This window comes from Bufo bufo, chromosome 1, assembly GCF_905171765.1.
Source record: "Bufo bufo chromosome 1, aBufBuf1.1, whole genome shotgun sequence".
In the NCBI taxonomy this organism is placed as follows: Eukaryota; Metazoa; Chordata; class Amphibia; order Anura; family Bufonidae; genus Bufo; species Bufo bufo.
The window spans coordinates 247,681,658-247,825,836 of NC_053389.1; the positions used below are offsets into that span (position 1 = coordinate 247,681,658).

The window sequence follows — 144,179 nt, forward strand, 5'->3', positions numbered from 1 at the left end:
TATTACTTAATTGGGGAATTTTTTTTTTTTTAAACACTTTCTTTTTAAATTTTTTATTTTATACTTTGTGTTCCCCCAAGACCTCTGGGGGACATTTAACTTCACTTTCTTTTTTCCACGATTGATTTATCCTGTAACTGGGGTTGACATAGTAGCCCCAGTTACAGGGGAAATACAGCCCCCAGAGAGGCTGTACAGCAGAATACAGCACTGTACAGCCTCAGTGCAGGGCTGATAGAGGTCTGTGGAAGACCTGACAGCTCCTGCACTCTCCCGGCCCTGGCGGTCACATGACCACCGGGCCGGGACAGGAGGCGGCATAGCGCTTCCTGATCTGTATACACAGCGCTCGCTGTATACAGCAATCTAGAAGGTAGGGACACCTGGGTTGCCCTGCTGTCACTGACAGCGGGCCCCCCGCTCGGCAGCTGCACGACTAGCGTGCAGCTGCCATCTCTGAATGGACGTTCCAGAACGTCCATTCAGAGATAAACATCCACCCATAGGACGTTTATATCCTATGGACGGATGGGAAGTGGTTAAGTATAGTATTTGGAAACATTTAGGAACATAACTGGCACAGTACGGGGGGTTGCAGAAGGATAACACTGTTGGGGCATGAGGGTAGGGGGATAATAGAAAAGTGAGGAAACTCTGCAGAGATGAGACATGTCTAAAAGAAGATGTCATGCCACTCTGGGCCAAATGGAAAAGGTCAGGAAAGAGAATGTGTATGATAAGAGAAGACATCACTGTATATAATAGGTATGCAATGCTGTATTCTCCTGTATGTGTGATAACACTGAATGTAATATCCTTTCAAATATGCCTTTAGTACTGGGCTGGATTAATAATTTTACACATATGCATTAGGTCTTGTTTCCCAAATCTTTAAGACCATACCAATGCCCCTGCCTACGAGGTTAGTGTTCCTAGGGCACCAAATGACCTAATTCATCTGAATCACAATGATTAAGACTAAAATACTGTATATGATTACAATCCCCCTCACCCTAAAAAAAAATGTAAAAATGTTATGAAGACAGCACTGTTTTGGAAACTATAACCCATTAGTCTGTTGATCCATCTACATTGCAATAGACAAAATAAATTATATTCTTTGATATACTGGTAGGTGTATGACAACATGCATGAATAGATGGGCCATCGTCAAGACCCCTGGCTCAGTGGTGTCCCTCTTTATTATACGGGAACATCAAATCTCTCCTTAAGGCTATGAAGAGCTTGGTGAGGGTCTGCATCCAGAACTTCTGCTGGTTGCTATTGTCTGACTGTGATGTCTTCAAGGCTCCATAGGCCATGGTCAGGAGTGTCCTCTCAAAGTCTGCTCTGTTTAAGGGAGCAGAAATGTGAGACAATTTATCACCCAATCTTTGGATTTCTGATATAGACTTTGGAATCACATCATTGCACACAACATCAAAAGTGGTTGCTTTCTTTAGAGAAGACAACTCTGGGTCACGGAGAGTTAGCCGGTCATCCTTGTCAATGTTAACTCCTGTAGTTAAGAACTAGAAGAAGAAGAAGAAGAAGAAGATTTAACAGTCTTATAACGTTTTCAAAATTTGTACGGTATATGTTATTCTATCTATCTATCTATCTATCTATCTATCTATCTATCTATCTATCCATCCATCCATCTACAGTGCCTTAAAAAAGTATTCAGGTGGTCTCTAGGACCTTAGCGTGTTGTTGCAACCTCCCCGACAGTGCACTAAAACTAAATCTTAATTGTAATTGCTAAAACAACATATAAATCTTGGGATCAGAAGATTAAAACTCTCAGGGACAGGCTATTAACGGGATATGGTCTTTGATACTGGGATGTGATTCACCTCTTGGACTAATGTCGCCCCCAAAGGGTTGAGCTGCACACTGAGTGCTCACATACACATGGTGTGGATCCCTAAATAGCCTTCCTGCCTAAAATCTGAATCCTGCTTCCCTACATGTTTCGCCGAGCGATTCGGCATCTTCAGGGGAAACTCACAGGTTACAACAACACGCTAAGGTCCTAGAGACCACCTGATTATTTTTTTTGTTAATAGTGGTTAAAAAAGTATTCATACCCCTTGAACTTTTCCACTTTTTTCACGTTACACCGGCAAACTTAAAAATTTATTGGGATTTTATGTGATAGACCAAGGCAAGTATCAAGAATATGAGAAGTGAAAAGAAAAGGATTATAAGTCGCGCAGTAATGTTACGCATTCTAAAATATGTTGCGCGACATTACTGCGACAAGTAGTCGCGTGACAAATGTCGTTGTGTAGCCCTAGCCTTAGGCCTGGATTATGATTGGGCCATTCTAACACATGATTATGATTTGATCTAAAACAGGTGTGCATAACCTTTTCTAGTTGGGGACCAAATTGTCAGGCTGAGCCAATCCCAAGGACTAAAAATAAAACTTAAAGGGCTATTACCAACTGAAATACTATATCTATGGTATGGTTTCCACATGACAACACGTTGAACCAATCCCAAGGACCAAAACTAAAACTTTAAGGGGTATTACCAATTGAAATACTGTATCTATGGTATATTAAATACACTTGGCTCATGATTAAGACAACACATTGACCATCTTGTGATTCCTTCCTGCCATATGGATTTCAAAAGTTACTAATAGACGAGGATGGATTTTACTACAGCCTGCTGCTGGAAGTTTGTTCATTTGAAGTTTATCCCTGGTCCGGGGGTTCCTTGCACGGCTGCAAGCAGCGTGGGTGAGCTAAAGTTTTTTGTTTATTCACATCAAATACACTGTATATACCATATATGTCTGGTTACACTTCTAGGATTCCCTGCTATATGTCTGTTACCAGATGGTTGGGGGCCGTACAGCATGTTATTGAGGGCCACATGTAAGCCCGGGCCGCAGGTTGTGCACCCCTGATCTAAACCATTCCATTGTAGCTCTGGCTGTATGTTTAGGGCCGTTGTCGTGCTTAAAGGTGAATCTCAGCCTTAAAGGGAGTCTGTCACCTCCATATGGCCATATACAGTGCTTACATTGCCCTATAGCACACCTATACATGAATGTAATGGTACCTTTGTCTTTAGACTTGCAGAAGCTGGAAAAACAAACTTTGATATGCAAATGAGCACTCGCAAGTGCCCAGGGGCGGCGTTCACTGTGTTGGTGCCCAGGCTGCCCTGCCTTTTTTCATTGTTCCCCCACCCCAGCCTCTGCATATGCCCGCCCTCCTATTCCCTTGCATCATCCTAAGGTCCGGCCGAGATCCCGCGACTGTGCACTGCCTTGCAAAACCAGCCAATCGCCGGAGCATGCGCAGTAGTTAAAGCAATGCCGTGCCAACAATGGGCATCGCGAGTGCTCATTTGCATATCAATCAAAGTTCGTTTTTCTAGCTTCTGCAAGTCTAAAGACAAAGACAAAGGTACCATAACATTCATGTATAGGTGTGCTATAGGGCAATGTAAGCACTGTATATGGCCATATGGAGGTGACAGACTCCCTTTAAGCCTTTTGCAGCCTCTACCAGATTTTCCTCCAGGATTGCCCTGTATTTAGCTCCATCCATCTTCCCATGAACTCTGATCAGCTTCCCTGTCCCTGCTGAAGACAAGCATCCCCACAGCATGATGCTGCCACCACCATGTTTCCTGGTGGGGATGGTGTGTTCAAGGTGATATTTTCGGCCAAACATAGAGTTTTGCATTTAGGCCAAAAAGTTCAACTTTGGTCTCATCTGTCCAGAGCACCTTCTTCCACATGTTTTCTGTGTCCCCTACATGACTTGTGTCAAACTGCAAATGGGACTTGTTATTGCTTGCTTTCAAAAATGGCTTTATTCTTGCCACTCTTCCATAAAGGCTAGATTTGTGGAGTACACAACTAATAGATTCTCCCACCTGATCTGTGGAGCTGTGGCAGTGTGTCTTATAGATATAGTCTGAATCAGTGGCGAAGCTAGAAATGACTGGGCCCCACAGCATAAGCAGCCGCTTCCCCTGCTTCCCCTATAGTTACGCCACTGGTCTGAATGCTAATGACCGCTTCCATTATGGAAGTGGATATCAGCATGGAGGAGGCGCAGGGGCCGTGAGGAAAGCATTGCAATGTCTCCCTGGTCGTCTTCTAAGCACCTCCTCCGCACTGTGTCCTGGCGGCTGTGCGACGTCAGGTCAGAGTGCAGTGCGGGCCGGAAGAAGACCAGGGAGTGGTGAGTGAGTGTCAGCGACATCTGGAGCAAGAGAGGTAAGTTTATTAATTTTTTTAATGTCTGATCTGAGGTTGATGGGGTCCGATCTAAGGCTGATGGGGTATGATCTGAGGTCTGATGGAGCTTGGGGGTCTGATTTTGGGAGCTGACTTGAGGTCTGATGAAGAATGGATGTCTGATGAGGATTGAGGGTCTGCTCTGAGGTCTGATGTGAAATATTTTTTTCTTATTTTCCTTATAGTCCAGTGCGTCTTATAGTCCAGAAAATACGGTATCATTTTCTTTTTACTTCACACATACTTGCTACTTTGTGAAAAAATTAGGAAAAGTTCAAGGGGTATGAATACTTTTTCAAGGCATTGTATCTATCTGATATTTCTCATCTCCTTTTCTTTGCATTTACATCATGTTTATTCCATATTGCACACACATTACTGGAAAATATACAGGTTATAAAGTGATATATGTATATACAGTATATACAGTCATAGATGATAATTGCAGTCCATATAAACATTATATTCTTGACCTCGTAATCCTCCAGGTGCAGGAATCACTAATCCACTGAAAACAAGTTGGGAAAAATGGAATTTTACCTTTTCGTAGTTATATCTGCTTCTTGGAAAGTTTGATGATGACCCATATGGCCACCACCAAGGTACGTTATCCATTATTCCAAAACTCCTGGTTGGCAAATTTTCCCAGTTATACACCTTCTCCCACATCACTTCACAATTATACAGCTTTACCTTTCAGGAATTTGGGAATGCTTGGTGACAACGTTAGTGGAAGTTGAAATATGTAGTTTATTCTGTACCATACAGTATGTCTTCTATGGCTAAAGACCTATGGACACAGGGCCGGCGCCACCTGTAAGGCGACCTAGGCAGGTGCGGTTTAAAAAAAAAACATTGGTTAAGTGGCGGCCGGGCCGGTCCTGCCGCAAGTTTTTTATTAAAGTACGGGCCCTCCCCCGCACCGGGCGGCTGCCACACTGCCCGGGCTGGCGCATCTATTATTGTGCACCGCCCGTGCGCAGTCTGAAGAGAGGGACTGACAGGAGGAAAGCGCCTCTAATGTAGCATGGCCGAGCTCTGTTCGGTCCGCCGTACAGGAGCTTTTGTTTTCTGTAACCGGCCGGACTGACAGGAAGTGCTCACTTAGTGTGCACTTCCTTTCAGTCCGGCCGGGTACAGGAAACAAATGCTCCTGTACCGCGGATCGAACAGACCACGGCCATGCTACACTAGAGGTGGGGGGGAATGAGAGTGACAAGGGAGGGGGGGAGGAAATGAGAGTGACAAGGGAGTGGGGCGGGAGGAAATGAGAGTGACAAGGGAGTGGGGCGGGAGGAAATGAGAGTGACAAGGGAGTGGGGGGGGAATGAGAGTGACAAGAGGGGGGGGAATGAGAGTGACAAGGGAGGGGGGGGAGAATGAGAGTGACAAGGGAGGGGGGGGAATGAGAGTGACAAGGGAGGGGGGAATGAGAGTGACAAGGGAGGGGGGAAATGAGAGTTACAAAGGAGGGGGGGAAATGAGAGTGACAAAGGAGGGGGGGAATGAGAGTGACAGAGGAGGGGGAGAGGAAATGAGAGTGACAAGGGAGTGGGGGGGATGAGAGTGACAAGGGAGGGGGGGATGAGAGTGACAAGGGAGGGGGGGATGAGAGTGACAAGGGAGGGGGGGGGAATGAGAGTGACAAGGGAGGGGGGGAATGAGAGTGACAAGGGAGGGGGGGAAATGAGAGTGACAAGGGAGGGGGGAATGAGAGTGACAAGGGAGGGGGGAATGAGAGTGACAAGGGAGGGGGGGAATGAGAGTAACAAGGGAGGGGGGGGGAATGAGAGTGACAAGGGAGGGGGGAATGAGGGTGACAAGGGAAGGGGGGAATGAGAGTGACAAGGGAGGGGGGAATGAGAGTGACAAGGGAGGGGGGAATGAGAGTGACAAGGGAGGGGGGGAATGAGAGTGACAAGGAAGGGGGGGAATGAGAGTGACAAGGGAGGGGGAGAGAGTGACAAGGGGCGGAGTGAGAAAGAGAGTGACAAGGAAGGGGGAGAAGAGAGTGATGAGGGAGGGGGGAGAAGAGAGTGACGAGGGAGGGGGGAGAAGAGAGTGATGAGGGAGGGGGGAGAAGAGAGTGACAAGGGAGGGGGGGAGAAGAGAGTGACAAGGGAGGGGGGGGGAGAGAGTGACAAGGGAGGGAGGGGGAGAAGAGAGTGACAAGGGAGGGAGGGGGGAGAAGAGTGTGACAAGGGAGGGGGGGAGAAGAGAGTGACAAGGGAGGGGGGAGAAGAGAGTGACAAGGGAGGGGGGGAGAAGAGTGTGACAAGGGAGGGAGGGGGAGAAGAGAGGGACAAGGGAGGGGGGGAGAAGAGAGTGACAAGGGAGGGAGGGGGGAGAAGAGAGTGACAAGGGAGGGAGGGGGGAGAAGAGTGTGACAAGGGAGGGAGGGGGGAGAAGAGTGTGACAAGGGAGGGGGGAGAAGAGAGTGACAAGGGAGGGAGGGGGGGAGAAGAGAGTGACAAGGGAAGGCGGGGGGAGAAGAGAGTGACAAGGGAAGGGGGGGGGGGGGGAAGAGAGTGACCAGGGAGTCCCCAGAGCCAGACCAAGAGCCAGACTGCAGCCAGAGAGCAGATCATCTTATTGTCCTGGTGGTAAGTAGACAATGCAATATGTTTATTATTTAATTGTTTAGTTATTAATACTACATTGGAAACTAATTTACCTCACATTAAAAGGACACTATAGTCCCAGAACCACTACAGTTTAATAGCAGTTCTTTTAATTCAAATGCTGAGAAAGGGGTGGAACATATGTGATGTCATGATATGGGCAGATCATCTGATAAGGGGGGGGGGGGGGGCGGCAATTTTTTATCTTGCCTAGGGTGGCAAAAATCCTTGCACCGGCCCTGTAAATGGACATGTATGAGTTAAACAGCAGCATCTGCTCTGGGAAGGGCGTCCACTTAGCACGATTTCTCTGCATTATCCCAGCAATGCTTATAATAAGACATTCTTTGTCATTAACGCATTTTGGAAAGAATCTATAGATTTTCCACTGACCTCATAGAGCAGCTCCACCTCCGGCAGGGACATTTGAAGAATGGGGTCCAGGAATTCAGGGGAAGAACGACGCACACGATGGGCGGATGGAAAAAACAAAGCTATGGATAATAGAACAGGTTGTACAGTGAATTTACATCCTGTTACTCATACTCATGTTATGCCAACATGGCACATGTTACTACATACAAGAATATGTATAACTTATATCAGCTGTACTAATAAAAAATTATATACAGAAGATGCCCAGGTTATACCAGCATGGTCCATATCACTATATACAAGAAGATGTATAACTTATACCAGCTGTACATATATAATTATATACAGAGGATACCCAGCTTATACCAGCATGATCCATATCACTATATACAAGAAGATGTATATCTTTAAGCTGTACATATCTAATTATATACAAAAGATGCCCAGGTTATGCCAGCATGGTCCATATCACTATATACAAGAAGATGTATAACTTATACCAGGTGTACATATATAATTATATACGGAAGATGCTCTGGTTATTCTAGCATGGTCGATATCACTATATACAAGTAGATGTACAACTTATACCAGCTGTACATATATAATTATATACAGAAGATGCCCAGGTTATACCAGCATGGTCAATTTTACTATATACAAGTAGATGTATAATGTATACCAGCTGTACATATACAGTTGTGTTCAAAATTATTCAACCCCCCCCCTCTCTGGTGGGACTTAAAGAAAGCCGTTGCAGCGCGCAAGCCTAAGAATGTGACTGAACTGGAGGCTTTTGCCCATGAAGAATGGGCAAAGATACCCGTAGATCGCTGCAAGACACTTGTGTCAAGCTATGCTTCACGTTTAAAAGCTGTTATAACTGGAAAAGGATGTTGTACTAAGTACTAAGATTGAATGTCACTTGGGGGTTGAATAAAACTGATAATGATGTGAGCACAGAAAAGACATTTGTGGTTATTTCATTATAAATGTTATGTTATATTTGTCTGACTTACAAGTGCCTCTTTGATTTAATTGTAAACAAGATGACTGAAATGATCAAAATCAATGTCAAACTGGCCAAAACACTCAATTTCAGTGGGGGTTGAATAATTTTGAACACAACTGTATAATTATATACAGAAGATGCCTAGGTTATGCCAGTATAGTCCATATCCCTATATACAAGAAGATGTATAACTTATACCAGCTGTACATTTATAATTATATACAGAAGTTGCCCAGGTTATACCAGCATGGCCCATATCACTATATGCAAGAAGGTGTATAACTTATATCAGCTGTACACATATATTTATATACAGAAGATACCCAGACTATACCAGCATGGTTCATATCACTATATACAAGAAGATGTATAACTTATACCAGCTGTACATATATAATTATATACAGAAGATGCTCAGGTTATACCAACATGGTCCATATCAAAATATACAAGAAGATGTATAACTGATACCAGCTGCACATATCTAATATATAAAGCTGAGTGTATGTTTGTGTGTATGGCCGCTGAAGGAATCCGCACCGTCACATTTACAATCACGAAATTTGGCACACAGGTACATCAGGTGTCCGGGAAGGTTTTAGACCGGGTCTCGGCTCTCTAGCACGTACCGTTTCTGAGATATTCACCAAAAAATGCATTAGCCAATAGAAGCTCGCAGGCCCTTAGTCTCCACTTACACCAGATCTCCATAACAACCCAGCCATTTTTCTTCCCTGCTGTAGGTCAGCATTAAAGGGGCAGGGCACTGTAGATGACACTGTTAAGGGAGCGGATTGCTATGGAGGTCACAGTTAAGAGTGCAGGTAGGGTGGCCATTCAGGCCACTTTCAAAAGACAGACTTAAAAACCCCGCCCCCATGCCCCGCTAAGCCACCCCCCTGACGCGATTAGGCTATGCGCCCTCCCACTCCGCAGCCGAGAGGGATTGAAAAAATTAAGGTAAGAATCAACATTTGTCAGCTGCAGGGGTGGGAGGGAGGGTGATTTTCTCCCTGCAGCTCACGCTCAGACAGCACAGTGCTGCGGTCTGAGAGTGAGCTGTTCAAAAGGACATCCCTGTGTCCATTCAGGCCCTGCGCCGGCCTAAAACCAGACCTCTGGCCCCCCTAGGGGCAGGCTGCTGTGAAGGTCACAGTTAAGGGGACGGTCCGCTAGGGAGGTCAGTGTTAAGGGGCAGATTCCTGTAGAGGCCACTGTTAAGGGGCGGGGTGTTGTGGAAATCACTGTTAAGGAGATGGGGTATTGTGGAGGTCACTAATAAAGGGGCGGCCGCTGTGGAGGTCACTGTTAAAGGGAAGGGTGCTGTGGAGGTCACTGTCAAGGGGGTGGGGTGCTGTGGAACTCACTGTTAAAGGGGCAGGCTGCTGTAAAGGTCAAAGTTAAGGGGGTGGGCTGCTGTGGAGTTCCCTTTTTAAGGAGACAGGGCACTGTGGGAGGTCAGTGTTAAGGGGTTGGGGCTGTGGAGGTCACTGTTAAGGGGGCGGTTGATATCTTTTAACGACACATGCAAAGATTAACCCTTTTACGCATTTGGACGTAACTGTACGTCTCTGATAAATGTAAGTGCCCCCTGTGGCGGAACCCGCCTCGCCACTGGGCATTGGAAAGGCCTGGCTACCCGCCTCCTACCTACTGACTATGGCCCCTGGTGAATTTGTACTTTGAATGCAATTTGTGCATGTGGTATTTTATATTGCTGCTACTGGCCCTTTAATGGACATCCGTGGACATATTATGACTTTTAGGAACAATGCCCCTTTAAGACTGTGTAGCAGATTGCATTCAGGCTGTCTTTAATATTATGTATGTTATTATGGGTTCGGTTAAATTGTATTGCTATGTATTGTAAACTGTAATGTTTACTATGTTAAAGGCATTGCTTTTCTGTGCCTCTTCTCCTCCCCCTTTTTCCTGTCCCATTGTTTCCCCAGCAAGGTGTTGTCTCAGGGACACTGGGAGACCAGTAATCTAGCTGCTCTGTCCCTCCTCCATCTCCCATCAGCCCTTGCTATTGTCTGGCCCCACCCTTCCTTGTACCAGAGTCCTCTAGGTGCCCTATTGTATGTATATCAGGCTGTTGGGGGGTTTAAAGTAGGTGTGCTGTGTCTAAATAAAGTCAGTTCCTGTTTTAACCCTCAAGGTGAAGTGTCGTCTCATTCTTGGGGGAGGATTTATTGCATGCTGTCCCAGTTTGACTGCTAGGAGTGTAAACCTATTCGTATGGTTTCCTATTCAACTGTCTACAGCATTCATATGCTTGAGAGGATTTATATGCTTCTTCGGTTCGGTGATTGTGGTGTCTGCCAGAGTGCTTGGAAACCTCAGGAAACGCTAGGAGTAGCCATCAACGGAGGTACTCAGTCTAGGGGTGCCCGGTGATCCGTTACACTCCCCCACATGTGGCCATTGCCCCCCAGATGCCCCCTGCTGCGATGTCCTCTGTGCCAGCTCTGATGGCATCAGCTCAGGAACTGCTGTAACTTACAGCTAACACTCTGCTGCAACGGTCAAAATCGGTGCTTTCACCGTTCTCGGCCGTTTAACCCCATAGATGCTGTGGTCAGCAGCTGCCCGCGGCATCCATGGGGTTGAGACGGAGGGAGCGCCCTCTCTCTTGTATCGGGCCGCTGCTGCGATGGCAGCGGCCCGATGGTTGCCGTGGCAAAGGCGTCCGGGCTGCCCTGAGGGTCTGATCAACCTTAGTGTAAATGTAGCACTGAGTATACAATGCATTGCAATAGATGAATATTGCAATGCACTGTATAGCCATCAGGTCCACTGGATCTTGAAGATCCAGATGGGTCTTGATAAATAAAAAAAAGTGTGAAAAACTTTTAAAAAAAAAGTAAAAAAAATATTTTTTTTATAAAAATTTTAATTGTCTTTTCTCATATCTCTTCATTTATGTCATAAAAAAATAAAAAATCTGCACATAATTAGTATCGCCCTGTCCGTAATGACCTGATCTATAAAAGTATCATATTACTAATCCCGCGCGGTGAAGTCCGTAAAAAATAATGTAGAAAAAAATGGCGGAATTGCTGTTTTTGTCACCTTACGTCCACAAAAAAAAAATAACAAGTGATAAAAAGACATATGTACCCCAAAATTATACCAATAAAAACTACAGCCCATCATGCAAAAAACAAGCCCGCAGACGGCTACATTGGTGAAAAAATAAAAAAGTTATGGACTTTGGTATATGGCGATGCAAAATATCACTTATTTTTAACACAAAAGTGATTTTATGCTGAAAAAGTAGTAAAACATAAAAAACTACATAAATTTGGTATCACCATAACCGTATCAACCAACAGAATAAAATAATCATCTAATATTTACCACAAGAGGAACCCCATAAAAAATTAAAATAAAAACACTGACAGAATTGCCATTTTTGACCACTTCACCTCCATAAAAAAATTGTATAAAAAGTGATCAAAAAGACATATGTACCCCAAAATGACACCAATAAAAACTACAGCCCATCCCGCAAAAAATAAGCCCCCAAACAGCTACATTGGTGAAAAAATGCAAATGTTATGGGCCCTAAACTAATTTCAGCAAATTAAATGTTAGAAAATCCTGATGCCGCTTTTACCCTTCTGAATGCTGCTGTGCCCCCAAACAGCGGTTTATGACCACGTATGAGGTGTTGCCATATTCAGGAAAAAATGCATAACAAATTGTGTGCTGCATTTTCTCCTGTTACCCCTTGTGAAAATGAAAAATTTGGGGCTAAAGCAACTTTATATTGGAAATAAAAGTTAATTTTTCATTTTCACAGCCATGTGTTTTTAAATTCTATGAAACGCTTGTTGGGTCAAAGCATTCAGTTCACCACTAAATTTATTCCTTGAGGGGTGTAGTTTCCAAAATGGGGTCACTTTTTGGGGTTTCTCTTCAAATGTGACATGGCACCTGAAAACCATTCCAGCAAAATCTGCCCTCCGTTAACAATATGGCGCTCCTTTCCCTCTGCACCCCGCCGTGTGCTCATAAAGCAGTTTACGACCACATATGGGGTGTTTCTGTAAGCTGCAGAATCAGGGTAATAAATATTTTGGTTTCTTTGGGTGTTAACCCTTGCTGTGTTACATTAAATGGATAATCTGCCCAAAAATCTGCCCATTTTGCTTTAATTCTTGTGGAACACCTAAAGGGTTAATAAAGTTTTTAAAATCAGTTTTGAATAACTTGAGGGGTGTAATTTCTAAAATGTGGTCATTTATGGGTGGTTTCTACTGTGTAAGTCCCACAAAGTGACTTCATAACTGAAATGGTCCTTAAAAAAGTGGGTTTTGGAATATTTCTTAAAAATCTTAAAATTTAAAATGTGCTTCTAAACTTCCAAGCCTTCTAACTTCCTAAAAAAATAAATTGACAATTACAAAATGATGCCAACATAAAGTAGACATATGGGGAATGTAAAGTGTAACTATTTTATGAAGTATCACTATCCGTCTTAAACGCAAAGAAATTCTAATTTTGAAAATAGTGAATTTTCCCAAAATTTCAGCAAATTTGGGATTTTTGTATGCATAAAGGTAAAATGTATCAACTCAAATTCACCACTAACATGAAGTATGTCGTGTCACGAGAAAACAGTCTGAGAATGGCTTGGATAAGTAAAAGTGTTCCAAGGTTATTACCACAAAAAGTGACACGTCAGATTTGAAAAATGGGGCTCTGGCATTTGGTCCAAACTGGCTGTCGCTTGAAGGGGTTAAAGGAAATAGATGAAATATACTCGTGCGAAGCCGGTTCCTTCTGCTAGTATAATTATATACAGAAGATACCCATTATATACAAGAAGATGTATAATTGATAGCAGCTGTACATATACAGTATAATTACAGCTGTACAAGTCTTAAAGGGGTTTTCTAGTTTATTTTGATTGATGACCTTTCTTCTTGACTGGTCATCAGAATGTGATTGTCGGGGGTTCTAACAACCCAAACCCCCGCTGAACTGCATTTCGTTCATTGTATGTGGTGGACAGAGCTGGTTTCTGCAGAGTTGCTCCTATTGAAGAAAGTGCTGCTTGGGGAAACATCACTGCTGAGGCCAGTGAATGGCTGCAGTAGAGCACGTGACCACAGATGGTACGTCATTCTTGCAGTCAGATATGGACAGGGACCTTTGTGCTGGAGCAGAGCAGTGTTGAATAGGTGAATGCCTTTTATTCTATGAGTTAAACACTTTTCTGTCCCTAACTAAAATTGGTTTTGGGGTTGGACAATCCCTTTAATGTCAGTATATGTGTTTCTCTAGAATGGGAAGGGATTAATGTCACTATAACTAGTGGTCTAGGACAGTGAAGGGATTAATATCAGTTTACATGTAGTATAGGACAGTGTGTTTGGAGAGTTACCTCCATCCTTGGGATTCTTGAGCAATAAAAAAGGTTAATATAAGGATCTCTGGTGGTCTAGGGCAGTCAAGAGGTTAATGTTAGTGTTTTAGCTGGTCAAGGATAGTGAAGACATTATTGTCAATATATTTGGTGGCCTAGGGCAGTGAGGGGGTTAATTCTAGTATCCCTGGTGTTTTGGTCAGTGATGTGGTTAATGCAATGATCCCTGGTGGTTTAGGCTAGTGAAAGGGTTAATGGAAGTATTTCCTAATTCCTATCTGCACTAATTAAAGAGATGCAGAGAGGGGATACACAGGACTGTTCAGATTCACCTTTTTCACAAGGATAGGGCAGAGTGAGCCAGGAGTGGTCTGCTTGAACTGTGATGGTGTGATGAGGGGTGTCTGCAGCCCCCTGCCTTATGAGGTGAGTCGCAACTGTAGCTGCTGCGACCCCTAGAGGTAAAAGAAGATTTAGCCCCATGAGACCTATGATGTCTGTCAATGGTAGTTATCAGACATTTCTTGTTTCTGAAACTGAAGATAAATGGGAGGGGGGAATTTACTATGCCCCCTGTGCCCAAAATGTGCCGACAAAATGTTGCATATTTTTGCACAAATACCCTTTTTTTTTTTAATGGTGGCCTTTTTGTCCATTTATGCCACAGTTACTACTTCCTAATAGATATAACATTACCCCAGCAAAGTGGAGTAAATTACACCTGAAATCTACATCAGAAAGGTTCTAGTTTCAGATTCATGGAGCTCTTGAGTGCAAATAAGATCAATACTAGCTTTTGAAACTCCAGTCTTGATGAATTACCCCCAAATACTGCACACTATGGGGGAGATTTATCAAAACTGGTGTAAAGGCAAACTGGCTTAGTCCATGGCAACCAATCAGATTCCACCTTTCATTTTTCAGAGCTCCTTTGGAATATGAAAGGTGGAATCTAATTGGTTGCCATGGGCACCCAAGCCAGTTTTCCTTTACACCAGTTTTGATAAATCTACCCAAATGAGCGCTTACAAGGAGTCAGGAGCACAGACATAAAGTTTATACTTCTGGTCGGAGGATCGCTTTAAGTTATAACAATGCTGAAGTCTCCTCTACTTTATGCTTTGATAATCGCTGGAATTTTTTGAAGCAGTTTTAAAGCCAAGATTTCGAAAGAAAAACAAGAAGCATGTGTATGGAGTTAAAGGAATATATTACATCCTGAGTCCATATAAAAGCGTCTTGGCGAGTGTCGTGGAATGTGCCTGGAGGCTTGCGCAGGCAGTCAGTACTATGTGTTTTGGCCTGATGTTGGGATATTGGACATATAAGGCTTGAGTGTGTATATAAAGATGCATTAATAGAGTGTACAGTAGGCAGAGGTCTGGAGGACGTGCCGGGCGTTCCCCTCTAGGCAGTTTACCAGCACTCCTAGTTCTATAGAGACAGAAAACATTTTCCTTTTCAATATAATTTGGTAGCCGCCATATTGTGCATAAAGCTAAATCAAGTTCTGCAACTTTTTAAATATACTTTGTATTTAAAGGGGTATTCCAGTTTTATGATATTGATGACCTATCCTCAGGATAGGTCATCAATGTCAGATTTGTGGGGCCTGACTCCCAGAAACCCCATATCAGCTGCTCATGTGAGCGCTACAACCTCTTCCATGTGTAACTACACGCAGTCTAGATTGTAGCGGTGTTGCAGTCTAATTACAGCTTCTACTCTACTATTCACTTGAATGAAACGAGCAGATGTGATTGCACTGCACCGCCGCTAAAGGGGGCGCCATGCAGGTAAACAGTAAGGAGGATGCATGAACGTTGTAACCTTTTCAAACAGCTGATCGGGAGTCGGACCCCCACTGATTAGATATTAAACTTATTCTGATTACAGGTATCATGAAACCAGACAACCCCGATCAGTTCTGAAAAGGCCTTTGTGGCAAGCTCAGCACTATAAAGTGCCTTTTGCGCTGTGGCATTAGAAGAATTTTTATATCTCTGACTTTTAGTCTAACCAAACTGTCTATTACTCTGTAATTCCTCTAGCGCTGTTCTATGGAAACAGTAGGTTTAAAGAGCACACCAAATGCTTCAAATAACTTCTTTATTAACTTCAACTTTTCTTCATATAACAATGCCGCCTCCGCAGCAGATAGTCCATATACATAACACTTGCTGAAAAGATATCACAAAATGGCGGTATGCATAAGATGGTGGTTCAACTGTTCAATCTTGTCATTCAACATAAAATGGTGGATATATTTCTCTCTTCAGTATCTGTACTCTCACTTTAAGTTATTTAAGCAATTTATGATCTCTCTGAGAGGTATATCTGAGGTCTAACTAATAGCTCTACTTGCTCAACTTGGCTTGCAGTATGCAGTTAGCAGTAACTATTTGCAGATTGGTTGAGTATGATCTGATATGGTTGTATGCAATTTGGATTGCAATATGGAATTTAAATGGTTGCAATTGTGAACTTTGTAGTTTGCAATTGGTGGAACTGTGAGTAAACAAATATAACTGGTTTAGTATACAGTTCTAATCACTATATTAACAATAGGAACAATATATAACTGTTCTAAATACCTATTTTGGCCTCTCTGCTTCCATAAAACACAGCTCTTAGTGGAGTGAATGTCTGTTTAGCTCCTCTTCTCTGGTGTAATGAATCTAGCAGCTCCTGCTAGGGACTTTCCCACACGGGCTGTGTGTGAGGCTGGCTGTGATTGGCCAAGACTCCTGCTGTGTGTGAGGCTGGCTGTGATTGGTCTAGACTCCTGCCCAGCAACAGATTAACACTATGCTTTCTGTTATTTCTGCTGAGTCATTGAGCTTACCTCACATCCATATAATGAATCTTAAAAGGCATATTATCTTTTCTGCTTCTATGAACACAATATATATAACAGTTATATGACATCCAAACATGAAGTCACTGTAAATAACTCTGCTTTTGTCTTTTACACGCAAACATAAGAACTGTATTAAGGTTATTGGCAGGTCTAGCTGTATAAACATATAAACTATATTAGCAACCTAGGAAGGTTCTTAGCTGGCCAGCTACAGCCTTAGGCTACTTTCACACTAGCGTTCGGGTGTCCGCTCGTGCGCACCGTTTGAAGGGGCTCACGAGCGGCCCCGAACGCATCCGTCTGGCCCCAATGCATTCTCAGTGGAGGCGGATCCACTGAGAATGCATCCGCCTGCCAGCGTTCAGCCTCCGCTCCGCTCAGTGAGCGGACACCTGAACGCTGCTTGCAGCGTTCGGGTGTCCGCCTGGCCGTGCGGAGGCGAGCGGATCCGTCCACACTTACAATGTAAGTCAATGGGGACGGATCCGCTTGAAGATGACACAATATGGCTCAATCTTCAAGCGGATCCGTTCCCCATTGACTTTCAATGTAAAGTCTGAACGGATCCGCTCAGACAACTTTCACACTTAGAAAATTTTCTAAGTTTTAATGCAGACGCATCCGTTCTGAACGGATGCGAACGTCTGCATTATCGGAGCGGATCTGTCTGATGAAACATCAGACGGATCCGCTCCGAACGCTAGTGTGAAAGTAGCCTTAAAGGGGTTATTTCAGGAAGTAATATCTACTGATATGGGATAATTAACTGACTGGTAGAAGCTTGACTGCTGGGGCCCTCACCTATCCCAAGAATGGGGGTTATGGTAATTTCTCACTATTTTCAAGATCTGTGTTTGCTGTCAATGGATAGGAACATCCTTGTTTACATGTACGCAGTCTAGACAATCCTCTGTTAGATAAGCAGACTGATAGATTGTAGTGGGGCAGAAAATATTTTGTGATGAGAGAATATCTTCCTGTTGATGTTTTTAGCTTATAAATTCCATTATAACAGAATAGTTTGATCTGATAATTAGATGAGCGAATCGAATCCCACGAAGTGGAATTTCAGGATAAATTTGATTCGCCTAGAAGCCGAATTTCCTCGTGGGTCGTGTCAGCGAATCGATTTAACCTGAAATAGAATAAAAAACAAAAAAAATCAAACTTACCTCCTCCATTTGCTCGTGACGGGCTGCCAGCCTCCATCTTGCTTGAAGATCTCATCCAAAATCCTGTGCGGCGCGAGATTACGTCACCACGCCAGCCGCCATGATGACGTAATCTCGCGCTGCACAGGATTTTGGCCGAGATCTTCAAGCAAGATGGCGGAAGCCGGCCCTTCGCGAGCAAATGGAGGCGGTAAGTTTGATTACATTTTATTTTTTCTTGTTAATTTTACACTCGGATGCCCCGATCATGTATAAACGCGGCATTTGAGGGGTACAATGACGGGGACGGCACTCCCTGTCATTGCACCCGCTACGTACAAAAAAAATGCACTTCGTGACGAAGCAATTCGCGACAAAGCAAATTTTTGGGTGAAATTCATCGAATCAGCCGAATCGAATTTTCAATAAATTCGCTCATCTCTAATGATAATCTGTTGCTAGTGATGAGGGAATCAGCCAGCATTCTCCTTTTTGGATGCTACATTTTCTGATATGACAATGGATGGAAAAATACTGATTCCAGCATTTTGGTTTCCATTGCCTGTAAAGCAAGATCCACTTTCAATCAGCCAATTTCTACAGGTCCATGTGCTTAAAGAGGTTGTTCACCTCTGGGGGTCTGTAGGGCAGAGGCCTCGGCATGGCCTGACCTGCAGAGGGTATCAATATCTGATTTGACATAGGTCACGTGGTCGCTGCCACCAATGATGGGCTGCAGGGGTGATGCGTCCCCCATGTGTAACGTGACCCAGTGACATCATGGTGATGTTGACCAGATGTTGATGTGGAGAGACCTGAGAGCTGCAGCAGAGTCGGGGGAGTGAAAAAACTGTAACGCAGCAGCAGGGATCAGGTAAGTATGACTCCACCAAGCTGGGAGGTCTACCCAAAATGCCTCCAGGGGATAACAATCCCTTTAAACTTTCAGTGATCAGTTTTAACCACCAGGGGAGACTAAAGATTGCTGCATATTTATCCTGCAGAACATACTGTTGAAGGGATGTGGTATTACCGTACATGATGTCCATTCAAATCTATAGGTGAGTTCCTTAGAGTGGGAGCCACTCTTTGCAGTCATTCTCATATTTAGCTAATGAAGGGGGGGGGGGGAACGAGAGCAGAGGACCCCTCTATGAAGTCTAATATGATACTTTCTCATCTCTAGTATGTTGTATTATTTCTAGTCATTTTGTATGGCATTTCTGTATACTAGAAAAATTGCAGATTCATTACCTTGTAGGAGCTTTTTAATGGCTATGCTATAATTAACACTGGAGACATAAAAAGAACGTGTGATTCAGCGGGCATACATCAGGTTTCCATACCTCGCCCTTGGAGCTCTGACTGGTGCCAGTGTATTATAAATATATTTGCCTGGCAAGAAGCTTTGGCACTGACACGTCCTGAAAGAAGCCGGTCAGTGTGTTACTGGGTGGAGCTGCAGCTAAATAGTGTCATTGTATGCTCCATGCCAGGGGTCTCCCCACTTAGTACCATGGAAAAGTCCAGCTGGCCTGCCATAATCCCTGTTTACCTGGGTCCCATGACTGCAGCACGTCACACCATCATCTCAAACCTCATCAGTTGTGGGTTTTTTTTTCATTTTGGAGCGCTCGGTTCAGCACATATTGGTTCATTCCAGGCTTCAACATGTTCAGCCAGATTCACAGTTTGGAGTTGGTATCCAAGAGTTTCTCTCAGAGAACAAGAGCATTAGAAGACATCCCTGTAATCTGAGGACACATTCTATAATGTAACATCATACACTAGGGGTGCAATTTCATGGATTTGACTAGATTCAATTAGTTGCCCCAGCCTTGGGTCCTAAAGGGTTTTTTCAGGGGAATAATTTAATTAAAATAAAAAAAAGCGGTGGAATAGGTAAAAATAAAATAAAAAAATCATTACTCACCTGACAGGTTCCACTGCCACAGTCTCCACTATTCCCCACTTCTTGCTCCCTTCATTGACAAAAGGTAATGGCACTGATTACAGGTGAGTAATGATTCTTCTTTATTTTTAACCCATTCTATCCCCTTTTAAAATGTAATTATTCCCATGAAAAATCTTCAGTACCTAATGATGCAAGCGCAAGCCTTTGGAGAGCGCCAGTCTGGCAAAGGGTGATGCCACACACAAAGAAGAATGGTGCCAAACTGAATTAGGGTTTCCCCCTCTACCAGCAGATGTGATTGAGAAATCAACAGTAGGTGAATTTAAACATGTCTGGGATAAACATACGTCTATCCTAAGATAAGTAGTAATATAAGGGAAGACTAGATAGACCATGTGGTCTTTTTCTGTAGACCATGTGTTTTTTTCAGTTTCTAAGTAAATCTGCTGTCATACTGAGCCTTTGATCAAGAAACATCACAGGCAGGCAGGAAACATGATCCACATGGACACCTGTGGTGGTTTAATTCAGTCTACTCTGAGTGGTGATCACATGATGTCTGCACTTTAATGGTTTCCAAGAGGATGTTGTCACCCGTGGCAATAATGATAACTGTGGAATCCACATCCATCTGAATGCAGCACATATGTTATAGATACACAAAATACGAAGAAAACATATGGATCATGTATGCTTGCCATGGCCATGCTAAAAATTTAGGGACTGCTGAGTAAGCAATTGCAAGTTATCTTAAAACTACTAGTTATTATACCCCCAGCAGCACTAAATACACGCTCTTAAAAAACACTGGCGGTGGGGCAGGCCAGCACCTCAAAGGCGTAGAGCGCCAGTTAGTGCCACGTGTCCAGCTTGGACACCCAATAGTTGTAAGGCACAGAGGGATCACTAAGGATGCTGACACGGTCTGCTACATATTACTTCACTATCTCCCAAAAATTTTCCCTCCTTGTGACACTAGGCCACGCATGAGGGTGTTGGCGCGGTGTCATAAAACTGTCCCAGGCCTTGAAGAGTGTTGCCCTGCCTCTGTTGGAACTGCTTTGTGTTCCCCTCGTCTCCCCTCCTCGGTTGGCCAAGAAACTACGTACTCTGCAGCCAGCGTTGTCAGCTGGAAATTTTTAGAGCAATTTTTCCACAAGGACCTTCTGGTATTGCACCATTTTGCTCGTCCTCTCCACCACAGGAATGAGAGATGAGAAGTTCTCTTTGTAACGGGGGTCGAGAAGGGTGAACAACCAGTAATCGGTGTTAGCCAAAATGTGTACAACGCAAGGGTCATGGGAAAGGCATCCTAACATAAAGTCAGCCATGTGGGCCAGAGTCCCAACAGACAAGACTTCGCTGTCCTCATCAGGAGGATGACTCTCAATCTCCTCATCCTCTTCCTCCTCTTCTACCCATCCACCCTGAACAGATGGACTAAAACTTCCATGGGTACTACCCTCTGTAGCGGAGGCAATCGTCTTCTGCTCCTCCTCCTCATTATCCAATTTGCGCTGAGAAGACGAACTGAGCGTGGTCTGGCTATCACCCTATGTACTGTCTTCCCCCATTTCCACCTCTTCCACATGCAAAGCATCTGCCTTAATTGTGAGCAGCGAGCGTTTGAGTAGACACAGAAGTGGGATGGTTACGCCGATAATAGCGTTATCGCCGCTCACCATCTGTGTTGATTCCTCAAAGTTGTGTAAAACCTCACAGAGGTCAGACATCAATGCCCACTCATCGCTTGTGAAGAGTGGAAGCTGACTTGAAAGGTGAAGACCATGTAGCAGCTGGTATTCCACTACTGCCCTCTGCAGCTCACAAAGCCTGACCAACATGTGGAACGTGGAGTTCAAGCGCGTGCTCACATCGCACAACAGTCGGTGAGCTGGCAATTTCAAGTGCTGCTGCAGCATTGCCAGACCGGCGGAAGCTGTCGATGACTTGCGGAAATGGGCACAATCATGGCGCATCTTCACCAGTAGCTCAGGCAAATTGGGGTAGGTTTTGAGAAACCGCTGAACCACTAGGTTGAACACGTGGGCTAGTCATGGTATGTGTGTGAGCTTACCGAGCTCCAAAGCCTCCACAATGTTCACCCAGTGTGCCGTCAGGAAAATGTAGCGTCCCTGGCCAAAAGCACTTATCCATTTGTCAGTCGTTAAGTGGACCTTCCCAATAAATGCATTGGTCAGGGCATGGGTGATGTTACGGGACACATGCTGGTGTAAGGCTGGGACTGCACACTGTGAAAAATATTGGCGGCTGGGGACAAAGTAATGCTGGACGGTTACCGCCATCAGGCTACAGAAAGCCTCAGTGTCCACAAGCCTAAATGGCAACATTTCCAGGGCCAGCAATTTGGAAAGGTGTGCATTTAGTGCTATGGCCTGTGGGTGGGTGGCTGGGTATTTGCGTTTTTGTTCATAGGTCTGGGGTATACACATCTGTACGCTGCGCTGGGACACAGAAGTGGATGTGCTAGCTGATGGTGCTTGTGAAGGTCCAGGTGCATGGCAGGAGGCATCCGGACCTGCATTTGGGACAGGGGATTGTCCAGCACGTAACACAGGGGAAGAGGAGGCAGTGGTGTGACCTGCAGACACTGATTGTGGACCCAGGCGTTTGGACCACCTATTTGGGTGTTTTGATGCCATGTGGCGGATCATGCTGGTGGTGGTGAGGTTGCTAGTGTTCACGCCCCTGCTCATTTTGGTACGGCACAGGTTGCAAATGACAATTCTTTTATCGTCTGCACTTTCCTTAAAAAAGCGACAGACTGCGGAACACCTACCCCTTGGCAAGGGAGATTGCCGCAAGGGGGTGCTCCGGGGAACAGTTGCGGGCCTGTTTGGTGTGGCCCGCCTTCTTCCTTTTTCCACCCCACTGCCTTATCCAGCCTGTTGCGGTGCTGCGGATCCCTCCCCCTCTGTACTGCTGTCCTCGCTCGGCTTGCCACCTTCCCAGGTTGGGTCAGTGACTTTATTGTCAACCACCTTCTCTTCCACTTCCTCACTCTGGTTATCCTCCTGACTTGTTGACCTAACAACAACCTCAGTTATTGACAACTTTGTCTCATCCTCATCATCAACCTCTTGAGACACTAATTGCGGTTGACTTATTGGCAACTGTGTCTCATCGTCATCATCCACCTCGTGAAACACTAGTTGCCGTTCCCCACCGTCATCTTCTTGTGACTGTGGATTCTCAAGAGTTTGGGAATCAGGGCACATGACCTCCTCATGTCCCTCTTCAAGTGGCCTTGGCCAGAGGGCCAAATCAAGGATTGGCGCTGAAAAGAGCTCCTTGGAATATCCAAGTGTGGGATCACTTGTTTGCCAAGACTCTCCATGATGGGAGGAAGGCGGATCAGGGTGAGGATTCTGTTGACCAGACGCTTGGCTACCCAGACTGGACTTTGTGGAAGACAGGGTGGTGCTTAACCGACTGGAAACATTATCTGCTGTAATCCAACCGACCACCTGGTCTGACTTTGAGAGTGGTGTCCTGCGCTGCCCTGCAAACTGGGACATGAAGCTAGGTATCGTGGTTGAGTGTGTTTCTTGTGCTCTGGCAGCAGGCACAGTTTCACCGTGCCCAGTGCCACGGCCTCTGCATGCACCATCAGCAGCAATGCCACTTCCCCATCCCTTACTGTTCGCCTTGCGCACATTAAATGGTATATATGATTGCAATTATGTCACACATACAGTAACGCAGGTTTTGTAAGTGTATGCGCAAATAAAGTACACAGAATGTCAATGATATTTATAGGATGCGCACATGTTAAACAGTAGCGCAGGTAATGTCGCTGTCCGCAGCATCTATGAAAAATGTACACTGAATCTCACAGATAATTTTAGGATGCGCAAACGTTATACAGGAGGTATAGCGCAAGTAATGTCACTGTCACCACCGGCTAATAAAAAATTACACTGAATGAATGTCACTGATATTAAGGATGCACAAACATTATACAGGAGGTATAGCACATGTAATGTCGCTGTCACCACCGCCTAATAAAAAAATTACACTGAATGAATGTCACTGATATTTAGATTGCACAAACGTTCTACAGGAGGGATAGCGCAAGTAATGTCGCTGTCACCAGCGGCTAATAAAAAATTACACTGAATTAATGTCATTGATATTAAGGATGCTTAAACGTTATCGGAAACGTCATTTGGAATATGCAGTTCAGTTCTGGGCACCAGTACATAGAAAGGACGCACTGCAGCTGGAAAAAAGTAGAGAGGAGAGCGACTAAACTGATAAGGGGAACGGAGGATCTTAGTTATCAAGAAAGATTAAAAGAACAGAATTTATTTAGTCTTGAGAAGAGACGTCTAAGGGTGGACATGATTAACCTATACAAATATATTAATGGGCCATACAAAAAATACAGTGAAAAGCTGTTCCATGTAAAATGCGCTCAAAAGACAAGGCGGCACTCCCTCCGATTGGAGAGGAAAAAGTTCAGTCTCCGGAAGCGTCAAAGCTTCTTTACTGTAAGAACTGGGAAGCTGTGGAATAGACTTCCTCAGGACGTGGTCACAGCAGGAACAGTGGACAAGTTTCAAAAAGGGTTTAGACAAATTCTTAAAAGTAAAAAACATTAATGCTTATGAAAATGTGTAGAAATCGGAGTCTCAATTTCTTTTGGGATTCGCATCCCCACCTATCCCTTGGTTGAGCTTGATGGACGTTTGTCTTTTTTTCAACTGTATTAACTATGTAACAATGTTGTACAGGAAGTATAGCGCAATTAATGTCGCTGTCACCAACGGATATTAAAAAAAAGTCACTGATATTTAGGATGGGCAAAAGTTATACAGGAGATGTAGCGCAGGTAATGTTGCTGCCAACAGCAGCAATAAAATTTGACTGAATGTTACTGATATTTAGGATACGCAAAAGTTATACAGGAGATGTAGCGCAGGTAATGTCACTGTCCGCAGCAGACACCGTCTACGGAAAAAGTACACTGGATGTCACAGATATTTTTAGGCTGCGCACACGTTACACAGGAGATGTAGCGCAGATAATGTCGCTGTCTGCAGCGGCCAAACAATTGCAAGCTATTTAGCGCAGGTTGCGCTAAAAATAGATATTGCTGGCAGATGCAACAATAGTCCTTAAAAGTACTTTTGGGTCTCTAACAATTCCAGGCAATTTAGCGCAGGTTGCGCTAATAATTATATTGCTGCCAGATACAACAATAGTCCTTAAAAGGACTTTTGGATCTCTAACAAGTTTTTTTCAATAAAAATATTAATATTTCACTCCCTACACTATCTGTCCCTTCTTCAGCACAGCTCTCCCTGACTAAGACTGAGCTGAACACGTGTCATTGGGTGCTATATAGCACCCGATGATGTGTTCCGGCCAGCCAATCACTGTAAAGCCAGTAGCCAACATGGCTACGGCATTACAGTGAATGGCAGTACTTACCTGCACGTTTATTGGCTGCGTAGCAGCCAACAAACGTGCAGGGAGGAGACTCAAGCTTCGTATTCGAGCACATGCGGTATTCGGCTGAACACCACGATGTGCCGGGCATCGCAATGCTCGAGTAAAATTAGTGTTCAGCTGAGCATACTTGCCCAACACTAGTTGCAATAAATAAAGTCTATCTTTAGTCGTACATATAGCAGCAACTGGCACAGTCCTGAGGTATATCACAAAGCTTACTATTCCCCAGTTGCTGTGTATGAGCAGCGGCATTGTTGGTAGTAGTAGTTCTTGAGTTTTACTGGGTACCAGAGACAAATAACCCTTTCCACAGCAGTAAAGGCTTTTGCCATAAATGAGCAGTACATTACCTTATTGATGTTATCTTGCACAGTATCACAGATTTGTTAGCCTACTAAAACTTAACTTTTATCAGATAATATATATAAAAAATATGTCCCACAATAATAGTAGTAACATGACTGCATGTAGAAAAAAACCTGCCCAGGCATATAAATAAGCAATAATTACTTGCCACTACGTATATGTATATACAACATCAAATAACGCATAAACATACGTAGTCCTGTATCATAGATAATAGATAATAACACTATGGTTTAACCACTTATTATGATCACCACTCACGGTTTGTTGCATGAAAGATGCGTGATCTTGGTATTCAGGCAGTTAGGGTGATCAATTGGATCCGTAGTGGTCCCCTTTGTCTGCTGAAAAAAATGTGGTTCCAAGTGATGTTAGGTTGCTGAGTCACTTGAGGCAGTAGGTCAGATTGGTAGGAGTATGTCCCTAGTGAGCTATTATTATCCTGCCTAAAAGCGGAGAGGTCTCCCGCCTATATGCGGGAGAATCACCCCCTAAGGAGCGACCCCACTTCTCGGTGGCTGGCCCTATTATTCTGGCCCTGTTCTGGTCTCCTAGTGCTGGCCTGTTTAGGTGTTTCTTTCAAAAGTCGTTCCCGACGCGTTTCCTCTGACAGGTGATGCTGTCAGATTCATCAGGGGTAGAGTGGATGATGTAAATACGGTATAATAACCGTCAGCTCAGTCGCTTTTTTGGTGGTGTCCCAGCTAGATGATTGCAGTCCAGACCGGTGTCTGAAACTGCCCCCTTATATACACCGTCATATAAAGTGTACCCAGTGTGTTAATTACTCACTTGTTCTTTTTTCGGCGTGCGTTCCATTGGATTGGGAACGGATCCGGAACTACGTCACTCTGCGCATGCGCACTAATTGACCAAGAGCCCCGTGGAACGCATCGCGTCAGCGTTGTGCGTCTAGTCACAGCCTAGGACGCCGCGCGTTAGTGTGGAACGCATCGGCGTCATTAGCCGCACTTAATGATGACCCGTGCTGCTGTGGAACACATAGACGTCATATTCATGCGTCTCAGGGGATCCGATTGGAGTGCTGTGTACATTAATGATTTTGTCAAATATACAGAAAAGCCTGCAAAACGTAATTATTTCTTAATGTACATTGGTACAGTATTATAGGAAGTCCAGATACAGATAGTCTGGTCTATTATGAAATTCGTTATATATCACACAATTGTCCTGCATCTTGGTCCAATTGCATTCCTTAGTGTTGTCTTTTTTATATATATATATATGACCTCAGGTATATTATTTTTAGGGGTATACTGGTACGTAGGTGGGGGACTATTTTGGAGTGGGAGGGAAGTTAGTCCTAGGTTTTATACATTATATAAAAATTCATGATATACCCAGGGCCATTGTTGGCTCCCAGCCCCTCTTGCTTTTTGAGATAATTATGACTATAACCTATCTCGGTAGATGTAGTATTAATCCTATTCCGTCCATATATTTTTTGTTATTATCTTTACACTTGTCAAGTGGTATCGAGTATTCTGGACGCATCGGGCCTAAATGAAACACCCAAAAGATAGTATCTCATTTAGGCCGAGTGGGCTCACTGTCTTTAACCTATGGGTCCACTCTGCCTCTTTCTGTAATATTTTTCTATTGAGGTCACCGCCTCTGGGGGATGGACGTATCACTTCGATAACGCAGAATTTCAGTAACCTAAAGTCTCCATTATGACAGATCTGTATGTGTCTTGCGATTGGGGTATCTCGTTGGTGTCTGATGTCTCCCAAATGATCTCCAATCCTCCTTGTCTTGCCCACGTATTGAAGATTACAGGTACATGTGCATAGGTATACAACCCCTGTAGTTTTGCAATTTGCAAAATCCCTAATGGTATATATTTTCTTGGTGACGTTACTAGTGAAGGTTTTTGTCTTGATGATATGTGGACAGGCTATGCATGTGCCACATTTATACATACCTAGGGGTTTCCTATCCAGCCAAGTTCCAGGTTTTTTAATCGGTAAATAATGGCTGTGTACGAATCTATCCCCCAATGATCTTCCTCTACGGTATGTAATTGCCGGGTAAGGGGGAAGGGTGTCCTGTATGTCAGGGTCAGTGAGCAGCAAGTCCCAGTATTTTTGAAGGATATCCCTAACTTGTCTATTATAGTTATCATAAGTACCTATAATACGGAAGGTGTGATCTGCTGTGGATTTTGCCAGTTGTTTAGGAGATAGTAGTTCTGTTCTTTCTACATTTAATGCTGATTTAAAGGCTTTTTGTAATGGTCGATCCGGATATCCCCTTTGACTAGTGAATAACCTATTAAGATGGGAGAGTCATCATCCCACAAATCTCAAATGCGGTATTCCCAAGGGACAATATCTGCGGATCCGCAGAAATTGTACCCGGAAGGTAGACTTTTATAATCAAGCCAGTGACCTGAGAATCAGGTTTAGTCAAAGGGGATATCCGGATCGACCATTACAAAAAGCCTTTAAATCAGCATTAAATGTAGAAAGAACAGAACTACTATCTCCTAAACAACTGGCAAAATCCACAGCAGATCACACCTTCCGTATTATAGGTACTTATGATAACTATAATAGACAAGTTAGGGATATCCTTCAAAAATACTGGGACTTGCTGCTCACTGACCCTGACATACAGGACACCCTTCCCCCTTACCCGGCAATTACATACCGTAGAGGAAGATCATTGGGGGATAGATTTGTACACAGCCATTATTTACCGATTAAAAAACCTGGAACTTGGCTGGATAGGAAACCCCTAGGTATGTTTAAATGTGGCACATGCATAGCCTGTCCACATATCATCAAGACAAAAACCTTCACTAGTAACGTCACCAAGAAAATATATACCATTAGGGATTTTGCAAATTGCAAAACTACAGGGGTTGTATACCTATGCACATGTACCTGTAATCTTCAATACGTGGGCAAGACAAGGAGGATTGGAGATCATTTGGGAGACATCAGACACCAACGAGATACCCCAATCGCAAGACACATACAGATCTGTCATAATGGAGACTTTAGGTTACTGAAATTCTGCGTTATCGAAGTGATACGTCCATCCCCCAGAGGCGGTGACCTCAATAGAAAAATATTACAGAAAGAGGCAGAGTGGACCCATAGGTTAAAGACAGTGAGCCCACTCGGCCTAAATGAGATACTATCTTTTGGGTGTTTCATTTAGGCCCGATGCGTCCAGAATACTCGATACCACTTGACAAGTGTAAAGATAATAACAAAAAATATATGGACGGAATAGGATTAATACTACATCTACCGAGATAGGTTATAGTCATAATTATCTCAAAAAGCAAGAGGGGCTGGGAGCCAACAATGGCCCTGGGTATATCATGAAATTTTATATAATGTATAAAACCTAGGACTAACTTCCCTCCCACTCCAAAATAGTCCCCCACCTACGTACCAGTATACCCCTAAAAATAATATACCTGAGGTCATATATATATATATATAAAAAAGACAACACTAAGGAATGCAATTGGACCAAGATGCAGGACAATTGTGTGATATATAACGAATTTCATAATAGACCAGACTATCTGTATCTGGACTTCCTATAATACTGTACCAATGTACATTAAGAAATAATTACGTTTTGCAGGCTTTTCTGTATATTTGACAAAATCATTAATGTACACAGCACTCCAATCGGATCCCCTGAGACGCATGAATATGACGTCTATGCGTTCCACAGCAGCACGGGTCATCATTAAGTGCGGCTAATGACGCCGATGCGTTCCACACTAACACGCAGCGTCCTAGGCTGTGACTAGACGCACGACGCTGACGCGATGCGTTTCACTGGGCTCTTGGTCAATTAGTGCGCATGCGCAGAGTGACGTAGTTCCGGATCCGTTCCCAATCCAATGGAACGCACGCCGAAAAAAGAACAAGTGAGTAATTAACACACTGGGTACACTTTATATGACGGTGTATATAAGGGGGCAGTTTCAGACACCGGTCTGGACTGCAATCATCTAGCTGGGACACCACCAAAAAAGCGACTGAGCTGACGGTTATTATACCATATCTACATCATCCACTCTACCCAGGGCCGTCTTTAATATTGATTGGACCCTGGGCAAGGATTTCCTTGGGCCCCCTGGATCCCGCCTTCCCACACCCTAGCATGCAATCACGCCCTCCACATGCAGTCTCATGATTGGTCCACACCCCTGCCTTGCAGCCTCACAGGAGTACAGGACCAGTATCTGCACACGTATGTATGGCATAATTGGGATGCACATCACACATGACATGACACGGGTGACACATTATTATTGCCACATGTGTCACATGCCACTACTGACTGTACAGCCGCTCAGAGTCCAGACAGTTCACAGTTCCACTTCCTCCAGAAAAGCGAGCCTGCCGTGCACTCCAGCGACTTACAGATAGAGGCAGTGGCGTTGCTATGGCTGGTGTCACCCTTTGCTCAGGGGGGGCCCTCATGGTGTGGACTTGTCATTTTTTTCTAAGGAATATAGTTTAACCGTTTATGTTCAAAAGAGAAAAAAAGAGGTCACTAAGTCAGCTCCAATCAGATATCTGCATAGACCCAGAGTCTTGGTCTATGTGCAGATATCTGATTGGAGCTGACTTCTTATTTTCTCTTTTGCACATAAATGGTTAAACTATTCCTTAGTGAAAAGGTTTGGGTTCTCTCTGTCTGCTGAACTGTGGCCTGGCCTGGGGCCACCACTTGCCACATTTATTAATCTTTGCTCAGGGGGGCCCTCATGGTGTGGACTGGACTGGTCATTTTCACTAAGGAATAGTTTAACCATTTATGTGCAAAAGAGAAAATAAGAAGTCAGCTCCAATCAGATATCTGCACATAGACCAAGACTCTGGGTCTATGTGCAGATATCTGATTGGAGCTGACTTAGTGACCTCTTTTTTTCTCTTTTGCACATAAACGGTTAAACTATATTCCTTAGAAAAAATGACCAGTCCACACCATGTGGGTCTATGTTTATGAGGGCCCCCCTGAGCAAAGATTAGTAAATGTGGCTGGCCGGCCCCAGGCCACAGTTCAGCAGACAGAGAGAACCCAAACCCTTTGTCTCCCGTCTCTATAATAATCCCCCACTAATGGGGTTATTTAAAGCGAACCTTTCACCTCATTTTCACTTTATAAACTAGCAACAGTACCTTATAGATTATCTTGAGTGTGTTGTTATCCATGTTAGTGCCGCTTTCCTGCGCTTTTATTCATAAAAAAATCGTCTTATAAAGTTCTCATTTCTGCTCCAACAGTCACGCAACAAGTCAAGGGGGTATCCCTTCCCTCTCCTCTGGCCATACCGCCCCTGCCCTAACGCCGCCTCTATGCTTTGTAATTGACAGCCGGCTCAGTCGCCGGGACGGCGCTTCTGAATCCTGCGCATGCGCCGTCCTCCTCATTCGCCGCACGATCCTGTCTTTCTGGCGGACACAAGCGAGACCATGTAACAGAATCGCGCATGCGCCGTACGCGATGCCTGCCTGTCTGCTGTCCCTCCTGTGCGCGCGCTCCACTATCTTCAGGCTCCAAGTGCCCCACGTGATCACTGTAGACTTGCCGCAGATTGCAAGCCAGTGATCATCATGAGCGGAGCATTGTTCTAATAATCCGAAGGTATTTTATGAAGATAGTGGAGCGCGCGTACGGGAGGGAGAGCAGACAGGCAGGCATCGCGTACGGCGCATGCGCGATTCTGTTACATGGTCGCGCTTGTGTCCGCCAGAAAGACGGGATCGCGCGGCGAATGAGGAGGGCAGCGCATGCGCAGGATTCAGAAGCGCCGTCCCGGCGACTGAGCCGGCTGTCAATTACAAAGCATAAAGGGCGGGGTTAGGGCAGGGGCGGTACGGCCAGAGGAGAGGGAAGGGATACCCCCTTGACTTGTTGCGTGACTGTTGGAGCAGAAATGAGAACTTTATAAGACGATTTTTTTATGAATAAAAAGCGCAGGAAAGCAGCACTAACATGGATAACAACACACTCAAGATAATCTATAAGGTACTGTTGCTAGTTTATAAAGTGAAAATAAGGTGAAAGGTTCGCTTTAAATTACTAGTGGATTATTAGAGAGAAGAGAGACAAAGGAGTTCTCTCTGTCTGCTGAACTGTGGCCTGGGGCCACCACCTGCCACATTTACTAATCTTTTCTCAGGGGGGCCCTCATGGTCTGGACTGGTCATTTTTTCTAAGGAATATAGTTTAACCGTTTATATGCAAAAGAGAAAAAAAGAGGTCACTAAGTCAGCTCCAATCAGATATCTGCATAGACCCAGAGTCTTGGTCTATGTGCAGATATCTGATTGGAGCTGACTTCTTATCTTCTCTTTTGCACATAAATGGTTAAACTATTCCTTAGTGAAAATGACCAGTCCAGTCCACACCATGAGGGCCCCCCTGAGCAAAGATTAGTAAATGTGGCAAGTGATGGCCCCAGGCCACAGTTCAGCAGCAGAGTCAGACAGAGAAAAGAACCCAACCCCTGCCCTTGTCGCCTGGGGCTCTCTATAATAATACCCCACAAATTTATGAATGGTCGGATCTGGTGACCTGAGTCCTGACCGGTTTCATCAAATATAAAATAAAGTCAATATATATATATATATAATGCCTATGCGCAGCGTGCCACTGCTTTTTGCTTACCTCCTCCTCAGTCTTGTCCTCCCCTCCTGGCGCGGCAGTGGCAGGTCGACTCTGGCTGGCTGCCTGACTGTCTGTACTATTAGGTAGGTCAGGTCAGCAGGTCAGTGAGACTGGTCTGGACTTCTTGTCTGGTAAGTGGTCACAACTCACATCACGTGAGGCTGTGTGTGACTCACTCACCACCGCCAGCCAATCCCTTTAGCCTCTGGACCGGAGGCGGGGACTTAGTCCCTGCTGGTGCCTGCTCCGCCGTGGCGCTTCACCAGGCTGCGGTGATGACTCACACAAGACACTCACACCCCCTTTTACCACGTGAGTGACGGGGGCGGGGGGCCGAAGTGCTTCGCCTTCGGCGCTGTAAGTTCAAGTTGTCTAGACATCTGTGGTGATGAGTAGACTGTCTGTGCTGCGCTGAAGCGCTTCTGCATATTAGATTATAGATAGAGACTGAGTCAGAGTCGCGAGTTGGGCCAGCCGCCAGGGCCCCCATGAGAAACTGGGCCCGGGGCAGCTGCCCCTTTTGCCCTGCGGCAAAGACGGCCCTGACTCTACCCCTGATGAATCTGACAGCATCACCTGTCAGAGGAAACGCGTCGGGAACGACTTTTGAAAGAAACACCTGAACAGGCCAGCACTAGGAGACAACAACAGGGCCAGAATAATAGGGCCAGCCACCGAGAAGTGGGGTCGCTCCTTAGGGGGTGATTCTCCCGCATATAGGCGGGAGACCTCTCCGCTTTTAGGCAGGATAATAATAGCTCACTAGGGACATACTCCTACCAATCTGACCTACTGCCTCAAGTGACTCAGCAACCTAACATCACTTGGAACCACATTTTTTTCAGCAGACAAAGGGGACCACTACGGATCCAATTGATCACCCTAACTGCCTGAATACCAAGATCACGCATCTTTCATGCAACAAACCGTGAGTGGTGATCATAATAAGTGGTTAAACCATAGTGTTATTATCTATTATCTATGATACAGGACTACGTATGTTTATGCGTTATTTGATGTTGTATATACATATACGTAGTGCCAAGTAATTATTGCTTATTTATATGCCTGGGCAGGTTTTTTTCTACATGCAGTCATGTTACTACTATTATTGTGGGACATATTTTTTATATATATTATCTGATAAAAGTTAAGTTTTAGTAGGATAACAAATCAGTGATACAGTTTAATTGGTCCTACAACATATTTATCTCAAACCAATACTGTGAATTGTTATCTTGCACAGCCTTAATGGTTCTGAGCTGTCTAAGATGTGTAGTTTCTTTCTTTCAGGGGTACTCTGATGATAAAGTTGCTTCTTTGGCAACCCTAGTCTCAGAGAGAAAGATTCTCTGAACTTGGGCCTAGTGTGCAGGAGGTTGCACATGTACAGTCGTGGTCAAAAGTTTTGAGAATGACAAAAATATTGGAAATTGGAAAAGTTGCTGCTTAAGTTTTTATAATAGCAATTTGCATATACTCCAGAATGTTATGAAGAGTGATCAGATGAATTGCATAGTCCTTCTTTGCCATGAAAATTAACTTAATCCCAAAAAAACCTTTCCACTGCATTTCATTGCTGTCATTAAAGGACCTGCCGAGATCATTTCAGTAATCGTCTTGTTAACTCAGGTGAGAATGTTGACGAGCACAAGGCTGGAGATCATTATGTCAGGCTGATTGGGTTAAAATGGCAGACTTGACATGTTAAAAGGAGGGTGATGCTTGAAATCATTGTTCTTCCATTGTTAATCATGGTGACCTGCAAAGAAACGCGTGCAGCCATCATTGCGTTGCATAAAAATGGCTTCACAGACAAGGATATTGTGGCTACTAAGATTACACCTCAATCAACAATTTATAGGATCATCAAGAACTTCAAGGAAAGAGGGTCAATTCTTGTTAAGAAGGCTTCAGGGCGTCCAAGAAAGTCCAGCAAGCGCCAGGATCGTCTCCTAAAGAGGATTCAACTGCGGGATCGGAGTGCCACCAGTGCAGAGCTTGCTCAGGAATGGCAGCAGGCAGGTGTGAGCGCATCTGCACGCACAGTGAGGCGAAGACTTTTGGAAGATGGTCTGGTGTCAAGAAGGGCAGCAAAGAAGCCACTTCTCTCCAAAAAACCCATCAGGGACAGATTGATCTTCTGCAGAAAGTATGGTGAATGGACTGCTGAGGACTGGGGCAAAGTCATATTCTCCGATGAAGCCTCTTTCCGATTGTTTGGGGCATCTGGAAAAAGGCTTGTCCGGAGAAGAAAAGGTGAGCGCTACCATCAGTCCTGTGTCATGCCAACAGTAAAGCATCCTGAGACCATTCATGTGTGGGGTTGCTTTTCATCCAAGGGAGTGGGCTCACTCACAATTTTGCCCAAAAACATAGCCATGAATAAAGAATGGTACCAAAACACCCTCCAACAGCAACTTCTTCCAACAATACAACAACAGTTTGGTGAAGAACAATGCATTTTCCAGCACGATGGAGCACCGTGCCATAAGGTAAAAGTGATAACTAAGTGGCTTGGGGACCAAAACGTTGGCCTGGAAACTCCCCAGATCTTAATCCCATTGAGAACTTGAGGTAAATCCTCAAGAGGCGGGTGGACAAACAAAAACCCACTATTCTGACAAACTCCAAGAAGTGATTATGAAAGAATGGGTTGCTATCAGTCAGGAATTGGCCCAGAAGTTGATTGAGAGCATGCCCAGTCGAATTGCAGAGGTCCTGAAAAAGAAGGGCCAACACTGCAAATACTGACTCTTTGCATAAATGTCATGTAATTGTCGATAAAATCCTTTGAAACGTATGAAGTGCGTGTAATTATATCTCACTACATCACAGAAACAACTGAAACAAAGATCTAAAAGCAGTTTAGCAGCAAACTTTGTGAAAACTAATATTTTTGTCATTCTCAAAACTTTTGGCCACGACTGTAGGTCTTGTCTGTAGCTCTGCTCTGCTTCAGTTAACTTACTAACCGGAGGTGGGCTAAGTCTATCACCCTGGTAACCTAAACAGGTCTGAAAGTGTTAACTATATTACGCCTACACATTGCTATTAGGCATACACAGCGCACAAAGAAATAATTGCTTTACTAATAAATCACATTTAACTCCGCAACAGTAAATTAATCCTTTTAGCAATATTTAACCTTTTGCAGTAGTCTTCTGGGGCACTTAACCACCTCCGGACCGCCTAACGCAGATTCGCGTTCCGGAGGTGGCAGCCCTGCGCTCAGCGATGCATATATGCGTCATCTCGCGTGAGCCGAGATTTCCTGTGAACGCGCACACACAGGCGCGCGCGCGCACACAGGAACTGAAGGTAAGAGAATGGATGTGATTTTTTTTAACCCCTAACAGGCATATTAGACGCTGTTTTGATAACAGCGTCTAATATACCTGCTACCTGGTCCTCTGGTGGTCCCCTTTGTTTGGATCGACCACCAGAGGACACAGGTAGCTCAGTAATATGTTGCACCAAGCACCACTACACTACACCCCCCCTGTCACTTATTAACCCCTTATTCACCCTTGATCACCCTTGATCACCCCTGATCACCCCATATAGACTCCCTGATCACCCCCCTGTCATTGATCACCCCCCTGTCATTGATCACCCCCTGTAAGGCTGCATTCAGATGTCCGTATGATTTTTACGGATCCACTGATACATGGATCGGATACGCAAAACACGTACGGACGTCTGAATGGAGCCTTACAGGGGAGTGATCAATGACGGAGGTGATCACCCCATATAGACTCCCTGATCACCCCCCTGTCATTGATCACCCCCCTGTAAGGCTGCATTCAGATGTCCGTATGTTTTTTACGGATCCACTGATACATGGATCGGATCCGCAAATCACATACGGACATCTGAATGGAGCCTTACAGGGGGGTGATCACCCCATATAGACTCCCTGATCACCCCCCTGTCATTGATCACCCCCCTGTCATTGATCACCCCCCTGTAAGGCTCCATTCAGACATTTTTTTGGCCCAAGTAAGCGGAAATTATTATTTTTTTCTTACAAAGTCTCATATTCCACTAACTTGTGTCAAAAAATAAAATCTCACAACAACTCACCATACCCCTCACGGAATCCAAATGCGTAAAAATTTTTAGACATTTATATTCCAGACTTCTTCTCACGCTTTAGGGCCCCTAGAATGCCAGGGCAGTATAAATACCCCACATGTGACCCCATTTCGGAAAGAAGACACCCCAAGGTATTCCGTGAGGGGCATATTGAGTCCATGAAAGATTGAAATTTTTGTCCCAAGTTAGCGGAAAGGGAGACTTTGTGAGAAAAAAATAAATAAATCAATTTCCGCTAACTTGTGCCAAAAACAAAAAAAATTCTATGAACTCGCCATGCCCCTCATTGAATACATTGGGGTGTCTTCTTTCCAAAATGGGGTCACATGTGGGGTATTTATACTGCCCTGGCATTCTAGGGGCCCTAAAGCATGAGAAGAAGTCTGGGATCCAAATGTCTAAAAATGCCCTCATAAAAGGAATGTGGGCCCCTTTGCGCATCTAGGCTGCAAAAAAGTGTCACACATCTGGTATCACCGTACTCAGGAGAAGTTGGGCAATGGGTTTTGGGGTGTCATTTTACATATACCCATGCTGGGTGAGATAAATATCTTGGTCAAATGCCAACTTTGTTTAAAAAATGGGAAAAGTTGTCTTTTGCCGAGATATTTCTCTCACCCAGCATGAGTATATGTAAAAAGACACCCCAAAACACATTGCCCAACTTCTCCTGAATACGGCGATACCACATGTGTGACACTTTTTTGCAGCCTAGGTGGGCAAAGGGGCCCACATTCCAAAGAGCACCTTTCGGATTTCACAGGTCATTTACCTACTTACCACACATTAGGGCCCCTAGAATGCCAGGGCAGTATAACTACCCCACAAGTGACCCCATTTTGGAAAGAAGACACCCCAAGGTATTCCGTGAGGGGCATGGCGAGTTCCTAGAATTTTATATTTTTTGTCACAAGTTAGCGGAAAATGATGATTTTTTCTTTTTTTTTTTTCTTACAAAGTCTCATATTCCACTAACTTGTGACAAAAAATAAAAACTTCCATGAACTCACTATGCCCATCAGCGAATACCTTGGGGTGTCTTCTTTCCAAAATGGGGTCACTTGTGGGGTAGTTATACTGCCCTGTGATTCTAGGGGCCCTAATGTGTGGTAAGTAGTTTGAAATCAAAATCTGTAAAAAATGGCCGGTGAAATCCGAAAAGTGCTCTTTGGAATGTGGGCCCCTTTGCCCACCTAGGCTGCAAAAAAGTGTCACACATCTGGTATCCCCGTACTCAGGAGAAGTTGGGCAATGTGTTTTGGGGTGTTTTTTTACATATACCCATGCCGGGTTAGAGAAATATCTTGGCAAAAGACAACTTTTCCCATTTTTTTATACAAAGTTGGCATTTGACCAAGATATTTATCTCACCCAGCATGGGTATATGTAAAATGACACCCCAAAACACATTGCCCAACTTCTCCTGAGTACGGGGATACCAGATGTGTGACACTTTTTTGCAGCCTAGGTGGGCAAAGGGGCCCACATTCCAAAGAGCACCTTTCGGATTTCACCGGCCATTTTTTACAGATTTTGATTTCAAACTACTTACCACACATTTGGGCCCCTAGAATCACAGGGCAGTATAACTACCCCACAAGTGACCCCATTTTGGAAAGAAGACACCCCAAGGTATTCGCTGATGGGCATAGTGAGTTCATGGAAGTTTTTATTTTTTGTTTGCAGTTCTTTCCCTGAGGATGATGCCAGCACAGGGAAGGAACACACTATACCGGCACTGCGCATGCGCGAGCTCGCGCATCGCGAGATTACGGCAATCTATCGTTGATGAAAGGAGGAGATTCGGAGGACATAGGCGATGCTGGGCTCCTTCACAGGCGGGCGTGGCTGGGCACGGCTGGGCTCCAGGAAGGTTAGTACAGCCCCTTGGACACATACAAGACTAATCTACATATCTCTAAAATCCTTTTTTAAAGAAAATAAATGCACACAGCCCTATAGGACAGGTATATTGCGGACATGCTAGCGGCGATCTAGCCATGCATGTCCGCAGCTCTATAGCCCAAAACTTGGTGACAGAATCCCTTTAAGTAATAGCTTGTGGGAAACAGTAACATTTTCTTCTTCAAGCCTTGAGAATCACATAAGTTTTCATTTTTGAGGCTTGAAGGCCACACCACTCTTCTTCAGTGCTTGAGGGTCACATCCCTATTCTCTATAAGGCTCATGGTCCACTACACTGCTCTTTGAACGTATATCACTCCTTCCTGTTATGGAGGCATATGGTGGTAAGGAAATGCCCAAAGTAATGTTCTCTTTTTGATACTTCCTTTTCTCTTCCCTTTTCTTCTTTGTAAGTCCTAGGAGGTCTAATTTCTTAGTGTTGCGCTTTAAAGTTCATGTCAGACTGTTGATAAAGCTTTCCATGGATTTGAGGACTGGAGTTGAGAAATTTAAATAGCTTTGGGTGCTCAATATTATGTCATCGGACCACAATTTTGCAAAAGAAACAATAGAAATGGAATAAAAGACCTCAATGTCTTCCATCAACCCATCAGTTCAGTAAATTTATATTAGAGTGACTTCTGCATTGTGAGCCCATACCAGAGAAAATAGACGTCCACTGAAATTCCTTGCATTCTAGGCCATCCTGTTACTTGTACAAAACCATGTCAGTTGCACCCATTTAGGGCGTCCCTATACCCCAATATGGCCATAATCCATACTATCTCAATCATAGGCTCTGCCACTCTCTACTATACCCTACTAGAAATATTGTGTGGTTCAGGTCGTTGAACTCAGAGGGGAAAAAATATGATTGCTGGCAGAAAGCGCAGATAGACTCTGGACTGGAGAGAAACTTTCTAAACCAATTTAGAGATGGAAAAATATCTTCCACACGGAATGTTATAAGACCTTATTATATTCTGCACGATTCTTCATCACAAGGTGTTCTCCTACAGCACTAGTATAATGGTGTTCATTTACGTGGTCGAGATCAATATGAGTATGTACAGAGCTATTTCAGTAGCTACACATTTACGTATGGTTAGCTTAAGGGCAGGGCACTGTGTGGATGCAGTATCTGTCAGTGTACTGTATGGGAGCCATATGTAGGATGGGGTTTCTACATGTGCATGTTGAGAGTACTGTATTTATATTGTAAGGCTGCTCTCTGTTCATGGGAGGGGTGTTTGTCCATTGCATGTTTACTGCATAGGTACCGTATTCGGGCTGCTGGAAGTGTAATGTATTGTTCATGTATGGTTGTTCTATATATGTCTTCTGTTTTGAATACAGTATGCATATTGTGGAGGTGCAGTATGGGTATTATGTGCTGTATGTATGCTGTATGGTTGCTGTTTGTGTATGATGGTGGTGCAGTATGAGTACTGGAGGTGTATGGTGGAGGTGATGTATGTTTATATTATGCTTCATGTACGGGGTGTTCTGTATGTATGAATGTTGTATAAGGACTGTATGGGTATAGCTAGGGATGCTCTGTGTGTATTATGTAGGCTGTAAAGTACATGAGTGCATATGTACATATGGTCCCTCAAGTTACAATATTAATTGGTCCTTGGATGACCATTGTATGTTCAAACCATTGTAACTTGAGTAATTCGATTCCAAAGCCCCTGTCACAATCAGTGTGGGGGGAAAACTCCACACTGAACACAGGAGGGAAGGGGAACAGTAACTGGGCCTGGAAACTAGGGAAGAAACAGGTCACCTCCTAACCAACCCTAATCCGGGCCCTAACTATCTATTAATATGAATAGACCCTGAAGGTAGGAATATATATATGCAGGATATCCCTATAAGGCCCTAGAAAAAGGTTAGGACCAGAGACAACTAGAGTTGAGCGAACCCGAACTGTAAAGTTTGGGTTCGTACCGAACTTTACGCGTTTTTCCACCCGAACCCGAACATTTACGTAAAAGTTCGGGTTCGGGGTTCGGCGATTTCTATGGCGCTTTTTGAAAGGCTGCAAAGCAGCCAATCAACAAGCGTCATACTACTTGCCCCAAGAGGCCATCACAGCCATGCCTACTATTGGCATGGCTGTGATTGGCCAAGTGCACCATGTGACCCAGCCTCCTTAAAAGCTTGAGTCACGTAGCGCTGCACGTCACTCTGCTCTTCACTAGTGTAGGGATAGGTTGCTGCTGCTGTGAGGGAGAGATTAGGCAGGGAGAAATACAACGAAGTCCTGAAATTCTGCAAATCTACAGCTGAGAATCATCGATCTTTTGTGGGTGCAGAGCACACAGGGTTTGTGACTGCCCTGAGCGTTTTTTTTTCAGACACTTTTTTCAGTGGTCATCGGCGGCCATTTTACCGCAATTGCAGTGCACCAGCACAACATTGCATGATCTGACGCTTGTCTTCAGGCCATACTGCTCTTACCCAATCTGTGTGTAACAGAACCAATTTTGAAGTAGCTGAACTAAAGCTTTTTTGCTGGGAATCTGTGATTTTAACCAGCCCATATACACCGCTGTGACACTATCTGTGTGTGACCAAACATATTTATAAGTAGCTGAACTAAAGCTTTTTTGCTGAGAATCTGTCATATTAACCAGCCCATATACACCGCTGTGACACTATCTGTGTGTGACCGAATCTATTTAGAAGTAGCTGAAATAAATCTATTTTGCTGGGAATCTGTCATATTAACCAGCCCATATACACCGCTGTGACACTATCTGTGTGTGACCGAACCTATTTAGAAGTAGCTGAAATAAATCTATTTTGTGGGAATCTGTCATATTAACCAGCCCATATACACCGCTGTGACACTATCTGTGTTTGACCGTACCCATTTAGAAGTAGCTGAACTAAAGCTATTTTGCTGAGAATCTGTCATATTAACCAGCCCATATACACCGCTGTGACACTATCTGTGTGTGACCGAACCTATTTAGAAGTAGCTGAAATAAATCTATTTTACTGGGAATCTGTCATATTAACCAGCCCATATACACCGCTGTTACACTATCTGTGTGTGACCCAACCTATTTAGAAGTAGCTGAAATAAATCTATTTTGCTGGGAATCTGTCATATTAACCAGCCCATATACACCGCTGTGACACTATCTGTGTGTGACCAAACCTATTTATAAGTAGCTGAACTAAAGCTTTTTTGCTGAGAATCTGTCATATTAACCAGCCCATATACACCGCTGTGACACTATCTGTATGTGACCGAACCTATTTAGAAGTAGCTGAAATAAATCTATTTTACTGGGAATCTGTCATATTAACCAGCCCATATACACCGCTGTTACACTATCTGTGTGTGACCCAACCTATTTAGAAGTAGCTGAAATAAACCTATTTTGCTGGGAATCTGTCATATTAATCAGCCCATATACACTGCTGTGACACTATCTGTGTGTGACCAAACCTATTTAGAAGTAGCTGAAATAAATCTATTTTGCTGAGAATCTGTCATATTAACCAGCCCATATACACCTCTGTGACACTATCTGTGTGTGACCGAGCCTATTTAAAAGTAGCTGAAATAAATCTAAGGGACGCTGTCATGGTCGTGGTGGTGGTGTGGGTGGAGCCACTGCTGCAGGGAGAGGACGTGGCCATTCGGGCCCAGCTACACGTCCTAGTGAACCAACTACTTCGGGTCCCAGTAGGCGCCAGAATCTCCAGAGATATTTGGTCGGGCCTAATGCCGTTCTAAGGATGGTAAGGCCTGAGCAAGTACAGGCGATAGTCGATTGGGTGGCCGACAGTGGATCCAGCACGTTCACATTATCTCCCACCCAGTCTTCTGTAGAAAGCGCACAGGTGGCGCCTGAAACCCATGCCCATCAGTCTGTCACATCACCCCCGTGCATATCAGGGAACCTGTCTGAGCCTCAAGTCATGCAGCAGTCTCATATGCTGTTTGAAGACTCTGCTGGCAGGGTTTCCCAAGGGCATCCACCTAGCTCTTCTCCAAGGGTGGAAGACATAAAATGCACTGACGCCCAACCACTTATGTTTTCTGATGATGACATGGGAATACCACCTCAGCACGTCTCTGATGATGACGAAACACAGGTGCCCACTGCTGCGTCTTTCTGCAGTGTGCAGACCGAAAAGGAGGTCAGGGAGGAAGACTGGGTGGAAGACGATGCAGGGGACGATGAGGTCCTAGACCCCACATGGAATGAAGGTCGTGCCACTGACTTTCAGAGTTAGGAGGAAGAGGCAGTGGTGAGACCGAGCCAACAGCGCAGCAAAAGAGGGAGCAGGGCGCAAAAGCAGAGCAGCCGTGGCAAAGACAGTTTGCCTGCTACTGGCCACCGCCACCAGGGACCGAGCACACCAAAGGCAGCTTCAAGGAGTTCCCTGGCATGGCACTTCTTTACACAATGTGCTGACGACAAGACCCGAGTGGTTTGCACGCTGTGCCATCAGAGCCTGAAGCGAGGCATTAACGTTCTGAACCTTAGCACAACCTGCATGACCAGGCATCTTCATGCGAGACACGGGCTGCAGTGGAGTAAGCACCTTCAAAACCAAGAAAGGGCTCAGGCCATGGGCGTAGGAAGCAGGGGGGACGGGGGGGATGGATCCCCCCCAGGAAATAATGCGGGGGGGACAGGTTTGGTTAAATCCCCCCCAGGCTCCAGCCAGGCCAGCGGCAGTGTCTGTGTGCGGCGGCGGCGGGGCAGGCACTGAGATGAGCGCTTCCATTGGGGAAGCGAAGCGCTCATCTCCATGGTGATCCGTTTCTGTTTATATTGCTGTCCTCAGGACAGCGATACAAACAGAAGGCTGCGGAGGAGCAGGGCAGGGAGGTGTGTCCCTTTCCTGTTCCTCTGATAGGCTGCCGGCACTACTAGACCGGCAGCCTATCAGAGGCCGGCGTAGGCGGCACGATGACGTCATCGCGCCGGCCTGAGCCGTACAGAGCTGGAGTCAGGACACAGGCTGGAAGAGGCCTGCATCGCATCGCTCCAAAGAGCCGAGGTAAGTATAAGTGTTCATTTTTTTTATTTTTTATTTTTTACTATATACAATAATTAGTTGGCACATAAAAGGGAGGCACTGGTATTATACTGGCACATGATTGGGGAATTTGGGTGGGCCCTGGTACTATACTGGGCTGGCACATGATTGGGGAATTTGGGGGGGCTCTGGAATTACTGGCACAGATTGGGGGGGGGGTGTCTGGTATTACTGGTGCCACATGATTGGGGGGTCTGTCTGGTATTACTGCCACATGATTGGGGGGTCTGGTATAGTGGCACATGATTGGGGGGGTCTGGTCTGGTATTACAATACTGCCACATGATTGGGTGGGTCTGGTATTACTGGCATATGGGGGGGGTCTGGACCGTCTGGTATTACTGGCACATGATTGGGGGGGTCTGGTATTATACTGGCACATGATTGGGGAATTTGGGGGGGTCTGGTATTACTGGCACATGATTGGTGGGGGTCTGGTATTATACTGGCACATGATTGGGGAATTTGGGGGGGCCCTGGTATTATACTAGGCTGGCACATGATTGGGGAATTTGGGGGGGGGCCTGGAATTACTGGCACAGATTGGGGGGGGTGGGTCTGGTATTACTGGCACATGATGAGGGGGTCTGGACCGTCTGGTATTACTGGCACATGATTGGGGGGGGGTCTGGTATTACTGGCACATGATTGGGGAATTTGGGGGGGGGTCTGGTATTACTGGCACATGATTGGGGGGGTCTGGTATTACTGGCACATGATTGGGGGGGGTCTGGTATTACTGGCACATGATTGGGGGGGGTCTGGTATAGTGGCACATGATTGGAGGGTCTGGTCTGGTATTACAATACTGCCACATGATTGGGGGGGTCTGGTATTACTATTGGGGGGGTCTGGTCTGGTATTACAATACTGCCACATGATTGGGTGGGTCTGGTATTACTGGAACATGGGGGGGGGTCTGGACCGTCTGGTATTACTGGCACATGATTGGGGGGTCTGGTATTACTGGCACATGATTAGTGGGGGTCTGGTATTATACTGGCACATGATTGGGGAATTTGGGGGGGCCCTGGTATTATACTGGGCTGGCACATGATTGGGGAATTTGGGGGGGGGCCTGGAATTACTGGTACAGATTGTGAGGGGGGGTCTGGTATTACTGGCACATGATGGGGGGGGGTCTGGACCGTCTGGTATTACTGGCACATGATTGGGGGGGTCTGGTATTACTGGCACATGATTGGGGGGTCTGGTATTACTGGCACATGATTGGGGGGGTCTGGTGTTACTGGCACATGATTGGGGGGGTCTGGTATTACTGGCACATGATTGGGGGGTCTGGTATTACTGGCACATGATTGGGGGGGTCTGGTATAGTGGCACATGATTGGGGGGTCTGATCTGGTATTACAATACTGCCACATGATTGGGGGGTCTGGTATTACTGGCACATGATTGGGGGGGTCTGGTATTACTGGCACATGATTGGGGGGTCTGGTATTATACTGGTACATGATTGGGGAATTTGGGGGGGGTCTGGTATTACTGCCACATGATTGGGGGTCTGGTATTACTGGCACATGATTGGGGGGGTCTGTCATTACTGGCACATGATTGGGGGGTCTGGTATTACTGGCACATGATTGGGGGGTCTGGTATTACTGGCACATGATTGGGGGGGTCTGGTATTACTGGCACATGATTGGGGGGTCTGGTATTACTGGCACATGATTGGGGGGGTCTGGTATTACTGGCACATGATTGGGGGCACTGGTATTATACTGGCACATGATTGGGGAATTTGGGGGGGCCCTAGTATTATACTGGGCTGGCACATGATTGGGGAATTTGGGGGGGGGGGGCCTGGAATTACTGGCACAGATTGGGGGGGGCGGGCGGTGTCTGGTATTACTGCCACATGATTGGGTGGTCTGTCTGGTAATACTGGCACATGATTGGGGGGGTCTGTTATTACTGGCACATGATTGGGGGGTCTGTTATTACTGGCACATGATTGGGGGGCTCTGTTATTACTGGCACATGATTGGGGGGGTCTGTTATTACTGGCACATGATTGGGGGGGGGTCTGTTATTACTGGCACATGATTGGGGGGGTTTGGTATAGTGGCACATGATTGGGGGGTCTGATCTGGTATTACAATACTGCCACATGATTGGGGGGTCTGGTATTACTGGCACATGATTGGGGGGGTCTGGTATTACTGGCACATGATTGGGGGGTCTGGTATTACTGGCACATGATTGGGGGGGTCTGGTATTACTGGCACATGATTGGGGGGGTCTGGTATTACTGGCACATGATTGGGGGGGGGGGGTCTGGTATTACTGGCACATGATTGGGGGGGTCTGGTATTATACTGGCACATGATTGGGGAATTTGGGGGGGGGTCTGGTATTACTGGCACATGATTGGGGGGGTCTGGTATTACTGGCACATGATTGGGGGGGTCTGGTATTACTGGCACATGATTGGGGGGGGTCTGGTATAGTGGCACATGATTGGAGGGTCTGGTCTGGTATTACAATACTGCCACATGATTGGGGGGGTCTGGTATTACTATTGGGGGGGTCTGGTCTGGTATTACAATACTGCCACATGATTGGGTGGGTCTGGTATTACTGGAACATGGGGGGGGTCTGGACCGTCTGGTATTACTGGCACATGATTGGGGGGTCTGGTATTACTGGCACATGATTGGTGGGGGTCTGGTATTATACTGGCACATGATTGGGGAATTTGGGGGGGCCCTGGTATTATACTGGGTTGGCACATGATTGGGGAATTTGGGGGGGGGCTGGAATTACTGGTACAGATTGTGAGGGGGGGTCTGGTATTACTGGCACATGATGGGGGGGGTCTGGACCGTCTGGTATTACTGGCACATGATTGGGGGGGTCTGGTATTACTGGCACATGATTGGGGGGTCTGGTATTACTGGCACATGATTGGGGGGGTCTGGTATTACTGGCACATGATTGGGGGGGTCTGGTATTACTGGCACATGATTGGGGGGTCTGGTATTACTGGCACATGATTGGGGGGGTCTGGTATAGTGGCACATGATTGGGGGGTCTGATCTGGTATTACAATACTGCCACATGATTGGGGGGTCTGGTATTACTGGCACATGATTGGGGGGGGTCTGGTATTACTGGCACATGATTGGGGGGTCTGGTATCATACTGGTACATGATTGGGGAATTTGGGGGGGGGTCTGGTATTACTGCCACATGATTGGGGGTCTGGTATTACTGGCACATGATTGGGGGGGTCTGTCATTACTGGCACATGATTGGGGGGTCTGGTATTACTGGCACATGATTGGGGGGGTCTGGTATTACTGGCACATGATTGGGGGCACTGGTATTATACTGGCACATGATTGGGGAATTTGGGGGGGCCCTAGTATTATACTGGGCTGGCACATGATTGGGGAATTTTGGGGGGGGGGGCCTGGAATTACTGGCACAGATTGGGGGGGGGCGGGCGGTGTCTGGTATTACTGCCACATGATTGGGTGGTCTGTCTGGTAATACTGGCACATGATTGGGGGGGTCTGTTATTACTGGCACATGATTGGGGGGTCTGTTATTACTGGCACATGATTGGGGGGCTCTGTTATTACTGGCACATGATTGGGGGGGTCTGTTATTACTGGCACATGATTGGGGGGGGGGTCTGTTATTACTGGCACATGATTGGGGGGGTTTGGTATAGTGGCACATGATTGGGGGGTCTGATCTGGTATTACAATACTGCCACATGATTGGGGGGTCTGGCATTACTGGCACATGATTGGGGGGGTCTGGCATTACTGGCACATGATTGGGGGGTCTGGTATTATACTGGCACATGATTGGGGAATTTGGGGGGGGGGGGGTCTGGTATTACTGGCACATGATTGGGGGGGTCTGTCATTACTGGCACATGATTGGGGGGTCTGGTATTACTGGCACATGATTGGGGGGGTCTGGTATTACTGGCACATGATTGGGGGCACTGGTATTATACTGGCACATGATTGGGGAATTTGGGGGGGCCCTAGTATTATACTGGGCTGGCACATGATTGGGGAATTTGGGGGGGGGCCTGGAATTACTGGCACAGATTGGGGGGGGGGGCGGTGTCTGGTATTACTGCCACATGATTGGGTGGTCTGTCTGGTAATACTGGAACATGATTGGGGGGGTCTGTTATTACTGGCACATGATTGGGGGCTCTGTTATTACTGGCACATGATTGGGGGGGTCTGTTATTACTGGCACATGATTGGGGGGGGGGTCTGTTATTACTGGCACATGATTGGGGGGGGGGGGGGGTTCTGTTATTACTGGCTGATGAGAGGCGCCCCGGGGGGGCTGATGAGAGGCACTGGGGGCTGCTATGAGGCATGGGGCTCTTATTTGAGGTCTGATTGGGGGTCATTCATATTGGGGTCTGAGCTGAGGTGTGATCTGAGGTATTATTAACATTGGGGATCTTATTGGGGCTGTTAGCTGAGGTCTGATTAACATTGGGGGTCTGATTGGTGGTCTGACCTGAGGTGTAATGAAAAATATTTTTTTCTTATTGTGCCCACTTCCAGCCCGGAGCCCAGCTGCCCAGAGCACTGAGCTTGGAGAAAAAGGCCTCACAGTCTCCCACACTCCTTCTGCCCGGCCAAGCCAGCACCCCTGAGTCTTCAGAACTGTAAGTTTATACCCGGCGAGCAAAAATGCTGTCCCCCCCAGATTTTTGGGGGTTCCTACACCCATGGCTCAGGCCCCTCCTGCTCCTTCTTCTGCTGCTGCCTCGGCATCTTCCTCCGCCTCTGGAGGAACATTGGCACCTGCCACCCAGCAAACAGAGGATGTGCCACCAACACCACCACCTCCGTCACCAAGCATCTCCACCATGTCACACGGAAGCTTTCAGCTCTCAATCTACAAAACCTTGGAGAGAAAGCGTAAATTCCCACCTAGCCACCCTCGATCTCTGGCCCTGAATGCCAGCATTCAGGGGCGTACCTAGAGCATTTGGCAGCCGGGGCGAACCCTTTGTTTGGCACCCCCCCCCCCCCCCAGCCCCCCAAGAAAGTTAAGAAAACATGCACAAACTTTTTTCAATGTTTTCAATAATATTTATTACAAATTTGTAAGCTCTATATCAACTTGAAAAAACTATAACTGTGAAAAATAAATTAACTTGGAAATAAATTAAACTTAAATAATTACTGAACAGCTTTCTAGAAACAAAAAAAACACAGATCCAAAGTGACCACTCAGTCTATTAGGCCGAGGTAATTTGAAAGGATTTACATCCTCTGCCTTCGAGCCTTCATTTCTGCAAATTTATCGATTACTTCATCAAAGCTAGTCTGCCTTGCATATTCATGCTCAATGGAAACACCCCCTTAACGAAATAAACCCATTAACCCCCCTTAATAAAACCCATTAACCACCCCTTAATAGACCCCTTAACCTCCCTTAATAAAGTAAAACCCTGCACCCCCTTAATAAAATAAACCCCTGCACACCCCCTTAACGAGATAAACTCAAAAGCCCCCTTAATAAAATAAACCCCTGCACACCCCTTAACAAAATAAAACCCCTTAATAAAATAAAACCCCTGCTCACCCCCTTAACTAAATAAAACCCATTAACCCCCCCTTAATAAAACCCCTTAACCTCCCTTAATAAAGTAAAACCCTGCACCCTCCTTAATAAAATAAACCCCTGCACACCCCCTTAACGAAATAAACCCATTAACCCCCCCTTAATAAAATAAACCCCTGCACACCCCTTAACAAAATAAAACCCCTTAATAAAATAAACCTCTGCACACCCCCTTAACGAAATAAACCCATTAACCCCCCTTAATAAAACCCATTAACCACCCCTTAATAGACCCCTTAACCCTTCCTTAATAAAATAAAAACCTGCACCCCCTTAAAAAAATCACTTTCCATCTGCACCAAAAAGAAAAAAAATCCAAATCCCCATCAATAAAATGAACAAATCCTGCACCCCCCCTTAATTACACCCTCTCTTCTCCCCTTAATTACACCCCCTCCCTCCCCACCTTAATTACACCCCCTCCCTTAATAACACCCCCCCTTAATTACACCCCCTCCCTCCCCACCTTAATTACACCCCCCCTTAATTACACCCCCTCTCTTCTCCCCTTAATTACACCTCCTCCCTTAATTACACCCCCCCCTTAATTACACCCCCTCCCTCCCCACCTTAATTACACCCCCTCCCTTAATTACACCCCCCCCCTTAATTACACCCCCTCTCTTCTCCCCTTAACTACACCCCCTCCCTTAATTACACGTCACCTCCTCCCTTAATTACACCCCCTCCCTCCCCACCTTAATTACACCCCCTCCCTTAATTACACCCCCCCTTAATTACACACTCCCCCCCTTAATTAATTTACACCCCCTCTCTCCCCACCTTAATTACAAACCCCTCCCTTAATTACACACACACATCCCTTAATTACACCCCCCCCCCTTAATTACAAACCCCCACTTAATTACACACACACACACCCCTTAATTACACAATTATTTACTCACATTTTGATGATGCCTCAGGCTCCGTCCGACCGCTGGTAATGGATCCTTCCGCTTCTTTAAAAGATCCGTGAAGGCGGCGCGGCGTCAGCGTCGTGACGTCATGTTGCGCGCCGCCGCAATAATCCTTCCACAGAAGCCGGCGCCTGGCGGAGTCGCGTCGCGGTGCAGCAGTGGATGGAGGGGTGACTCCGTCATGGCACCCCCCTTGTGAGTGGCACCCGGGGCGGGCCGGGCGGGCCGCCCCCCCCGCCCCCCCCTTGGTACGCCACTGCCAGCATTTATAAACTACTGGCCTTTGAAATGCTGTCATTCAGGCTGGTGGAGACGGACAGCTTCAAACAGCTCATGTCGCTTTCTGTCCCACAGTATGTCGTTCCCAGCCGCCACTACTTCTCCAGGAGAGCCGTGCCTTCCCTGCACAACCAAGTATCGGATAAAATGTGTGCACTGCCCAACGCCATCTGTGGCAAGGTCCACCTAACCACAGATACGTGGACCAGTAAGCACGGCCAGGGACGCTATATCTCCCTAACTGCACACTGGGTAAATAGTGGAGGCCAGGCCCCAGACGGAGAGCTGTTTGGCGCACGTCCTTCCGCTGCCAAGGATCGCAGGGCATCATTCTTTGCCTCCTGTTGCCTCCTCCTCCTACTCGACTTCCTCCTCCTCTTCTACCACCAGGCGACAGACCTTCACCACCAACTTCAGCACAGCCAGGGGTAAACGTCAGCAGGCCGTTTTGAAACTGATGTGTTTGGGGGACAGGCCCTACACCGCGCAGGAGTTGTGGCAGGGTATAGAACAACAGACCGACGAGTGGTTGCTGCCAGTGAGCCTCAAGCCCGGCCTGGTGGTGTGCGATAATGGGTGAAATCTTGTTGCAGCCCTGGGACTAGCCGGTCTGACGCACATCCCTTGCCTGGCGCATGTGCTGAATTTGGTGGTGCAGAAATTAATTCACAACTACCCCGAGATGTCAGAGCTGCTGGATAAAGTGCGCGCTTCCGGCGTTCTCATCCTGCCGCCGCTCGCCTGTCTGCGCTACAGCGTAACTTCGGCCTTCCCGCTCACCGCCTCATATGCAACGTACCCACCAGGTGGAACTCCACCTTGCACATGCTGGAGAGACTGTGCGAGCAGCAGCAGACCATAGTGGAGTTTCAGCTGCAGCACGCACGGGTGAGTCGCACTGCAGAACAGCACCACTTCACCACCAATGACTGGGCCTTCATGCGAGACCTGTGTGCCCTGTTGCGCTGTTTCGAGTACTCCACCAACATGGCCAGTGGCGATGACGCCAATATCAGCATTACAATACCGCTTCTATGTCTCCTTGAGAAAACACTTAGGCCGATGATGGAAGAGGATGTGGGCCAGGCGGAGGAGGAGGAGGAAGAGGGGTCATTTTTAAGACTTTCAGGCCAGTCTTTTAGAAGTGCCTCAGAGGGAGGTTTTTTGCAACAGCAGAGGCCAGGTACAAATTTGGCCAGCCAGGGCCCACTACTGGAGGACCAGGAGGAGGAGTAATATGAAGCATGTTCACAGCAGGGTGGCACCCAACGCAGCTCGTGCCCATTACTGGTGCGTGGCTGGGGGGATACGGAGGACGCAGACGATACGCCTCTCACAGAGGACAGCTTGTCCTTACCTCTTGGCAGCCTGGCACACATGATTGACTACATGCTGCAGTGCCTGCGCAATGACTGCAGAGTTGCCCACATTTTAACATGTGCTGACTACTGGGTGGCAACCCTGCTGAATCCCCGTTACAAAGACAATGTGCCGTCCTTAATTCCCTCACTGGAGCGTGATAGGAAGATGCGCGACTACAGGCGCACGCTGGTAGAGGCGCTCCTGAGAGCATTCCCGACTGATGCCGGGGGAAAAGTGGAATCACAAGGCGAAGGCAGGGGAGGAGGAAGAGGTCGCCAACGCAGCTGTGTCAGTGCCAGCAGGGTTAGCATGGCCGGGTTAGCATGGCCGACATGTGGAAAAGCTTTGTCATCTCGCCGCAACAACCGGCTCCAACTGCTGATATGGAGCGTGTTAGCAGGAGGCAGCATTTGACCAACATGGTGGAACAGTATCTGTGCACACGACTACACGTACTGACTGATGGTTCTGCCCCATTCAACTTCTGCGTCTCCAAATTGTCCACATGGCCAGAGCTTGCCCTTTATGCCTTGGAGGTGTTGGCCTGCATGCAGCCAGTGTTCTCTCTGAACGTGTATTTAGCACAGCAGGAGGCGTCATTACAGACAGACGCAGCCGCCTGTCCACAGCCAACGTGGACAAGCTCACGTTCATTAAAATGAACCAGGCCTGGATCCCGCAAGACTTGTCCGTACCTTGTGCAGAAAAGACAGTTCTAACAGCCTCAACCATCCATCCTTGTACTCAAGTACACTTATCCCTTTTTTTTATATGTCCCAATATTTTGGGGGATACCCCTATGTAAAATGCAAAATAACACACATCTGTGTTGGCTACCTATTCCTCCTTCGCCGCCGCTTCCACCAAGACCGCCACATGAGCCTACACGGCCACATCCACCTATTCACCGCCTCCTCAACCTCTTCCTCCTAGATCATTCCTATTTTTTTTTTTTAAGGTCTTTTATGTTATTTTAATTCATTTCCTTATCCACATTTGTTTGCAGAGCATTTGCCATGCTCTTAAGCACATTTTGCTGCCTTTTGCAGCCCTCTAGCTCTTTCCAGGGCTATTTTAGAGCCATTTTAGTGGCCAAAAGTTCGGGTCCCCATTGAGTTCAATGGGGTTCGGGTTCGGGGTCAAGTTCGGGTCCCGAACCCTAACTTTTTTTTAAAGTTCGGCCGAACCTGCCAAACCCAAACATCCAGGTGTCCGCTTAACTCTAGAGACAACCCATTGCTCCCCAGATGGACGAATGGAAGTCTCTGTCTCAGGCCCAGATACAAACAACAGGGAATATAATGTAGAGACGGACGAGCAGGAACACCAGAGACAAACTCACACCAGCTCAGCCAAACCCAAAATGAAGCTATCTACAGCATAGTCAGAAGGGTGGGGTTAGACTATAAAGGGTAGAAGTGATGACCACTGTGCAACAGCTGAGAAAAGGGAAGTGGTCATTAACCCTATCAACACTGAATCAAGAGAAATCAAGAAGGCTGTTAGATTCCTCCACGCTCAGCCAACCTCCTTGATTTTCTGACATCAGTCACCTGAGGGACCGTGACAGCCCCAAAATTTCATCCAATATAAGAGAAAATTAAGATTTAAAGAAAATAAGCAGATAACTAAGACAGATAATTCCTTACATATACAGTTGCAAGAAAAAGTATGTGAACCCTTTGGAATGATATGGATTTCTGCACAAATTGGTCATAAAATGTGATCTGATCTTCATCTAAGTCACAACAATAGACAATCACAGTCTGCTTAAACTAATAACACAAAGAATTAAATGTTACCATGTTTTTATTGAACATACCATGTAAACATTCACAGTGCAGGTGGAAAAAGTATGTGAACCCTTGGATTTAATAACTGGTTGAACCTCTTTTGGCAGCAATAACTTTAACCAAACGTTTCCTGTAGATGCAGATCAGACGTGCACAACGGTCAGAAGTAATTCTTGACCATTCCTCTTTACAGAACTGTTTCAGTTCAGCAATATTCTTGGGATGTCTGGTGTGAATCGCTTTCTTGAGGTCAGGCCACAGCATCTCAATCGGGTTAAGGTCAGGACTCTGACTGGGCCACTCCAGAAGGCGTATTTTCTTCTGTTTAAGTCATTCTGTTGTTGATTTACTTCTATGCTTTGGGTCGTTGTCCTGTTGCAACCCCATCTTCTGTTGAGTTTCAGCTGGTGGACAGGTGGCCTTAAGTTCTCCTGCATAATGTCTTGATAAACCTGGGAATTCATTTTTCCTTTGATGATAGCAATCCGTCGAGGCCCTGACGCAGCAAAACAGCCCCAAACCATGATGCCACCACCACCATACTTCACTGTTGGGATGAGGTTTTGATGTTGGTGTGCTGTGCCTCTTTTTCTCCACACATAGTGTTGTGTGTTTCTTCCAAACAACTCAACTTTGGATTCATCTGTCCTCAGAATATTTTGCCAGTACTGCTGTGGAACATCCAGGTGCTCTTGTGCAAACTGTAAACGTGCAGCAATGGTTTTTTTTGGACAGCAGTGGTTTCCTCTGTATTATCCTCCCATGAAATCCATTCTTGTTTAGTGTTTTACATATCGTAGATTCGCTAACAGGGATGTTAGCATATGCCAGAGACTTTTGTAAATCTTTAGCTGACACTCTAGGATTCCTCTTCACCTCATTGAGCAGTCTGCACTGTGCTCTTGCAGTCATCTTTACAGGACGGCCACTCCTAGGGAGAGTAGCAGCAGTGCTGAACTTTCTCCATTTATAGACAATGTGTCTTACCGTGGACTGATGAACAGCAAGGCTTTTGGAGATACTTTTATAACCCTTTCCAGCTTTATGCAAGTCAACAATTCTTAATCGTAGGTCTTCTGAGAGCTCTTTTGTGCAAGGCATAATTCACATCAGGCAAAGCTTCTTGTGAAAAGCAAACCCAGAACTGGTGTGTGTGTTTTTTTTATAGGGAAGGGCAGCTGTAACAAACACCTCCAATCTCATCTCATTGATTGGACTGCAGTTGGCTGACACCTCACTCCAATTAGCTCTTGGAGATGTCATTAGTCTAGGGGTTCACATACTTGTTCCACCTGTACTGTGAATGTTTACATAGTGTGTTCAATAAAAACATGGTAACATTTAATTCTTTGTGTGTTATTAATTTAAGCAGACTGTGATTTTCTATTGTTGTGACTTAGATGAAGATCAGATCAAATTTTATGACCAATTTGTGCAGAAATCCATATCATTCCAAAGGGTTCACATACTTTTTCTTGCAACTGTAACAGTCAGGAATAGCTGCTAACTAGCAACTAATGTAGCTTTTATTAGTTCAATTAAAAAGCAAAATATATCACCCTATGATAACTGGGTGACCGAAAACATATATATATATCAGGACAGGATATCGCCCAGCTACCACCGTGAATTGGTGCAAATAATAAATAAGATGTAAATAGTGCAAATTCCAAGGGCGCTTATGACATTAATGAGAGGTGTGGGATTTGGGGAAAGGTTAGGGCACTTTTGATGGGTGCTGGGGATGAAGGGGTCACTGTTTTAAAACCCCGAAATGCGTCTGGTATTACCCCCATCTTTATGGAAAGCACACCGATAGACTGAGGAGGCATGGACATCATTGCATGAAATATCGAACCGCCCAAGAAAACTTTTGCTGCACGGACGATACCTGGTTCTATTGCAAGACCACGTGTGTTCAAAGGTTTGGCGCGGAATTCAAATAAAACAAACAGCCCTTGAGACCGGAACCTTGATTCCTAAAGAAGGTATACCGTGTCGAGGGCAGCGAAGTCCATTCAAGACCCCCCGGTAAGGTTGTGTTAATCCCTTTCAAAAGTAAGCGATCGCATCTTTTTGGATATACCTCGGGACGCCGCTGTTTGAATTGAGTGAGTTGGACGCTGCTCCATATACTACTAACTTTCATTTGTGCTTAAAATCGAACAATACCTGGCACATTGTTTTAATACTTGGAAGAACTTGGTGTTTTATTTCATTGCTATTTTTTTACCAGTAAATTCCACTATCGAATATTTACATCATCGAATATTCCATCTGGTCGATTGTTTTATCATTTGTATATCATATCTGTTTTATTGCGATTATTCTAAAACATCGGAGGTTTTACAGATTGTCAGTTTTTCAATACTGTCAATTGGGATCTATATTTTATTGTTTATTTTATTGTTTTTATTATGTTTATATACAGATGTGTTTTAGAGCCAATGATTACTCTTAGCTGATTATATTACTATTGCCTCTGCTATTGCTGCTATTTAATCTGAAGCATATTATATCCTTTACCTACGGAATACTATCTATTGTTTAACAATTTTACTTTATAATCAATAAAGATCCCATTACTATAGAGAGTGCCCCACTACCACTTACTTATTTATTCATTATCTTGTCAGACTGGGTGTCGTCTGCCAGTGGGAGCACCTCTAAGAGATTCCCCCTCACTCTAGTGCGACATATCTCTGTATTTATAATGAATATGTGTATGGTGGCGGTGTTCAATGTGTATTGCATGGGTGGATTTGTGTGTTTTCTTCAACTGTGTGTATGCATTTTATAGATGCTGTATGTGTATGATGTGTGCACTGTATGGTTGCTGTGTATTATATGTATATTTTATGGATGCTAGATGTGTACAGTGGTCCCTCAAGATACAATATTAATTGGTTCCAGGAGGACCATTGTATGTTGAAACTATTGTAAGTTGAGTAATCAGTTCCAAAGCCCCAAAATGTCATCCAAAATAAGAGAAAATTAAGATTTAAGAACAATAAAAAGATAATTAAGACAGATAAAACAAGTCCTTACATATAACAGTCAGGAATAGCCGATAACTGGCAACTAATACATCTAATTTACCACAGAAGTGGCCTTTATTGGTTGGATCTGAGTCTGAGGCATTGTATGTAGAGTCTGGTTTCAACTTACGATGGGTCAGAAAAGACCATTGTATGCTGAAAATATTGTATCCTGAGGCCATTGTATGTTGAGGGACCACTTTATTATGTGTGCATCGAAGGGGTGCTGTATGTTTGTTATGGGAGCATTATATGAGTGCTGTATGTGTATTATGTGTGTATTTTATGGATGCTATACGTGTATTGTATGTGCACTGAAGGGGTGCTGTATGTGTATTATGTGCGCATTGTATGAGTGCTGTATGTGTATTATGTGTGCATTGTAGGGGTGCTGTATGCATATTATGGGTGCACTGGATGAGTGCTGTATGTGTATTATGTGTGTATTTTATGTGTGCTGTATGATTATCATATGTGTATTTTATGGATGCTGTATGTGTATTATGTATGCATTGAATGAGTTCTGGATGTGTATGATGTGTGCATTGTAGAAGTGCTGTATGTGTATTATGGGCGCATTGTAGGGGTACTGTATGTTTATTATGTATGCATTGTATGAGTTCTGTATGTGTATTATGTGTGCATTGAAGGGGTGCTGTATGTGTATTATGTATGCATTGTATGAGTTGTGGATGGATATTATTTGTGCATTGTTGGGATGCTGTATGCATGTCATATGGTGGTATAGGAAAGGAAGTGTACAAGTACTAGCTTAGGAAGGTGTGAAGGTAACATCTGGCGCTGCTTTGTAAACCTCATGGTTTATACGGTAGAAAAAAAGAAAACTGATCCCATGTTCTGTTACTTGACAACCTTTCATTCTACCTCCTGCTGTTAGCTTCTGATCTTACATTTGGCACTTCTATCAGATTTTTATTACACTTGGGACATGCGCTGTTCAATAAAGAGAGCAGCTGAGAGCAAACTCATCCAGAGTAGAATTCATAGGTAGTGGTATTTATTTGTAGTTAACTCCCTAATAAATATTTACAGCTGTCAAATATTCCTGTTACAGAGCTCTAAATCCCCTGTATAGACATAGAGTCACATAATAAAATTCTACCCATCTGTAGTCACCACTAGAGGGAGCTAAGGAGCTTACTGTATATAGTAAGCTCCCTCTAGTGGTGGCTGCAAGAAGATAGAATATTATCACATAACTATGCAAAGAATTTGGAGCTCTGTATCAGGAAAAAGGAGCTCTGGCCACTATAAAGATATATTTAGAAAGTTGTCACCACAGAATTATGGACCCAAAAGTGACTTGTTGTGAAAGACGGAGATGAGAGTTCTCATTTTCTGCTGTGGTCTGTGATAAACCTGCATGGGCTGAGATATGAGCGATATGAATACATATTTGCTGCTCCAACCACAATACTTGCATCATTATCCAGACTTTTCTTAGGAGGAGCTGCATGCTTCTAATACATTTGCAGCCCAGATCCAAAGAATACAGTGATGTCATGCTGTGAAAGGAGACGCTTCTGGAAGTGAGGGGCCGCTCGAAGTCTTGTCTAGCTGCCAGCAGAACGGCCTTGATTGAAAGCATTAAATGTGTGACTGCTGCCTGGGCAGAATTATTCCAACATGTAACATTGGGTCGTCCAATTTTATGTAGATGGAGCTTTGTCAGTGTAAAATGAAAAATGAGGCAACTCTCTAATATACCTAGTGGGTCAATGTCTAAACATTTGGCAATTTCTGCTTGCTGTCAGTGAATGGGAACACTCTTGTTTATATCCAGAGGCTGTAACTTGGCTTGCTACAGCGTATGAGAGCTATATATTTTAATCAGCTCTTCACATGATTAGGGCAGGTATCCAGTCTCTTAATTAAATCAGGGATGTTTCCATTCACTGGCAGCAAGCAGAGATCTTTAAAATAATGAGAGCCACTTTGACTGAACACCCAAGAGTTATAACTTAGTGTGTTAAGGATTTGGTTGGCAGGTTAACAAGGTTCTCCTCATTGTTAGATGGAAAGGCCCCCCCAACCATGAACTGATCGCAGAGGACCCAGCGATCAGTTATACCCTGACAATAAGTGTTCAATTTTCCTGCAGCACCACAACAGGCGAAATAAGGTATTACACAGTTCCTACTGAGTAGGCTTTCTATGCAAGATGCACTTTGTAGCTGTTCTCTATAAATAAGGGTACTAAAAGGGATTCTACACTTTGTTTAAACTGATGATCTATCCTCTGGATAGATCATCAGCATCTGATCGGCGGAGGTCCGACACCCGGGACCCCCGCCGATCAGCTTTTTGAGAAGGCAGGGGCGCTCCAGCAGCGCTGCGGCCTTCTCACTGTTTACCTCTGGCCCAGTGACGTCATGACTAGTATCAACTTGCCTGGGCGCGGCTAAGCTCCGTTCACTCAAATAGCTGATTGGCAGGGGTCCCGGGTGTCGGACCCCCGCCGATCAGATGCTGATGATCTATCCAGAGGATAGATCATCAGTTTAAACAAAGTGCAGAACCCCTTTAAAGAAGTATTCCCATCCCAGACACAGCATATCGCTAGGGTACGCCATCAATGTCAGCTGCATGTCCTATCTCCAGAACAAGGAGAGCACACTGAGCAAGTGTGACTACCCTCTGTCCTACTTCAGGGACCACTTTCTGGAGATAGGAGCGGGTCCCAGAGGTGAAACCCGCACCTATCTGATTGATGGCGCAGGGGCGTTGCTAGGCTAAAACATTCGGGGCCTGGGCCCCTGACGTTTTTTCCCAGGCCTCGAGTGTACTGCCTGCCAGGCAGATACAACTGTATTGCCGTCCTTAGGACGGCAATACAATTGAATATAATGCACTGCAAGATCTGAAGGACCTGTGATGACATCACAGGTCACGTGATCAGTGCAGAAGGCAGGGGTTGAGAAGAACCTGCAATGATGTCACCATCATGTGACCAGTGCAGGAGAGGCCCGCAGTCAAGAGGAGAAGTCCTGGGTGGGGAAGAAGCTGTGGTGATGTCTGCTACATGAGGAGAGGTAAGTGAAGGGAGAGGCAGAGCAATGCTGGGAGTTGTGGTTATTTAACTGGGACTGTATGTAAGGGCTGAAGAGAGGGATGTTATCATAGGACTAAATGTTTACAAGTGATGTTATTTACATGGGGCTGTATATTAATGGTGGCTGGGGAAGGGAGTGATTTAGGCTACTTTCATACTGGCGTTTTGGTTTCCGTTTGTGAGATCCAAGCGGTCCAAAACGGATCAGTTAATGCATTCGGAATAGAAAAGGATCTCAGAATGCATCAGTTTGGCTTAGCTTGGCTCTGTTCCGCCTTCATTCCGCTTTGGAGGCGGACACCAAAACGCTGCTTGCAGCGTTTTGTTGTCCGTCTGACGAAACTAAGCCAAACGGATCTGTCCTGGCACACAATGTAAGTCAATGGGGACGGATCCGTTTTCACTGATACAATCTGGCACAATAGAAAACTGATCCGTCCCCCACTGACTTTCAATGGTGTTCAAGACGGATCCGTCTTGGCTATGTTAAAGATAATACAAACGGATCCGTTCTGAATGGATGCATGCGGTTGTATTATCTAAATGGATGCGTTTGTGCAGATCCATGATGGATCCGCACCAAACGCGAGTGTGAAAGACATGGAACTGTATGTTGGATAAGGCTGGGGATGGGGTGATGTTATTTAGGCTACTTTCACACTAGCGTTTTTTGCAGATCCATCATGGATCTGCAAAAACGCTTCCGTTACAATAATACAACCGCATGCATCCGTCATGAACGGATCCGGTTGTATTATGTCTTCTATAGCCATGACCAGATTGTGTCAGAGAAAAAGGATCCGTCCCCATTGGCTTACATTGTGTGCCAGGACGGATCCGTTTGGCTTTGCTTCGACAGGCGGATAGTAAAACGCTGCAGGCAGCGTTTTGGTGTCGGCCTCCAGAGCGGAATGGAGACTGAACAGAGACAAACTGATGCATTCTGAGCGGATCCTTTTCCATTCAGAATGCATTAGGGCAAAACTAATCCCTTTTGGACAAATTGTGAGAGCCCTGAACGGATCTCAGAAATGGAAAATCCAAAACGCTAGTATCAGAGTAGTCTTACATGGGACTGTATGTTGATGGTGGCTGGGGGAGTGATGTTATTTACATGGGACTGTATATTGATGGTGGCTGGGAGAGTGATGTTATTTACATGAGGCTGTATGTTTAAGGTGGCTGTGGGAGGGAGTGATGTTATTTACATGGGACTGTATGTTTGAGTGGGCTGTAGACAGAGAGGGATGTTGTTTACATGGGACTGAATATTGGAGTGGGCTGGAGAGATGGTGTGATGTTATTTACATGGGACTTTATGTTGATGGTGGCTGAGAGGAGGAATATAACTACAGGGGGCACTGCAGGGGAGAGCAATATAAATACTGGGGGCAATGTGGGAGCATTTTAAATCCGGGGGACATTAGGGGTTCTTATTACTACTGGGGGCTCTGTAGGAGTGACTTATATAGATCCGCCTTATTTCTACAAAGAGCACTATGGGGGCCTTATTACTACTGAGGGGTCTGTGAGGGCATTATTAATACTGGAAGGCTGGAAGGCTCTTCTACTAATGGAGGCACTCTTAGGGAGCATTATCACTGTTGGAGGCACAGAGAAGATCTACATCAGAGGAGACGTCACCTGGTAGGCACTTGATGTGAGAGGTATGTGCTGCTGTATAGCGAGTACAGCAAAATGCAGCGGTGCGCGGGGAGGGTCGACCCAGGCTATTTTCACACTAGAGGTAGCCTTCTCTGGCAGGCTGTTCTGGTGGGTGAGCAGCCTGCCGGATCCCTGCTACTGCTACTGCACCGGGCCTCCAGAAGTCAGTTCCGGCCCCATTCACTATAATTGGGCGGGCCGAGAGGTGGGCTGAAAAAAACCACAGCATGCTGCAGTTTTATTCCAGCCGCCTCTCGGCATATATGCTGTGCTGCGGCCGGACCTCCGGCCCGCCCCATTATAGTGAATGGGGCCGGAGTGGACATCTGGCAGCACGGTGCACTAGCGGTAGCACGGATCCCCCGCCAGAACAGTGTGAAAATAGCCTTAGAGCCATATTCATTGGGGCTTGGGCCCTGGATCCTTTGAGACCCTAGCAACGCCCCTGTGATGGCGTATACTGGTGATATTGGAGATATATTGGAAAAGCACACCAAATGTAGGGTGCGGTGCAACCAAGAAGGGTTCGAGTATTGAATGGATTCAGTGCACACGCCAATGTGAATCAAAATGATATATTTTTTAATCTTTGAAGAGATATTTGTACATAATTTCCATTCTCTCAGCAAAAAAACGAAATAAAAAAGTGAAAACATTCATAATGTCAAGAATCGTTTCTCAGCATGATGATGATGTTTTGGTCATGGTGACCTTTATTAAATCTCATCAATGGGTACAAATGTGGGGGAAAGTGCTGAGACTCCCGTTTTCCAGCACTGTACTGAGTAGAACACGAGTTTGAGTGGTCTCTACTCATTTTGGCCAACCTTATTTTTGGAGCAAAAGCCACCACAACCAGATGTTATATGTTGGGCAATAGGACATTATAGAACACAGTACAAACATTGCTTTGAAGTGGCAATAACATTGTGGGACACCCCCAAAAAATGGCAATGCTGCCAGTGGCTTTTTGGCATAGACTCTGCGCCCAATTTTGATGTTAAAGAGATGCATGGCTTTTCATGTACTGAACCTAAACCCGATGTGCATACAAGGTGTAGTGTCAGTCTAATAAAAGACCGTCCTCAAGGGAGGGGGATGGGGATACTGTTCACACCAGCATTTGTTCATTTGCATTGCCTGAAAAATGAGCCCCCCCTACACCACAGTGTCTCTTCAATGAGGACACTTCTCACCCAGCCAACAATCGTGTAGCAGTGCTGTCTAAGGGTATGTACACATGGGTGCGGGTTCTCAACTGTCAGACAGAATTTTGTGCGCATTTCTTTGCATTTCCACACCAAATTTTTTTTTTCAACATCTCACCGTGTAATCCGCACAGACAAGTGACGTGCTGTGGACTTCGAAATCCGCGTGGCAAAGTGTAAGTGAGGCTTGTCAAATCTCATTCACTGCTGATGCGGTTGATGCGGCGCCGTGCTGCAGTCAAACACCACGTGGTCTGTATTGTTAACGGCGGCGCAGTATTAAAGGCGATGCACAGCCATTAACAATGCATACCTACAAAATAGTGCAGTCTTCACTGGTTTAAAGGGCAGCAGCAGATTTGTACCTATGACACTGGCTGACCTGTTACATGTGCGCTTGGCAGCTGAAGACATCTGTGTTGGTCCCATGTTCATATGTGTCTGCATTGCTGAGAAAGATGAAGTTTTAATATATGCAAATGAGTCTCTCTGTTACACCTAGAGGCTCTGCTCTCTCTGCTACTTCTGCACCCTCTGCACTTTGATTGACAGGACAAGGTAATGAAAATGTCATCATGCTTAGCCCTGTCAATCAAAGTGCAGAGGGCGTTGCAGAAAAAGTGTAGCCTCTAGGTGTAACGGTAACGCCCCTGTAGCTCCTAGAGGCTCATTTGCATATATTAAAACATAATGTATCTCAGCAAGGCGGGCAGATATGAACATGGGACCAACACAGATTCCTTTAGCTGCCAAGTGCACATGCAACATAGGTACAAATCTGCCGACAGATACCCTTTAATCAGAACCCGCTGCGTGGCATACCGTGACTGTAGTGGTGCCTCATTGCAACCACCTCATGGCCGTGCCACGTGGTTGTACACTAAAGATGGGTGTCTGCTATGAGCTAATTTTTATTCAAGACATGAAAGGACCACTTCGGAGCTTTTTTTTATATATTTTTTTTAATAACCCTATTTGTAATAGGGGTTTCACATGTTATTTCACCTCCCCCGTACTGTGACCGGTGCTGGCTCCCATTTAATTAAAGTGAAAGTATTCATTTTTGGGTGGATGTTACTGCTGTCACAAGGCACAGCCGGAAATCTATATTTGCCTCCTCCCAATATTCTCTCTGTAAAACTAATTATAGATGTCAGTGCTAGAAGTGACTTATATTAAACCAACATTTCAGCTGACGCCAGGCTGGAAATAAGAGGAATCAAAAATAGTAAATCCATAGAACTGGGGTTCATGTTGAAATAGCAGGGCTGAGTATGTCATTGTACAGTCTTTTATGGTTATCATTTATGATATAGTCATGTAGACACCTAAATCCTTAGCTCAGTAAAGTCTAACATTATATTCTGTTTGACGGCTACTTATAGCATTCATTACAGTTCCCATAATAATGGGCACCCAGCTTTCCTGGGTGACTGAATGGCATAGAAAGTCACACTGCATTCCCAGTAGGATGGGTGTGTGTTGTTAAAATGACACCTCTCATTATCAGCGAAGGCTTCTGCAATACATATAGATACACATGTAAATGTAGCAGAGTGGAATTTGTCATTTAATGAGGTTCCCTGAGACTCTGAAGCCTTTTTCATATGGTCAGACAGGGTGCAGTGGTAAAAAGAAAAAAAATATTCACCTGTCACCATTGCTCTAATTCCAGCACCAAGCTACTCTCTCCTCCGCTTCCAGTGATGTGCTGTCCACATGCAGGTCACCACTGCTGACTAATCTATTGCCTTGGTGGCAGTGGTCATGCGCCTGCGCCTGGTCGTAAATTAGGAACATCCTCCATCAGCCCAGGGGGAATCATAGACCGCTAAAACTCTGCTCTATGATAAATTACGTGTAGCTGTCATGAAAGGGTACTTTCACACTTGCGTTTTTCTTTTCCGGCATTGAGTTCCATCACAGGGGCTCTATACCGGAAAAGAACTGATCAGGCATATCCCCATGCATTCTGAATAGAGAGTGATCCGTTCAGGATGCTTCAGGATGTCTTCAGTTCAGTCATTTTGACTGATCAGGCAAAAGAGAAAACCGTAGCATACTACGGTTTTATCTTCGGCGAAAAAAAATTTAAGACTTGCCGGAATGCCGTATCCGGCATTTTTCCCCCTAGGAATGTATTAGTGCCGGATCCAGCATTCAAAATACCAGAATGCCGGATCCGTCCTGTAAAAATGTGAAAAAAGATACAAGATGGATCCGTCTGTCTGCATGACGAGCGGAGAGACGGATCCGTTCTTGCAATGCGTTTGTGAGACGGATCCGCAGCCGGATGCGTCTCACAAATGCTTTCAGTCACATCCAGATCGGCGGATCCGGCGGGCAGTTCCGACGACAGAACTGCTTGCCGGATCACACTGCCGCAAGTGTGAAAGTAGCCTAAGGTAGACAGTCTGAACTCATACATATACGTAGACTCCTATATTTTACCTGCACTGATACATTGTAACAAACTATCACAGTAGACTGGATATAACTGTGCCAAACCCTCAGATGTGAAGACATATTAGGTTTTCAACTGCTGGATGTAAACAAGAAGGTTTCTGTTCATTGACATTAAACAGAGATCTTGAAAATGGTCAAGAATGAAAGCGCTAAAACACAATACAATGATTATGCTTTATTAACCGCTTTAGTGCCGAGGAGGTGGAAACACTTGATCTCTTACCTCGGTGCCACTTGCTGGTGACGTTGGCATCCACATAGTTGTAGAGCAGCAGGACTGATAACAGGCAGGACTGGATGAACATGACCTGTTCTCCTGGGCAGATTCTAGGGTCTGGATTCTTCTCTTTCTCCTGGGAGCAGCTCCTGCCTCCAGTAGCCAGCTTCTAGGATCTCTGAAGCTTCTTGTACTTGTCTTGACTTATGACTGTAGTGGATTTTCCCCCCTCACACATCTGGAATGAGTCAGGAATGCAGCACGTGAAAGCTCAGCAGCTGAGGAACCCAAACACTATCTCAGTGTCTCCAGCATTACCCCTGCCATGAATGATCCTTTGGGAAACCGGACACAGGAGCTTAATGGCATCATGGGAGATTCCCTCTGTGGATTTACTGCCACCTATACCCGTGCTTGACGTGTAGCTGTCATTTTTTTATGTGTAGGAACATTTGTAATACACTTTATTCATGAAATATTTACATTTAGATTAAAATACTGTAGATGAAGTCTCCCCCTCTAACTGATGGCTGCTAAGGAGAATCCATCTTCAGCATTCTTCTGAATGGATAACTGTATGATGCAAAGGCTTCTCAGCTGGCCTCTGGTCTCCTGCCCCAGCTGCCAGGGATGTTACTAGAATCTTGTGGGCCACAGGACAAATTATAGACCCGGGAACCCCCCACATGGGTTTATTCCACCATCATCTGCATGGTGCTCGGATGTGCAAGACCTAATTCTGTGGCTATTCTCTTTTGCAGTGCAGGTTCATTTGTGAGGTTGTTGCGTGGGGTCTTGCGAGACTTCGTGAGGCGGTGGCTTTGGCTCATCGGAGCCTATGCATTCCAGTGCTGTGCGGAGCTCCTGCTTCGTGCAGTGTTGGAGCGAGGTTTTGTGTGGGTCGACTTCGGGTGTTTCGTCCGGGGTCGATTCGCTCATCCCTACTCACTATGTATATAATCAATTGTGTATATATATCCATATTGAATACTTCATTTATCACAAAGGGTTCAGATACCTAATTATAGATGTGCTATTATTTTCCTATAGAAACTCCAAGCCGCTGAAGAAGGTCCCTATGGACCGAAATGTCCGGCTCATATATGGATAGTGAGCAGAAATAGAGTATAGGTGTGCTCAACCCCGCCACACCTAGCACGGACCACGCCGAGAACCACAGTGTTACTTGAAAATAGGAAGAAAAAGGTCCAGCTTGGTTAAAAATATTACCTTTATTTTTCAGTGCGATTAAGAGCCAGTTACAGTCCAGTCTACGCGTTTCGGATCAGAGACAATAGCGATCCTTACTCATGACAATACACAGACTAAAGAGAGGGTTAGATATATAGCGCCTCCCCTGTGAAACAGGTGGGCGCAATAACTACAAGTCACTCCTTCAAGCGAAATTAAGAACATGTGCAAAGAAGACATGATAAATAAAAACGGAAACACAAGTCATTGATCAAGGATTCAATAATGTAATATCAGATCATGTTTTCGATTGAGTCCACTTGGTATGGTGGTGGACCCTATTTTAAAAATCCAATATGATTCCCGGTTCAAAAGCTTCTTTCTATAGTCACCGCCCCTGGGTGGTGGAGTGACCCTTTCCAAGCCTTGCACTATTAAACCTTCTGTGTTGCCACCATGCACCACTGAAAAATGCAGGCTAACCGCAGACCCATTCCTGGCGTGTGAATGAGGAATGTCAGACATGTGCCTGCACAGTCTAACCTTAAGGCCATTGGTGGTACAATGAACCAATGTATTGAAGGGAACAAAGAGTACATGAAATACAGTACACCACATAGGTGGTGTTACAATTAATGTATTGTTTAATAGGGAAACACTGATTCATGGCATAGGAGAATACCTCCTTGCCCGGTCGCATATAGGAACAACACGTGCAAATTTTATGTCCATATATGGATAGTGGTTACGCAGCATTTAATTTCCTATCAACTGGATCATAAACCTCTTATTGTGAAAATCACTAAATAAAATGACCTTTAAATTGCAAAGAATATTCTGTGTGCCGCATATTTATACTATTATTCTCTATAACGATACATGTCTTCCCCTCCCTCCACCCAAAAATACAATCTACTATGATAACACACCACCCCACCTCTAAATAATACAGTCATATAGCTAAAATGTAATACCGTTATACAATACAAGTAACAAATATTATCACATAATCTAACTGAACAAAACCTAGAAAACCAAGACCAATTGTGCCAATAACAAAGCTGCCAAATAATACCACCAGACCATGAACACAATTACCACTACACAGTGACCTTTAGACTGATGCAGTGTCCCACTACGTGGCTGTGGGCAGCGCAAACTTGTTTTAATTGTGTTTTAATGTCTTGTATTATGCCTGTATGCTGTATTTCATCTCATGTCATATTCTCCCATGTCACTATGTGATTCCTTATGTAAGATCCTTTACACAGGCCTAGTTAGGGTGCACTACACTAGTTTCTCCACTAGATGGGGCAGTGTTACAGTGTATATATAGCTTAGCTCAGGCCTAGTTAGGCAGTCTAGTTCAGTTCTTTTCCTGAAGTCAGGGCAGTCTTTTCCTGAAGTTTAGTCAGTGAACAGCCAAGATGGAGCTTCCTGCTGGACGGAGGCCTCCTGCCTCTCTGCTCTCTTTCTGTTGGCTCCACAGTCCAGGGTTAAAGCCTACAAGATTCAGTCTAGAGGTGAGAAGTCCACTTCTACAGCTCACTCTTCCGGGGTGAACAGTGTCCAGCTACTAAAGCAACTATTTAAGGGGATTTTTATATTGTCTTAAAGTCAAAGGATAGCACACGGCCATACTTGAAGGCTTCCCAGGCACCTTTGCAAGCAGGTGTAGGACACAGCTCCACACCTCCAGTTTAAACCCTGAGGACAGATAGGCCATCTTTAGAAAAGCACTGGAAAATAGAAGTTCAAGGACTCTGCAAACCACCTTCATTCAGGTTAGAATCAGGCGAGAGTTTTTACCAGCCAAAGACTTTTATTCCTTCAAAGCCTAGTCTGAAGCAGTAGCTTTCTTGCATATATATTTAAGACAAGAGCCTGTTTCTTCTGAGAACTTACATCACCCTACCCCTGTATGAATGAGACTGTATTTTACACTGGGATGTACCAAAGACTGTTTTATAAATTGGATGGAATTGTTACTAAGAGCAACGTTCAGTAAAAGTTGGATTGCACTATCCTTGTCTCAGTCTTCAGTTCCTCAATTAACACTACAGTAAATGGTTGAACCACCACAAAAGGTACTGGCGTCACGACTACAAGGGACTTCGCCATAGACACATTAATACAGACCATCAAGGGCACCTCGAACCACCATCTGGCCTGTGTCCCTTACACCAGAGTGTGCCCCAGAGAATTCTTGTGCCGTTCTCCTCTTCACTTATGAGAGCCTGCCCAGGGACGACGTAGCCGTGAGTATCCAGAACTGTATTGACCTCAGCCCACCTAATTCTCACACTGTGACCTCACGTGTAATTCCCCTGTTTGGTCTGGCATACCACACTGACACTGTGCCAAGACCAAAATTACTACCATACAATGACTGTATGCTGGTAAATACTAGTTCTCCACATGTGCTCTGCATGCCTTATAAGTGTATACAGTATAGTTATATTCAGTGACTTACAGCCCAGACCGCCATGACGACTTCTTCTAGTCACGAATGTAACACAAAGACATCATTGGCTCTTTGCTTTTCTAGCGCTTTCAGTATTTATATCCCTGTTTGTAGTGTCCCCCTGTGTGCACCCATACACTAAGAATACCCCCATGTTCACTTTATATTCTCCACTCCTTTGTACCCCCCACACTATATAGTAATGTCCCCCACCGTGCCCTGTTATAATTTGTAATGCCCCCCCTTGTGCCCTGTTATAATAGTAATGTCTCCACTATATAGAAATGTCCCCAACCATTCCACCATTATTATTATAGTAATGTCCCGCGCTGTATTGTAATGTCATCCACTGTGCGCCCTTTGCATCAATAAAAATTAAGAAAAGCTGAAAGGAACCTAATTTTCATTTCCCATGATGAGTGACCCGCTTCCTCCCATTCAGGCCTATTGCACACGACCGTAGGTGTCCCATTGCAGTATTGCGGACCGCATATGCAGATCCGCAATACACGGGCACCGTTCCATGTGCATTTCGCATCACGAATGCGGACCCATTGACTTGAATGGGTCCGCAAATCTGGAGATGCGGAACGGAAGTAATTCGAATTTGGGACCAGTCATCACATGATCCATCACATGATCTTTTACCATGGTGATGGGTCATGTGATGGATCATGTGATGACCGGAGTGACGTCACCACAGGTCCTGTTCCTGGAATGAATGCTCACCACAGGTCCTGTTCAGCAAAGAAGGAGACAGACGAGGTGCCGGCAGCGCGAGCAGGTGGATTAAGGTGAGTTAAATTATTATTATTATTTTTTTAACCCCTCCAGCGCTATTTTACTTTGCATTCTGTATTCAGAATGCTATTATTTTCCCTTATAACCATGTTATAAAGGAAAATAATAATGATCGGGTCTCCATCCCGATCGTCTCCTAGCAACCATGCGTGAAAATCGCACCGCATCCACACTTGCTTGCGGATGCTTGCGATTTTCACGCAACCCCATTCACTTCTATGGGGCATGCGTTGCGTGAAAAACGCAGAATATAGAGCATGCTGCGATTTTCACGTAACGCACAAGTGATGCGTAAAAAATCACCGCTCATGTGAACAGCCCCATAGAAATGAATGGGTCGGTATTCAGTGCGGGTGCAATGCGTTCAACTCACGCATCGCATCCGCGCGGAATACTCGCCTGTGTGAAAGGGGCCTTAGGCTTTAAGGCTTCTGGACTCCTCAGCCCTTTTCTGATTAAAGAAAGGCTTCAGGCACCCAGTCCTACTTGTAGGACACATTTCATTTTTTCTCTTGGGGTCTGCACCCTGCAGTGGGCATTGTAGACGCATATTTTTGCGAGACTTGCATCCCAAGGCTGGATAAGAGTGTAGAAAAGTCTGATATAAGAAAGTGAATCTTAACCAGGGACCTGGAGACAACCCTCTCGATTCAGCCATAACCCTATCAGAACTGCTTAAAACTTGTGTCTATAGGCATCTCCTGCCTGTTGAGTGTGCTCCAGAGGGACAGGTGTTTCCCTGCTCGCTGTGCACAGCCTGAGGAGGCGCTGCCACTGCCACTCCTGTCCTTCTCCTCATCCACCTGATGCAGTGCCAAGTTCTTGGTGGTCTGGTGGTTTGGCTGTGGCCTGGTGATCATCTATCTGTCTGTGTAGTCCTACAATAACCAGATTAATTTCTCACCCGCAGTACCTCACTCCACTGCATTAATGACCAGTACAGGAGACCACTGACCAGGATATACCAGGATATTGTCTGTCTCAGTGGAACTTACTCTGTGGATGGAATTGCTCATCTGGAGTGTTGCCAGATGACCTCAGTTCTGAGCGATGACAAATAATTCGACTTTGGGACTGGATAAAGCAGTCACCCCTTCCTAATCAGCCACGTGTGAGGCGTCTAAACGTCAAATCACTTGGAGAATAACCTCTCAAACCAAATGTACAAAATCTAGCCGCATAAAGACCCACACCCAAAACCCTTACCTTTAGGCCACATGCACACCGCCGTTGTTTTGGTCCGCATCCAAGCTGCAGTTTTTCACTTCAATAGAGCCGCAAAAGATGCGGACAGCACTCCGTTTTGCGGACAAGAATAGGCAGTTATATTAATGGCTGTCCGTGCCGTTCTGCAAATTGCGGAATGCACACAGACTTGTTTTGCGGATCCTTAATTTGCGGACCGCAAAACACACAACGGTCCTGTGCATGTAGCCTTAAAGGAGCTGTCTGCTTCTGAAACCCATATTCTATCATGGAGTTAACAGAGCACGGAGCTCCCATTCAGCACCCCCATCTAGTAATTAGAGTTTATTCCACTTTGGAGAACCCAGCAGTGTAATTCTTCATGTTTCCTGTGGAGTTGCTGCAGGGGAATGACACACTTGCTGGCAGGTTCCCTCACAGTTGATTGCTGGGCTCCCAGCAGCAGGACAACTAGTGATCAGCTTATTGTTAGGGGAATTTTCCAAAGTGCAGAAACCTTTTTAAGGTTCATTGAAATATATAAAAAATATCAGTGGTCCTATAGTCCATATTTAAAGAGTCTGTACAATCTTGAGCTTTTTCTGTAGAGATTTTAATGCGCCTCTGTCCACTCATTCCATTGAAGAAACATAAAGTCTACCTTTGGCTGACAGCAGAGGACAATAGCTTTCATCCACAGACCACAGAGATAAGATAGAGTTTATGTTTCACTGTCCCTTTAATTTATAAACTGCAATCTGCTCAATATGTTCACTTTGGTCTTGAAAGCAGCTTACGAAAATGCCAGGAAATTCTTCCCATAACTTTGGCTCTTATTATTTTGCTTCCCAGAAAGTTGTGCTGGTTTATCAGCGTTGTCTCCTTCTCAGGAATTCCAGCCATTGGGGGTGAATGTTTCCTGTCAGCCCTACGGAGCAATGACCCCTATGTTATCCTGTTGGCTACTCCATATACAAAGAAGCAAAGTTCTATACAAGGAGGATCCCTGAGATAAAGCAGAAGGTCCCCCCACCAGCAAAACATCAGATGTGGGGTATCCATCTGAACCCCTTGTAGACCCAGTCCTGTAGGATTTTCCACTTCTGGAACATGTCTAGTCTGTCAAACCTGGTCTGCAGCTAATTACTAGCTCCCTGCTAGGGTCCCCAGAAAAATAAAAACATGAATTTCACACCACTTTCAAGACGTCTGTTTGCTGTCATTGAATGGAAAAGTTTTCCTATCTATGAGGCTAAAAACCTGCCCTGGCCCACTGTTCTGCTCGCACAGCTGACGTTTTTGTTACAATGTATCATTTTAGGACTAGGTACTTGCTGGGGCATTCTGGCCTGATAGTTTGTATCAGCCTAAAGTGCATACTCTATTCTAGGAGTTAAAGGGGTTATCCCATCATAATGATCACTGTTAAATCTGTTAATGATTTGACAGTGATAATTTTTGTAATTATATTTGATTAACCAATGCCCACCGTTTAGGAGAAAATTCCTCCCCACTTACCTCATTGTTGTCATTTGGTCTCCCCTGGTTACGGCCACCTCTCTTCTCCGGAATCCCGGTGGCCGCGCTTACGCAGAAGACTCCTTTTCTCCCGGCCGGGCCGCTCGTTGTCCTGAACGCGCACGCCGCCGCACATGCGCGATGGTGACTTCTTCCTGGCCAGAATAGTACAGAGCCGCGAATGCGCACGCCGGCCCTGTACTATACTATCCAGGAATAAGTCACCATAGTGCATGCGCGGCAACGTGCGCATTCAGTCCAGCGCGCGGCCTGGCCGGGAGAAGACTTCAATCAAGATGAAGCCCACCCCCAGGCATAATCCAGGAAGCGCGTTGGCAGCAGGTAAGTATGAAAATGCGAAGTGGGAATACCCCTTTAAGTGGCTTGCTGCAGTCCTGGGAAAGGGCCAGGGCTGGCTGCAGAGATGGTGACGTTTGTGCAAATTTACTTCAAACTGAGCGGTTTATGGAGGTTTCCTGGCTGTTTTGTGGTGGTGATGGGAGCAGCACAGGGTGGTCCTGGTGAAGTCCCACGGAAGGGGCTTAAATGTCCCCGAATCAATTGGCAAATTCTTAAAGGTCATGTAACTCTTTGGGGCCAAATTTTATTGCATTCTACTCATTTTGACGAGCTAAAAATCTTTTTTTTTATTGGCTTTTATTAAAAATCAACCCCCTCTCTCTGTACAGCCTTGAGATTCTTTAGTACATACCTCCCAACTTTTTGAACTATTAAAGAGGGACACTTAGGCCCCTTTCACACGGGCGAGAATTCCGCGCGGGTGCAATGCGGGAGGTGAACGCATTGCACCCGCACTGAATCCAGACCCATTCATTTCTATGGGGCTGTTCACATGAGCGGTGATTTTCACGCATCACTTCTGCGTTGCGTGTAAATTGCAGCATGCTCTATATTGTGCGATTTCCACGCAACGCAGGCCTCATAGAAGTGAATGGGGCTGCGTGAAAATCGCAAGAATCCGCAAGCAAGTGCAGATGCGGTGCGATTTTCACGCACGGTTGCTAGGAGACAATCGGGGTGGGGACCCGATCTTTTTTTATTTTCCCTTATAACATGGTTATAAGGGAAAATAATAGCATTCTGAATACAGAAAAACACAAGAATAGTGCTGGAGGGGTTAAAAAAAAAAAAAAAACAAAAACAAATTTAACTCACCTTAATCCAATCAGCAAAGAAGGAGACAGAAGAGAAGCCGGGCTGCGCGAGCAAGTGGATTAAGGTGAGTTTAATTATTATTATTTTTTTTTAACCCCCCCAGCGCTATTTTACTATGCATTCTGTATTCAGAATGCTATTATTTCCCCTTATAACCATGTTATAAGGGAAAATAATACAATCTACACAACACCGATCCCAAGCCCGAACTTCTATGAAGAAGTTCGGGTTTGGGTACCAAACATGCGCGATTTTTCTCACTCGAGTGCAAAACGCATTACAATGTTTTGCACTCGCGCGAAAAAATCGTGCATGTTCCCGCAACGCACCCGAACCTTTTCCCGCAACGCCCGTGTGAAAGGGGCCTTATGGTTCATTGTGTGAAAGATCCATTTTCCTGTACATAGATCTATGCACTTTAATAGTTTTCTCTTACGGAATAGCGTAAAAATAGTCTGAATATCGAAATTTCTAAAATCCCAACTGCATCAAATATTAAGAAAATATACAAAAAGGGCTCAAATATACATAGAGGAACTAGAGAAACACTTTATGGGTCAATATTGGGAATGTAATAATGCAAATCTATACCTCAGATCAAAAAGAGGGACTTTTAAGGAGCAAAGAGGGACAGAGGGACTTGGGTCAAAAAGTGGGACACTTGGGAGGTCTGAGTTTGCGGTACTACAGGCTTCCTTTTGCTGGTATCAGAGTCCTTTATCTGTGCTCACTGGGCAACTGGTCAACTTGCTAACAGCGAGGTACTGGATATAATATAATTCTAGGGTTGCCACCTTTCCTAACAAAAAATACCGGCCAAGTTAAGCCACATCCAAAGTGGGTGTGGTTGTGGGGGCATGGCTTGATACGGGGTGTTAAGTTGCTGTCATACTGTGGCTCCCAATAATGCCCCCCTGTAATATTAATGCCCCCATTAGTGCACCCCAGAATTATTAAGCCCCCATTAGTGCACCCAACTCTTAATAAGGCCCCCATTAGTGCACCCAGTAATAGTAATGCCCCCATTAGCATCTTCCAGAATAAATACTGTCCCAATTAGTGCCCCCAGTAATATTAATGCCCCCATTAGTGCACCCCAGAATTAATGCCCCCCCATTAGTGCACCTAGTAAGAGTAATTTCTCCATTAGTGCCCCCCAGTAAAAATAATGCCCCCATTAGTTCCCCCAGTAAGAATAATGCCCCCATTAGTTCTCTCCTGTTAGAATAATGCCCCATTAGTGCCCCCCAGCTAAAAATAATGCCACCCACTTGTGCCCCCAGGAAGAATAATGCCCCCATTAGTGTGCCCCAGTAAGAATAATGTCCTCATAAGTGCCCCCAGTAAGAATAATGCTCCCATAAGTGCGCCCCAGTAAGAATAATGTCCTCATTAGTGCCCCCAGTAAGAATAATGCCCCCATTAGTCCCCCCAGTAAAAATAATGCACCTATTAGTGCATCCCAGTAAGAATAATGCCCCCCATTTTTGCCACCAGGAAGAATAATGCTGTATCCAGGTGCTGGAGGCTTCTCCTGGTCACTGGGTGATGTGGAGTCCATAAGCTAAGACTGCTGCCATCTCCACTAGACTTGCTCTATATCCACAGTTAGGGTCCATTCACACGTCCGCAAGTGTATTGTGGTCCGCAAATTGCGGATGGGCAAAACACGGACACTGGTGGACCGCACATGCCAGGCACTTTAATATAGACTTGTCCATGTCTGCCCCTACGAGGGCGTAGCGCACGGACCCATTTATGCGGACGTGTGAATGGACCCTTACTCTGGTGTGTGCTAGGTAGCTTTTGGTATCTTCCCTCCAAACTCCCTCAGCCTGGCCAGAGCCAAGGGGGGCTAAATTGGCAGCTACAAGGTGGACATGTCTATCTCTCCTCATCTCACATTTATGAGACCAATTGGACCTTAGAACTTATGCAACTAAATAAATAAGAGGCACACCCATTTAATGGAATAAAATGGTCGCAGTGCTTTATTATGGGTAACCATAAATACATAACATTAAATAATTCCAATAAATTAATTAAATAAATTAAAACCATTAAACCATATCAATATAGACCAATATTAAACCATCCATATAAACCAAGATCCACTCAGCATCAGATGAGCGATACAGCCCCACTAAGGCTACTTTCACACTAGCGTTAATATTTTCCGGTATCCCATCATAGGGATTCATTGTCAATCGGGACAAAGCGTAACTGAACAGAACGGAGTGCTCCACAATGCATTCCATTACGTTCTCATACCACAGCATGCTGCAGTTTGCTTTCCATCCTGGGATGCGGAGCAAGACGGATCCGTCATGACCCACAATGCAAGTCAATGGGGACGGATCCGTTTTCTCTGACACAATCTGACACAATAGAAAACGGATACGTCCTCCATTGACTTTCAGTGGTGGTCATGACGGATCCTTCTTGGCAATGTTAAAGATAATACAACCGGATCCGTTCATAACGGATGCAGACGGTTGTATTATCAGTAACGGAAGCGTTTTTGCTGAACCCTGCCGGATCCAGCAAAACGCTAGTGTGAAAGTAGCCTAATAAAGCACAGCGACAAAATAGGATTAAAATTAAGGGAGGAAGGGCCGGCGCCGTTCAAATCTTCTTCAACTGGCCCCGAAGTAGCGGAGAACCTGAAAATATAAAGGGGAAAAACTTCCTGCCGTGGGGTTGAGAACCAATCACAACACTGGAAATCTCCCCCAGCAACGGATGGCAACCAATCAGCAGCAGCGCTTGACTCGCCGTATTTCTTCTTCTAGAGGCAAACAGAACCAGCATAAATAGGACCAATCATCTTTACTTCAGGTAATTTCTGTAAAATAAAGGCAGGAAAGAAAAGACAGGGAGAGAGAAAAAAGGAGGGGGGAGTTAACAAATATGCCCTGACAAGCATTAAATGGTGTCATTGCCCTCATGTGTCCCCCCCAAGCTAACAGATCTGGGGGGCCTGAACATTCTCTATGCTTCCTATGGCTAGCCTGTCCCTTTTATAGGGGAATGCACCAGCATCATCTAGTGGCGACTAGGGTGTAGTGTTTGTTACCAGTCTGTTATTAAGAATTTGGAGCTACATATACCTAAAGGGGTTGTCCGAGTTATTTTTTTGCTTTTTCTATGTTCCTAACTAGGCAAATGTAACAGCTTTCCAATTAACTCACTTTAGGTGCAGTGGCTGGTTTCTCAGATTTCACTGAGCGTCACATGACCTGTGATGTCAGCTTCTCTCCCTGCTCTGATAAAGTTCGTTTACAAGCCTGTAAACCAGACGTCACTGTGCTGGCCACACCCCCCTTCACTGCCGTCTGCTCAGTCCTAGGATTATTAACCCCTTCAGCTGCACAGACTGGGTAGCTGCAGCAGTGACAATTCTGGGCACAGGAGCTGACAGACTAGAGAGAGCATTGCACAAGAAGGTAGGGGGAAGATCCTCTGTGTATTAGCAGTGTCATTATACAGGTGGGACTTGTAGTTCTACACTTACAAGTTGCTGTTGATTCTCCCAGCACTCAGGGAAGCTCTTGTATCCACTCCCTTAGCAGTGTCATTATACAGCTGGGACTTGTAGTCCTACACATACAACATGCTGCTGATTCTCCCAGCAGGCAGACATGTCACTCAGGGCAGCTCTTGTAGCCACTCCCTTAGCAGAGCAGGGAGAGGGGCAGAGGTTGTTTTTATTGCATGTAAACAAAGGGCCATAAAAGAACCAGGGAAATGAGGAAATATATTTTAATTTTTTTGCATAAAACTTGCTTAGCTTAGTTTTATATTGCTGCCCATCAGATTTTCAGTGCTATATATATTTTTTTCATAACTCGGACAACCCCTTTAAGGCATACAAAGATATGCTTAAAGATACAGGGCCCCACTACTGTCACAGAGTGGGACACTGCAAATGTCAGTGCCCAGATCTCCAGTGGGTAGCCCTTTTCAATCCACCCAGCAGCGCCCCCATCACCAGAAGGCACAGCTTTCAGACCTCCATCTTCCCCAGGTCCTCTTCACCATGAGACTATCAGAGTAGCGAAGAAGAATCATGCTGCCATTGCTCAGTTGCCCACGGCAATCACTGTTCTGTTCCTACATCACCCATCCGGATGAGACCTCCGCTAAAAGGACCCTTACAGCTCCCTTCCTAGCCAAAATCGTTCCAGCCCAAGACGTTCAGCGCATTCAAGTATCCCTCCTCCGGCTTTGTTTACTGCCTTTCAGAATGCCAGGGACAAGCAACATCCACACTCTTCATCTTCTTAAACTGGACTTCCAATTGGTGAGTGTGAATGTGGACCACATGGAGGGTTCTAGGGCCACTGGACCACGACACCGGGTGCCTACTCCAAATTCTAACACTCTTATTGGACAGACTGTCACACCCATCATTAGCTATCCCCAATCCACATAGTCAATCTCCAGTTCATAGCATGGTCATGCCCACCTCCCAATCATAGCCCGGCTCGGGTAGGTCCTGTCACAAAAAGGGGTAGAGGGTAGTGACCACTGGCTCCACCCACACCCCTGTCCTGCCTACTTGCACCACTCGTCCTAGGCAACGAGGTACAACTGGACGACGTTCCCTAGCCTGGTTAAGTGTGGAGGGACATACAAGACATACAACAGATATGTCAGCAGGCCGAGTCAGAACCAGGATGCCACTAAAGTACAAAAGGATAATTAAAGAGAAGTAAAGTCCACGCCAAAGGTCAAACTAGGAGGAGCCAATAATTGCAGGGAGCAACCGGGGACAAAGTCGGGAACGGAGCCGGGAATCAAGCCGCATGTCACACAGAACAAATTCAAGAAGAGACTGAATTCACAGGCAACCTGTGGCCAGCAGGCTGCCTGTTAAATAGTGGAGAAGAGGAGTCATGTGACGTGGCCAGCGTCACATGACTCATTCTCCTGAATCCAGCCGAGCACCGAGTGATCAGCTCGGCGCTCAGGCTTACTGCAGTTGCCATGGACGCGAAGGACGCTGACTGTGCCAAGGGAATAGGCGTGGCCAGATCCTCCCCGTCCCTCATTGCTGTGGAGACGAGGGCGTAGCGCACGTCCTTGCTCCGTATGAACCGCAGAGCGCTGACGGCGGTGAATGAGGGGAACCTGCCGTCGGCGCCCCGTGACAGTACCCCCCCTTCTACGTGGGGCCACCGGACCCAAAGCCGATGGAGCAGGCTTGTGAGGATGATCACGATGAAACCTTTGAATCAGTCTATTATCAGTCTATTATTCATTGGTACCCATGATCTTTCCTCAGGTCCGTAACCTTTCCAATGAACTAAGTATTGAAAGGAATTTCGAACCTTCCTAACGTCAATGATCTTGGAAATGACATACTCCTCTTGCTCAATCACCAGCCCTGGGGGAGGAGCACTTTGCGACGGAACCACGGGTGAAACATACTTTTTAAGATTTATGAAACACATTATGAATGCGGAACGAATCTGGTAACTTCAATAATAATTTCGAGGATTTCATATGGACCAACGAAACGTGGTGCAAACTTCCTGGAAGACACTCTCAGAGATAAATTTGTAGTGGACAGCCAAACTTTTAAGTGATGGAACAGATAAAACAGAACTAAATCTCTGGTGAAAAACAAAATTGCAGAAAAACTGAGAAACCCCTGTGGAGGAGTTCACCCTGTTGTTGATGGCAAACTCCGCCAAAGGGAGATATTTCACCCATAGTTGCTGGTTATCAGAGATGTAAGATCTTAAAAACTGCTCAACGGCTTGATTAAGGCATTCGGTTTGTCCATTTGAGGTATGCCATACCTTGCAGGGGAATTATGTGTGAGGTCACGGTGTGAGCAATAGGTGGGCCGAGGTGAATACAGTTCTGGTTACTCACGGTTATGTCGTCCCTGGGCAGGCTCGCATAAGTGAAAAGGAGAATGGCACAAGGATTCTCTGGGGCACACTCTGGTGTAAGGGACACTGGCCAGATGGTGGTTTGAGGTGCCCTTGGTGGTCTGTATTAATGTGCCAGTGGCAAGGTCCCTTGTAGTCGTGACGCCAGTACCTTTTGTGTGGAGGTACAACCATTTACTGTTGTATTAATAGAGGAACTTGAGTCTGAGGCAAGCAGGATGAAACTCAAAGTTGAACTTTACTAAAGATGACTTTTGATCGGGGGCGTGGCCTAAGAGCGCATGGAGTAAGTCGCACCGCTCACAGCTCCTGCCAGCATCCTGCTTAATCGAGTGGTAGCACTCCCTGTTTAATCGATTTAACCTTACCTGGTGGTAGTGAAGTGACCGGAGGGTGCGGTGGTGTCTTGGTGAGCTCCGACATGCCGAGGAAATCCAGCAAAGGGCCGCGGTCCGACAGGCCAGAGGTGAGCTGGCATGGCGCCGATGAAGAAGAGGGGCCGGCCTTACAGCAAAAGTTGAGCCAGAGTGCGGCTGCAAAACTGAGCAATCACAACACTTTGCTCGTACTGATAGCGGTGTGGGCGATTGGGCTGAGGGAAAGGAGACGGACGCACATACCTCCTCTGAACTGGAGGATGGATCCCTTGATGGTGAGGCCCTGGATGCGGTGGATTGGCCGCCATTGACCCCTGCACATCTAGCTAAAAGCACAGTAGGCCCCAAGGCTGCGGCCAATGAAGAGCCCACACTGAAAGATATTATGACCGCTGTGGCCAGCTGCAATAGCACCCTGAAAGGCACGACCTGCACAAGATATCTGAGCGCACCTCTGAATTGGAGAAGAGGGTGTCCACCATAGAGGATGGTATTCAGCCTTTGCAAATGGCGGCAAAAACAACTGCTAAGGACATAGCGGCTCTATATGCCAAAACAGATGATCTGGAGAACAGGTCCAGAAGGAATAATCTGCGGATTGTGGGAATGCCAGAAAAGACGGAGGGGGAGAATGCCACAGAGTTTGTGGAAAAATGGTTGCATCAGCTATTTCATGAGAAAGGTTTATCCTCCCTATATGCGGTGGAGCGGGCGCACAGAGTCCCCATGCGGCCGCTTCCGCCAGGCAGACCTCCCCGTCCTATATTGGCGAAGATCCTGCATTTTAAAGACCGGGACACTATCCTGCGGCAATCCAGGGACAATGAGGAGATGGTCCTGAACGGGGTTAAAGTCTCCATATTCCCGGACTATTCCAATGAAGTGCAGCGGAGGAGAAGCAGATTTATGGATATAAAGAAAAGGCTGAGAGGTCTACAAGTCCAGTATGCTATGCTGTTTCCTGCTAAACTGCGTGTGGTGGCACTGGGATCCACCAGATTTTTTGAAGATCCTGAGGAGGCGGCGCAGTGGCTGGACGTCCACGAGCGACAATTGAGAAGTGGGGCCCTGGACACTTGAAGGAGGCTAAGATATGGTTTATTATGTTCTCTTTATATATGCATTTGCACTCTAGGGTTGCTTTAAATGTTGCACCAGTTAAGGAGTGTACTATGTAATGCTACCACATGGTAGATCCTGAGGAGGGAGTAGGTGGTTGAGAGAGTAAAATGTATTTCTCAGATGTGGGGAGGATTCTCAACCTGAGGAAATGTGTTATAATCTGTTATGATTATTCTAGGTTAGGGGGCAAGGTGCTCTCAGATTGCCCGGTTCTAATGTGTGAGGTTGATATTAAGGGGACAGTGATCCCCTGTTATAGTAATCTGATTATGAGAGGGAGGGAGGGGGGCGGGGGGGTAGGGAGAAAGTTGGGGGGAAGGGATAAGGTCTTGAACTATGAGCAAATGGTGTCTGAACGGGGTGTGAGATTCAAGTATGGTTTGATGTTCTATCATGTCACAGGTGATTAGAGTTTTGAGTTGGAATGTGAGAGGAATGGCAGATGCAAGGAAGAGACAGTGTATTTTTCAATATTTGGGGCGGTTTCAGCCGGCTATATGTTGCCTACAGGAAACGCATCTGATTGGAGATAATTTACACTGGATGAGTAAAAATTGGGTGATTCATGCGTTACATTCAACTCATTCCTCTCACTCTAGAGGTGTAAGCATGATTGTGCATAGTAGTATTAGGTATGAACATATGCAGGAATGTGTGGACGCTGACGGTAGGTATGTGTTTGTCGTGTGTAAGGTGGATGGAATACAGGTGGTGCTGGTGTCTGTGTACGTGCCTCCACCGTTTGCTTCCCCATTGATAAGAGAGATCATGGACTTTGTGGCGGACTTCCCTGGGTTACTGTGGTTACTGGTTGGGGACTTTAATTGTACGCTGAACGATTCCTTGGATAGATGCCGGGTGGAAGGGTCAGGGGGTTCACCGGGAAGTGTGGCTCTTAGAAATATTATGAGTGAAATTGGTATACATGATATATGGAGATTGCGTAACCCTGATAAACGTGAATTCTCGTGTAGATCAGCCACGCATCACTCATTATCGCGTATTGACTTGGCCCTTGTTAATGATATAATGCTGCCACTGGTTAGGGATGTTGTCTATCATCCTCGGTCGTTGACTGACCATTCTCTGGTGCAGATTGACTTGTGCCTGGGGGTGCTCAGACAGGGACCTAGGCTGTGGAAATGTAACTCGCATTGGCTGAATGTGTTGGGTGACTTATCTGGGATCTCTGCTGAGATTAAGGAATTCTTTGCTATCAATACAGGGACGGCTTCGGTACCGGGTGTCTGGGACGCCATGAAAGCATTCCTGAGGGGAGTCTTGATGAAAGAAATTAGCAAGCATAAATCTAGGTCTAGAGAGGCGGATGTTAAGGCGCATGTCCTAGCGGCTGAGGCTGAGAGAGAGTTTGGTAGATCCCCCACCCTGATTAATAGTGAGGCGCTGGCGGTGGCTCAGGAGCAGCTGAGGTGTCATTTGGTGCAGGCCGCAGAAAGAAAGAGAAGTTGAAGAAGGTGAGAAGGTGGGCCATCTGTTGTCGGTGGTTTCCCAGGCTCAGAGAGGCTCCTCTTGTATTCAGGAACTGAGGGATGACCTGGGGAACAGTAGTCAGGACACAAAAGGTATACTAGATATTCTAAAAAGTTTCTATGTGTCTCTTTACGTTTCTACTGTCTCTAGCTCTGAGGAGGCTCTGAATGATTTCCTAGTGGAGGCACAGTTATCGGTGCTATCAGAGGAGGATAGAGAAAGGCTAGAGGAGCCGATTACACTAGAGGAACTGGAAGCTGCGCTTGGGGATATGGCAAATGGTAAGGCGCCTGGAGCTGATGGCCTCCCAGTAGAGGTGTATAAAAAGCTGCAGGGGATACGCCTTCCTGAACTACTTAAGGTGCTTGAGCACTCATTGGAGGCAGGTTCGCTACCACATTCGATGCAGGAGGCTATAATTGTGGTTATACCTAAACCTGGGAAGGATCCTAAAATACCGGATTCCTACAGACCAATTTTGCTTCTTACGGCTGATGTTAAGCTCCTGGCGAAGGTGTTGGCGAACAGGCTGTCCAAAGTGATTCTGACCATAGTGCATCCGGACCAGACGGGTTTTATGCCTGGGAAATCGACGGCTATTAACCTCCGTAGGCTATATGCTAGTTTGAGTATCCCGGCGGATAATTGTGGTGATAGGGCCTTGCTTGCTCTCGACGCCGCCAAGGCGTTTGATAGTGTGGAGTGGAACTACTTGTGGGGGGTCCTGAAAATCATGGGCTTTGGAGCGCGGTTTATTCAGGGAGTGAAGGTACTGTACTCTAGTCCCAAGGCGAGAATCAGAGCTAATGGAGGGTTGTCAGACTGTTTTGCCTTGGCCAGGGGCACCAGACAGGGGTGCCCATTGTCGCCCTTGCTGTTTGCTCTTGCAATAGAGCCGCTTGCGGCCCATATCCGCCTAACAGCAAATATTGAGGGATTTAGATACGGTGGACTGCATAATAAAGTGGCTATGTACGCGGATGATACTCTGCTGTTCTTGGGCGACACTGGGGCATCCCTGGATGCGGCCATGGCATTGATTGACAGGTTTGGTGGCTTTTCTGGGCTTCAGATAAATTGGCAAAAATCCTCCTTAATGCCGGTCGATGGGCAGGCCTTGTCAGGTAGACCAGTTGATAGTCTGATTCCCTGGGTGGACAAATTTAAATACTTGGGACTGTATATAACGCCTAGACTCTCTGATTTTGAAGACCTTAATCTGACTCCGTTGTTAGCTAATTTCAGACTTAAAGTGAGGTCATGGTGTAGGCTCTTTCTTTCGGTGGTGGGTAGAGTGAATCTTTTAAAAATGGTTATGATGCCCCAGCTGCTCTATGTTTTGAACAACGCTCCCGTATGGATCCCGCTGGATAGATTTAAGAAAATACATTCTATATTTAGAGATCTTATTTGGAAGTTTGGTCAGGCTAGGATTAAACTGGAGACATTGCAATACCCTAAGTCTGAAGGTGGCCTGGCTGTTCCTAACGCTTGGATCTACTTTTTAGCCTCCCAATGTCAGCATTTCAAGGGATGGATTAGCTTCCAATTGCCAGATATGACGGGACAGATATTGCAACATTGGTTGGGCAGTAGTGACCTCATGGGTATTCTTGAGGGATCAGGAATGCATGCCGGAAGGGAGAAACTTCCCCTTATTGAACTTATGAAAACAGTTTGGGCAAAGGTGAAACAACTGAGAGGTGTAGGTGGAGTCTCTGAGCTTTCCCCTATTAGAAATTATCACCTTTTGCCAGAATTCTTGGCCTTATCTGGACTTCGAAATTGGGAAACTTATGGAGTGATGAGGATTGGCCAATTAACTGAGGGCAAGATATTTAAGTCATTCCAGAATCTGCAGCAGGAATTTAATCTCCCTAGGAGGTGGTTTTATAGAGAGGTCACGCTGCGGAAAGGATGTGTGATAGCCCAAATAGAGGTGATTCATAAGCTGGTTCTCCTGACAGGGGGGGGGGGGGGGGGGGGGGGGGGGGGAAGAGGGCTGATATCACAAGTGTACGCTCTTCTACTTGATAAATTCTTAGAGGTATTTCCGCTCTCAAGAATGAAGAAATGGGAGGCTGACTTGGGGGATATATCTAAGGATAAGTGGGTTGACATACTGGAAGGAGTTCCCAAGGTATCCCTGAGTGAACAAGGCAAATTGTCCCAACTATTTATCATACATAGAGTATACAAAACGCCAGTGTTCCTCAAAAAGGTTGGAGTAAGATCTGATGACAAGTGTCCAAAGTGTATGGAAGATGGTGCGGATTTGTTACATATGCTTTGGTCTTGTACAGTAATAGGTAATTTCTGGGAAGAAGTAAGGAATATGATTAATAGTAAAATGGCGTTGACAATTCAAAATGATCCTAAGGTGTGTGCATTGGGGTACGTATCCGAGATTGGAGGGACTGAATCGGTTAAGGTTGCAGTGGGGAGGTTGTTATACGTGGCCAGGAAGCTGGTGGCCATGAGGTGGATCCAGGGAAGTCCGCCTACACTGGAAGAGTTTGAGCGTAAGGTGCATGACATGCTGATATTGGAAAAAGGGGTGTATGTGAAGAGAGGGTGTCCTCAGAAGTTTGAAAAATTATGGAATGATTGGTTATCACATACTCACGTGATTATATAGGCTCAGCAAGTTCAGGATTAGTTAACCGGGAAGGGAGGGGGTGGGGGGGTGGGAGGGGACCAGAGACTGTTAGGACATATCTAGTTTATTGTCTTAATATTTGCTTATTCATGTATTCATGCTTTGTACAGATCCATGATGTTGATATGTGATGGTTTACACCGGATATTGCTGTACAATATTTTCACAATGGTGGATAATGACAGAAAAAGACAATGTAATGTTTTGTAATATCCTGCATTTATTTGTTCAATAAAAACGATTTGATTTAAAAAAAAGATGACTTTTGATCACAGTTCATCCAAAGCATTAACAGTCTCAGTACAGAGATAAACCTGCTGCTAGTCCTCTGTTGACAGGTGTATATTCCTCTCTAGATATGAGATAAGGAGATGGTAGCCTCACTGGTAATAGAGCTCAGGAATGGTCCTGGTAATCCGCATTTAGGCTTGTGAAGTCGCTAATGGCTGAGGTATCCTTCACGGTAGCTGTCCAAAGGTCCTGAGGCACACAGAGGAGGTGTCCAATAATCCTTTGGGGGTCTCCTTACAATAGTAGGCTATGAATTGATCAAGTACTTCAGCTCTGGGCTGAGATATAGCTGAGGGATGTAGATAACAGGCTGCATACACTGCTAGTCTGTGTACAACTGTCACAGGAAGTTATCAGGAAGTCAACTCCCCTAACTAGGCCTGAGCTGAACTATATATATATATATATATATATATATATATGAGGTGTTATTTCCCCCTAGTGGTGAGCTCAGAGTAAATGCATGCTAATACACCTGTTAGCAGGGATGATGCATAAGGACATATTGCAGGTTAACAACAGGCTATATAAAAGGCATTTAAAGTACAGTACAACAATTTTGCAGTACCCACGAGGGTAGTGGGACGCTGCACATTCGACTCAGGATGAAAGGCTGAAGAGAATGACAAAGATATATCACATCTCTGACAAAACACTCTCCAGAACTTGGAGACAAACCGAACACCTCTGTCGGACACAATATTTTCTGGAATACCATGTAAACGTACCACCTGTTCAATAAACACAGAAGCCAGAGTCTTGGCATCAGGAAGTTTGGGTAACGGAACGAAGTGTACCATCTTACTGAATCTGTCGACCACTACCCAAACCACCAACTTCCCTTCCGAGGGAGGTAAGTCAGTGATGAAATCCATCGAAATATGTGACCAGGGTTTACTCGGAATGGGTAGTGGTCGTAGTTCACCAGCAGGACGTGATCTGGGCGTTTTGGGCCTGGCACATACCTCGCATGCAGAGACATAAGATTTGACATCCCTGGATAGTGTGGGCCACCAATAAGACCTGGACACGAGTTCCTTGGTGCCCGCACAAGACTGAGTCGTGACACTCACTCAGCAAAAGGAGACGAAACTGCTCAGAAACAAAGAACTTATCAGTAGGTGTTTGTGGCGGTGCTAGATGTTGCTGAGCTTCAGTGAGGGAAGACAGTTCCTCGGACAAAGCTGCCACAATAATGTTAGCTGGCACGATGGGTTCAGGAGGAATGTCAGGGGGTTGAAATGCACAGAAACTTTGAGACAAGGCATCAGCCTTTAGTTCTTACTTCCTGGTCTAAAAGTAATCAAGAAGTAAAAAGAACAAAGCCCATCTGGCTTGACGTGGATTCAGGCATTTAGCAGATTCGAGGAACAATAAATTTTTATGGTCAGTGAGCACAGTGATACAATGTTTAGCCCCCTCCAAAAAATTTCTCCATTCCTCAAACGACCATTTGATGGCTAACAATTCTCAATTACCAATGTCATAATTCCTCTTGGTTAAATTGGTGAGATTAGAGCGTCCCTGCGAAAGCACCGCCCCCACCCCATCCTCAGAAGCGTCAACCTCTACAATGAAAGGTCTCTCTTGATCAGGCTGAACCAAAACTGGGGCGTTCCTAAAATACCTTTTAAGGGTCTCAAAGGCTTCAATAGCCTCTACAGACCAGTTCTCCAGATCCGCCCCTTTCTTAGTGAGGTCGGTCAAAGGTTGGAAACTACCGAAAATATTTTGATTAATTTACGGTAATAGTTGGAAAATCCTAAAAAGCGTTCTAAGGCTTTCAGGGATGATGGTCTTACCCAATCTAAAATGGCCTTTACCTTACCAGGGTCCATTTTAAAAGCGTGAGGAGTGAGTACATAACCCAGATACAAGATTTCCTGAACCCAAAAGACACATTTTTCCAATTTAACAGACAGTTTATTTTTTCTGAGAATCTCCAGTATTGGTATGCTCAACATGAAATTCCCAACTCGAAGAAAAAATCAAAATGTCATCGAGATATACAATCATAAATTTGCCAATAAGTTCCCTGAAGATGTCGTTCATGAAATTTAGAAAAACTGCAGGAGCATTACTAAGCCCAAAAGGCATGACCAAGTATTCGAAATGCCCCTCCGAAGTATTAAAAGCAGTTTTCCATTCATTCCCTTCTTTAATACGAACTAGGTTGTAAGCTCCCCTCAGGTCAAGTTTGGAGAACCATGAAGCCCCTAGAACTTGATTGAACCGATCGGGAGTCAAAGGCAGAGCGTATTGATTTTTAACAGAAATTTTGTTCAATTCCCGATAGTCAATACAAGGCCTAAGCCCTCCGTCCTTTTTCTTGACAAAAAAGAACCCTGCCCCCATAGGAGATACAGAGGGCCTAATATGTCCTTTAACCCCTTTGGGACACAGCCCTATTTCACCTTAAGGACCAGGCCATTTTTTGAAAATCTGACTAGTGTCACTTTAAGTGCTGATAAATTTAAACCGCCTTGACTTATCCAGGCTATTCTGAGATTGTTTTTTCGTCACATATTGTACTTCATGACACTGGTAAAATGAAATAAAAAAAATAAATTTTTATTTATAAAAAAAATACCAAATTTACCAGAAATTTGTAAAAAAATTGCAAATTTCCAAGTTTCAATTTCTCTACTTCTATGATACATAGTAATACCTCCAATAATAGTTATTACTTTACATTCCCCATATGTCTACTTCATGTTTGGATAATTTTGGGAATGATATTTTATTTTTTGGGGATGTTACAATGCTTAGAAGTTTAGAAGCAAATCTTGAAATTTTCAGAAATTTTCAAAAACCCAATTTTTAGGGTCCAGTTCAGGTCTGAAGTCACTTTGCGAGGCTTACATAATAGAAACTACCCAAAAATGACCCCATTCTAGAAACTACACCCCTCAAGGTATTCAAAACTGATTTTACAAACTTTGTTAACCCTTTAGGTGTTCCACAAGAATTAATAGAAAATAGAGATACAATTTCCAAATTTCACTTTTTTGGCAGATTTTCAATTTTAATAATTTTTTTCCAGTTACAAAACAAGGGTTAACAGCCAAACCAAACTCAATATTTATGGCCCTGATTCTGTAGTTTACAGAAACACCCCATATGTGGTCGTAAACTGCTGTACGAGCACACAGCATGGCGCAGAAGGAAAGGAATGCCATACGGTTTTTGGAAGGCAAGTTTTGCTGGACTGTTTTTTTTTACACCATGTCCCATTTGAAGCCCCCCCTGATGCACCCCTAGAGTAGAAACTCCATAAAAATGACCCCATCTAAGAAACTACACCCCTCAAGGTATTCAAAACTGATTTTACAAACGTCATTAACCCTTTAGGTGTTCCACAAGAATTAATGGAAAATAGAGGTACAATTTCAAAATTTCACTTTTTTGGCAGATTTTCCATTTAAATATTTTTCTTTACTTTTACATGCAAGGGTTAACAGCCAAACAAAACTCAATATTTATTGCCCGGATTCTGTAGTTTACAGAAACACCTCATGTGGTCGTAAACTGCTGTACGGGCACACGGTAGGGCGCAGAAGGAAAGGAATGCCATACGTGTTTGGAAGGCAGGTGTTCCACAAGAGTTATTGGCAAATCAAGATGAAATTTCAGAATTTAAATTTTTGGGCAAATTTTCAATTTTAATTCATTTTTCCCAGTAACAAAGCAAGGGTTAACAGCCAAACCAAACTCAATATTTATGGCCCTGATTCTGTAGTTTACAGAAACACCCCATATGTGGTCATAAACTGCTGTACGAGCACACGGTAGGGCGCAGAAGGAAAGGAATGCCATACGGTTTTTGGCAGATTTTCCATTTTTATATTTTTTTTACTTTTACATGCAAGGGTTAACAGCCAAACAAAACTCAATATTTATTGCCCGGATTCTGTAGTTTACAGAAACACCTCATATGTGGTCGTAAACTGCTGTACGGGCACACGGTAGGGCGCAGAAGGAAGGGAATGCCATACGGTTTTTGGAAGGCAGATTTTGCTGGACTGTTTTTTTTGACACCATGTCCCATTTGAAGCCCCCCTGATGCATCCCTAGAGTAGAAACTCCAAAAAAGTGACCCCATTTTAGAAACGATGGGATAGGGTGGCAGTATTGTTGGTACTAGTTTAGGGTACATATGATTTTTGGTTGCTCTATATTACACTTTTTGCAAGGTAACAAGAAATAGCTGTTTTGGCACCGTTTTTATTTTCTGTTATTTACAACATTCATCTGACAGGTTAGATCATGTGATATTTTTATAGACCAGGTTGTCACGGATGCAGCGATACCTAATATGTATACAATTTTTTTTATTTATGTAAGTTTTACACAATGATTTCTTTTTTTAAACAAAAAAAATCATGTTTTAGTGTTTCCATAGTCTGAGAGCCATAGTTTTATTGCCACTATTTTGGGGTGCGTGTGACTTTTTGATCGCTGGCTATTACACTTTTTGTGATGTAAGGTGACAAAAAATGGCTTTTTTTACACCGTTTTTATTTATATTTTTTTACGGTATTCCCCTGAGGGGTTAGGTCATGTGATATTTTTATAGACCAAGTTATTACGACCTAATATGTATACTTTTTATTTATTTATTTAAGTTTTACACAATAATATCATTTTTGAAACAAAAAAAAAAATCATGTTTTAGTCTCTCCATATTCTGAGAGCCATAGTTTTTTTTAGTTTTTGGGCGATTATCTTAGGTAGGGTCTCATTTTTTGCAGGATGAGATGACGGTTTGATTGGCACTATTTTTGGGTGCATATGACTTTTTGATCACTTGCTATTGCACCTTTTGTGATGTAAGGTGACAAAAAATGGTTTATTTAGCACAGTTTATTTTTTATGATGTTCATCTTAGGGGTTAGTTCATGTGATATGTTTATAGAGCTGGTCGATACGAACACCGCGATACCTAATATGTATACTTTTTTCTTTTCCCCTATTTTTTTTAACTTTATTTGGGGAAAATGACGTTTTTATTTATTTTTACTTGAAACTTTTAATTTTTGGGGGGAAACTTTATTTTTTCAACTTTTTTTTTCCATTTATTTTTTGTCCCACTTTGGGACTTCAACTTTTGGGGGTCTGATCCTTTACAATGCATTCCAATACTTCTGTATTGGAATGCATTGGCTGTATGAGTAAGGCTGGGTTCACATGGGCGTGACGGATTTGTTCAGGATGCGTCCCGGGTGTATTGCGGCAAACCCGCGCGAGTAGGTACTCAATTGCAGTCAGTTTTGACTGCGATTGCGTTCCGTTGTTTAGTATTTATCGCGCGGGTGCAATGCGTTTTGCACGCGCGTGATAAAAAACTGACTCAGACCCAAACTTCTTCACTGAAGTTCAGGTTTGGGTTCAAGGTTGTGTAGATGTAATTATTTTCCCTTATAACATGGTTATAAGGGAAAATAATAGCATTCTTAATACAGAATGCTTAGTAGAAGGTCAATTGAGGGTTAAAAAATAAAAATTAACTCCCCTTCTCCTCCTGATTGTGTAGTTGCCGATCTCCTTACTTCTTTAATCATGAGCTGCCAGCTAAAGGACCTGTGGTGACGTCACATCACATGGTCCAATCACATGGTCCATCACCGTGGAGATCGGCAACTACGCGATCAAGAGGAGAAGGTGAGTTAATATTTTTTTTTTTTAACCCTCAATTGACCTTCTACTAAGCATTCTGTATTAAGAACGCTATTATTTTCCCTTATAACCATGTTATAAGGGAAAATAATTACATCTACACAACCTTGAACCCAAACCTGAACTTCAGTGAAGAAGTTTGGGTCTGAGTACTAAAGTCAGTTTTTTATCACGCGCGTGCAAAACGCATTGCACCCACGCGATAAATACTAAACAACGGAACGCAATCGCAGTCAAAACTGACTGCAATTGAGTACCTACTCGCGCGGGTTTGCCGCAATACACCCGTTTGCTGCAATACAACCATCTTATAAGGGAAAATAATACAGTGAATAGACTGTCATCTTAGAAACCAATGCACTTGTTTGCGGATGCTTGCGATTTTCACGCAGCCCCATTCACTTCTATGGGGCCTGCGTTGCGTGATAAACGCACAATATAGAGCATGCTGCGATTTTCACGCAATGCACAAGTGATGCGTGAAAATCACCGCTCATGTGCACAGCCCCATAGAAGTGAATGTGTCCGGATTCAGTGCGGGTTCAATGCGTTCACCTCACGCATTGCACCCGCGCGGAAATCTCGCTCGTGTGAACACAGCCTAATACTGTGTGTATTACTCATACAGCTTCCGGCCTGTGAGATCCAGGGGGCTGGATCTCACAGGCACGTCACAGGAAGGCAGCGGCGATGCCTCAGGAAGGATGCATTCCATGCCATCGGGTCCCCCCTACTGCCACTGCAATAGGTAAAAGCCGCAAACCGCAGGTCTGAATTGACCTGCGGTTTGCGGCGATCGCCGACATGGGGGGGTCACGGGACCCCCCCGCGCATTTAGCCGAGGTGCCTGCTCAATCATTTGAGCAGGCACCGGCTTCTGATCACCGCGCGGTGGTGATCGGAAATACACAGGGCGTACAGGTACGCCCTGTGTCCTTAAGTACCAGGACATCAGGGCATACCTGTACGCCCTGTGTCCTGAAGAGGTTCAGCAAACTTTCCTTGATATATTCTCTCATGGAATCACGTTCTGGACCAGATAGATTATATATACGCCCCTTGGGAAACCTGGCACCTTCCACCAATTCAATAACGCAGTCATAAGGTCTATGGAGTGGCAAACCCTCAGGGTCAGATGAGGAGAATACATCCACATAATCCTCTATGAATGGAGGTAATATTTTGGATTCTGCTGAGACTCCCGCATGGACAATAGACAAACATGAATCAAATTTAGTGCCCCATTTGACTAGTTCACCTCTGGTCCAATCAATCACAGGGTTGTGTAATTGGAGCCATGGCATACCTAGCACCACATCAACAGGTAAATTCTCCAAAATTAATAGGGCACAACTTTCAGTATGACACACCCCCACCGTTAGCGTAATCTCGGGAGTAGAAAACCTCACGGTACCTCCTAATAATGGGGCAGACTCAATAGCAACAATGTATACAGGATCAGGAAGGGTCAGGATAGGAATTCCCAACTGGCGGGCAAATTTGGGATCAAAAAAGCTAGCAGCTGATCCAGAATCAAAAAAAGCTTTTCCTGAACCCTTATTGAGCCCTGCTGAAACAGTAACAGGCACCAAGAATTTACCTTTAACAATATCCGGGAGTACCTTGTCATTAGATGTCCCAAGTTTGAGTGATTTACTGGGAGGAGGCTTCTTGGGACATTGTCGGATCCAATGGTCAGAACCGCCACAATAGAAACATGTCCCCTGATGGCGTCGTTGTTTTCTTCTGGTCATACCAATCTGCATGGTTACTTCGGCACCAGGTTCAGATTGGATACCCACGGGACTGACCTTAGATTTAGACGTCACCTGGGAAGAAAGCAAAACCTCCTGCTGTCTCTCCCTAATGCGTCTGTCTAGTCTTACAGCAAGTGTCATGGTCTGCTCTAAAGTCTCGGGAAGGTGGTAACCTATAAGCATATCTTTAAGCCTGACCTGAACTGACACTTGAGGGCAGGTTCATGCCAGTCGGAGGGAACACACCATTTCCTAAATTGAGTACAGTACTCCTCTACTGGTCGGTCGCCCTGTACCAAAGCCTTTAACTGCGTCTCTGCTACGGAGGCTCTGTCTGGTTCATCATACAGAGCACCTAGGGCCTCAAAGAAAGCATCAACTGACCTAAGACACAACAAGTCAGGGGGTAATGAAAACACCCACTCTTGGGGGTCACCTTGTAACAGAGAAATAATAATTCCCACTCGCTGTGGCCCTAGGCCAGAAGAAAGAGGTCGTAGTCTGAAATATAATTTGCAGCTTTCTTTAAAGGTCTGGAAGCTCTTGCGGTCTCCTGAAAACCGCTCGGGAAGTTTAACAAAAGGTTCCGTCTGCATGACGGACGGACGGACGGACCGGTGGGGGGGGGGGGGTAACCGTGAGGTTACAGCTCGCTTCTTGGACTTGTAACCTTTCCCCAAATTTCTGAACTATCTGGGCCAAGTTAAGGACATGATCCTTCAGGTGTTGTAGCGGATCCATAGTGGTAGTATGGGCCTGTGAATCTGTCACAAAAAGGGGTAGAGGGTAGTGACCACTGGCTCCGCCCACACCCCTGTCCCTGCCTACTTGCACCACTCGTCCTAGGCAATGAGGTACAACTGGACGACGTTCCCTAGCCTGGGTAAGTGCGGAGGGACATACAAGACAAACAACAGATATGTCAGCAAGCCGAGTCAGAACCAGGATGTCGCTAAAGTACAAAAGGATAAATAAAGAGAAGTCAAGTTCACGCAAAAGGTCAAACCAGCAGGAGACAATAAATGCAGGGAACAACCGGGGACAAAGTCGGGAACGGAGCCGCATGTCACACAGAACAAGTTCAGGAAGAGACTGAATTCACAGGCAACCTGTGGCCAGCAGGCTGCCTGTTAAATAGTGGAGAAGAGGAGTTATGTGACATGGCCAGTGTCACATGACTCATTCTCCTGAATCCAGCCGAGCACCGAGTGATCAGCTCGGCGCTCAGGCTTACCGCAGTTGCCATGGACACGAAGGACGCTGACTGCGCCAAGGGAATACGCGCGGCCAGATCCTCCCTGTCCCTCGTTGCTGTGGAGACAAGGGCGTAGCGCACGACCTTGCTCCGTATGAACCGCAGATCGCTGACGGCAGTGAATGGGGGGAACCTGCCGTCGGCGCCCCGTGACAGGTCCACTAGCTGTCTAATGTTTTCATTCAGCTGTCATTTATCACAGGACAAGAAAAAGAATATTTGGGCTCGCCAATGTGTAGATGTCTACATCCTTGTTCCTATCAATAGGAAATCAATAGATAGGCCCTTTAGATGTCTGGGCGAATCTGACTGAGCCTTTTAGGAACAGGTTGTAAAGAATCCCATTCTTTTGTCTCTTCCCTGGGTTCAGTAACAAACAGGAAAATGTATGTTCCATACAGTTGTATGACAGACTCTTCTATCGAATGCTCAGACTGTTGCTAACCAGATTCTTTCTGTAAGTGCCCTGGAGCAAGGGGTATTCGGACTTTTGATGTTTGTGGACATTTGGCTTTATTGCTAACATGCAGTGTCATCAACTCCCTACTTTATTGCACATTGAAGGGTTACATTGCACTTTAATTTATGCTGTTGTATGCACTTACAGTATACTGTTTCATATTGTTGAGATGCTTTTTATGTGTTTACTGTAATATATCCTGTTCTTTTGCATTTCACTATACTATATTCCACTATATATTAATACTATATATGACACTATAGCTGAACTGCACTACGGAAAGGGTTAATGCTCAGCCAACTAATACTGAGATACTTTATGGCTTTCTATCTATGCAAAGTTCTGGAGGGAAAAAAAACAGACACACTGAGCTTCTGACTGTCTGGTTTAGCTCTGTTTATATCTGAAGACTTGTTTATGCTTGGAAAAAGTGCTTATTGGTTCCCATAAGACTTGCATTGGAGCTCTATACAATTTTATGATAGATAAAAAATTGTAACTCTGTTTAGGCTGTGCTTCTCCACTCCACCACTCCCACTAGAAAGTTCAAGTTAAAGGGAATCTGTCACATTTTTTGAGCATATTAAAGTGTTACTACTGCTATGTACAATAAAATACCTCATTTCTTGCTGTATTCTTCATTTTTTGTTAATGGTTTCATTAGTGATAAAATCCACTTTTTCTGTTATGTAAATAAGTGTCCAAGGTGCCCAGAAGGGGGGTATTATCCTACTCTGGAGCCCAGTAACTCCCCCGTACAGTGCCCAGCCTGCTTTCCTTTAGAGCCCAAGCATGCCTCTTCAAGCATAAGTAACTGCCCACACCCGAACTCTTTGCCGCCGCCTCCCTCCGCTACATCATTATTTGGATGTAACTACGCCCACAGATTCCTTGCGTCCTCTTGGTGAAATCTCACGCAGGTGCAGTACCGTGGACTGCCTGCGCGATGTAGAAGCTCCTGAGGGCAACAGCTTCAAATGTGTCACTGGGCATACCTTGAGCCCAGTTGTCTGCAGGCAGGGACCAGTTCTTTGTAGGAGACACTCTGCCAGACTGTATGAGTGACCAGAAGAAAACGCAGAGACGGGTATACTCTGCCACAGCTCCTCAATGCCTAAGTGGACTTATTTCCCATTGGGGTGCACCATGCCTTAAAGGGCTTATCTCTCTTGGAAAAATGATAGTTATGTTCAATATAACCCAATTATAAACAACTTACTAATATACTTTGTGCTTCAAAACTGCCTCCTCTCCTAAATAATCCTCATCTTGTAGACCTTTAGAGCATGCCCGTTGTCAGGGGTTATGGCCACCACTGCAATCTAGCAGCGGTGGCGTGGTCTGCTCATTGGGAAGTACAGCGCTGGCTTGTATGGCAGCAGGGATCACGGGAGCGAGCTCTCAAAGCTGCTCATGCGCACTAGCTGCCTCCTGTCCCGGGCACCTCTTATATGCTGTGTTGAACAGCTCCTGGCAATGTCAGAAGCCTCGGAGCTGTTCAACACAAGAAGCAGCAGCTCCAGGCATGGGGGTGAACAAACTACTACATGTCCGGAATCTAGGCTGTCATCTGTGATAGATGACAGCTGTTTGGCCGGCTTTTAACTTTGTAATATAGTATGCCCTTGCAGTCTCAGCCAGGGGAGCGAGCACGGCACAGGCAAGCTCTGGGCGTGATTACGGTGCTCCCTGTGCCATCAATCAAATGAAGTGTGACGGCCCCAGAATGAACTGAAAGTGCACAGCTAAAGATCCAGGCAAGGTGAGACAACCCCTTTAACATCCTTTCTGGAGAACAACAATACATTAATGTGATACCTACACCGTGTCCGCAGGGTCCAGAGTATCATTGGAGCCTCCCCAAACCTGGCCACTGCATTTACACCCTGTTTTCAAGTAAAAATAAAAACCTTTCCCTAATAAAGTATATTAATAAAACGTCTAACATCCCTGTCCGAACACGATATTAAAAGTAAATTTAAACTAGATCTATCAATGGTGAGTTTTTCAAAAGTCAGCCAAATTGTCACAATCTTAGTCCAGTAAAAGGTGGTGTAGAAATTTGAGTAACATCTCAGGACAAAAGTGTTAGACTTAAGAAATAACAAATGTATCTGCAGTCAGCCAGTCGCAGGGGCAACACGTGAGGTGCACGGTGGACCGATGAGGGGCCAAATAATAACACACAGTTCATCAGTTTACTCACAGTTAGCAGATAGCCTCCCTGGGCTGGCAGCACAGTGTTGAGGTGGACAGCACGAAATTCTCCTGGGCACGCTCTGTGTAGGGAAGAATCAGCTAAGATGGTGATTGAGGTGCCCTTGATGTTAGGGGTGCTTGTTGCGGCTGAGTCCCTTGACGGTTTTTGTCGTGACGCCAGTACCGTTAATGGTGGTACAACCAATAATGGTAATAAGGAGGTAGACAGTGATAAGATGCAACTCACAACTTTTACTTTTGATGTCTTTGGTTGCAGCAGTACAAAAATGCAGTTTCTTGATGGTACAGAGTTGATTCTGCAAATCCACTGTTTCTAGGCTTTTCAGGTTTTTAGTTTTGGGAGCAGTGGGTTGTTTTCAATATCAGTGCAATTCTGGGTGAGGTTGCCGGAGGCTATGGTATCCTTCACCTGAATATCCCAAAGGTCCCTTATGCCTGGTTTGCAGCTTTTATCCTTTGGATGTATACAAGTCTGTCCTTTTGTCCCTTGCCGGACTAAAACTTTTCCTCAGAGCTGAAGTGCTAGATCTGCACCCTTTCACTCTCTCAGCATCAGTCTACTTACTGATCTCCACACTGACCTGTCTCTGTCCCCACTGAACATGAACCTGTCCTCAACTGACTAACTAGGCGTGAAAAAGGTATATATAAGACCTAAGTTTTATCCCCATCTAGTGGTGGGATGTATAAATTACACCTAATCTGCCTGTTAACAGGGATTTTGCAGATACATAAATATAAAGTTATACCATACTGTACAATACATTGTTAAGACCAAAAAGTACTTTTAAGCAGTGCCCACACACACACAGTGGGACGCTGCATATCAAACAAGAGGTAAAGCAGAGTTGTACTGGCCTACCAGAGTACCATAGGAACCAACGTGGGCCCAAGCTCTGACAATAATGGACCCCTAATAAAACAGGGCCCAGTATACAGAGACTGTGAGCCCTATGAATCATTTCCTCTGATGGGTCCAAAGAACTTTAATCCAACCATGCAAATAAGACCACTTCATGATCAGAGTCAACTCCTATTACAGACATTTGCCACGCAAGTTACCGTGGTGATTGCAAACGTGGTACCTGATGTTACTGGGAGTCTCCTCGATCTGGTGACCAAACTCTAGGGGTTAACAGGCACATAACAATTTTGTCACAGACTGCAAGTAGTAAACTATTACATTCTATGGTAACAATGTTCTAATCCTCTAGGGCAGGCATGCTCAACCTGCGGCCCTCAAGCTGTTGCAAAACTACAACTCCCAGCATTCCCGGACAGCCTACAGCTATCAGCCTACAGCAGGGCATGGTAGGAGTTGTAGTTTTACAACAGCTGCAGGGCCACAGGTTGAGTATCTAGGGGATTAATAAAAAAAAAAAGAATAAAACATTCTAATCACTCCCTCCCCCCATTTTACAAATAATAATAATAAAAAAAACAAAAATGGCAGAACTATTAAAATATAAATGGTTTTATTCTGCACAGTGAGCACTGTAATGAAAAAAATTTAAATGTGTTAATATGCATTTTTTTGGAGGTCAGTTTTCCAATAACATATATATATTAGGGGCATTAGAAAGGGCATTACTTGTCCTGCTAAATGCAAACCCTTATACAGCTATGTGAATGGAAAAGTAAAAAATTCACGGCTCTTGAAAGACAAGAAGTGAAAAATGTAAATGCCAACAAAAAATGTCTATGGAGGCAAGAGGTAAAAAATTCCTCCCAGGATAAAACTCCCTGAAAATACTTCTGAAAGCTGTCTGAAATTAGATAATTATTCTTCCATTTTCTTTATACTTTTACACTACACTATTGTGGAAATTTACTAAAACCAGCATTTCATACACCAGTCTTGATGCAAAGTCTACTAGCATAACAAGTGCCAAATTTATTAAGAGGCACATGCTTCTTAATAAGTTTAGTGTGTCCAGAGAAGTCCATGCACCAGAAATAAAATCTGCACCAGCTAGGGGCTGGTCTAGATTTTAAGTGTATTTTATGCCAGTTTTCTAGTGCAAAAAGAATTACATTTGTCGGAATGAGTAGGCCCCGCCCACAGCTGTGGCGCCAACTATACAGAAAAGTGGCGAGCGCAGCGTAAATGAACAAAAAGTCACACATTTTTGGTGGAAAAGTTGGCTTGCCCCAGCCATACAAGGAAACTGGCACTCAGTCACCGGGAACTGTACTGAAAACTGATATTTATTGTATCAAATATAGATAAAATCGATGCAAGCAAAATAATACACATATATGGTTACATAGTTAATACGGTTGAAAAAAGACAAAAGTCCATCAAGTTCAACCAAGGGGATAGGAGGGGACGCGAATCCCAGAAGAAAGTGAGACTCAGATTTCTACAGGTTTTCATAAGCATTTATATTTTTTACTTTTAAGAATTAGTCTAAACCCTTTTTGAAACTGTCCACTGTTTCTGCTGTGACCACGTCCTGAGGTAGTCTATTCCACAGTTTCACAGTTCTTACAGTAAAGAAGCTTTGACGCTTCTGGAGACTGAACTTTTTCTTCTCTAGATGAGGCAGTGCCCCCTTGTCTTTTGAGCACATTTTACATGGAACAGCTTTTCGCCGTATTTTTTGTATGGCCCATTTATATACTTGTACAGGTTAATCATGTCCCCCCTTAGAAGTCTCTTCTCAAGACTAAATAAATTCAATTCTTTCAATCTTTCTTCATAATTAAGACCCTCCATTACCCTTATCATTTTAGTCGCTCTCCTCTGTACTTTTTCCAGCTGTAGTGCATCCTTTCTATGTACTGGTGCCCAGAACTGGACTGCGTATTCCAGATGAGGCCGCACCAACGCTTTGTAAAGTGGTAATATTACATCCCTGCCCCGCGAGTCCATGACTAGTTTAATGCATGACAATATCCTAGTGGCCTTAGAAGCAGCTGATTAATATTGTATGCTGTAATTTAATCTACCATCTACAAGGACACCCAAATCTTTCTCTATAAGTGACTCTCCCAGTGCTACATCACCTAGGACATATGAAGTACAGAGATTATTACTACCAAGATGCATAACTTTACATTTGTCCACATTGAACCTCATTTGCCAAGTTGATAACCAATCACTCAGAGTGTTCAAGTCAGCTTGTAGTATATGGACATCTTCCATAGACTGTAAAGTTCTACATAGCTTATTATCATCTGCAAAAATAGAAATGGTGCTATTAATCTCATCCTCGATATCATGAATAAATAAATTAAATAATAAAAGGCCCAGCAATGAACCTTGGGGTACACCACTTATAACCTGGGACCATTCTGAAAAGGAATAATTGACCACAACTCTCTGGACACGGTCCTTCAGCCAGTTTTCAATCTAATTACAAACTATACTTTTCAAGCCAATAGACCTTACTTTACTTATTAAGCGTCTATGAGGGACAGTATCAAAAGCCTTTGCAAAATCCAGAAACACTACATCCACAGCCGCCCCTCTCTCCAGGATACTACTCACATCCTCATAAAAACAAATCAGGTTAGTCTGACAACTTCTGTCCTTGGTAAACCCATGTTGGTTATCATTTATAATATTATTTACAGTCACATACTCCTGTATATAGTCCCTTTAGAGTCCTTTAAAGATTTTTCCCACAACAGAAGTTAAACTAACTGGTCTATAATTACCTGTGGAGGACCTTGTTCTTTTTTGAATATGGGCACCAGGTTTGCCTTGCACCAATCACTTGGCACTGTACCAGTCCCTACAGAATCCTTAAAAATTATAAGCAGGGGCACAGCAATGACTGAACAGAGCTCTTTAAGCACTCTTGGATGTAATCCATCTGGACCCAGAGTTTTGTTCACATTTACCCTATTTAACTTCTCTTGGCCATATCTACAGTTAGCCAATTGAGTATATCACTGGATGTACTAACAACCCCGGCACCACAGATATCAGCTCCTTTCTCTTCTTTTGTATATACAGAGCTAAAAAACCTATTTAGGAACTCTGCCTTTTCCTTATCTTCAGTGACTACCCCCCCCCCCTTTACCATTATTTAGGAACCCTACCTGCTCAGACCTAGGTTTTTTAGCATTTATATATTTAAAAAACATTTTGGGATTTGTTTTGCTTTCTTTTGCTACCTGCTGTTCGTTTTGTATCTTTGCTAATTTTATCTCCTTATACATTAAAATATATATAAAAATATAAAAAAAATAATGAAAATATAAAATAAAGATTAGTAAGTATATACAGATATCAGTTATGTGTTATTCTGTCCTATTCAGTCTTAAACAGCCAACTGCCTATACCACAGAGGACAGTGACTAAAGAAGACTGGGACACATCCTGAATAGAGTTGAGCGAACACCTGGATGTTCGGGTTCGAGAAGTTCGGCCGAACTTCCCGGAAATGTTCGGGTTCGGGATCCGAACCCGAACCGAACTTCGTCCCGAACCCGAACCCCATTGAAGTCAATGGGGACCCGAACTTTTGGGCACTAAAAAGGCTGTAAAACAGCCCAGGAAAGAGCTAGAGGGCTGCAAAAGGCAGCAACATGTAGGTAAATCCCCTGCAAACAAATGTGGATAGGGAAATGAATTAAAATAAAAATAAAAAAAATAAAAATGACCCAATATCAATTGGACAGAGGTCCCATAGCAGAGAATCTGGCTTCACGTCAGCAGAGAATCAGTCTCTTCATGCCATAGCAGAGAATCTGGCTTCATGTCACCCACCACTGGAAGAGGCCACTGTCACACATTTAGGCCCCGGCACCCAGACAGAGGAGAGCGGTCCCGTAACAGAGAATCTGGCCTTATGTCAGCGCAGAATCTGTCTTCATGTCATAGCAGAGAATCAGGCTTCACGTCACCCACCACTGGAACAGGCCACTGTCACACATTTAGGCCCAGGCACCCAGGCAGAGGAGAGAGGTCCCGTAACAGAGAATCTGGCCTTATGTCAGCGCAGAATCTGTCTTCATGTCATAGCAGAGAATCAGGCTTCACGTCACCCACCACTGGAACAGGCCACTGTCACACATTTAGGCCCAGGCACCCAGGCAGAGGAGAGAGGTCCCGTAACAGAGAATCTGGCCTTATGTCAGCACAGAATCTGTCTTCATCTCATAGCAGAGAATCAGGCTTCACGTCACCCACCACTGGAACAGGCCACTGTCACATATTTAGGCCCCGGCACCCAGATAGAGGAGAGAGGTCCCGTAACAGAGAATCTGGCCTTATGTCAGCGCAGAATCTGTCTTCATGTCATAGCAGAGAATCAGGCTTCACGTCACCCACCACTGGAACAGGCCACTGTCACACATTTAGGCCCAGGCACCCAGGCAGAGGAGAGAAGTCCCGTAACAGAGAATCTGGCCTTATGTCAGCGCAGAATCTGTCTTCATGTCATAGCAGAGAATCAGGCTTCACGTCACCCACCACTGGAACAGGCCACTGTCACACATTTAGGCCCAGGCACCCAGGCAGAGGAGAGAGGTCCCGTAACAGAGAATCTGGCCTTATGTCAGCACAGAATCTGTCTTCATGTAATAGCAGAGAATCAGGCTTCACGTCACCCACCACTGGAACAGGCCACTGTCACACATTTAGGCCCAGGCACCCAGGCAGAGGAGAGAGGTCCCGTAACAGAGAATCTGGCCTTATGTCAGCACAGAATCTGTCTTCATGTCATAGCAGAGAATCAGGCTTCACGTCACCCACCACTGGAACAGTATAACAAAACAATAACAAACATAGGTGCACTCTGCAGTCTCACTAATTCTCAAACTGATTTTAAAATTGAGAGATTAGTCAACATGTCCTACGGTGTAGAACATGTCTTAAGCTCGGACACCACGACAAGGTTTCTCAAGTAGCCCGGGACCCTACACTCTCCTACCTGAGCCATATGGGCGATACCAGGAGCCAGTGGGCAAATTACAGGAGCATAGGGCCGACTCGCAAACAACTCACCAGTTACCTCCAGCATGTGGCCATGCTTGCAATGGGAGGAGGGAGGAGTCTGTGAGTCCCACTCAAGACTTGCTGATATAGCCCAGGCTTCACAGGTGCACCTAAATGTGACCTGTAGATGGAAAACAGGCACATTTAAATAGGAGTTTATACACCTCCAGGAATCTATATATACAAACTAAGAAGACAGGTTGGCATCAGCAGGAGCTGCTCAAACCCACATGCAGTTGTGCATATATATAGGGGAGCATGTTCTACACCGTAGGACATGTTGACTAATCTCTCAATTTTAAAATCAGTTTGAGAATTAGTGAGACTGCAGAGTGCACCTATGTTTGTTATTGTTTTGTTATATTGTTATATTAATTATCACATCCGCACTTGTTACCTTGTGTAGGATGTCTATTGTGGTACTTGTGGTTCGCCGCGGGCATCCTCCATTGTATGCATTTTGCTGGGGATTGCCATTAGCAACGGGCCACAAGTGCAGGATTTGCTCCCCTATATATATGCACAACTGCATGTGGGTTTGAGCAGCTCCTGCTGATGCCAACCTGTCTTCTTAGTTTGTATATATAGATTCCTGGAGGTGTATAAACTCCTATTTAAATGTGCCTGTTTTCCATCTACAGGTCACATTTAGGTGCACCTGTGAAGCCTGGGCTATATCAGCAAGTCTTGAGTGGGACTCACAGACTCCTCCCTCCTCCCATTGCAAGCATGGCCACATGCTGGAGGTAACTGGTGAGTTGTTTGCGAGTCGGCCCTATGCTCCTGTAATTTGCCCACTGGCTCCTGGTATCGCCCATATGGCTCAGGTAGGAGAGTGTAGGGTCCCGGGCTACTTGAGAAACCTTGTCGTGGTGTCCGGGCTTAAGACATGTTCTACACCGTAGGACATGTTGACTAATCTCTCAATTTTAAAATCAGTTTGAGAATTAGTGAGACTGCAGAGTGCACCTATGTTTGTTATTGTTTTGTTATATTGTTATATTAATTATCACATCCGCACTTGTTACCTTGTGTAGGATGTCTATTGTGGTACTTGTGGTTCGCCGCGGGCATCCTCCATTGTATGCATTTTGCTGGGGATTGCCATTAGCAACGGGCCACAAGTGCAGGATTTGCTCCCCTATATATATGCACAACTGCATGTGGGTTTGAGCAGCTCCTGCTGATGCCAACCTGTCTTCTTAGTTTGTATATATAGATTCCTGGAGGTGTATAAACTCCTATTTAAATGTGCCTGTTTCCCATCTACAGGTCACATTTAGGTGCACCTGTGAAGCCTGGGCTATATCAGCAAGTCTTGAGTGGGACTCACAGACTCCTCCCTCCTCCCATTGCAAGCATGGCCACATGCTGGAGGTAACTGGTGAGTTGTTTGCGAGTCGGCCCTATGCTCCTGTAATTTGCCCACTGGCTCCTGGTATCGCCCATATGGCTCAGGTAGGAGAGTGTAGGGTCCCGGGCTACTTGAGAAACCTTGTCGTGGTGTCCGGGCTTAAGACATGTTCTACACCGTAGGACATGTTGACTAATCTCTCAATTTTAAAATCAGTTTGAGAATTAGTGAGACTGCAGAGTGCACCTATGTTTGTTATTGTTTTGTTATATTGTTATATTAATTATCACATCCGCACTTGTTACCTTGTGTAGGATGTCTATTGTGGTACTTGTGGTTCGCCGCGGGCATCCTCCATTGTATGCATTTTGCTGGGGATTGCCATTAGCAACGGGCCACAAGTGCAGGATTTGCTCCCCTATATATATGCACAACTGCATGTGGGTTTGAGCAGCTCCTGCTGATGCCAACCTGTCTTCTTAGTTTGTACACCACTGGAACAGGCCACTGTCACACATTTAGGCCCAGGCACCCAGGCAGAGGAGAGAGGTCCCGTAACAGAGAATCTGGCCTTATGTCAGCACAGAATCTGTCTTCATGTCATAGCAGAGAATCAGGCTTCACGTCACCCACCACTGGAACAGGCCACTGTCACACATTTAGGCCCAGGCACCCAGGCAGAGGAGAGAGGTCCCGTAACAGAGAATCTGGCCTTATGTCAGCGCAGAATCTGTCTTCATGTCATAGCAGAGAATCAGGCTTCACGTCACCCACCACTGGAACAGGCCACTGTCACACATTTAGGCCCAGGCACCCAGGCAGAGGAGAGAGGTCCCGTAACAGAGAATCTGGCCTTATGTCAGCGCAGAATCTGTCTTCATGTCATAGCAGAGAATCAGGCTTCACGTCACCCACCACTGGAACAGGCCACTGTCACACATTTAGGCCCAGGCACCCAGGCAGAGGAGAGAGGTCCCGTAACAGAGAATCTGGCCTTATGTCAGCACAGAATCTGTCTTCATGTCATAGCAGAGAATCAGGCTTCACGTCACCCACTACTGGAACAGGCCACTGTCACACATTTAGGCCCAGGCACCCAGGCAGAGGAGAGAGGTCCCGTAACAGAGAATCTGGCCTTATGTCAGCACAGAATCTGTCTTCATGTCATAGCAGAGAATCAGGCTTCACGTCACCCACCACTGGAACAGGCCACTGTCACACATTTAGGCCCAGGCACCCAGGCAGAGGAGAGAGGTCCCGTAACAGAGAATCTGGCCTTATGTCAGCGCAGAATCTGTCTTCATGCCATAGCAGAGAATCAGGCTTCACGTCACCCACCACTGGAACAGGCCACTGTCACACATTTAGGCCCAGGCACCCAGGCAGAGGAGAGAGGTCCCGTAACAGAGAATCTGGCCTTATGTCAGCGCAGAATCTGTCTTCATGTCATAGCAGAGAATCAGGCTTCACGTCACCCACCACTGGAACAGGCCACTGTCACACATTTAGGCCCAGGCACCCAGGCAGAGGAGAGAGGTCCCGTAACAGAGAATCTGGCCTTATGTCAGCGCAGAATCTGTCTTCATGTCATAGCAGAGAATCAGGCTTCACGTCACCCACCACTGGAACAGGCCACTGTCACACATTTAGGCCCAGGCACCCAGGCAGAGGAGAGAGGTCCCGTAACAGAGAATCTGGCCTTATGTCAGCGCAGAATCTGTCTTCATGTCATAGCAGAGAATCAGGCTTCACGTCACCCACCACTGGAACAGGCCACTGTCACACATTTAGGCCCAGGCACCCAGGCAGAGGAGAGAGGTCCCGTAACAGAGAATCTGGCCTTATGTCAGCGCAGAATCTGTCTTCATGTCATAGCAGAGAATCAGGCTTCACGTCACCCACCACTGGAACAGGCCACTGTCACACATTTAGGCCCAGGCACCCAGGCAGAGGAGAGAGGTCCCGTAACAGAGAATCTGGCCTTATGTCAGCGTAGAATCTGTCTTCATGTCACAGCAGAGAATCAGGCTTCACGTCACCCACCACTGGAACAGGCCACTGTCACACATTTAGGCCCAGGCACCCAGGCAGAGGAGAGAGGTCCCGTAACAGAGAATCTGGCCTTATGTCAGCACAGAATCTGTCTTCATGTCATAGCAGAGAATCAGGCTTCACGTCACCCACCACTGGAACAGGCCACTGTCACACATTTAGGCCCAGGCACCCAGGCAGAGGAGAGAGGTCCCGTAACAGAGAATCTGGCCTTATGTCAGCGCAGAATCTGTCTTCATGTCATAGCAGAGAATCAGGCTTCACGTCACCCACCACTGGAACAGGCCACTGTCACACATTTAGGCCCAGGCACCCAGGCAGAGGAGAGAGGTCCCGTAACAGAGAATCTGGCCTTATGTCAGCGCAGAATCTGTCTTCATGTCATAGCAGAGAATCAGGCTTCACGTCACCCACCACTGGAACAGGCCACTGTCACACATTTAGGCCCAGGCACCCAGGCAGAGGAGAGAGGTCCCGTAACAGAGAATCTGGCCTTATGTCAGCACAGAATCTGTCTTCATGTCATAGCAGAGAATCAGGCTTCACGTCACCCACCACTGGAACAGGCCACTGTCACACATTTAGGCCCAGGCACCCAGGCAGAGGAGAGAGGTCCCGTAACAGAGAATCTGGCCTTATGTCAGCGCAGAATCTGTCTTCATGCCATAGCAGAGAATCAGGCTTCACGTCACCCACCACTGGAACAGGCCACTGTCACACATTTAGGCCCAGGCACCCAGGCAGAGGAGAGAGGTCCCGTAACAGAGAATCTGGCCTTATGTCAGCGCAGAATCTGTCTTCATGTCATAGCAGAGAATCAGGCTTCACGTCACCCACCACTGGAACAGGCCACTGTCACACATTTAGGCCCAGGCACCCAGGCAGAGGAGAGAGGTCCCGTAACAGAGAATCTGGCCTTATGTCAGCGCAGAATCTGTCTTCATGTCATAGCAGAGAATCAGGCTTCACGTCACCCACCACTGGAACAGGCCACTGTCACACATTTAGGCCCAGGCACCCAGGCAGAGGAGAGAGGTCCCGTAACAGAGAATCTGGCCTTATGTCAGCGCAGAATCTGTCTTCATGTCATAGCAGAGAATCAGGCTTCACGTCACCCACCACTGGAACAGGCCACTGTCACACATTTAGGCCCAGGCACCCAGGCAGAGGAGAGAGGTCCCGTAACAGAGAATCTGGCCTTATGTCAGCGCAGAATCTGTCTTCATGTCATAGCAGAGAATCAGGCTTCACGTCACCCACCACTGGAACAGGCCACTGTCACACATTTAGGCCCAGGCACCCAGGCAGAGGAGAGAGGTCCCGTAACAGAGAATCTGGCCTTATGTCAGCGTAGAATCTGTCTTCATGTCACAGCAGAGAATCAGGCTTCACGTCACCCACCACTGGAACAGGCCACTGTCACACATTTAGGCCCAGGCACCCAGGCAGAGGAGAGAGGTCCCGTAACAGAGAATCTGGCCTTATGTCAGCACAGAATCTGTCTTCATGTCATAGCAGAGAATCAGGCTTCACGTCACCCACCACTGGAACAGGCCACTGTCACACATTTAGGCCCAGGCACCCAGGCAGAGGAGAGAGGTCCCGTAACAGAGAATCTGGCCTTATGTCAGCGCAGAATCTGTCTTCATGTCATAGCAGAGAATCAGGCTTCACGTCACCCACCACTGGAACAGGCCACTGTCACACATTTAGGCCCAGGCACCCAGGCAGAGGAGAGAGGTCCCGTAACAGAGAATCTGGCCTTATGTCAGCGCAGAATATGTCTTCATGTCATAGCAGAGAATCAGGCTTCACGTCACCCACCACTGGAACAGGCCACTGTCGCACATTTAGGCCCAGGCACCCAGGCAGAGGAGAGAGGTCCCGTAACAGAGAATCTGGCCTTATGTCAGCGCAGAATCTGTCTTCATGTCACAGCAGAGAATCAGGCTTCACGTCACCCACCACTGGAACAGGCCACTGTCACACATTTAGGCCCAGGCACCCAGGCAGAGGAGAGAGGTCCCGTAACAGAGAATCTGGCCTTATGTCAGCGCAGAATCTGTCTTCATGTCACAGCAGAGAATCAGGCTTCACGTCACCCACCACTGGAACAGGCCACTGTCACACATTTAGGCCCAGGCACCCAGGCAGAGGAGAGAGGTCCCGTAACAGAGAATCTGGCCTTATGTCAGCACAGAATCTGTCTTCATGTCATAGCAGAGAATCAGGCTTCACGTCACCCACCACTGGAACAGGCCACTGTCACACATTTAGGCCCAGGCACCCAGGCAGAGGAGAGAGGTCCCGTAACAGAGAATCTGGCCTTATGTCAGCGCAGAATCTGTCTTCATGTCATAGCAGAGAATCAGGCTTCACGTCACCCACCACTGGAACAGGCCACTGTCACACGTTTAGGCCCAGGTACCCAGGCAGAGGAGAGAGGTCCCGTAACAGAGAATCTGGCCTTATGTCAGCGCAGAATCTGTCTTCATGTCATAGCAGAGAATCAGGCTTCACGTCACCCACCACTGGAACAGGCCACTGTCACACATTTAGGCCCAGGCACCCAGGCAGAGGAGAGAGGTCCCGTAACAGAGAATCTGGCCTTATGTCAGCGTAGAATCTGTCTTCATGTCACAGCAGAGAATCAGGCTTCACGTCACCCACCACTGGAACAGGCCACTGTCACACATTTAGGCCCAGGCACCCAGGCAGAGGAGAGAGGTCCCGTAACAGAGAATCTGGCCTTATGTCAGCACAGAATCTGTCTTCATGTCATAGCAGAGAATCAGGCTTCACGTCACCCACCACTGGAACAGGCCACTGTCACACATTTAGGCCCAGGCACCCAGGCAGAGGAGAGAGGTCCCGTAACAGAGAATCTGGCCTTATGTCAGCGCAGAATCTGTCTTCATGTCATAGCAGAGAATCAGGCTTCACGTCACCCACCACTGGAACAGGCCACTGTCACACATTTAGGCCCAGGCACCCAGGCAGAGGAGAGAGGTCCCGTAACAGAGAATCTGGCCTTATGTCAGCGCAGAATCTGTCTTCATGTCATAGCAGAGAATCAGGCTTCACGTCACCCACCACTGGAACAGGCCACTGTCACACATTTAGGCCCAGGCACCCAGGCAGAGGAGAGAGGTCCCGTAACAGAGAATCTGGCCTTATGTCAGCACAGAATCTGTCATCATGTCATAGCAGAGAATCAGGCTTCACGTCACCCACCACTGGAACAGGCCACTGTCACACATTTAGGCCCAGGCACCCAGGCAGAGGAGAGAGGTCCCGTAACAGAGAATCTGGCCTTATGTCAGCACAGAATCTGTCTTCATGTCATAGCAGAGAATCAGGCTTCACGTCACCCACCACTGGAACAGGCCACTGTCACACATTTAGGCCCAGGCACCCAGGCAGAGGAGAGAGGTCCCGTAACAGAGAATCTGGCCTTATGTCAGCGCAGAATCTGTCTTCATGTCATAGCAGAGAATCCGGCTTCACGTCACCCACCACTGGAACAGGCCACTGTCACACATTTAGGCCCAGGCACCCAGACAGAGAAGAGGTTCATACAACTTTGGGTTGCCCCGCAATATAATGGTAAAATGAAATTAAAAATAGTATTGAATGAGGAAGTGCCCTGGAGTAGAATAATATATTGTTAAGGGGAGGTAGTTAATATCTAATCTGCACAAGGGATGGACAGGTCCTGTGGGATCCATGCCTGGTTCATTTTTATGAACGTCAGCTTGTCCACATTGGCTGAAGACAGGCGGCTGCGTTTGTCTGTAATGACGCCCCCTGCCGTGCTGAATACACGTTCAGAGAAAACGCTGGCCGCCGGGCAGGCCAGCACCTCCAAGGCCTAAAAGCCTAGCTCTGGCCACGTGGACAATTTGGAGACCCAGAAGTTGAATGGGGCCGAACTATCAGTCAGTACGTGAAGGGGTGTGCACAGGTACTGTTCCACCATGTTAGTGAAATGTTGCCTCCTGCTAACACGTTCCGTATCAGGTGGTGGTGCAGTTAGCTGTGGCGTGGTGACAAAACTTTTCCACATCTCTGCCATGCTAACCCTGCCATCAGAGGAGCTGGCCGTGACACAGCTGCGTTGGCGACCTCTTGCTCCTCCTCTGCCTTCTCCTTGGGCTTCCACTCGTTCCCCTGTGACATTTGGGAATGCTCTCAGTAGCGCGTCTACCAACGTGCGCTTGTACTCGCGCATCTTCCTATCACGCTCCAGTGTAGGAAGTAAGGTGGGCACATTGTCTTTGTACCGGGGATCCAGCAGGGTGGCAACCCAGTAGTCCTCACACGTTAAAATGTGGGCAACTCTGCTGTCGTTGCGCAGGCACTGCAGCTTGTAGTCGCTCATGTGTGCCAGGCTGCCCAGAGGTAAGGACAAGCTGTCCTCTGTGGGAGGCGTATCGTCATCGTCCTGTGTTTCCCCCCAGCCACGCACCAGTGATGGGCCCGAGCTGCTTTGGGTGCCACCCCGCTGTGAACATGCTTCATCCTCATCCTCCTCCACCTCCTCCTCATCCTCGTCCTCCTCGTCCTCCAGTAGTGGGCCCTGTCTGACCACATTTGTACCTGGCCTCTGGTGTTGCAAAAAACCTCCCTCTGAGTCACTTCGAAGAGACTGGCCTGAAAGTGCTAAAAATGACCCCTCTTCCTCCTCTTCCTCCTGGGCCACCTCCTCTTCCATCATCGCCCTAAGTGTTTTCTCAAGGAGACATAGAAGTGGTATTGTAACGCTGATAACGGCGTCATCGCCACTGGCCATGTTGGTGGAGTACTCGAAACAACGCAACAGGGCACACAGGTCTCGCATGGAGGCCCAGTCATTGGTGGTGAAGTGTGTCTGATCCGCAGTGCGACTGACCCGTGCGTGCTGCAGCTGAAACTCCACTATGGCCTGCTGCTGCTCGCACAGTCTGTCCAGCATATGCAAGGTGGAGTTCCACCTGGTGGGTACGTCGCATATGAGGCGGTGAGCGGGAAGGCCGAAGTTACGCTGTAGCGCAGACAGGCGAGCAGCGGCAGGGTGTGAACGCCGGAAGCGCGAACAGACGGCCCGCACTTTATGCAGCAGCTCTGACATGTCGGGGTAGTTGCGAATGAACTTCTGCACCACCAAATTCAGCACATGCGCCAGGCAAGGGATGTGCGTCAAACCGGCTAGTCCCAGAGCTGCAACGAGATTTCGCCCATTATCGCACACCACCAGGCCGGGCTTGAGGCTCACCGGCAGCAACCACTCGTCAGTCTGTTGTTCTATACCCCGCCACAACTCCTGTGCGGTGTGGGGCCTGTCCCCCAAACATAAGAGTTTCAGAATGGCCTGCTGACGTTTACCCCGGGCTGTGCTGAAGTTGGTGGTGAAGGTGTGTGGCTGACTGGATGAGCAGGTGGAAGAAGAGGAGGAGGAAGCTGAGTAGGAGGAGGAGGAGACAGGAGGCAAAGAATGTTGCCCTGCGATCCTTGTCGGCGGAAGGACGTGCGCCAAACAGCTCTCCGCCTGGGGCCCAGCCGCCACTACATTTACCCAGTGTGCAGTTAGGGAGATATAGCGTCCCTGGCCGTGCTTACTGGTCCACGTATCTGTGGTTAGGTGGACCTTGCCATAGATGGCGTTGCGCAGTGCACACTTGATTTTATCGGACACTTGTTTGTGCAGGGAAGGCACGGCTCTCTTGGAGAAGTAGTGGCGGCTGGGAACAACATACTGTGGGGCAGCAAGTGACATGAGCTGTTTGAAGCTGTGTGTGTCCACCAGCCTAAATGACAGCATTTCATAGGCCAGTAGTTTAGAAATGCTGGCATTCAGGGCCAGGGATCGAGGGTGGCTAGGTGGGAATTTACGCTTTCTCTCAAATGTTTGTGAGATGGAGAGCTGAACGCTGCCGTGTGACATGGTTGAGATGCTTGGTGACGCAGGTGGTGGTGTTGGTGGTACATCCCATGTTTGCTGGGCGGCAGGTGCCAACGTTCCTCCAGAGGCAGAGGAAGAGGCCGAGGCGGCGGCAGCAGCAGCAGAAGCGGCCGAGGCGGCGGCAGCAGCAGAAGAGGCCGAGGCGGCAGCAGCAGAAGAGGTAGCAGGGGGAGCCTGAGTGACTTCCTTGTTTTTAGGTGTTTACTCCACTGCAGTTCATGCTTTGCATGCAGGTGCCTGGTCATGCAGGTTGTGCTAAGGTTCAGAACGTTAATGCCTCGCTTCAGGCTCTGATGGCACAGCATGCAAACCACTCGGGTCTTGTCGTCAGCACATTGTTTGAAGAAGTGCCATGCCAGGGAACTCCTTGAAGCTGCCTTTGGGGTGCTCGGTCCCAGATGGCGGCGGTCAGTAGCAGGCGGAGTCTCTTGGCGGCGGGTGTTCTGATTTTGCCCACTGCTCCCTCTTTTGCTACGCTGTTGGCTCGGTCTCACCACTGCCTCTTCCTCCGAACTCTGAAAGTCAGTGGCACGACCTTCATTCCATGTGGGGTCTAGGACCTCATCGTCCCCTGCATCGTCTTCCACCCAGTCTTGATCCCTGACCTCCTGTTCAGTCTGCACACTGCAGAAAGACGCAGCAGTTGGCACCTGTGTTTCGTCATCATCAGAGACGTGCTGAGGTGGTATTCCCATGTCCTCATCATCAGGAAACATAAGTGGTTGTGCGTTAGTGCATTCTATCTCTTCCACCCCTGGGGAAGGGCTAGGTGGATGCCCTTGGGAAACCCTGGCAGCAGAGTCTTCAAACAGCATAAGAGACTGCTGCATAACTTGAGGCTCAGACAGTTTCCCTGATATGCATGGGGGTGATGTGACAGACTGATGGGCTTGGTTTTCATGCGCCATCTGTGCGCTTTCTGCAGAAGACTAGGTGGGAGATAATGTGAACGTGCTGGATCCACTGTCGGCCACCCAATTGACTAATGCCTGTACCTGCTCAGGCCTTACCATCCTTAGAACGGCATTGGGCCCCACAAAATATCGCTGTAAATTCTGCTGGCTACTGGGACCTGAGGTAGTTGGTTCACTAGGACGTGTGGCTGTGGCAGAACGGCCACGTCCTCTCCCAGCACCAGAGGGTCCACTAACACCACCACGACCATGTCCACGTCCGCGTCCCTTATTAGATGTTTTCCTCATTGTTCCCGTTCACCACAATTTTGAGAATGGCAAATTTGGGAATAGTTTTTCAACCCAGAACAAAAAGTGTGCTTTTACGGTCACTACAAATAACTTGACCAGCTAAAACAGTACAGATTTGGTTGAATAGAAATGTGAGGCCTGTTTTTTTTTGCGCTGTGTGACAGGTATAGGTTTAATCACAGAATCAGACGTCTATCTGCACGGTAGCGTGTGTCTTAGGTTTTTCTGAATGACACTATCAGCTTCTTCAATGTCAGATATCCTTTTTGGGATAGATTTCAAGTTGGCCTCATATAGCAGAAACTAGTTATTTTGGGAATGGCAAATTTGGGAATAGTTTTTCAACCCAGAACAAAAAATGTGCTTTTACGGTCACTACAAATAACTTGACCAGCTAAAACAGTACAGATTTGGTTGAATAGAAATATCAGGTCTATTTTTTAGGCGCTGGGTGACAGGCTCAACTTGCCCCTGATGTAGTATATGGCCAAAAAATAACCACACTGTTGATGGTTAAATGCACTTGGGTGACACAGGCTCAGCCTACACCAGATGTAGTATATGGCCAAAAAATAACCACACTGTTGATGGTTAAATGCACTTCGGTGACACAGGCTTAGCCTGCAGCTGATGTAGTATATGGCCAAAAAATAACCAGACTGTTGATGGTTAAATGCACTTCGGTGACAAAGGCTCAGCCTGCAGCTGATGTAGGATATAGCACAAAATAACCACACTATTGATGGTTAAATACACTTGGTGATAGCTTGTGCTGGCGCACCACAAGTCACAAAATGGCCGCCAATCACCCCAGAAAAAAAGTGATCTAAAAACGCTCTGGGCAGCCTCAAAAAAGTGAGCAAGTCAATATTAGCACTTCAATGATCCACAGCTGCAGATCGATCACAGAATGAAGTCTTTTGGAGGAGTTAATCTGCCTAATCTCGCCCTAACGTCGCAGCTGCAACCTCTCCCTATGCTTGAATCAGCAGAGTGACGTGCAGCGCAACGTGACCCAAGCTTATATAGAGGCTGGGTCACATGCTGCACTGGCCAATCACAGCCATGCCAATAGTAGGCAAGGCTGTGATGGTCTCTTGGGGCAAGTAGTATGACGCTTGTTGATTGGCTGCTTTGCAGCCTTTCAAAAAGCGCCAAGAAAGCGCCGAACACCGAACCCGGACTTTTACGAAAATGTTCGGGTTCGGGTCCGTGTCACGGACACCCCAAAATTCGGTACGAACCCGAACTATACAGTTCGGGTTCGCTCATCCCTAATCCTGAACCAATAAACACAATATAGTTGAATCCAAGTAGGGAGGAAACTCAGTGTAGTCCTAATTTATCTATTTCATCCAATAATCATGCTAGATAAATTACGGTAATTTAAAACGTCTTTTTTTATCCGAAGGAGGAAAAATCAATGTTCGTTAATTGCAAACAACTGTAAATAGTGTCAATTCATCATAGTTCCATTTCATTTTCTAATTACTGTCTATGATTTGTGTACACTAAATGATTACTTGATCCAAATGATGTATATAATTTGATTTATGAATCAATACTTATTGCTCCAACAGTTACTGCTTAGTAGGTGATTATATTCTTCTCAAAATGCAGGCGGTATCATAACTAGTTTGATTTCATTCATAAATCAATATACACGATTGTCAACATGAAAAGGTGGTTTGATCCAGGTATTATTAATCAACGTTCATGATTCAGGATATATATAGCTTTTCAGATGATACAGTTAATAGCTTAGATGATTGTTATAGTTATTTTTGGGTAATTTATATAAATAATGTAACTTTCTTTGTTGCAAATGGTTAGATTTTACCACATGGTTGGCTTCTCTGGAGTAGGTCTTCTATTTGAGCAGTACTTTGCTCCTAGACCGAGTCCCATCTATCCCCGTGTCACGGCTGCTGTATCACCTGTGTTCGGCGTGCCACGTGGTGTTCCACGTGATTAGGCCGCTTGGTCTCCAATGTTGCGCGCTGTTAATTGGTATGTCTCGGATCCTTGTGTCAAGCGTACAGATCTTGCACTCCTGTATCGGGCTGTGAGTACACCGGGGATATCTTTGAATTACTGTAATCCTACCATACGCGTTTCGGCGCAACAAGCTCCTTCCTCAGTGGTTCTTGACATCAAATGATAAACTTCCCGTGTAGTGTGGTAAAACAGTACACATATAGGGGGCGCTTCATTTTATAAAGACAAACCCTGAAAAGAGGTGGTTATAAAACTAAGGCTGAGTGCACACAAGGTCTGTGCACTACATTTAAAAGGATTGTCCTTAGGCCAGACCATCAATATTAGATGGGTGAGGTCTGACTCTCTGCACCGCTGCCAATTAACCGACTGACGGTGCCTTTACTCTTGTGCGAGTGCTACAGATTCTTCCATTTTTACTTTGGTCTGTAAACCAGAACCCCCTACACTTAATAGTGACTCTTCTATGATTTGCAGAGAAGCCCCATTCAACATCCAGATGGCCATTTATTTTTCTTTGCAATCAAACCGTCTGGGTGAAGGATACCACTGTGTAACATCCAACACAGGCCTCTATCAGGCTTATATATTCTGAGTGAATACGCCTGATGGAAGCCCTGAATGCAGTTTATACAGAAACAGTCACAAAAGCATTGCTAATTACAAGAAAAGTAAAGTAATCACCGGCCCCCACCATTTTATGATGTATTAAACTCTAGTAAACCTAATGCAAATCCCAGCAGTGCCAGGTATGGTGTCACTCGGTGCGGTAGAAAATGGTGTCACCCCAACAACCCCCCATATAACCAAAAATATGTTGAAAGAATGAAAGAAATCAAAGTTAATGCTTTTTAAAAATAACGTTTATTTTAAATCCAACCCCTTTATTGACCAAATAACATTTTACAACACTAAATTTAACAGGATAAAATTATAAATAATTAAATAACACAAAATTGAACACGAAGAGACCACAGAGCGGTACAATGACCGAGTCTGGAGGTGGCGGCATCTTAATGGGCGACGTCATAACTGCCGATGCCCAGGCCGCGCGCTCATCTTCATAACTTTCCACTCCCCCTTTCACCCAGAAGGCCCGCCCAGTGTCTTCAGCTTGTCCTCCTCCTCCAGTGGCCAAATCCCTCACCTGCGCCGAGGATCCGGATGCCCGCAGGCCCGTACAGTGACACTCCTGCAAGCGCCGCATCGGAGGGCTGTTCAGAGCTCCAAGAAGAGGCGTGCCGTGTTGGAGCTGCCAGCCTGCCTACCGCCTGACTTTGGCAATAGCAATATTTTTACAGCACAGTACGTGTCCCCTATATTTTTATATTATAAAGAGTCCCACAGTACATAATGTGGGCAAAATATACCTAATTACATGACGGTGGTATTGGCTATCCGCCGTCCGACCCCTAACCATACCCCACTCTATTCACTCCAAACCCCGTATCCAACCCTCACCCATACCTCATCTCAACATGCCCCAAAATGACACACGGACACCAGGCTTGGAATAAATCGGCCACAGCAGCCGTCTTTTATTAACATATAAACATAACATATAATAAATAACAATTCTCCCCCCCCCCCCCGAGGGGAAGTCCTTGAAGCCCCCATACAACCGCAAATACCCCAGTGGGTGAGCCATCTTGCTTCCAGCCGTTGCCCTCCAGCTCGGAAGCACCACTGAATGGCCCCTTTTAAATCCGTCACCACTGGGAGTCCAGCCCCAACCATGGAGCCCTCCCAGCATCCTCCTCTGTGAATATGACCAACTTCAAGGACCTCCCCCCGCAACAGCCACCGTGACACCAAAAACTACCGTAACCTGCCCCATTCCCCCTTGTACAACCACCCCAACCCCATAAATAAAGGGAGGGTGGGCGGGAGCTCTTTTCAGATCCTGACAAAATGGCCCCCGGTCTCCCCTCAGCTACCCTATTTAACCCCTTAGCCACACCCCTACACTTAAACCACCCAATCCCCCCACTTCCAAAGATTCCTCCTCCCATCCCCTCTAACTCCACCTAACCTACACACTGGGGTCTCCCTAAACCAAACCCCCGTCATGATGCCCTCCCCTAAGGCTGCGCCCCCAGTCCGGCCATGACTTGACGGTGGTATTGGTTATCCGCCGTCCAACCCCTAACCATACCCCACTCTATTCACTCCAAACCCCGTATCCAACCCTCACCCATACCTCATCTCAACATGCCCCAAAATGACACACGGACACCAGGCTTGGAATAAATCGGCCACAGCAGCCGTCTTTTATTAACATATAAACATAACATATAATAAATAATAATTCTCCCCCCCCCCCCCCCCGAGGGGAAGTCCTTGAAGCCCCCAAACAACCGCAAATACCCCAGTGGGTGAGCCATCTTGCTTCCAGCTGATGCCCTCCAGCTCAGAAGCACCACTGAATGGCCCCTTTTAAATCCGTCACCACTGGGAGTCCAGCCCCAACCATGGAGCCCTCCCAGCATCCTCCTCTGTGAATATGACCAACTTCAAGGACCTCCCCCCGCCACCAACGCACAGACTTGACCGCCTTAAGTCTGCGCGTTCCTCCACAAATGCAAGACTACTTCAATCCCCTCCTGGATTGCAAGGCTCCACATGTCCAAGCCAACCGCATTCAAATGCACACTGTCCGCCCGCCAGAAGCCCCCTACACCCTTCTCAAGCTCCATATGCCTCACTGCCACCGCACCATTCCTGGCCATGAACCGACCCATTGCCCGGTTCACCTTAACCCGTGCCCTATTGACACCTACCACCGAACGAGCATCCCTCCACACCTTCCTAGGAACAATATCGGACCAGACCGTCACCATCCGCGGGAACAAGGCCCACAACCGCAGCAAGTCAAATTTTATCCCTTGCAACAATTCGCGGAACGGCCGCGCCACCAGGTCATTACCTCCCACGTGCAGAACTAAGACCTCGGGTGCCCTGTCCTGCCTTACGAACCTGTGAACCTCCGGCAACACCCCGGCCCAAACCATACCTCTTCGCCCTAGCCATCTCACCACAGCCACGGACCTCGAGAACCCCAGTTGCTGACCATCCGGCCGAACCGCTGCCCGGACAGCCCCCCAAAAGACATAAGAATGCCCGAGGATCCAAACCAGGGCCGGCACTGCATCTGCAACGAGAAACAAACCCAAGAACAAACAATAATGACATTGCATAACACCATCCACCTATCCTACCCCATCCCCCGCCGGCCGCTCCCTTACAGACTATGCAATCGAATGTACGATCTAAACCACACAGACTCCCACCGCCCAATCCTTTTTATAATCTCGTCGCCCAACCCCCACCTTGCCGCCTCCGTTGCCGCACCAATTCTAAAAGAATGACTCGAGTACCCCTCAGGCCCCAAGCCCACATTTTGAAAAAACCGCAGCAAACTGAAAACGCGACAAAAAAGAATCATCCTCATGCACTAACAACGGCAACATCCCACTCCTCCTGTCCCCCCAGTAATCCCGTAAACTCCCCACCGGGCACATGGCGCAATCCGGGACCCCAAACAATACTACTCTCCGCCCTCGACCTTCCGCATCCGTCTTGGACCGGCGAATAACGAACTCCAGCCTGTCTTGGAACAGCTCCACATCCGCCCTCTGCAACCCCCCAGCCTTACGCACTGACGGACTCACCAACTCCCCCACCCTTAACGCCCCAAAAAACGCCAAGGAAAACTCCAACCGGAACAACCGAACCTCTGAGGCGGAAAAACACACCACCCCCAGCTGCTCCCCCAATTTCAACAACAACCCGAAGGACACCGGCCTCCTGTTATCCCCCCCCGTACACGCCCTTCGCCACCCCTTCAACGCCCGCATTACCAAAAATGACTTAGTCACATCCGGCCGCTGGCTACACTTAAAACCGAATGCCAATCCGGCCATGCAATTATTCATCCTTGACACCGACCACCCCTCTTCTCTACAGTGCCCCACAAACAACAACATTGGGACCTCTAACTTCCCTTCCCCCACACCCAACTTACTGCACCAATCCTCCCAGTACTGCCACGATTTCCGATACAACTCCCACGTCCTAGGTGCCAACGATGCCTGAATAAGACTTGCTACCGTTCTTCCAGTACCTCCCATAGACAACTCGGGCATTCCCTCCCAAACTCCTCTGCGTCTGGAGCCAACTGCCGGAAACGGTCCCACTGTGAACGAGAAAGAGCGTCAGCTATGCCGTTATCCACTCCCGGCACATGAACCGCCACCACCCATGCATTGATCAACAGACACTCCAACACCAAACGTTGCAACAACCTCACCACCAACTCCGACGAAGCAGACAACCCATTTATCGCCTGCACCACTCCTAGGTTATCACAGTGAAACCTTACCTTCCTATCTCGGAACGTGTCACCCCACAACACCACCGCCACCACAATAGGAAACAGCTCCAACAAAGCCACGTTCTTTACCCAGCCTCGCTCCACCCAACTGTCAGGCCACCGACCCGCACACCACTGCCCCCGGCAATAAACCCCAAAGCCCATACTACCCGCTGCATCCGAAAACAACTCGAAATCGAAAGAATTCACCACATCACCCATAAACAACGAGCGACCGTTATAACGCTCCAGAAAGGAACTCCACACCCTCAAGTCCGCTCTCAACTCCTTTCCTAAACGCACATAATGATGTGGCGAAACCACCCCCCCCCCGTCGCCATAGCTAACCTCCTACAGAACACCCTCCCCATAGGCATGATCCGGCAAGCAAAATTGAGTTTTCCGAGCAGCGACTGAACCTCCCGCAACTGCAGTTTTTTAAAACGAGACGCCCTCGCCACCTCCCCCTTCAAATCCTCTAACTTATCTAAGGGCAACCTACACTCCATCCTATCCGAGTCAATCACTATCCCTAAAAAACTCAACTCCGTAACCGGCCCTACCGTCTTGTCCGTAGCCAACGGGACCCCAAAAACACCAAACAACGACTCCAAGGTATGCAACAATAAGGCGCACACCCTTGAACCCGACGGACCAATACATAGGAAATCGTCCAGGTAATGAATGATGGACTCACACCCAGACGAGTCCGCCACCGCCCATTCTAAAAATGAGCTAAACGCCTCAAAATACGCGCAGGACAGGGAACAGCCCATAGGCAGGCACCTGTCCACAAAAAACTCCCCCCCCCCAATAACATCCCAACAAGTGTAAACAGTCTGGGTGCACCGGCAACAACCGAAACGCCGCCTCGATGTCAGTCTTTGCTAACAGCGCACCCCTCCCAAACTTCTTAACCCACTGCACTGCCGCATCAAATGAGGTATAGACCACCGAACACAAGGCGGGGTCTATACCGTCATTGACCGACGAGCCTTTTGGAAAAGACAGATGATGAATAAGCCGAAATTTATTCATCTCCTTCTTCGGAACCACCCCCAACGGTGACACCCGTAAATTCGGCAATGGTGGAGCCGAAAAGAGGCCCTCCATCCTGTCTAGACTGACCTCCTTGTCCAGTTTCTCAGCCACCACCTCCGGATGCTCCAACGCTGACCTCAAATTTTTCCTAACCAAAACCGCTTCACACTGAACAAACGGGATCCGAAAACCAACTGAAAACCCTTCCCGCAACAAAGCCGCCGCCTCCCTATCCGGATACCTGTCTAGAAACGGGCCCATCCTTCCCAGACGTACCGGCGTCTCCCCCTTTGCTATTGAAATCCCCCCTCTCTGTCTGTTCCCCCTAAAGCACCACGCTGCACCGTGAGCCCCTCCACACACCGAGCACTCGTGCTTGAATTTGCACTTTGCTCCGAATTTACATGTTCCATCATTAAATGCGAAACACAGCCCCTTTGCTGAAGCTGACGCAACATTAGACTGCCCACTACCTCCTGCCTCCCCCCGAAAGGACTGACCCTGTCTCACCGGCGCAGTAACCTTCAACCACAAAGCTATATCTTTGTGATCCCACTTAATCTCAGGCCGCACCGCCTTCCGCTGCCGGAACTGTTCATCGTACCGCAGCCACGCTATTCCCCCATACACCCTGTACGCCTCCCCAACTGCATCCAAATAACAGAACAACGCCGAACAGCACTCCGGCGCCTTCTCCCCAATTATGCTCGCTAATATCGCGAACGCCTGCAGCCAGTTTGCAAACGTCCGCGGTATCAGGCGGTACCTCCGCTTCTCTTCCTCCTCCTTCTTATCCTCATCCCGTCTCACCCTATCCAAATTAAATTTGTCTAGAGGAAGCAAAGAAAAAATCTCTACATACTCCCCCCTCCAAATCTTCTCCCTCACCTCCTGCTTCAAATGAGCCCCCAATGGGCCCTCAAAGCACACATAAACCTCTCCCCTTGCCCTATCGTCCAACCGAACCGTCTCCTCCTCAACCGCGCCCCCCGCCTGCGTCTGCACCGACGACATCGCAGTCCCTCCACTCACACTGGCCCCCCCAACCGCGCTCGCTCCCCCAGAGGGCCCAGACACCCCCCACGCTGGTAACGGAGAGGCCCCCCCCAAACCCAATCCTGCAAGCAAACCTGCCAGCCCCCCCAACAACTGCCCTAAACCCCTGCTAACGTCTACTGGGGACCCCCCAACACCCCCAGCCCCCCCAACAAACTGTGCTAGTGTTCCCCAAGAGGCCTCACCTGGCTGCCTGGGTGCTGTGTCCCCACCAGCCGACAATCCGGACTCCAGCTGATCCCTCCTCTGCATTGCCGCCTCATCTTCAAGTCCCCTAGCCAAGCCCAGGCTAGAGACGTTAGACCCTCCATCTTCTTGGGCTGCGATGGAGTGGGCGGGGCTTCCTCTTCCTTGCGCAGACCTCACTGAAGACAGGGGCCTGCTGCCGGACACCGAAACGACTGCAGCAGCCCCGCTCCTCCCGCCGACCTGTCCACGCCGAGGGGTCTCAACCTCCGATCCTGGGCTGACAACCCCCGCTCCTGGTCCTTCTCCCACGCCGTCCGCCACCGCAGAACGAGGTGACCGGGCCCGGCCACCTCGCAGGCTCCGCCTACTATTCGGATTCCTCCCACTCCGGGGGGTACTGGAGGAAGCGTTCCCCGCCGACCCCCGTCGTGGAGGGTCCCTTGAGGGGCTCCGCTTGCGGCGCTGAGCCTTGGAAGGGGGCTGGGCAGACTGAGAAGCCTGCGGCCTGGAGCATCTGCTGTACCTGCGCCTGGATCCAGTCGGCGCCGCAGACCTCCGCTACTGCCCTTAAACGAGCGATGGTCTCCTCTAGCTGCTCCATCTCGGTTCCCAGCCACACTGCGCAAGGTACCAGCTCTTTTCAGATCCTGACAAAATGGCCCCCGGTCTCCCCTCAGCTACCCTATTTAACCCCTTAGCCACACCCCTACACTTAAACTACCCAATCCCCCCACTTCCAAAGATTCCTCCTCCCATCCCCTCTCCCCTCCCTAAACCAAACCCCCGTCATGATGCCCTCCCCTAAGGCTGCGCCCCCAGTCCGGCCATGACTTAACATTCCCAATACATAAACTTATTTCTATGTGTAAAATGGTGCCAGGTGGTGTACCATAATAAAAATGCCAGGGTACACCCCCTGGCACCTAAGAGTATCACTAATAAAAATGTAAAATAGCCTTTTTTCACAAAAAAATAAATGTATTTATTGGGAATGTTATGTAGGTAGGTATATTTTGCCCACATTATGTACTGTGGGACTCTTTGCACCGGCCCTGTCACGTGAACGTGACCAGGGCCTGTGCAAGGATTTTTTGGCAACACAAGTGAAGCTACATCTCGGCGACCCCCCCGGCCGCAGCTCACCTGGTCCTGGTTCTGTCTGCAGCAGCTGGCTTCTCCTCTGTGTGGTCCTGATATCTTCGCTCTGCTTCAATCTGGTTTGAGGACTGTACTTTTCGCCCTATAAGACGCACATAGGTTTTAGAGGAGTATAATAAGAAACAATATTTTCCATTATACATCAGGTCAGACCACCAATCAGACCCCCAATGTTAATCATACCTCAGATCAGCCCCCATCCATCATGCCCCCCATGGCAGCCGTCATGCCCTCATGTCAGCCGTCAGCACCCTATCCATCATGCCCATGTCAGCCGTCAGCCCCCATCCATCATGCCCCCCATGTCAGCCATCATGCCCTCATGTCAGCACCCCATCCATCATGCCCCCCATGTCAGCCGTCATGCCCTCATGTCAGCTGTCAGCACCCCATCCATCATGCCCATGACAGCCGTCAGCCCCCATCCATCATGCCCATGACAGCCGTCAGCCCCCATCCATCATGCCCATGTCAGCCGTCAGCCCCCATCCGTCATGCCCCCATGTCAGCCGTCATGCCCTCATGTCAGCCGTCCGCACCGTATCCATCATGCCCATGACAGCGGTCAGCCCCCATTCATCATGCCCATGTCAGCCGTCAGCACCCCATCCATCATGCCCATGTCAGCTGTCAGCACCCCATCCATCATGCCCATGTCAGCCCCCATCCATCATGCCCCTCATGTCAGCCATCAGCCCCCCCATGTCAGCCATCATGCCCCCCATGTCAGCCGTCAGCACCCCATCCATCATGCCCATGACAGCCGTCAGCCCCCATCCATCATGCCCCCCATGTCAGCCGTCATGCCCCCATGTCAGCCATCATGCCCTCATGTCAGCCGTCAGCACTCCATCCATCATGCCCCCCATATCAGCCCCCATCCATCATGCCCATGTCAGCCATCAGCACCCCATCCATCATGCCCATGTCAGCCGTCATCACCCCATCCATCATGCCCATGTCAGCCCCCATCCATCATGCCCCCCATGTCAGCCATCACCCCCCATGTCAGCCATCATGCCCCCCACGTCAGCCGTCAGCACCCCATCCATCATGCCCATGACAGCCGTCAGCCCCCATCCATCATGCCCATGTCAGCCGTCAGCACCCCATCCATCATGCCCATGTCAGCCGTCAGCACCCCATCCATCATGCCCATGTCAGCCCCCATCCATTATGCCCCCCATGTCAGCCATCAGCCCTCCATGTCAGCCATCATGCCCCCCATGTCAGCCGTCAGCACCCCATCCATCATGCCCATGACAGCCGTCAGCCCCCATCCATCATGCCCCCCATGTCAGCCGTCATGCCCCCATGTCAGCCATCATGCCCTCATGTCAGCCGTCAGCACTCCATCCATCATGCCCCCCATATCAGCCCCCATCCATCATGCCCCCCATGTCAGCCGACAGCCCCCCATCCATTATGCTCCCTAATGGGGGACAATGTTGGAGTCTGCACCATCAGGGGGGTGACATGATGAGGGACAATGTTGAAGTCTGTGCCAAAGAGGGGTGACGGTGACAGGATGTCACCCCCCCCTTCCCTATGGCACAGACTCCAACATTGGCCCTCCCTTCATCATTGTCCCAGGTCCCCTCATCATGTCATCCATGATCCCCTCCCCCCATGGGTGGCACAGACATTTCTTCTCTTTCCCTCCAGGCTCCATGGCACAGACATGTTTGTACATTTTGTCCCCCATCTCCCCCTCTCTGTTACAATTACAATACACTTAAAGTATCTGATATATCCCTGAGGTCTGGCTGGAGTGGGGTCGGTTGGGTCCTGGCTCCAGTCTCAGCTGGCTCTGCCTTAAAGTGTCTTCTCCAGTCCTCTGTGTTCTTCTGCTGCCAGCCTGGAGAGGCAGCTTTTACAGGCCACAGCAGACAGAGCAGCTCCGCCTCCGTCCATCCAGAGTCCTCCTGACAACTGCGCAGACGGTGCCGTCCGCCGCGGCCCCACTGACAGTCAGTCACGCCTCCTTTGGCCTGAGGGCCGCACGCGCCGCACGGCACAAATGTAGGCTGGACAGCCACCGCCCGCCCGCCAGACAAGACAGTAGCAGCCGCACTGTAAGTAAGTAGTTAGTAAGGCCCCCGGACTTTCTACAGTGCAATTTTAATGTGTTACATAATTTAATTAATTACCTAGGTAGGTCTGGCTGGCGGCTGCTGCTACAATGGGGTGTCACCCGCCCCCGGCGAGGGCAGGTGACACCCCATTGTAGCAGCAGCCGCCAGCCAGACCTACCTAGGTGATTAATTAAATTATGTAACACATTGAAATTGCACTGCAGTAAGTCAGTCTGGCGGCCGGGTGACACCCCATCAGACTGGTGTCACCCGATGCGGCCCGCACCCCCCCACCCCCCTTGCAACGCCACTGGCGGGACCTGCATTTTGTGTTAGATTGTAAGCTCTTATGGGACAGGTTTAGTACTGAACATTAGATTGTAAGTTCTTAAGATCAGGAATTGCATTGTATATTAGATTGTAAGCTCTTAGGAGCAGCTTGTCTCTTTCTTTCGAGGGTCGGCTCTCTGGAGCTTTATATTACGAACATATACAGCGTATAGAGCAATATGCAGCAGGACAGATATAATCCAGGCAGATATCCGATAGCCACATCTGGGGTCAGGAAGGAATTTTTTTCCCCCCCTGAGGTAAAACTCTCAGGAAGGGGGGGGGGGGGGGGAGGGTGTTTGCCTTCCTCTAGATCTTTGGATCTGGTGGTTCTCATCTCAGGGCAGTGTTGGACTGGTCTGAATGACGGCATCAAGTTCTGTGGTCTCCACTGGTCCTGGCCTAAAAGTCACTATGATCCCTGTTTATTTTATTAAAGAGCCTGTAATATTTTATTACAATGTTGCTTAATGCTATTCCAATAAAAAAAACTTATTTGAAAAATGATATATTGTGATGTTTTTATTTGTCTGGATTTTTCATATAGTGACCATAATGAAAGTGATTATTGGATTATTGTTGCTCAATATTCTAAAACTAGACATAGCTGCTGATCCAGCATATAATAAAGTAGATCTTCTAATCACATGGCGGCAACTGCTACAGGACTAGGAACTATAGGGGGCTAAATTATAATTAGTTTATCAACTCTTAAACACATGGCGGCAGCTGCTACAGGACCAGGAGCTATAGAAGACTCCATTATAATAAAGTGTATCATGTCCTAAACATACTGAGACAACTGCTGCAAGATCGGGGATTATAGAGTAATCCATTATAATAAAGTGTATCGTCTGTGAAACACACAGTGGCATCTGCTGGTGCAGTGTCCCACATGTGTGTGTAAATGGGACACTTTAAACATATTTTTTTGCATTGCATGATATTTTCTATTATCAGGCTGGCAATGTCATTTGCACTTAGTCGCCCCTAGGTGGTGCTGGCACCAGATAATACATATAGCTTGGGTGTGTCTAGACAGGAAGTTAGTTAGTTGGAGTCTGAGTTAGTTGAAGTTGGAGCGTGAGAGGAGAAGAAGCAAGTTCATGGAGGAGAGAAACAGGCCTCGTCCACCATGTAGTCTGTTATTTCTACTCCTTGGTTCTGGCCAGGCTAAGGGAGTACATCTAACATTTATCTACAGCAGCTGAGCACAAGACAGTAAGTCTATGTCTGGATATGGGAAGAGACTAGTGAGTGTAACAGCTAAACTCAGATTAGGGACCTCATTAGCACAAGTGCCTGAGAGCAACTTTCCAAGTGCCAGGACACAAATGGACATTTAGTGCGCAGAATTGTCCTTATCCATTGACGACTGCCACTACCTGATAATAGGATTACAAGTGAACTTATTATTACTTACGCTATACAAAAAGCTTTCCATTGATGAACTGTACCAACTGTCCAGAGACTATTGATTCTTCAGTAAATGCTCAACTGGTTTACAACAAACGACTCCTCATTCTTACTACTGCTACTCTCAACATTTGCACCTTATGGTGCTGGCATCACGAACCTGGGGCCCAGCAGCAAAAGCACCTTACACCTATTACCATCAAGGGCACCTCAACTTCCATCTGGCTGGTGTTCCCCGTAACCGAGAGTGCCCCGGAGGATTTTGTGCTGTCTTCCCATCCACCTACGCCAGCCCAGGGTAGCATCTTCTAACCGTGAGTACAAACAACTACTACCCCCATCAGCCCACCTAGAGCCTCACGTGTTTTCCCCTGTGGTTTTGTAGCGTTACACTGGAGGACCAGGAACTACAGAAGAAGACTCCATTGTAATAAAGTGTGTGATTTCCTAAACATATGGCGGCAGCTGCTACAGGACCGGGGACTATAGGGGAATCCATTATGATCAATTGTCTCATCTCCTAAACACATGGCGGCAGCTGCTATAGGACCAGAACCTATAGGGGAGTCCATTATAATAAACTGTATATTAATCTCCTAAACTCATGGAGGCAGCTGTCACAGTACCAGGACTATAGGGAAATCCATTACAATAAAGTACATCATTTCCAAAACAATATGGTTAGGGATGAGCGAACCCGAACTGTATAGTTCGGGTTCGTACCGAATTTTGGGGTGTCCGTGACACGGACCCGAACATTTTCGTAAAAGTCTGGGTTCGGGTTCGGTGTTCGGCGCTTTCTTGGCGCTTTTTGAAAGGCTGCAAAGGAGCCAATCAACAAGCGTCATACTACTTGCCCCAAGAGGCCATCACAGCCTTGCCTACTATTGGCATGGCTGTGATTGGCCAGTGCAGCATGTGACCCAGCCTCTATATAAGCTTGGGTCACGTTGCGCTGCACGTCACTCTGCTGATTCAAGCATAGGGAGAGGTTGCAGCTGCGACGTTAGGGTGAGATTAGGCAGATTAACTCCTCCAAAAGACTTCATTCTGTGATCGATCTGCAGCTGTGGATCATTGAAGTGCTAATATTGACTTGCTCACTTTTTTGAGGCTGCCCAGAGCGTTTTTAGATCACTTTTTTTCTGGGGTGATCGGCGGCCATTTTGTGACTTGTGGTGCGCCAGCACAAGCTATCACCAAGTGTATTTAACCATCAATAGTGTGGTTATTTTGTGCTATATCCTACATCAGCTGCAGGCTGAGCCTGTGTCACCGAAGTGCATTTAACCATCAACAGTCTGGTTATTTTTTGGCCATATACTACATCAGCTGCAGGCTGAGCCTGTGTCACCGAAGTGCATTTAACCATCAACAGTCTGGTTATTTTTTGGCCATATACTACATCTGGTGCAGGCTGAGCCTGTGTCACCCATGTGCATTTAACCATCAACAGTGTGTTTTTTTTTTGGCCATATACTACATCAGGGGCAAGTTGAGCCTGTCACCCAGCGCCTAAAAAATAGACCTGACATTTCTATTCAACCAAATCTGTACTGTTTTAGCTGGTCAAGTTATTTGTAGTGACCGTAAAAGCACATTTTTTGTTCTGGGTTGAAAAACTATTCCCAAATTTGCCATTCTCAAAATAACTAGTTTCTGCTATATGAGGCCAACTTGAAATCTATCCCAAAAAGGATATGTGACATTGAAGGTGCTGATAGTGTCATTCAGAAAAACCTAAGACACACGCTACCGTGCAGATAGAAGTCTGATTCTGTGATTAAACCTATACCTGTCACACAGCGCAAAAAAAAAAACAGGCCTCACATTTCTATTCAACCAAATCTGTACTGTTTTAGCTGGTCAAGTTATTTGTAGTGACCGTAAAAGCACACTTTTTGTTCTGGGTTGAAAAACTATTCCCAAATTTGCCATTCTCAAAATTGTGGTGAACGGGAACAATGAGGAAAACATCTAATAAGGGACGCGGACGTGGACATGGTCGTGGTGGTGTTAGTGGACCCTCTGGTGCTGGGAGAGGACGTGGCCGTTCTGCCACAGCCACACGTCCTAGTGAACCAACTACCTCAGGTCCCAGTAGCCAGCAGAATTTACAGCGATATTTTGTGGGGCCCAATGCCGTTCTAAGGATGGTAAGGCCTGAGCAGGTACAGGCATTAGTCAATTGGGTGGCCGACAGTGGATCCAGCACGTTCACATTATCTCCCACCCAGTCTTCTGCAGAAAGCGCACAGATGGCGCATGAAAACCAAGCCCATCAGTCTGTCACATCACCCCCATGCATATCAGGGAAACTGTCTGAGCCTCAAGTTATGCAGCAGTCTCTTATGCTGTTTGAAGACTCTGCTGCCAGGGTTTCCCAAGGGCATCCACCTAGCCATTCCCCAGGGGTGGAAGAGATAGAATGCACTAACGCACAACCACTTATGTTTCCTGATGATGAGGACATGGGAATACCACCTCAGCACGTCTCTGATGATGACGAAACACAGGTGCCAACTGCTGCGTCTTTCTGCAGTGTGCAGACTGAACAGGAGGTCAGGGATCAAGACTGGGTGGAAGACGATGCAGGGGACGATGAGGTCCTAGACCCCACATGGAATGAAGGTCGTGCCACTGACTTTCAGAGTTCGGAGGAAGAGGCAGTGGTGAGACCGAGCCAACAGCGTAGCAAAAGAGGGAGCAGTGGGCAAAATCAGAACACCCGCCGCCAAGAGACTCCGCCTGCTACTGACCGCCGCCATCTGGGACCGAGCACCCCAAAGGCAGCTTCAAGGAGTTCCCTGGCATGGCACTTCTTCAAACAATGTGCTGACGACAAGACCCGAGTGGTTTGCACGCTGTGCCATCAGAGCCTGAAGCGAGGCATTAACGTTCTGAACCTTAGCACAACCTGCATGACCAGGCACCTGCATGCAAAGCATGAACTGCAGTGGAGTAAACACCTTAAAAACAAGGAAGTCACTCAGGCTCCCCCTGCTACCTCTTCTGCTGCTGCCGCCGCCTCGGCCTCTTCTGCTGCTGCTGCCGCCGCCTCGGCCTCTTCCTCTGCCTCTGGAGGAACGTTGGCACCTGCCGCCCAGCAAACATGGGATGTACCACCAACACCACCACCTGCGTCACCAAGCATCTCAACCATGTCACACGGCAGCGTTCAGCTCTCCATCTCACAAACATTTGAGAGAAAGCGTAAATTCCCACCTAGCCACCCTCGATCCCTGGCCCTGAATGCCAGCATTTCTAAACTACTGGCCTATGAAATGCTGTCATTTAGGCTGGTGGACACACACAGCTTCAAACAGCTCATGTCACTTGCTGTCCCACAGTATGTTGTTCCCAGCCGCCACTACTTCTCCAAGAGAGCCGTGCCTTCCCTGCACAAACAAGTGTCCGATAAAATCAAGTGTGCACTGCGCAACGCCATCTGTGGCAAGGTCCACCTAACCACAGATACGTGGACCAGTAAGCACGGCCAGGGACGCTATATCTCCCTAACTGCACACTGGGTAAATGTAGTGGCGGCTGGGCCCCAGGCGGAGAGCTGTTTGGCGCACGTCCTTCCGCCGCCAAGGATCGCAGGGCAACATTCTTTGCCTCCTGTCTCCTCCACCTCCTCTTCTTCCACCTGCTCATCCAGTCAGCCACACACCTTCACCACCAACTTCAGCACAGCCCGGGGTAAACGTCAGCAGGCCATTCTGAAACTCATATGTTTGGGGGACAGGCCCCACACCGCACAGGAGTTGTGGCGGGGTATAGAACAACAGACCGACGAGTGGTTGCTGCCGGTGAGCCTCAAGCCCGGCCTGGTGGTGTGCGATAATGGGCGAAATCTCGTTGCAGCTCTGGGACTAGCCGGTTTGACGCACATCCCTTGCCTGGCGCATGTGCTGAATTTGGTGGTGCAGAAGTTCATTCGCAACTACCCCAACATGTCAGAGCTGCTGCATAAAGTGCGGGCCGTCTGGTCGCACTTCCGGCGTTCACACCCTGCCGCTGCTCGCCTGTCTGCGCTACAGCGTAACTTCAGCCTTCCCGCTCACCGCCTCATATGCGACGTACCCACCAGGTGGAACTCCACCTTGCATATGCTGGACAGACTGTGTGAGCAGCAGCAGGCCATAGTGGAGTTTCAGCTGCAGCACGCACGGGTCAGTCGCACTGCGGATCAGACACACTTCACCACCAATGACTGGGCCTCCATGCGAGACCTGTGTGCCCTGTTGCGTTGTTTCGAGTACTCCACCAACATGGCCAGTGGCGATGACGCCGTTATCAGCGTTACAATACCACTTCTATGTCTCCTTGAGAAAACACTTAGGGCGATGATGGAAGAGGAGGTGGCCCAGGAGGAAGAGGAGGAAGAGGGGTCATTTTTAGCACTTTCAGGCCAGTCTCTTCGAAGTGACTCAGAGGGAGTTTTTTTGCAACACCAGAGGCCAGGTACAAATGTGGCCAGACAGGGCCCACTACTGGAGGATGAGGAGGAGGTGGAGGAGGATGAGGATGAAGCATGTTCACAGCGGGGTGGCACCCAAAGCAGCTCGGGCCCATCACTGGTGCGTGGCTGGGGGGAAACACAGGACGATGACGATACGCCTCCCACAGAGGACAGCTTGTCCTTACCTCTGGGCAGCCTTCTGCATGGCTAGACACTATAGGGCACTCCATTATAAGAAAAAAGTTTATCATTCACTATACATATGGTGGTAGCTGCTTCAGAAACATGAACTATAGGGAACTCCATTATTATAAAGTATATCACCTTCAAAACACATGGAGGCAGCTACTTCAGAACCTGGTACTATAGAAGATTCCTTTGTCATAAAATGTATCACCAACGATGGATTGCAGGGTGGTCTGTAACCATGGAAACGAGCAGTATATAATTTAGGCCTCTTCCTGCTGCCACTGTGCTGGGACCCGAACTGCTCCTAAACAGGCCCTTTCCTCATGTCACCCATATCTATCTTCCCTGAGTCAGTGCAGACCCTGTAGCGAAGTTGAAGCTACTACCTATTCTCCAGTCGAACAAGCTTTGCCCCCATTCCCAGGGATCAGTATATTACTTTGATTCTGCTTTGCTGTTAACAGTAAATGGGGCACCAGTACCTTCTGTCATCGCCAGATGTGGGGCGTTCTACATATAATAAAAATGCCCCTTCCTGGACTACTCCTTGTGGTCTGACAATCCTTGTAGCCTGACACAAACAGCAAACCTAGCTAACTGACTACAGGCCTGGTCTCAGTCTCGGGGATCCTAGGCGCCAACACTGCAATGAGGTGGGTGCACGATTAGTCTTACCGACCCGGTCTGCTTTGTGGATGGAGCAAGGGTTTCTCCAACAAGCGTGTGGTACCGCAGTGTCTGTGGCTTTACTCCTCAGCTCCCATCGGCCGTCCTGGCAGCAAATCCCCTATGGGAGTTAAAATCTGCCAATATTAAAATGAAATTGCAAAAACAGAAAAATTATAATTAAAATAACGTTTTAACATTTTAATTTCATCTAGTGTCTGCAAAATGCATGCCAAAATTTAATAGAAAATTCAATTTCTCCATTCAAATTTTCTTTTCTAACTCCAGTGTGGGTCATAAGTGCCAAAAATAAATCTTTTTAAATTTCCACTTTGTCAATTAATTCTCCTCTTCCTATAGTGGGTTTTTCATGTCAAAATCATAAATCAAATGAAAACACCATGTAAAAGCTGAAAATGGTAGATTGAGATATTAATTTCATCTCTTGCAGGCATTTTCCCTGCCAAAAGTCTTCCCTGCCCCTGGCCACAAAGCACTGAGGTTAGGGGGCCCAAGCTGAACTCTTGCACCGGGGCCCATGAGCCTTTAGCTATGCCACTCCCTCCGGCACTCCAGCTGCTGTGAAACTACAACTCCCAGCATGCACATTTACTCAGCTGTTCTTGTAACTCCCATAGATGTAAAAGGAGGATTCTGGGAGTTGTAGTTTCAGAACAGTTGGACCTCCGGAGGATGCTGATCCCCAACCTACGGTATTGATATATGGCAGTGCACAATACAGTTCTGTGGGGTGCAGTCTTCATGTGTGTGATGTCCTGACAAAAGAACAGGTGAAGGTCCGTCATTTTGTAAATCCGTCATTTTGTAAATCCGTCATTTTGTAAATCTGTGAGTTTTGTTTGTAAGATGTGGCCGAGACCCCTTAAAATCATATCCACTTTGCTGGCATGTAACCGCTGTGGACCTGCCACCATATACTACTACTACTGTGTGCAGCAAATCTACAGCGTTTATGTCCAGTGTGACATGATGTACCCTAATATTTCCATGTAGCTATAGGGTGGGCCCAAGAATCAGTTCTTCTGGTGGGCCCTAGGCACCCCAGTCCAACAATGACTCAGGCACCAGGTGAATTCGCCTGGCTTCTGGAGCTCCTGCACTCAATAGTATCTGGACGCAAGTGGTAGGCAATTAAGAGTGCCGTATTTGTGTGAGGGGAGGCGGGGCGTTCACTATTTAAACCTGGCCCTCCTCCCCCCACTTGTCGGTTCGAACGATTTCGAATCGGCTTGTGGGTTGGTGCCAGAGAAGGGCATGCGTCACTGGAGGATCGGGGGATCGGCTGCGTCGAGCTCGTCGCTACGGTGATTAGGTAGGCAGGGTGGCTTGCACACCCGTCTCGCTATGTATAACATGTGGGGCTGCCGAGCGTGCCGCCGGTCCCCAGCTGCGCTGGAGACTGCCCGCACTCCCGATCGCTTCCAGCACCCCGAGACAGGCACCCCGATCCGCTCCAGGCCCTGCGCTAAGCACCCCCGCTCCCACATGCAGTGTCCCCCAGGCAGGCACCCCTCACCTGTGGCTCAGCAGCGACGGGTCACGACGTCCGCTCGCATACCCTGAGCATCGGTCACGCCGGCCGTCGGCTCCACGACGCAGCGTTATATATCACTCACTCCCGTATCAGAACGTTCCGCCGTAGAGGAAAACGCCGTCCGCTCACACAGGGATCTATTCATTAGCTGCAATCAGTAAGCGGAGGTTCAGCTGCAGGATCAGGGGACGGAAGCCGAAACCTATAGGCGATTAATACGCCGCGGCTTTCCCTGTACAAATAGTCGATAGCGGTGGGCACGGGATGCAATGTTCCACATGGCGGAGCGCAAATCCCTCGCAGCCGATCCTGATGCACGTTCTCCTGGTAATTACAATTAGCGAGGCTGTGAAGGTGGACATGCTTATTCATGTCTAGGAATCCGCTGCAGAATAAACTCGTCTTCTTTACTGCGCCAAACTCAGGCAAGACGAGATAAGCAGATACTCAGACATGTGCACTGTATAACAAGTTATGATTTCAATGGTTAATTCTAACCTAGAAGGGAATCACTGGCTTGCTGCGCTCCAGCAGGTCCTGGCTTGAGAGAGGGTGGGGGATGGTCGACACCTACAGGCCCATACTGGTACTGCAGTCTTGGTGCAGGGCTCCTCTGCTCAGGCACAGTGGCTAGGTACTAAGGCAGGAGTAAAAAAAAAAAAAAAAAAATATTTAAAAAAATTTGGAATATGTTCAAGGATCAAATATAAAGAGGGCTTCAAGGAGGGGGGCTGGCCACGTCACTTTGCGCACGCAGCCGGGCCGCCCATAAGCCCATACGGTCAGTCAGGGGGTTGGTTCGGGCGCAGTCACAATAATCCGGTGGTTAGCTAGGGAGCGGTGGCATGAGTGAAGTGTCGCCCAGCTGGCGTGCGCTCACTCACACGTCTGTCCTTGGTTATTCAGGTCCACAGGTGGTGGGCTAACTTACGATACTGTGGGGTTCGTGGCTGTCATGGCCACCAGGTGAGTCAGGGGTGGTGCATGCGGGGGCCAACCCCCTCTTTTCTCCTGCATAGGCTTTGGGGACAGGGGATGGTGGTCTATTATGTCCAGGCCTCTGGCGCATCTCTTACAGGGTGGCGCCTACAGTCGTGGCCTTTGGTGGGGGGGAAAAGAAAAAAAAAAAAAAAAGGGAAAAAATTATAATAATGGTATAGATAGGAATGTTGCTTTGCCAGGTCTGTCACGACTACAGACTCCTTATAAAGCCCTGCCACGACTGCAGGCATCAGTCTGTCACGACTACAGACCCGCTCTAAAGCCCTGCCACGACTGCAGGCAACAGTCTGTCACGACTACAGACCCGTTATAAAGCCCTGCCACGACTGCAGGCATCAGTCTGTCACGACTACAGACTCGTTATAAAGTCCTGCCACGACTGCAGGCATCAGTCTGTCACGACTACAGACCCGTTATAAAGCCCTGCCACGACTGCAGGCATCAGTCTGTCACGACTACAGACTCGTTATAAAGTCCTGCCACGACTGCAGGCATCAGTCTGTCACGACTACAGACCCGCTCTAAAGCCCTGCCACGACTGCAGGCACAAATCCGTTACGACTGCAGACTCATTATTAAGACCGGCCACGACTGCAGGCATTAGTCTCATGTCAACAGACTCATGAGGTAATACTACCACGTCTACAGGCGATGGTCCGTTACCGCTACTCTCGATGTAGGGTCCCCTCACGACTATAGGGGCTAGTCGGTCACATCCACAGACTCGGTCGCACTCCCGTTAACTACAGGCACTGGGTGGGCATCTACGGGTAGTTGCGTCACGACTACGCACGTGGGTCAGCCACGGCCTGGGAGGTCAGCCTTCACAGTCACAGGTAGGTCCAGTTAGGCTTCAGTCTCCCAGCGGGTTCCAGTCACAATAACCAGCCCCTAGGTGAGGGGGGGCACTCCCGCACCGGCGCACAATGCCAGGGAGCTGTGCGGCTCCTCACGCGGCACACGGTTCAAACCAGCGGGGGCCGGGGCCCACGGTAAAGGAAGGGCTCCCTCTGATCCGGTGCACATTGCCAGGGAGTGGCGCTGCTCCCCACGCGGTACGAGTGTCCAGCCGGCGGTGGGTCGGCCCTCCCGCACTGGTGCATTCTGCCAGGGAGCAGCGTGAGCTCCCCACGCGGCTGGGGGGTAAGGCTCCTCATCTTCAATAAAGTCTGGCACGGGCCGCCGTGCCGTTAGGTAGGCAGGGATCAGGGGAAGGAGTACTAGGCTCGGTCAGGGGGAGCAGATCATAGGCGGTGGCTGGCTTCCTGCTGCCGGCCGTACATTAGGTTCCAAGGGGGTTATTTAGGCACAAGATGTTAGTTAGTCCGTGCAGGTGATCTGCGTTATACCATGCTCTTCATGCTCGTACTCAGAGCTGTGCCCATACGGGAGCTGCTTAAGTGGTTGATAGTAAAAAAAAAAAAAAAAAAGTATGTGTATATATATATATATATATATATATATAAAAAAAAATAAAAATAAAAAAAATAATATATACATTTTTGAGTCTCTCACGCATGGCTTCTCCGTGTTAGTTTTACACATACAGATCTGCCATTAGAGTCTCTCATGCATGGCTTCTCCGTGTGAGTTTTACACATATGACTCCGCCATTAGTCTCTCACGCATGGCTTCTCCGTTTTAGGTTTACACATATGACTCCACCATTAGTCTCTCACGCATGGCTGCTCCGTTTTAGGTTTACACATATGACTCCGCCATTAGTCTCTCACGCATGGCTGCTCCGTTTTAGGTTTACACATATGACTCCGCCATTAGAGTCTCTCACGCATGGCTTCCCCGTTTTAGGTTACACATTTGACTCCGCCATCTGAGTCTCTCATGCATGACTTCTCCGTTTAGGTTCACACATATGTCTCCGCCATTAGAGTCTCACGCATGGCTGCTCCGTTTTAGGTTACACATATGACTCCGCCATTAGAGTCTCTCACGCATGGCTTCTCCGTTTTAGGTTTACACATAGGACTCCGCCATTAGAGTCTCTCACGCATGGCTGCTCCGTTTTAGGTTTACACATATGACTCCGCCATTAGAGTCTCTCACGCATGGCTGCTCCGTTTTAGGTTACACATATGACTCCGCCATTAGAGTCTCTCACGCATGGCTTCTCCGTTTAGGTTCACACATATGTCTCCGCCATTAGAGTCTCTCACACATGGCTTCCCCGTTTTAGGTTACACATATGACTCCGCCATTAGAGTCTCTCACGCATGGCTTCTCCGTTTTAGGTTTACACATAAGACTCCGCCATTAGAGTCTCTCACGCATGGCTTCTCCGTTTTAGGTTACACATATGACTCCGCCATTAGAGTCTCTCACGCATGGTTTCTCCGTTTTAGGTTACACATATGACTCCGCCATCTGAGTCTCTCACGCATGGCTTCTCCGTTTTAGTTTTACACATATGACTCCGCCATTAGAGTCCCTCACGCAGAGCTTCTCCGTTTTAGTTTTACACATATGACTCCGCCATTAGAGTCTCTCACGCATGGCTTCTCCGTTTTAGGTTTACACATAGGACTCCGCCATTAGAGTCTCTCACGCATGGCTTCTCCGTTTTAGGTTACACATATGACTCCGCCATTAGAGTCTCTCACGCATGGTTTCTCCGTTTTAGGTTACACATATGACTCCGCCATCTGAGTCTCTCACGCATGGCTTCTCCGTTTTAGTTTTACACATATGACTCCGCCATTAGAGTCCCTCACGCAGAGCTTCTCCGTTTTAGTTTTACACATATGACTCCGCCATTAGAGTCCCTCACGCAGAGCTTCTCCATTTTAGTTTTACACATATGACTCCGCCATTAGAGTCTCTCACGCATGGAGATTAAAAAAAAAAAAAAATTTCCTCACCAGGCCCAGCTGCGCTGGGACTAGTCTCCCATCTCACCATAGCTAAGAGACTGATGGCCAATTCCTTGGCCAGTAATACTCTGAGGGCTTACAAGACAGCTTGGCACCTGTTTCAGAGATATGAGAACACCTACCCGGCCGCTGGCCGGGGACCTATCACTCACCTATTGGGCTTTGTCAGGGTTTTTGCCACTCTCAATTAAACCTGTCCTATAGCATTGTTAACTATACATGGCAGGTATTCAGCACCATTGGTGCAGGCTACATCCGGACCTACCGTCACTCTTCTCCGCCCACCCGATCAAAGCGGCGTTGAAGGGTTTGCGCAAGATGTCTGTTGTGAAACGACATGGGCGTCAGCCATTTACCGGTAGCTTGTTCAGGCCGTGACAGGCAAACTGCAGGGGCAAACCGTTCGGGCCGCAGGTTAGCGCTCTGGTAGAAACAGCCTTGTACCTGGCTTTCCATGGATTCCTCAGGTCAGGCGAGCTCATGGGCACCAATACGCTGGCTGGGTGCCTGCGGAAAGGTCAGCTCATCCGGCGCGGGTCCATCTATGTCCTCACCTTGGCCTCGTTCAAGACGTCACGGCCGGGGCAACCAGTGGCGGTCAGATACTTTCCCACGGACAGCAGATGGTGTCCGGTGCAGGCCTTGGAGGCTTGGCTGCGTAGTATTTAGTCCAAGCGGCATGTTCTCCCGTACTCGAACTAGTCAATGCCCGGCTAACCACCGCGGCCTTTCTTACGTACTTTCAGGTTAGTTGACAGGTCCAGGGGTCGGTCCTCGCTGGATCACAGGACATTCCTTCCGCATGGGCGCGGCAGCGGCGGCGTCCATGCATAAGGTGCCAGTACATGTCATCAAACGGTTGGGTCGTCGCAGTTCCGTGTGTTCCATACGTAATATCCCGGATCCTTATACGAAATATCATTGGCTTTCGAGTTTTGGTCTGTAGTTTCTGTTATCAAGTTTTCTAACTCCTATGCATGGTTCTTTTGGCCCCTTTAGGTTACCCTTCGATAAGCAGTTCCGGCATAACTCTGCTGCTTCTAGGTTGGGGGGGTGGAGTATAGGCGTAGGTAGGGGACCCTCTCAGCATGAGCCGATCCGAGCACAAGTGGTAGGCAATTAAGAGTGCCGTATTTGTGTGAGGGGAGGCGGGGCGTTCACTATTTAAACCTGGCCCTCCTCCCCCCACTTGTCGGTTCGAACGATTTCAACCCACCCAGGAGCCCTCCCTTCTTTCAGGTCTCATTATTGGGGTAGCCCCCTTTAGGCTACCCTTCGATAAGCAGTTCCGGCATAACTCTGCTGCTTCTAGGTTGGGGGGGTGGAGTATAGGCGTAGGTAGGGGACCCTCTCAGCATGAGCCGATCCGAGCACAAATACAATTGAACATCTGGAAGCTCCAGAAGAAGAAGAGAATGATTGGTTCCCTGTCCCTCCATTCTGGGCGCTTCTCTGTGACGTAGATTATGTCATCGCCCCTCCTGCGACGTTACACCAGAGCAGACCTGCCAGAAGAGGCCTGTCTGCATCGCTGCATTATCATCGTAGGACCCCTCTGGGACAGGTTAGTTGAGACTGTCCTTCCCTTTTCTGTTCATGTGCCTGAAAACTGACCCCTGGCCCTAATACTGATCCAAACTGTAACATTGACCCCTTACCCTAATACTGACCCCAACTGTAATAATAACCCTAATCCTAATACAGAGCCTAACCATAATACTGACCCTAACATTATTACTAATCCTAATACATCAGCCGTAGTTTTTGTGAATCCGTGTTTTGCGGACCACAACATACATACAGTCATGTGCATAAGCCCTTACCCTAAGGGCTCATGCACACAAATGTATGTATTTTATGGTTCGCAAAACACGGATTCACAAAAAATTCGGATGACGTCTGTGAGACAACCGTATTGCATCCATTTTTTGGGGATTTTTTTATGCGGATCAATTGTAACAATGCCTGTCCTTGTCTGCAACATGGACAAGAATAGGTTGCTGAGCGCTATTGTAGGCCATCAATACTGATCATGAGGGTCTGAACTCTCCCACCAATCAGCTCAGTGATACCAAGGATGCTCTGGGTTTCTGCAAGTCATGCACCCTGATTTTTGGTCACACAGACACAATGGAGGACATTTACCAATCGTTTTATGCCGCTATACTGATGTAAAAAAGTCACCAATTATGGCGCATGACATATGTGTACTAGAATTTGCGACTTTTTAAGCTTCTTGGCTTTTTTCTGGAGCAACTTCCACCACGTCCTCACTCAAGTATGGCAGAGCGGATTAACCCCCTAGATGCTGCAAGTGATTAGGCACCACGGCATCTAGGGGGTTAAAAGGGCAGCAGCGTTGATGATATAATCATAATCCTAGAGGAAGCGTGGTGAAACGTACGTCAGGGTTTGTTCTGCCCCCCCAGCTCTTGGTCTGTATGCCTTTTTTTTTTTTATCTCCGTACCAGCTATGTATTGTACTTGTTTCATGCCTCTAGGTTTTTACTAAGGAGTCAACTCATATCCCTGTTGGATTGAATGTGGAGATCATTTGGTTTAGCGATATCTTATTATATTGACATGCACAATGATATGATGGAATATTGGAGAATATATTGCAATACCATATATTGATAGACTGGGCACTGGCAATGATGGGAGATTTTATTTACATTTATGTAGGAAGGATTTACCATCTGTAAAGGGGTTACACTCTCAGGTAGGGTGGTGATGACAGATTCTCTTGCAGGCCACAGGGTTAAAGTCCAAATGCTTTTTCTGCCTCTGGGGTCCACTTCACCATTACTGACTTAGGGCCTTTCGTTAAGTCAGTCAATGGTGCTGCCATCGAGGCAAAATTCGGTACGAACCGGCGGTAGTACCCTGTCATGCCAAGGAAGGCTTTGACTTGTTTCTTCGTTAAGGGCCTAGGTCTTGTATCGCCTCTACTTTATTGATCTGGGGTTTAACCAGCCCTTTACCAATAATGTAGCCCAGATATTTTGCTTCCTCTAGACCCACTGCACACTTCTCAGGGTTTATGGTTAGGCCAGCATCACTAATGGAGTCTATAATGGCCTCTACCTTCCAGAGGTGACTTCTCCAATCAGATGAAAAATGACCACATCATCAAGGTAAGCGGCAGCATAGTCACGATGTGGCTTCAAGATCAGGTCCATCAACCTCTAAAATGTAGCAGGGGCTCCATGTAATCCGAACGGCATCACTGTGTACTGGAACAGCCCCTCTGGAGTGGAGAATGCCGTCTTTTCTTTTGCATCATCTGATAATGGCATCTGCCGATACCCTTTTGTAAGGTCAAGGGTCGTGATGTACCTTGCTTTCCCAAGCCTCTCAATTAGTTCATCTACTCTGGGCATGGGGTACGCATTGAATTTTGATACCTCATTTAGCTTCCGTAAATCATTACAAAATCTCCAAGTCCCATTAGGCTTCGGGATTAAGACAATAGGGCTTGACCACTCACTGGTAGATTCCTCAATGACCCCTAACTCAAGCATGCGCCTGACCTCAGAGGATACCACTTTTCTGCGTAGCTCAGTACTCACGGAATGTTCTATCAGGTGGGTACGGCCCACCTGCTCTGTACCAAAGTTACCCCGAGACACCCCTAAGTCCAACACATTTTCCCCAGTTGGGGAAGCTTCATCTTCACCAGCTAACACCTGCAATGGAAAAGTGTCATTATCAGGTACGTCACATAACCCCACATTTTCATCAGACATTTCAGTTACCATGACATCTTCATTTTGCACCTTATCAGCACCATTGTTTTCAATGGTCTCTTCTTTTAAACCATTGGATTCAATGGGCCCCTCATAGCAATGATTATTTAAAGGAGAAGGCACAGATTCTGCAGGAATGTTTCTCTTCTCCCACAACTTCCAAAACAAGAGGAAGTCCCGGCCCAATATCATATCATGCATAAGTCTTTTTACGACCCCGACTTTATAGGATACAGTCCCAGCCGGAGTCTCCAGCTTAACGCAAGCCACCGGATATGATTTTGCATCCCCATGGATGCACAACACATTTACTCTTTTGTCCGGCACATAATTCCCAGCCACGAAGCTGGCATGCACTAAGGTGACCAGACTACCGGAGTCCAACAGAGCCCTGACAGAGCAGTCATTTATCACCAGAGTACACATCTGCCTCTCAGTCTCTAGTCTTGGGGAGGCCGCACACACTGGCACTGCATACAGCGACTGTCTCCGGCTCCCGGCACACTCCATGGACTCTGAGGTCAGAGGGCAATAGGCAGCAATGTGTCCCCACTCACGGCACCTCCAGCACTGGGTCGCCCCAGGTCTTCTAGGTAAGAAGACCTCTCCGGGTCCGGACTGTCCGGGAGACTCAGCCTTATGCCCACGCCCAACCTCTAGAGCCTTATTCCCTCTTGCACCCTTACACACACCCCCAACAGCCGGAACTCTCTTATCCACAGATGACACGGGTCGGGCACTCCGGGGAGGTGTTGGTGTGGTAGGGACATCCCGGAGGTAGTCCTCAGTCACCAGGAACCTTTCCACCATGTTCACGAGCTAATCCGCAGTTTTGGGGTCTCCATGTCCGACCCACCGTTGTAGCTCCGCCGGGAGGACTCTGAAGTAGTGATCCACCACTACTTTCTCCACGATCTGGTCCGGTGTAGAAGACTCAGGTTCCAGCCACTTCCGTACAAGAGGGAGGAGGTCAAACATCTGAGATCGGGCAGGCTTGTCTATGGTGTAGCTCCACGTGTGGACCCTCTGGGCACGAACCGCTGGTGTAACGCCCAAACGAGCCAGGATCTCCATTTTTTATTTGACATAGTCCCGGACATGGTGCTCCCTGAGGTCATAGTAGGCCTTTTGTGGTTCGCCGGACAAAAAGGGCGCAATGACCTCTGCCCATTCTGCTATTGGCAGCCTTTCTCTTCCTGCCACCCTCTCAAATACGGTCAGATAGGCCTCGATATCATCATCAAGTGTCAGTTTTTGCAAGGCCAGCTGCACAGCCCTTCTCACATTCAAAGTCTCTGGGGGCTTACCCCCACTTGTGGGGCTGGCGTTACAGCAGTCTCTCTTATTGCAGCAATAGGCTCCATCAACAAACGATTAGTTTCCTGCTGCTGTGCCATGGCCTGTTGTTGCTGCGCATTAGCCTGTTGTTGGACACGTAAGGCTTCTTCGTGTCTCTTTTTATCCTCTGCATGCAACCTCTGCTGTTGCTTCATGGCCTGTTGTTGCCTTAGGTTAGCCTGAACCAGCTGCTTCATCATTTCCTCCATGGGACTTGATGCACTTTGCATTGTATTTGCAGCTTTTACCCAGGACATTAAATCATCAACTGTCACGCCGTTGCCCTTAGCAACCTGCTATTGCCTTTTTTCAGCAGGGACGCTTGCCCGCATCCACCACCAATTGTAAGGGGTTACACTCTCAGGTAGGGTGGCGATGACAGATTCTCTTGCAGGCCACAGGGTTAAAGTCCAAATGTTGCTTTATTTATCACACTCCGGCAATACAGGCAACCCCAGTTATAATTCACTGGGTAAGGTGAAGGTCCAACACCACAAAACATAAACCAAACCAAAATAAACACCTGCCCGTCTGGGCTCTAGCTAATACAGTGAAGTTCTTAACTCACCTATTGAACACCGTTCACACAGAGAATTCTGCTTCTCTAGCCAGCAGGGCAGCCATCTTCCCACACTTCCTCCAGGCATTACTCTCCCCAGACGACAGTCTGGACTGTGCTTTATTTCCCCTTGACGATCTCAGCTGGCTTCATCTGGGGATCCCTCAGGCTAGGGGAAAACCTGCCCCGGAATGGGGTGGACTGGGGAGGTCCCACTACCAATCCTACCTTCTGCCAGTCCAATAAAATCCAGCCCATAAACTTAACAAAACTGTCTCAGCAACCTACACATTGCTGAGACCATTTTAACCTTCTGGATTTTATTTACCTCACCCAGTTGAAGAAGCTGGGTGGGATATACACCCCTTCCAGGACTTTACCATACACTTTTCTGTTCACCTTACCACACATCTCATTACAGTAATAATATGTTTATAAGTGGGACATACAGGGGGGCCTAGTGAATGGGGGGTATCACTCTCTCAGCACCTTCTGGATGAAATAAAAATGTTAAAACGTTATTTTAAGGCTCCATTCACACGTCCGCATCCGTTCCGCAATTTTGCGGAACGGGTGCGGACCCATTCCTTCTCTATGGGGACGGAATGGATGCGGACAGCACACAGTGTGCTGTCTGCAGCCGCAATTGCGGAGCGCGGCCCCGATTTTGGGTCCGCAGCTCCGCAAAAAGATAGAGCATGTCCTATTCTTGTCCGCAGCTTACGGACAAGAATAGGCATTTCTATGGGGGTGACGGGCTGGTGTGTTGAGGACCCACAATTTGCGGGTCCGCAACACACCACGGACGTGTGAATGTAGCCTAATTATAATTTTAGGTTTTTCAATTTCATTTTAATTTTGGCAGGTTTTACCTCCCATAATCCCCTTCTTTTGGACAAGATCAGGGTAATGGACACAATCAGCTGCATTTGGCTGCAGCTCTGGTCCCTGAAAGATGCAATCACGCCTGGATGTCGAAGGATTCTCCTCACACACAGCTCCTAGATGCTTCTCCCAGGCTTAACTCTAAGATTGCTGCTGCCTCACTTCCTCCCAGGATTTATAACTCCTCTGAGAGTTTAACTTCTCATTAATATAGAAATGCAGTCTGTTAGCTGTGCTTAGGAAACAGCGGCCTCTTGTGGCCAAACAGCAGAAGGTCAGTTCACATAATTTAAAGGGAACCTGTCAGCGGCAAAAAAACATCCCAAACCACTAGCAGGACCTTAGGTAGCCAGCAGTGTGTTTCTAATGATC

At 46.8% G+C, this 144,179-nt stretch overlaps 1 protein-coding gene across 1 annotated transcript; it reads right to left on the reverse strand.

Annotated features, from left to right (window-relative positions):
• Positions 1-404: 404 nt before the first annotated feature.
• FAM180A (family with sequence similarity 180 member A) lies at positions 405-65,132 on the reverse strand. The gene is made up of 3 exons (XM_040438383.1): positions 64,835-65,132; positions 7,282-7,382; positions 405-1,532 (listed from the first exon to the last, which is right to left on the reverse strand). Exons 1-3 carry the CDS (start codon positions 64,914-64,916, stop codon positions 1,185-1,187), a joined length of 531 nt encoding a protein of 176 aa, XP_040294317.1. The 5' UTR covers positions 64,917-65,132; the 3' UTR covers positions 405-1,184.
• Between the last annotated feature and the right edge of the window lie 79,047 nt (positions 65,133-144,179).

Coding starts and splice junctions, on each gene's coding strand:
- FAM180A (XM_040438383.1), bottom strand. CDS start 64,916: ATGTTCATCCAGTCCTGCCTGTTATCAGTCCTGCTGCTCTACAACTAT. Junction 7,383..64,834: donor CACCAGCAAGTGGCACCGAG/GTAAGAGATCAA, acceptor TATTATCCATAG/CTTTGTTTTTTCCATCCGCC. Junction 1,533..7,281: donor AGGTGGAGCTGCTCTATGAG/GTCAGTGGAAAA, acceptor TTCTTCTTCTAG/TTCTTAACTACAGGAGTTAA.